At 38.3% G+C, this 121896-nt stretch overlaps 1 protein-coding gene across 3 annotated transcripts; it reads left to right on the top strand.

Moving 5' to 3' along the window:
* Positions 1-2620: 2620 nt before the first annotated feature.
* Positions 2621-108734, top strand: PPP1R16B (protein phosphatase 1 regulatory subunit 16B). Of its 3 annotated transcripts, none has more exons than XM_034413937.2 (12): positions 2621-2852; positions 9915-9983; positions 40252-40648; positions 84156-84226; positions 87969-88114; positions 95747-95850; positions 98030-98154; positions 100552-100677; positions 101681-101756; positions 102944-103073; positions 104914-105082; positions 106121-108734. In XM_034413937.2, the coding sequence occupies exons 3-12, from the start codon at positions 40402-40404 to the stop codon at positions 106640-106642; spliced, it is 1716 nt and encodes a 571-aa protein (XP_034269828.1). In that variant the 5' UTR covers positions 2621-2852; positions 9915-9983; positions 40252-40401; the 3' UTR covers positions 106643-108734. The 3 variants fall into 3 exon arrangements, with proteins under 3 accessions (XP_034269828.1, XP_087745306.1, XP_034269829.1); XM_087889180.1 differs by having other exon boundaries at positions 2628-2852; positions 9921-9983; XM_034413938.2 differs by lacking the exon at positions 9915-9983 and having other exon boundaries at positions 2628-2852.
* The last annotated feature ends 13162 nt before the right edge of the window (positions 108735-121896 follow it).

Here is a 121896-nt window from a genome sequence, read left to right as displayed (position 1 = left end):
CATTTAGTGAAAGTTACCAGTTCTCAAGAGCATTTAGTTTAGCCCTTAAGGTTTTTTTTGAGAATGTTGTTTTTATTACAATTTAGTAGTAATGACTGATTAAAATGTGAACAGTAAGACCCGTAATCTTCTGAAATTTTCACAATTTCATTTCGGCTGATTAAAATAACATTGAATGAGATTCAGAATGATATTACTGTTATGATGTATGTTATTAAAAATCCCACCAGCTTCCCATCTTTCAAACAGAATGAGCAGATTGGATTCAGTCACTTCCAAAATTGTAGGTTTGCAAAATAATGCTAAAAAATAATAGAGATCACTGCAGAAAAAAAAAAACTATTAAAGGGCCCTATATGTTCTCTGATTTGATCCAGTTTACTTTATTAGAATGACTTTGTGTCAGGATGAGTTTCTTTCTCAGTATCCTGATCAAGGCAACAAAGTTCTTTTTCCTTTTTGGAACTCAATTTTTTAATGTAGAAATTATGTTTGCTTGATATATCAGCTACATGTTAAGACAGTCACATTGTCAAGCCTGAATTTGATTGGGGCAATGCCTCGATTTGTGATAGGTGCATTACTTGGAGCCTGACACACATATTAGCCTAGCAGGTAATATACAAACCAGTTTGTAGATATGTATATTTTAGTGTACCATATAAACTCATTAGACTAGAGTTTAGATAACCATGGATACCCAAGTCATGTGAACACTTTCTATGATGCGTATGGAAACTGTGACTTTCTTCAAGAAACTGTTGAAAAAAGGACACAAATGTCTGTAAGGGGCAAACAATATGAATCATGAGGCAATTTATACATTTAACCCAGATGGCATGACACAAGTGCATAATTATGCCATTTGCCTGATCTCTTGAGGCATATGTCATCCCTGTGGTGTACTGCAGATACATACAAAAAAGGTATGGGGGAAGAATACGTGGAGGATGCGCTACTTTTTGAAAGATATATTTATCTCCCTCCTCCCCACTCAATTTCACTTATGCAATTATTTGAGTCAGAAATATAAGGCTGGAGGGTGCAAACTATGACTGAGTTTTTCCATAGAATAGCGTTATCTGTAGCTCAGGGATGAACTGTGGAGTCAGTCCCTGGTGCTGTCTGAGCTTGGTAGTTTTCTTGCAGACATTTTATTATCAAACATCAGTGCCCTGATGATGTTACCTAGTTTGGTAATGAAAAATCTGTAAGAAAATCACCAAGCTATGATTGAGTTTATATATTATCCTAACCATAGAACACCTTGTTTGATTGACAGCTTCTGCATTCTATGAAACCAGCTATTGTGGATTATAAACCATGCTCGATGTTTCACTATGGCTGTTGTAAATCATTCAACAAGCTAAAAGTAAAGGTTCCCCTTGCACATATGTGCTAGTCGTTCCTGACTCTAGGGGGCGGTGCTCATCTCTGTTTCAAAGCCGAAGAGCCAGCGTTGTCCGAAGACATCTCCATGGTCATGTGGCCGGCATGACTAAATGCTAAAGGCGCACGGAACTCTGTTACCCTCCCACCAAAGGTGGTTCCTATTTTTCTACTTGCATTTTTTACGTGCTTTCGAACTGCTAGGTTGGCAGAAGCTGGGACAAGTAATGGGAGCTCACCCCGTGGCACTAGGGATTCGAACCGCTGAACTGCCGACTTTTCGATCGACAAGCTCAGTGTCTTAGCCACTGAACCACCGTGTCCCTCAACAAGCTAAGCAGATCCAAAACTTGGCTGCAGCACTCCCAACGAGATCCAGACTGAGTTCCATCCTTAGCCCTGGAAACCCATTGGGGCACTTCCAGCCATTACTTTTTCTTGGCCCAATAAACTTGAAAGGGTGTCCCAAAGCTGCTTTTTTTCAAGAGGCCAACTGGACTTTCTGGTTTTTCTTTGAAGACGTTTTACTTCTCATCCGAGAAGCTTCTTCAACTCTGACTGGATGCTGGGGAAGAAGCTTCTTGGATGAGAAGCGAAATGTCTTCAAAGAAAAACCAGAAAGTCCTGTTGCCTCTTGGAAAAAAAGCACCTTTGTGACAACCATAACCTGGGATGACTGACAATCTCCATAGACATACTTCGAAGGATGGTTGCTGGGGGGGGGCGGGGGGGGGAGATGGAGTGAATTCCTTAACAAAAGGCAGGATGCAAATTTTCAGAAACAAGACAGATTTAACATGCGTTTGCTTGGGGGAGAGTCGCCATCGGACTGGTTTTTGCCAGAACATCTGTCAACTGCATTTAATTCCTAGGTGGCTCAGTGGCTATGACGCTGAGCTTGTCGATCAGAAAGGTCGGTTGTTCGAATCCCTAGTATAGGTCTCCTGCGTGAGCAGGGGGTTGGACTAGATGACCTCCAAGGTCCCTTCCAACTCTGTTACTGTTACTCTCTCTGTCTCTATCGCAGCCCGAATCTGCCCACATGGGCCCGCGAGGCACTTATCCTCCCACTGCCCTTCTCCGTTTCGAAGCAGCCCCCCCCCCTCCAACCTTTTACCTTTCCTGACCTCGGCGACCCGCTTCCCCATCACAACTCGCAAAGCTCCGCCTCGGAGGAGGAGGTGGGCGTGGCCCAGCTTCCCAGGCTGGCTGGTCCGCGCCGAGAGCTCCTCCCCCTCACTTCATCCGAGCTTCAGCGCCGGGCTTGCCGCTTTCTCGAGGCTGCCCGTGGAAACGGATGGGGTCGGTAGCGCTAGCGGGCTGCTAGCTGCCCGTCGTCGGTCGCCGCTGGTCCCGAGAGCGGGGAATAATAGCCGGTCCCTGACCGCGTTCGCTTCTTGGCTCCGACGCCGGGAGGGTTGCTGAGCTCGCGGGGAGGCTGGTGGTGGTCCTCGGCGATCCCGGTGAGTTGCTTGGGGGGTGAGAGAGGGACCGAGCTCCGCGGTGGGTCCCGGGAGGAGCCGCTGTGGCGCGTGTGCGGGAGTCTCTTCCATCTAAGCCCGCAGGGCGGAAATCTCCAGGGAGCTTGAGGGTGGGTGGACGGGCGGAGGAAGGGAATGAGACAAGTGGGTGGGCTGCCAGACCTTTTTGGGTGGAAGAACTAGAACAAATTCTACCATCGCCTCCCGTATATTTTGCCTCTTGTATATGGAGGTTCTTCGAGGTGTGCTTGTTGCTGTCCCTCCAGAATGAATTTTATTTAAAAAAAAAAAAAAAAAAAACAACCCTTCCAGGCTTTATTCATGAAGTTTAAGCAAAGGCGAACCAAGAAGCATTGGGGCGCGGAGTTTGTTGGGGTTTTTTTTCCCCCCCTCAGTTTAAGTTACCCAGAAAATTTGGGCGTGATTGTGCTAATTTGAGCTCCGTTCAGGTGTTCGTCAAGGAGTGGACGGAGGGAAAGATGTCCGACCGCTCCTTTCACCGACCACTGTCAAGTGAGGAGGAGGAGGAGGAGGAAAGGGAAGGTGCGGGGGGGGGGGACACTGCAATGTACTGGGTTAGAGAGCTCTCTCTGCCTTTTCTTTTTGGCTTCGGACGTTTGGGAGTTAGCTTGTTCAATGGGGCTCGGGTTTAAAGCTGGTTTAAAACGAAGCCCAGCTTTGTAAGTAAGAGGAAGAAGAAGAAGAATGCAAGTTCTGACAGCCGAAGTGCAAAGGAGTCGTTTCACGGTTTCAGAAATGAAAGAGTAACCTATCTCTGAAACTAAGCTTTGCCTTGAACACAGAGGCATATAATCGCTACGAGGATCCCAGGTCTTTTGATGCAAGCCTGCATCAACGCTTTGCTTTTCCATACGTGCGTTTACCTTGGCAGCTTGTGGGAGTCACCATGCAATGGATGGCTTTACCTCTTAAAGGTGTGGGAAAGTAAAGTGTAAATGCACCCGCGCGTGTGTAATTCTGCCGCTATCACAAACATTATTACTCACTTCTGCTTTTCTGCTGCCTCTGGCTGAATATACATCAGTTATTTCCTGATGCTCTTCTGCTATGTGTGGTCCACAAAGCCACTGCCTGTTAACCATGACAGGATGGAAATCAGATAGTGTGGAAGTTTGTTAGGCTGACGGTGTTTTCCTGTCCTTCTGGCCCCTTAGCAAGCAAAAGGGACTAGTATCCATTTGTTTAAAACTGTTTCTCAACCTTATCAACTTTTAAGATATGTGGATTTCAACTCTCAGAATTCCCCATGCTGGACATACATCTTAAAAGTTGCAGAGGTTGAAAAATACTGGTGTAAAGGATAGGCTGGGAAGTAGATGAGGTGGGCTGGAGAAATGGAAAAGGAAGGTAAATTGACATTTGTAATTCCCCTTCCCATTTAATTTTAAATGTACAGAAGATTGTTTCAAATGGTTCTTTCAAAATATAACATTTAAGAATTTGGGGTGACCTGCTGGCTTTATATAGTGCTACTGCCTTTTAAAATAAGATGAAAAGTAAAGTTCTTTTGTGATAACATGTTCAATTTATTTGTAACTGCTGAGAAAAAATTACTTTCTCCACCAAATGTAAAATGATAGTAGGGAGAGCAGGGGTGGGTTCTACTTACCTTTACTACCGGGTCGCAACGGGCCACGCATGTGCATGCGCAGAAGTTTCTGCACATGCGCAGAAGCGTCCTGATGACATCAGGTCAGTGGGTGGAGCCTCCCGCCGGTTTTACTACCGGTTCTATAGAACTGGTCCAAACTGGGGGCAACCCACCACTGAGGGAGAGTAAGGTGTAACATAAGATTGGAAATTGAATGATCGTAGCTGATTATTCAAGTGTTCTGTTTGTATCTAGGCCAATAAAAGTCCTTTTAGAAACAGCATTGTGGTTAGTGTAAATGTGTAATGCAAGCATGGTCAAGATAAATTCTGACTTATAGTAGCTGAACTGTTTTGTGCATAATTATCTACAAGTTAAGTTTATTTTTTTCTGGTTTAACATATGTAAATTTACTCATTATGGATTAACATTATATGTGAACCAAGCAAAAAATTAGAATGATGTGAAATGAACTTAGCAAATGATTGTAGTTGTATGGTTCCAGGTTGTTGTTGCTTATTTAGCAAATCATGTTAAATAAAATCGTAATTTGATGTAATATGTGAACATGTCACTGGCTTAACTGGTGATTGTAAATCCTGGATGCATTCATACAATGCATTAAAGGTAATTACAGATGTATCAGTCTTGGTTATTGATTTACCATGTTGTGTGAACCTAGATCATTTGGTTAATTTTGTTACAGTATTATGATGCAAATCCAAAGAATAAGCTTTTCCATTCACCATGTTAAATATGTTCCTTTATGTAAAAATAATAAAAGTTTGGAAATAATTTCTCTCTTCAATATCTCTGTTACCTTCAGAATTAGACACTTGTGAGTGAAAAATCCAGAAGGTTAAAAACAATTATTGATCAATATGAGAAATTATCAGAGAAGGACAATAATACTTATTGTAAACTGAATTTTATTTATTTATTTATAATTTTTCTATGCAATTAACAGAATAACAGAGTTGGAAAGGACCTTGGAGGTCTTCTAATCCAACTGCCTACTCAGGCAGGAAACCCTCTACCATTTCAGACAAACTCATTTCCAATTGGCTCTTGAGAAGCATAGAACATATGTTGGCTCCTGTTCCCAATTTTATATTGCCATCTATTTTTAAAGGTCAGTACAAAGAGCAAAAGTACTGCCCCTGAGCCTCGTGATAGAATATATTTTTGAATCTCAATCTTCATAATCTGGATTAATCTCATAATGTTCAGCGTAACTTCCACTTTTGAATATGAAATTGATTTAAATTTTTCTCTACACAGCAATAATTCCCTTAATGTCAGTTGCATATTTAGAGCAGGTGAGAGGCATTTAGTGAAACTATCATGTCGTCACTCTAGGTTTGGTCAACCAAAAATACTCCATTCACTTTGTCTGGGTAATGTGCAGAGAATTTGGTAATAACGCAAAGAGTTTTTTTGCAACTGTATCTAGATCAGTTCTTATATATCAAGTAGGTTAAAGCTATATGTTAATTATGTTGCACTAATTTAGTATCTGCGAGCAGTTTCTTTTCTTCATAACTATTTCTGGTATTATATTGCTTTGCATAGTTTCCATTATCAGAAAGTCATAGCAAAAGCTTAGACTTCCTGCTTTGTGCCTTTCAATTTTATTTTGAATTTATTTAGCTCAGGTTCAACTGCAACTAGGCACTATCATTCATGAAACCATTTCCAAAACTAAATATCATTTGAAAGAGCAACGAACAGCCTGCAACTATGACATTTTTTCAAGAACAAACCAATGAAAAATATATTTGCATACTCAGTTGCTTCAGGTGTTTAAGACTTATCTGCATCTGCTCATTGTTGCATACAAAAGTGAAATCATATTAAAAGTGCAGAACTTCAGAGATGTGGGCTGTGTCTTATTTGGAGCAGTACTGCTTGCTTTGTGCAAATTATTCTTTTTTTAAGAAAATCCCAATTGAATTAGTTTAAAGAGCTGAACATTCCACACATGGTGATCTCATATTTTTACATGATGCAGTTCAATATAGGTTTATAGCCATGTTTGCCTCTTCATATTGTTTTGATAAGCACCACTGAATTTATTGGCAATAATAAAATCAATAAAATGTATGTGTGTGTGTTCTTGTTGTTAGAATAGATTTGACTTAAATCACTTTTTCACATCTATATTTACTAGAAATCTATTTCAAATTCAAATTGAGTTCATACACAGGACCGTAATATGATTTTGTAAATTACATAAACCCAGCCACTGATATCTGTCGAGAATGGTTTATGGCTTGGTATGGTGTATGTATCCAGTAATTGTAGCTTATTCAATAAACTCTGATTAATTGAATTTATGGCTTACTATAGCTTTCCCCATTTGGTACTCCCCAGATGTATTGGAATTACAACTCCAAGAATTAAGAGCTGACTTGACACTTTGAGAATTGAAATTCAATGTATCTAGAGCAGTGTTTCTCAAACTTGGCAGCTTTAAGATAAGTTTCTGGCTTGGGAATTCTGGGAGTTGGTCAGAAACACTGATTAAGAGAATAGAAGGCTGAGGAAAAGTAGCTTAACATGATGCATTTACCCAATCTGAAACTACAAATACATTTCCACATTTGCTCTGGAACTGTCCTAACTGAATTTGATGGTGTTGTTTTCAAGGAAATGTTATATGTTTGTAGTATTTTACTTCCAAAGATTATCCTACGTATGTCAATTTATGAATTTAGTTACATTACCCTCTGAAAGTAATGTAACTTCTGGCACATATACATAGGCTTTGGCTACATGTACCATTTTGTGAAAATATATTTTAAGCCTTTTCAGATGTTAGCTGGAACTTAAACACAAAGCTTCATAATCCCCCTATCTGCTTTTTGGTGAAGAATTTAGCTGCTTGGGAAATTGCTGGTTTTATTTTTTTAAAAACAACGATTTCCAACTCTAATGGTTACAAAGATAGGTAGGTACTCGGTGATGTAAAGATAATTGCCTGCTAAAACTTTGGAAGCTAGAAGAGGTTCCACTCCTCTCAAATAACCCATTTACCCACAGATGCAAAATTCATCATCAACCTTTGGTGACCTTTAAATGCAAAAGCAACGGAAAGAAGCTGTTTGGGGAGTCAGATGCTTAGAGAGCAGAATGAGGAAGGCAGCTGCTAATTTTTTGCCTGTATTCCCTCTACTTCTGGAGAAAATCAGATCTATATAATCATTAAGAACTGACATGAACCTGGTGACACTTGAGCAATAACTGGTGCGCTCTCTACAGACACCAAGGCAGCAACCTGCAGTATTCCAAACTTTTACATTTAGAATGCACCATGGGCAAATAATCTGAGAGAAATCTGAACAGAAGAATCAGAGATAAGGAAAGGGTCATTCATTTCTATTTCCCTGCTTCCAGTTCCCTACTGTTGTTTCCTTTTATTAAACAAGAAAGTCAGAAAAAAGAATAACAGTACAGAGACATCTTTGGCACTAACATTTTTGTATTATTCATTAGTGTTGGTGATTCACATGCTTCTTCAAGTAGCAAAACCGGAATAGATTTTACAAAAGCAAGATAAAGGAATGGTCTGAACAAAAAATAATGTGCTTCTTTGATTAATATAATTCATATAGGGTGCTGAATTTTAATGTTAGCAATCGGTGTTGTGGTACCTTGAAGGAACAAGGCACTGAGCTTGTCGATTGAAAGTCGGCAGTTCAGCGGTTCAAATCCCTAGTGCTGCGTAATGGGGTGAGCTCCCGTTACTTGTCCCAGCTTCTGCCAACCTAGCAGTTCGAAAGCACATTAAAAGTGCAAGTAGAAAAATAGGGACTACCTTTGGGGGGAAGGTAACAGAGTTCCATGTGCCTTTGGTGTTGAGTCATGCCGGCCATATGACCACGGAGACATCTTCGGACAGCACTGGCTCTTCAGCTTTGAAACAGAGATGAGCACCACCCCTTAGAGTTGGGAACAACTAGGGGGAATCTTTACCTTTACCTTTTAGTGGTGAAATTCAATTTTTTTTACTACCGGTTCTGTGGGTGTGGCTTGGTGGACGTGGCTTCTGTGGGCATGGCTTGGGCTTGGTGGGCATGGCTTGGTGGGCGTGGCAGGGGAAGGATACTGCAAAATCTCCATTCCCACCCCACTCCAGGGGAAAGATACTGCAAAATCTCCATTCCCACCCCACTCCAAGGGAAGGATACTGCAAAATCCCCATTCCTTCCCCACTCCTGGAGGAAGAATATTCCAAAATCTCAATTCCCACCCCACTATGGGGCCATCCAGAGGTGGTATTTGCCGGTTTTCTGAACTACTCAAAATTTCTGTTACCAGTTCTCCAAACTACTCAAAATCTCCACTACTGGTTCTCCAGAACCTGTCAGAACCTGCTGAATTTCACCCTTGGTTGGCAGCTCACAATACATGTACCCTGTTTTCCCGAAAATAAGACATCCCCTGATAATAAGCCCAATTGGGCTTTTGAGCGCATGCGCTAAAATAAGCCTGCCCCCCAAAATAAGCCCTTCCTGAAAATATTTAAATACAGAGCTAGAAATCAGGTAAGACAGCAAGAGGAGTCCTATCTTGCTTCACATCTTGCTATCTGCCCCAAAATAATAAGACCTGCCTGAAAATAAGGCCAAGCACTTATTTCCGGGTTCAAAAAATATAAGACAGGGTCTAACACGTTAGATTGATTTAGTATCTTCCATAGGGATGGATGGCTCAGCAGTTGAGATGCTGGGCTTGTCAGCTGGAAAGCTGATAGCCCGGGTTTGAGACACGAGTGCTGCACGACAGGGTGCGTTCCTGTTACTTACCGTAATTCCTGCCAACCTAGCAGTCAGAAAGCATGAAAATGCGATTAGATATATAGGTACCACTAAGGCAGGAAAGGTTACTGTATTCTGTTCTTGACAGGATGATGACAGAATGCATCTCTCAGACAACATAGGTTCATTCAGCTGAGAATTGGAGATGAGCACCTTTTCCCCTTGAGTTGGTCATGACTGTACAGGGGAACCTTTAGCCCTTTATAGGGATGTTCATCACGGGGTGGATGTTATGCGCCGGTTTAAAGCAGGATCAAGAAATTTGTGGTTGGCTGAGTATTCCTGATGGTCAGCGCACAGCAGCCTCAACTGTCATGGCTAAAGATGGGCATACAAAAAGTGATGGTCCAATAACATCTGTAGGACCACAACATCCCCATCTCTGATTCATACAGCACCTGAACTCTGCCATGCTCCAACCTTCTTCACAGATTAGCAGAAGGATGAAAGCATGAACGCACATATCCTTCCCAGAGCTCCTTTTCAGCATTTCAGAAATAATGTCTGAGTAGCTTTTTAGTTTAGGGTTTTACTAATCTCTATGCTTTAGCTTGTTAGTGACCTGAACATATAGTAAGAAAAGTTTCTTAACAATTGTTCCTTCTGCCCAAGTTTTAGGTGTGCAGTGCTGGATTTAGAAGCATCTGAATGCTGTGGATATTTCCTAAAAGACCTGAGGTGGTAAGTCCCAGTTATGATTAGGACTTTTATCTTTTGTAACTACTCTATGTCACATGTGCATCCCATATTCTTCTGAAGCCAGGCTCCACATATGAACCATTCGTGGTATTTTTATTTTAATTTGTTTACTATGCTTATGTTACTTTGCTCTGTTTTGAAATTCCCATCACTTTATATAGAAATCCTAGCTGACCTTGAGATTATTTCTTTAATGCAGGAGGTAAGTAATAATCATCAATATTGCTTACAATATTATTGCAAGCATCTGAATTTTGATCACGTGACTATGGGGATGTTGCAAAGGTCGTGTGAAAAATGGTCATAACTCACTTTTTTCAGCACTGTTGTAACTTTGAACGGTCACTAAATGAACGGTTTTAAGTCGAGGATTACCTGTATTGTGAAATAAATGGCAATAACCAATCCATAGACTTGGATTTTTTAAATCTATTCTGAATATCTGGGATAAGTATGAACTTTGCCCTGCACAAACCAAACAAATGGAAGTTAAATCTACCACATAATGTATGTGGAACAGTCCTTGTTTAGATATCCAGAATCTCCATTTCATCCCTGTTACTGGGTTTACATCCTTCAGAAACATGCTCAGCTCTGATGGGTTATTTTTATTCTATCCATGCATGCAGGTTATTTCCCCCCACAGACCTTTTCCCTACAACTCTTCAAACCTTGAGATTCTCCCACACCACCTCTTCCTCAGAGACAGGCAACACCCTTTTGGTTGTGTAAGTGCCAATATTCATAAGTTCATCGGAGTTATACAAACAAAGGAATATCTTCTCGGCCTGATGCTCTGTTTTGTAGCAGCTTGATAAAATATTTAAAACGGTCGTTGAGATGGGTTAATGAGATTCTGCACAAAGACTCTCTTTCAACGTGGGGAAGGATTGAATGATCTTAAGGTCCTTTCCTACCTTGTGACATCTTTTGTGAAAAGTAAATGTTGCATTTGATTAGCATTAGAGAAAGACACTCATGCTGTTGTGAATGAGAGTGTTAAAAAAAAACAGATAATTAACCGTATATAGAGGCTGTTGCTGAAGTCACTCTATACGATGAACAATTTTCCCCTCTTCAACTTCTTAATCCAGCTGGCACATTTTTAACAAGGATTCTTTATTAGAAAACTGATTTTTCTTTAGAGTCTTTGGTACTATGGATTATTTGCCTATGGTACCAGTTATATATATTTCTCTGACCTATTGTCTGCAATATGAATGGTTGTTCCACATATAAAAGAAATAGTCTATTTCTTTATTTAATATTTGCCAACTACATCAAAACTGTTTCATACTCTGCTTTATTGAATCTTAGTGATAAAGGATGTTTATGCTTGTATTTGGCTCTGGTGCTGATCATGTTGCTTCTGTACTTTATATCTGCATCATAATAGTACTGCTATATTGTGATCAGTTTCCCTGGCTGTATTCCAGCAAATAAAAGCATTGCTGAATGATTCTTTGTGCCTTGTCTGAACTGAAACTTAATGTCTGTCTGTAAACTCACTTCGTGCCATCATAACTTGATTGAATCCCATTTTCACTTAGAAGCAATTTTGGGTCTGTTAATGGTTTTTGATGAGTGACCGGATTTTCTTTACTGTTGTCAGTTGACTCTGCTTTATGGAGATAACCACCTATGGAGATGTTATTTTTTCAAAAATACTTTGAATGCTTTTATGGCTCCTTATTTGTACACCCAGATTTACTAGGAAGTTAAAGCTCTCACAAGAAGTTACTTAATATATAAATGTATAGCTGAAAGCATATAAAGTCTAATTTTAATCTAATGGCATGCAATGTCTGAATTCCTTTTCCCCTGAGAAGTCATCTAAGGAACGTATCTTTATGAGAATGATTCAAGATGTGTTGGCTTTGCCCCATTTTGCTTCCTTTAATGTTCCTGGCTTCTCATCAGAGACTTGTCAGAGCAATGTCATCTGTTCAGAGTCTTAGTATCTGATGGTCAAAACAAACGCAGGAACAACTATCCAAGGCTTTGAATTATGAGTTAAGGATGAAGAATTTCTGTCAGATATTGTAGATGCCCAAATGTGTCAGAAAGTAAGTGCCTGGAGACCAGTTTTTTTTTTTAATTCCCTGATAGATCTTTGAACATTCTCAAACAACTTGATATGATCTTTAGACTACATTTGCATTTTTAAGTAGCCCAATAGCTTTGCCCATTTTTAATTTTTTTCACATATAAAAGTGATGTATATTAAGTTTTCAAGTGTGAGCCTCTTTCGATTATAGAAAATGTGAAAATTATATAGAAAAGTTAATTACTTCTTTGTGAAACTCTTTTTAGTGAAGTGTTTTACACTTATCATTACAAGTCACTGTAATATCCTTCATCTCTTTATTTTTATCTTGCAATTTTATCTTCCCTTCTATGTATGTATGTATGTATGTATGTATGTATGCATGTATGTATGTATGCATGCATGAATGCATGCATGCAAAGAGTGGCATAGTGGCCTATAAAATGTCGCCTCCCACTCGGAAGGTTGAGAATTCAACCCAGTTGCAGCAGAGGTTTCTCTCTCCTAGGGCACAAAGAAAAAGTACCTGCTGTGAACTGCACATGGAGTCAGGAAGGGCATCTGGCCAGTAAATGCTAGCTCCATCCATTTGCCCTGACTTTACCCCAAATTAAGGGATTACAGGGTCGTAAAAAGGGAGGGGTTTTTTATGTATGAATGTATGAGAGTTCAGTTTAGTGTAAAAGTTAAGACATCAGGCTAGATGTTGTTGCTAGGCAACACTGTGTCCGTCGTTCTTTCTCTGTCCTACGAAGAAGGAAATGGCAGGCCACTTCTGAAAAACCTTGCCAAGAAAACTGCAAGAACTTGTCCAAAAAAGTCAAAAACTGACTTGAAGGGGGGGGTGCATGCACACGTACACACATGCACACACAAAACAGCCCAACCATGGTAATTGGGGCCAATGAAAATCATCTGGCGAGAACTAGTTGCCTATTCCTAATCTAAATTAAGACAGACAGAAGCCTTTTTTCTAGCATCTCATTTTGCAAAACATGAGGGGTGAATTACTATGAGCTGACTGCTGTGCTTTGGTTCTAACTGCTGATGATTTCTCCATCAGTTTTTACCCCATGCCTTTCAGGCTCACCAGTAATTGCAGGCAAGCTATTAGTAGAAACAATTTAACAAACGATTTTGCACTTTAATAAATACCTTGCAAAGCAAATGCTATGATGATCTGCTATGGCGAGGAAGGATACTGTCTCATGTCACATATAACCTTACTGGATGATGGTAACTTTTCTTTTTCTAAAAGTTGAAATATGTCAGCAAAAGATATTTTGCACTGAAATCTCTGGACCAAACAGTATAAAATAATCGAAATGAATAAATGACTGTGAATATTGGGCAAAACTGTCCATTCTTTATTAATAATAATGAATTAATAATTCATGCTTACTTAGGCATGAATTATTATTTCTTATTTAGGCTATTTAGTCTAAAATATGATTTTTGCCAACAGGAGGTGCTTTCCAAACAAAATAGTCATGAAGCACTTCCTAGTTTGATGGTTTCAGAATTAGGGTTGTTTGAGGTACTAATGAACACAGAAAGAGGGCATCCAAAATATCCTTTGGATTTCCTTTGGAAGTTCTGTATACTTTGTCATTGATGGAATAGACCAGTGATGGCGAACTGTTTAGACACCAAGTGCCCAAATTGCACATACCTGCATGCCCAAAGATGTATGCACGTGTGTGCGAATGCATGCATGCACCGACATGCTCGTGCATGCGCCAACATGAACACGAAGCTGAGCTGACATGCGTGCATGCGTAGCAGAAACCTGAAGATCAGCTGGCTGGCGGGAGGCAGGGCATCCCAACACCCGCAGTGCGGCAAGAGGTAAGATCTTTTTCTTTTGTGAGCTTCTGTTTCGTCGTTTTCAGGGATACAGAAGCTCACGAAAGAAATGCCACAGAGATCTGACCTAGGGGGATGGCACACATGCCAGCAGAGAGGGCTCTGGGTGCCACCTCTGGCACACGTGCCATAGGTTCGCCATCACGGGAATAGACAGTTTTGGATAGGACTTATCCTGTCCTGTAAAATCATTGTAACTCATAAACCATGTTTAGAGTATAATTTAGCACAAATGATAGTAACATTCATGCTTCCAGAAAAATGCAGACCATGAAAGGGAAAGACCATCAACCAAATCTCAACTCTGCTATACAGATTTCGCTTTAAATTAGATTGTCCCAACCCGGTGCTCCAGAAATTGGGGTTACTAGAGGCCAGGCTGGCTAGGAATATAGGAACTTGGCAGTCCTAACATACCCGGAGGGTGTCCTGTTTGTGAAAACCTGTCTTTATGCTTCCAGAATAACAGGAAGAATAATAGAGTGTATCGAAGCTGCCTATACCAGCCTGCCATTTTTCAGATGTATTGGGGTAGAAACTTCCTGAATTTCTATCCAGAAGACTCGGGAGATCCTAAGAACAAAGACTGGCAGAACAGTTTTAAGCACCTGGGATATAAAGAAAGAAAAATCAGGGAATGCAGCTGATTTATTGCTCACAGCTATTTTCTGTCCTTCTTACCTAATGAAATCAAGGATAGACTGTTATACTTAAGGGCTGTGTTATGAAACTAACAAGTTAGGAACATGAGAGGACTATAAACTGAGTAGTGGCAAAGTCTTCACTAGCCCAACCCAACTTTCAAAAATAAAAATGATTGTGAAGCTGGTTTGCAGGTAGGTATTTTTTCTCCACCATTCTTGTTTTCAACGGAGGGACGGGTTAACAGAAGCATTAGCAGAGAGTTAACTATCTGCAAGATGATGGGTGTGGCATTGCATCAAGGTCCTGCCCAAGGCCATAATTGTTATGCTGCATCCACATCAGGTAGATTTTAACACCTTTTCTTGCCCCAATCCCTCAGCAGATATCCCTGGGGAATAATATTGCTCAACCCTAAGTTGTGGTAACACGATTTACTTCAGATTTGGCAGACCAACTTATCTCCTCTTGAAAAATTGAACTACAACTCTTATCTCTCTAGTGCATTTTCTTCCAGTTTTCCTGTCATGAAAAATACCAGAATAACTTGAGTAATAGGCTGCTTGTCTTTTATTTTTATTTTTTTTAAAAAAGCCGTTTAGGCATATGCTGAGGAAAAGTGTTTGCCTAAATGTTTATATTAGTTACTATTTACTATAGGTTCATATATTTAAATAGCTTTAGCTAGGTTTATTTTTTTTTATTTTAAAGGCTTCTCATATGCTTTTATTTATTCACAAAAATGCTGTTGGTTATTCCCTATCTAATGGGGTAATTAATGTTTTTCATTGATTAATAGTATTTCCATTCTACTTCTTTTACTTTACAGTTTCTTTGAGCTATTTTTTGAAAAAGAGTTTTTTCTAGCATTGAAATTACATATTAAAAGAGTGTTATGAGCCAAAAAACTTGGCACCCCTCCTCCCCCAATATTCGATAATGGAAAATTCCCTAATTTTGCCCTTCTCGGTGGCAAAGTGGCTATTGCTGAAAATAAATTCTTGATTTTTTTATTACCTTTCCAAAATTAATTTCTTGAATTGAAGAGTTGGCCTTTAAATGGCATCCAAGAGAATTTCCTACAATGTGTGTTTGGGAGCAAGACAAAAATGAGCAAGCAAAATAATTTTTAAAAAAATAATGTACATTAAATTAAAATGAATTAAACAGGTAATGTTATTTGTTAATTTAAGAAATGTATATGGCTACCCAATCTTAATGTGACTCCGGACAGCATATAATGTTACTCGGTAAAGAGTCAAATGTAATATGATTATTTTTCATGTGCTTAATTTTTTTCCCTTTTATCTCCTTAAAAGTTGAATTGATGAGGACTTTCTGCAGTTGCACTCAAGGGGGGTGCTATCAGCAGTGGGTTGCTACCGGTTTGAGCCGGATCGGGCGAACTGTAGCAGCGGCGGGAGGCTCTGCCCACACACCTGGACATCTCTGCGCATTCGCAGAAGCTTCTGCGCATGCACAGAAGTGTCATGCATGTGCGTGAGCATGCCCGCACCGACTAGCAAACTGGTAGCGACGGGATTTGAATCTCACTACTGGGTGCTATGCAGGCCTAGTGCCTCTGGTTATGCAACTTCGAATTAGAATCATGAAATGTAATAATTGGAAAGAATGTTGGAGATCATCTAGTCTACGCCCATTTCTTAATAATTTGCTAATAATCTTAACACCCAAAGGTGTTTTTGCAAAAGGCAACTGGACTTTGTTTTTTTCTCTTTGATTTCTTTGATTCTGGAAAATTGAAGAAGCTTCTTGGATGAGAAGTGAAACATTTTCAAAGAAAAAAACCCAAGAAAGTCCAGTTGCCTTTTGAAAAAAGCACCTTTGGGCCAACCTTGACCTGGATGATTAAGAATATCCATAGACAAATCTTAGGAGGAAGAAATTCAAGCCCCTTTCTGTGCATGCTTAAAAGCAAATGTGTTCTTTCCACTAGTACAAGGGGTCCCCAAACTCCGGTCATGTTAGGAACCGGCTGGAGTTGAGCAGCAGAAAAGTGAACAAAAGTGAAATCATATCCCCATCCTCCTGATCTGTGGAAAAAATATCTTCCCTGGTACCAAAAAGGTTTGGGGCCACTGCATTAGTAAAATTCCATAGTGTTTATCTTTCCCATCATTATTCATTGCTCTGCCATATTTCACAATTGTTATAACATTTCAGATATGCAAAACATAAACTAAACAACCTCTTCCCCATACTAAACTTTTTGCCAATTTAGCTTTCTAAAAATTCCAGTCTGAATAAATGAAGTCTTATATTTACCATTCAGTCCAATTAACTTGACTGCAACAAAAAGGAAATTGTATTTGCTACCCTTATGCTGAACATATTTATTAAAGAGCTGAGGTGGCACAGTGGTTAGAGTGCAATCCTGCAGGCTACTTCAGCTGACTGCTAGCTTCAGTTCAGCAGTTCAAATCTCACCAGGCTCAAGGTTCACTTAGCCTCCCATCCTTCCAAGGTGGGTAAAATGAGGACCCTGATTGTTGGGGGCAATATGCTGACTCTATAAACCACTTAGAGAGGGCTGTAAAAGCATTATGAAGCGGTATATAAGTCTAAATGTAACCTCAGAATGATGATAAACTATATTTTTGGAAATATAGTTTATTTCCAAAAAGTTTTTTGAAACTCATATTCTGTAATAAATTAATTTCCTTATCCTTACATTCATCTCATATAATCTCCCAAATCTTCTCTTGGATCAAAGTACATGATGTAAGTTTTTGAGGTCAGAGGCTATGCTCTTCTTGTTGAAGCACTATTCACACTATGTATATGAATGTATATTTAGGCATGCAGAGTCTGATTTCCAGATTAATCTGGGATGGTTTAAACCAAGCATTTAATGCTAGTTCATCCCAGAAGAAAAATAAAAGAAAGAACAACTCTGGAATCAGGAAGAACTTGACTTGTCGTATCTAATAACAACAACACAATTCTGCTGAGCTGTACTTTTTATCCTTCATCAATTGTTAGACAAATGTAAAGAGGCTCCTTGCTACCTTAGGTGAAATCTGTCTTCTCCAATTAGGCTGTTTCCCATGCCATCTTCTTTCCATTCTTTTGCTTGTTCATTCATATCTACATTCAAATGTAGATATGTACATTTCTGTAGATTTATGCTACATAAACACAAGATGTACAAGTTTTTTAAAATAGCATTCTAAATTGTGTTCTGTACTTCATCACAAAAAGATGCTCAGCTTTTTTCCTCCTCCCCACAAGAGTCACTAGAAGAAAAAAGCACAGGACCATAGTATACATATATTCACCGTAAAGAAACAAGATAATCTGATTTCATGGTTTATTTCAAAACAAGAACTGTACCTATGTATCTTTGACATAAAAATCCATTCCCAATCTTTTCCTGTGTTTCCTTTAATTCAATGCAACTGTATAATTAGAAAAATAAAATGATTCTGTTACATAGTATTGGGAAACGCCCAGCCAGGCAGGGATGAGGACTCAAGCAGGGAGATTAGCCATGAATCATTGCACAGCTGCAAGAGATCCATCCTTAAGCTCCATGGAACCTTATCTATCTGTTTCCAAGAGAAGGCAAGTAGTCTGAGAAGATACCTGTATTGTAGGCATAATACAATAGAGTAGTTAGCTTGAACTCTACATGTGTGGGTCTGGTTGTTTGTGCCTGACACATAATTAAGAATAAGAAATCCTTGATGGTTCAGTATATATTGTCTAACAACTGGCCATTAAAACTAGTTTTTAACTATTTGTGTTGTGGCCCGCCAGCAGTCAGCGGAGCTAGTGGCAGACTCGGACAATGAGGAGGATCTAGCTTGCGGGGTGCTTAGATCTGGCCCATGGGGTCACCCTGGAAAGACTGAAGGAGTAGCCCATGGTGCCTCTGCCAGTGAAAACGGAGCTCAGGAGGGCCGTACGCAGCCCTCCTGAGCTCCGTTCTTTCTGGCAGAGGGTTGCAGGAGCTGAAAATGGAGCTTGGGAGTCCATTTTCTCTGGCAGAGCGCTCGGCCACCCACAGGCGCCCCTGACATGAGTGATGGTAAACTGGCCATGCCCACCCTGACCACACCCACTCCAGCTCCCTGAGGTCAAACACAACCCTGATGTGGCCCTCAATGAAATCGAGTTTGACACCCCTGCTCTAAAATGAGAACATCTTTTATATGGTGAGAAAATGGTTTTATATGAGTTTAGATCACAAACATATCTCTTTCCATCCGTCCATACACACCCACAGAGCTCCTGTAATCAGAAATACTGTTTTTTCTATTGACTCTTGGAACAATGCAGATGTTAATGGAGATTATGTATCTTCTCTCTACCAAGACAAAGGAATAATTACTCTCCCCTACCCCCATGATTTGTGTCTGGAACAAACACGGTGACTTAGTTTATACATAAGCTATGTCAAGATGTGATTTGTTTGGTTTTATCAACATATGATGTTAACACAGCCAACTATAGTTTATTCATTTAATCATATTAAGCAAACTATGGCTTAGCATGCTATATAAACCCAGCCACTACTTCCTTCTGTTGAATCTCAGAAAGCTTGAAACATTGGCTCATGGTGAGAAGAGAATGTCATGAACTACAGGTGGCTTTTATTGCTAGGTCAGCAATTGGACTGATGATTTCAGTAGCAATGTTTTAGAGGACAACAGGATTTTAGCAAATGGCAAGATGCTTAGACTTTATTTTGTTCTGAGACATTGTAAAAAGTCTTGGATTACATTTCTAACAGGTGTTAAGGAACAGTGATAGTCCTTGACTTACAACCAAAGTTGGGACCAGAATTTCCGTTGCTAAGCAAAGTGCTTGAGTGACTCGCACTCAATGTTATGACCGTTTTTTGACATAGTTGTTAAGCAAATTACTGGAATTGTTAAGTGAATCATGTGGTTGTTAAGCAAATCCAGCTTCCCCCATTGACTTTGCTTGTCAGAAGCTGAGAAGATTGCGAATATTGATCACATGACCACAGAATGCTACAACCATAGAAATACATGCCAGTTGTCAATTGTGATAAGTCTGCTACAATGATCGTAAGTGTGAGGACTGATTATAAGTTGCTTTTTTCAATGCCATTATATCTTAGAGAATATTGTTTCCTTTAATAGCAACATTGTCTTATTTGTGTACTATTTGCTTGGTTGTTTTATTATAAAATCCATCTAATGGTGGTTAAATTTGAATTACCCATGGTGGCAGGGATGGGTTCTACTTACCTTTACTATCGGTTCACAATGGAGCGTGCACACTCTTCTGCGCATGCACAGAAGCATTCTGATGACGTCGGGGTCTGTGGGTGGAGCCTCCTGCTGGTTTTACTACCGGTTCTATAGAACCAGTGCGAATTGGGGGCAACCCACCACTGCATGGTGGTTAGAATTGTTGACCTGATATAGTGATTTAAGTAAGCCATATTTAAATAATTGCTTGGCATCTATAAAGCCAACTTATTTGAAACATGGTAGAGAAAGACAAGGATAGAACAGTTGGTGTCATCCTTTATTAGTTATTCATTGTACATTGCAGCTATTGTTGGACTAGATAACAGATGATATCCAATATCTGAAGATAATGTAAACTTTGTCTAGCTACTTGGCTTAAATTAATGGTAGCCAGGAGTTGCTTGTGCATAGCACTTTTTAAATTCATGAATGAAGGATGTTTCTTAGTATTCAAAACATGAAAAAGCTAACAAAGTTGATCATAGATTGCTGTTTCTAAATAAATAAGTGCTAAAGTAATTGTACAATGGTTATTTAAGCATTATAAAAAAGTACAAGCTTCACTCAAACATACACCAAAAAGTTACCACCTACCCATATATGTATGGCCGTGAAAGTTGGACCATAAGGAAGGCTGAGCACCAAAGAATTGAGGCCTTTGAACTGTGGTGCTGGAGAAGACTCCTGCGAGTCCCTTGGACAGCAAGGCGATCAAACCTGTCAGTCATAGAGAAGATCAACCCTCACTGCTCTTTAGAAGGCCAGATCCTGAAGATGAAACTCAAATACTTTTGCCACCTAATGAGAAGGAAGGTCTCAGTGGAGAAGAGCCTAATGCTGGGAAAGATTGAGGGCAAAAGAAGAAGGGGATGACAGAGATGAGGTGGCTGGATGGAGTCAGTAGGCATGAGTTTAAATGGATTCCAGAGGATGGTAAAGGACAGGAAGGCCTGGAGGAATGTTGTCCCTGGGGTCACGATGGATCAGACACGACTTCGCAACTAACAACAACAAACCCATATATACATGTAATCTATATGTAAAGGTATAGTCTTAAACTTAATTATGATTATATGCTATTAAGTCAATATTGATTTTCTCCAGAAGGAACCCTAACCTGGTTTTTCTGGACTTCCAGTGGTGCATCCATTGCTGCAATACTTGAGTTCATCTACCTTGCTCTTGGTCAGCCTCTTCTTTTTGTTCCTAAGGTGGAGACAAAGTGATTAGCCCAAGGTCACCCAGCTGGTTTAATTCCTAAGGCAGAACTAGAACTCACTGTCTCCTGGTTTCTAGCCTAATTCTTACAGTTGCCCCTGAGAATAGGCAAAATGCTTTTCTGTCGCCATTCACCTTTCAGATTCCCCTGGTACATCAATCTGCTTTCTATTTTGAGATAAGAAACATGCACATACATTTTGATTTTATGGTGCTTTTTCTTTTTTTTTTAATTTTTGCCTATTTATATCTGTCTAGAGAAAATTGGGAGGAGTTGGTATTATAAATTTATAGGCAATGTTTCGGTTTGTAAACTCAACTAAAATAAAGCTCAGTGCTCTATGCCAGGGGTTTCCAACCATGACAACTTTAAGACATGCCAGCAAAGCTGGTTGGGGAATTCTGGGAATTGAAGTCCACAAGTCCGAAAATTGCCAAGGTTGGAGACCCCTGCTCTATGCTCTTCATGCAGGAGTGGAAGTGAGGCGCCAAAGAAAAGCAGGGCCTAGCAACAAGGCTGATTGCCTCCCCTGATGTACTGCATCTGGTGAACATGAACTGCAACAGCTGCTGTAGCTTCAGGATTCCTTTTCCTGGGGCTTAGGTGTCATTTCAGTGCTCAACTCAATTACTCAGGCCTAGGATAAAAACACAGATTATAGAAGCTGCCTTGGCTAGAAAACTTAAAACATAGTTTTTAACACTAGCCTTGTCCACCAATACACTGCTACTTGTATTTATGATACTAATACACTGCTATCACCTATTTTGATTCTTCAATGTAGGTCTTGTTGAAAAATAAAAATAAAAATCAGAGGTTCCCAGATTCTGAACCAGAAAATTTACTTTCTGTTGGACCTTTTAACCCTGGATATTTCTATGGGAGGTTCTGCATATAAGCTGCACTCATATATATATATATATATATTATGAATCTAAAATTTCCAGAAAACTATTCACATTCTGATACCTTTGGTCTAACCATGAACTGGACAGATCCCTTGGCATGCAGGTTTCTTTGGAACAGAATATCTTTAATTGCCAAAGTGCTAGTCGTTACCTTTGGAGCCCTTTTTTGACCTAATAGTGGGATATATTGAACAATGATTGTCAGAAATGAATTTGCCTGCCTTGTTCGGTCATCTGGAAAGTGTCTGCAAGAAATACACCCACAACAGTTTAGGCAGCAGATTTTTTTCAGTCTTAGTCCCCAACACCTTGGAACACACTTCCTCCAGTTGTGGCGCAGCTCTGTTAGACTTCCACAAGCAACTGCTGTAAAAACTGTGTTGTTTTAACATCCCTGTGACTCTAGGTGACTCTGTCTTAGCAGGGATGGCAAACTCGATTTCATTGAGGGCCACATTAGGGTTGTGCTTGACTTCGGGGTGGGGGGATGGAGTAGGTGTGGCCAGCTTGCTGTCACACGTGTCGGGGTGCCTATGGTGGCCCGAGTACTCTGCCAGAGAAAACGAGCTCCTGAGCTCCATTTTCGGCTGTGACGGCCTCCTGCAACCCTCTGCCAGTGAAAACGGAGCTCTGTTTTCACTGGCAGAGGCACCGTGGGCCAGTCCTTCGCTGTTTCCTGGGTGGCCCCGTTGGCCAGATCTAAGCACCCCAGGCCTTGAATTTGTCACCCCTGACCTATAGCAACGATTAACTTGGAAATTTGTATTGTTGTTTTTTTCTAATTTTGCTTTTTATTGCTGGGCATTGTTCTGGATTGTAAAGCCTCTTAATAAAATAAGTGAATAAATACATTTTGGGAAACTGACCCTTGATTATTGGGGATGGTAGAAAATGTTGCATAGCACACTAGAAGGTACTAGATAGGTTAGAAATGTTTTAGTAATCACAATAGACTAATAACTAGAGACACTTTGGCAGAAAATTCTTATGGTTTAGAAAATTATTCCTTGGATAGGTGCCAGTTGTTGACAAGGCAACTTTGGATAGCATTGAAAAATTAATTTACTGCTTTTGGGAATAGGTAATAAAATTACTCTGGCTTGAAAAAGCTGAGGTAAGAAGCAGTTTTTTATTTGAGAAATGTAACACAAAGAAGAATATCTACAACTCTAGCTTTAATATAAACAAAATATAATTAGGTAAATATTGATTTGTTATTTATCAAAACATAGTGTAATATTTCCAAAAAGGCAAGGAAGGTAAATGTGTATTCTGTATCCTAAAGGGCTGCTTTTGAGATTTTCATAGATATATATAAAAAAGATGACTCTGGATTCTGAAGTTATTAAAAAAAACATTGTATATAGAAAGGCAGGTCCATTTTGCAGAGGGCAATGGTGTTTATGTTCAGGTCTTGCATTCTTCATGTTGGTTAGTTTTCAGATTTAGAATTGCATTTTAGGCTAAGCCAGGATAAGATATTCTTTGCAAATTTTTCTGTGACTGCTGCTGCAGGGGGAAAAAAAGCAGCGTACTGCAGTTTTATTAATCTTATTTTACAACAGCTTTGGTGCTAGATTCATTGTTCTTGGAAGCTTTCCCAAAACTCATGTAAATTGTTGAGGAACCTCTATTATGTGGGAATGAGTTTACTGTTGTAAGAAGTCCTGTATAAGTTGTTGCTGGATTCCTGTATTGCTTTAAGCCATACTACAATCAGTTTGCCCACGAAATAACGTTACGTCTGAACCAGGCCATTGTATGGTAGTTTTGAGTAAACTATAGTATAGTGTCCTGGTTCAGACATAATTTTAATTCATTTACAAACCAATGTTTAAAACAAAGAAGAGCTTAATGTGATGTCCGAAGCTTAGCATTCTGTATGACAATCAGGTCACAAGAAACACTTTCCTAAATTGGGTCCATCTAATACTGTGATGGCGAACCTATGGCACGCGTGCCACAGGTGGCACACATGCCTGCCACAGGTGGCACGCATGTGCGCCAGAGCTGAACTCACATGCCCACTAATATGGTTATATTAGTGGGCATGTGAGTTCAGCTCTGGCGCGCATGTGTGCACCGGCCAGCTGATTTTCTACCCTTCTGAACCCACCAGAAGTAGGGAAGCAGGCTGTTTCCTGCCTCCAGAGGGCCTCGGGGTGGTGGTGGGGAAGGCCTGTTTTTTGTTGTCCCCAGGCTCCAGAGTCTTTCTAGGAGTCCGGGGAGGGCAAAAACGGCCTCCCTCCGGAGACTCTCCGGAGGCCAGAAACAGCCCATTTGCCTACTTCTGGAAGACTCTGGAGCCTGGTGTGAGAGAGAAATGGGCCTACTGGGCCATCACATGCCAGGAGCGGGGTGTGTGTGTGTGTCACACACACATGTGCGGGGGCAGGGCGCATAGAATTATGGGTGTGGGCACACACACGTGCAAACCCCTCCCATCCCCGCTCCTGGCATGCGATGGCAAAAAGGTTAGCCAACACTAATCTATCTCAGAGTGCTCAACTATGGGGGCTTTGCACATTGTTTTCCACTAACAGCTGTTGTTCAAAAATAAGTTGCCTTGGGCATTTCTGATTAGATGTTGACAACTGGAGTTATTTTCCCAAAACACTAAATTCCTGATAAGAGAGAAAAACAAACTTCCTTTGCACAACCTTTTATCTCGGGGAAACTAGAACAATGTTTTTCTCCTTGGGTTAAGGGAGTACGCTTGTGAATGCTTGGTTTTCATCTTCTCTTTGTCTCAGGCCACATTTTATAGATCAGTACTTGGCTTTGATCAATTTGCTTGATTCTGCAGTTCTGCAATATGTAGCTTTCTTCTTAATTGTAAATTGCTTATGCCAAAACAGTGTTTAGAAATCTGGAACTGAATGGTATGGAATTTCCTATTGGTAATAGACCTAAAGATTTTGCTTCCAGATAAATGGCTACGCTTCAGTGCCCTCAATCACGGAATAATGCTCATTTCTGAAGCTAAACCTAAAGCGATTTTCTTCAGTGTAGGCACCCACACAAATGTTGAAAGACAACATCAGCTATACTGGCTCAGGCTGATGGAGTTTTACTTCAGCACATCTGTAGTGCCAGATTGAGGAAGATACTCATATGTTTTGGTACAGATTCACAATTCTTCCACAGAAATAATATTCTGATTTCAGTATAAAAGTTGAACTTACATTTGCATACATTTGGTTATTCACCAGCCCTCTACAGAGTTCTAAAGCTCAGGTGATTGAAGAATGTTCCTGCTTATTAATTCCTAGTAGGTGATTAATTTGTGAAAACGAATGGGAATAGCTTCCTATTACATATAAAGTCAAATGGGAAAGAGAATTTTGACAGGAGTTGCACTTTCCACATGGCATGAAATAGAAGGAAGGGTAGATGAATGCTGGATTAATGTCAAACCTTTTGATATAGGGAGCCAGAATATTAGAAGTTTACGCTGTTAATTATTTTGAAGTTCTTTAGAATTTGCACAATATAATTGTTGTGGAAGGGTTAAATTAATTAAATGTACTAATAGTTATTTTTATTTATTTAAATAATTAACAGGAGCACATTTCTTAAGCAATTTATGTTTTATCTATTTTGTTGTAATTAACTTTAAGTTTGTTTTAATTTATGTGGTGGCCAGAAGTAGAAAATGACTTGATGGCACATAATAAGTCAATAAAGCAGTGTCTTAACCAAATTAATGAGCAGCTAACTAAATGCATACATAATTTCAGTATAAAGTTCATAATACCATACATAAAAAAAGCTAAAGTTCTTCACAACTCTATCTGTAGCTAGAACAAAATAATGCATACTGAGTTTCCCCCCCAACATCCTGGCTCCACAACCTAAGGAAAAAGTCAAATCTTCAACGTTGGAAGCAGGGGAGGGGCTACTTACCTTTACTACCAGTTCAGAACGGATTGCTCGTGCACTCAGTTTGCTAACGCGCACATGCGCAGATCACCTATAATGACATCTGGGGTGGTGGGTGGAGCCTCCCGCCAGTTTTACTACTGGTTCTTGTGAACCGGTCTGAACCGGGGGCAATCCACCACTGATTGGAAGATCTGACATGACACTGTTAAGATGTGTACTACAATCTTATTCTTATTCTTCTAGAGGACTTCCCCCTATATTGTGTTGCTGGATCTCCTTGCAATAATGGTAATCTCTTTTGCTTCATGATACTTTTACAAAAAGGAGATGAACTGGAGCCACCAATTTGGCTATAACAAGATGGATTTAAGGAAATGTAAGCTTTCTGTCTCTTGAACAGCAAGCATTCTTCTTTGACAATAAAGTTCAGGTTGACTGATGATAGATTAGCACAGAGACATTTCCAGTTCCAAATTGAACTTGAAGAGGTCTGCTGCACACTGTTCTATACTATCAGTGTTCCCAAGCTATCCAGTTGTTTTTAAAATAATAATTACGATGATTTGTGGATTTGATTTGGCAACCGGCAGCATTTCTGTATACATCTTTTAGAACACTGTAACTTAACTTGATTACATGAGGCATCTTTGGACCAAGCACTCCAAAGGAGTTTATGAAAATGATCTATTTAACTCATATTGTCAATGAAACTGGCTTAAGACATGAACTATAATCTGAGAGCTTCTGCATGCAAACTATATGCTCTATCAGTGACTTACAGCCTTTCCTCTTACTTTGGACATGCTGCCCCATATGTTTAAAGTCCATAAATGGATGTTAGTTTAGAAGTCTTCAGAATTTTTTGCAAAGATATGGCAGAAAGAAGCTGGGTTCACATTTCGTAGAAAAACACTCTTCAAATATTGTTTTATTTAGCATAACATGGTAATTCAGTCAGTTACTTTACTGCAATCTTAGATCAATATAAGAAATGTGCCCAAGAGTGATCTCTAAGCATATATAAATCTGCCTTAAGAAACTGGTAAATACAATTTGAGACAAAATTAAAATAAATGTATAAATTGTGGTTTGCAAACCACAGTGCCTGAATTTGTACAGCATGATTTGTATTTGCAAAATGAGTAAGTTCCAGCCACAATTTTCCTGCTTCTTGCTTTTTTTCCATAGAGTTTCTAATATACACTTTATTTTTACTAGAACAGCACAGTTATTTCCTTGCATTAAAAAATGCTCAGTTGTATAAAATTAAAACTATTCTCTTAAAATATAGGTCAGTGATGGTAAATTATTTTGGACTCGGCATGTCAAAAATTTGGAAAACACCTTACTTGATTTTGCTAGTTTGTCACACACACAAAAGAGAAACAATTTTTTACATATTCATTTTTTTTAAAAAAATTCCAGTCCAATCATGTGTGATCTCCAGGATATGTCGCAATCCACTTACCTTCAGGCGATGTTCCCTTTCTGTTGACAGGCCCCTGTGGCATACCTGAGGCAGGTTTGGGTCACATGAGGCCCTTGTTCTTGAAATAGCTTTGGAGAAGGCTCTTCTACGGCCTCTGCACCCTCTGAGCACTCCTCAATCTTGTGTGACTTTCAGGGATTCTGGAGACTGCTTGAGAGCACAGTCCTTTCATATGACTTTTGAAGGTCCAGGGGTCATGCGAGAACACCCCCCACATTCTCATATGATCTCCACAGCCTTTGCAAATCATGTGAGAATGGGGGGGGGTCTTTTGTGAATAGTAGTTAGGTATTGATTTAAGTGATTAATGACACCCAAAATATTGTGGTGTGTCATCTTTGACACTTGTGTCATAGGTTCACCATCACTGGTGTAGATGGTGAAATTATATTTCATAGAAAGCAATCAAATTAGTGTATTAAACTTACAAGATACAGATTACTATGGGAAGTACACTCTATGATCATACTGTCTTAATGTGATTATTTTACTCACACATTCCTGGGGATGAGATTTAGCCACAGAGAAGAAAGCCATGTCATTCTGGCAATATTTGTTTTTTAGAAATGAAGATCAGAAGCTACTTAGCAACCTGGTTTCTCTTACGAATGTGGAAAATAATGAATCTTCCATTCAGTTTATTTTTGGTTTTCTGCATATGTGGAAAGACTGTTACATAAACCTGTTCCCAAAATGATGATTAGAAGGATCGTCCAAGTTTTATTTAGTTAGTTAGTTGACAGATACAAGGAAACTCAAAACAGGTGTTTCCAGCATTTGGCGATTTGTCCTTTAATATTTGGCATGGACTATTAAGAGCATACCAATTATTAAGGTAAGGGATTATGGTAGGGACTACAGTTTCCATTTCCTAAAGCAGGATAGACTGGTTCCAAAACATCTGCCTTTAGGTATTGCCTTCTACTTTTTTTTAATTTTTTTCAAGATTTTGGCATGGATGAAAAGGTGCTTGTACATTTGTCAACCTTACAACCAGTGCAGCAGTAATCCTGACATAAATTGGCAATACTAAGGGAAGGAATCAGCAAGATGGGCCAAGCCCCAAAACCATCCCAGGATCTAAGTCAGATCTCATCAGATCAGAGCTTGTTCTACTCAGGTCCTTCCACTCAGCTAATTTCACCTATGCTTCTTGATTAATTTCGATATAAGTGTTTTATATCCGTAAAACGAGTCAGTCTTTGATTCCTGATGACTGCTTGGACAAGTCCCTGCAATTTTCTTGGCAAGATTTCAGAGTTGGTTTGCCATTGCCTCATTTCTAGAGCTAAGAGACAGTGACTGGCTCACAATCATCCAGCTGGCTTTGGGCCTAACACAGGACTAGAACTCACATTTTCACTATTTCTAGTCTGGTGCCTTAACTGCTGTAATCAACTGTCTTTCACTGAATGTAATACTATACTGAAATCTATCTTGCAGTTTTTTTAAAAAAATCTTGTTCTTTGGAATTTTATTATATAGTACGTGCAGTGGTAAGGATGTGCAAAATATGATTTATTCTCCTCCTACATGATGTTATCTGGGCACTCTGAGGGTAGTTTTCTGGAAATTGATCCCCTGAACATATTTTGTAAATATGGTGCAGTGGTGATGGGTTTGACAACTAATTAGTTTCAAACTTCTTAGGTGACACAGTGTTCGGCTTCCCATTTCTGTCTATTGCTGTGCAACCTCCTTGCTTTCTCTGTTTCTTGATCTGAAAAAGGTCCATGGGAGGAATTCCCTCAAAATGTTTTCCGTTTCAAAAGAGTTAAAATGTGACAAGCGGAGAGACATTCATGCATGGCCTATGCTGGGCCTTTCCCACCTCATGGCCAAATGCTGACTCTCCACACACTGCTTGAATTTTGGTTCCCATTAATCTTAGCATTGGCTGATAGAGCTACCTGTCGAAGGAATTCAGCAGGAATAGAGCCAAAATCTTTTAACCTTCAGAGATGAGAGTGTCTTCTCAGCAGGAGGCAAAAGCTTGCTACCTTCCCCACTGGCTTCCCCACTGAGTTTCTATGAAAGTCAGTAGAGAATATTGCAAATGGCAACCACATGATCACAAGGCACTTGATAACTGGTTGTAAGTGCAAACAGTTGCCAAGAACCCAGATCGCAATCATGTCACGGGTCACAGCAGGGGTACTGCTGCAAAATTTTGAAATGTCCAGGAGTGCTTTATAAAATAGTGCTTTATAAAATGTCCAGTATTGCTTCATCCTTTCCAGAGTTGTTTTCATTCCAGACTTCCATTAAATAAACAGTTGTAAGTCAAAGGCTCCCTGTATAAGAAATGTTATAGCATCTTGCCAATTTTCACTTTATAGAATTTTTGGGGCAGAGAGAAGGACTCACAATAATTGAAGGTATATTTAATTAAGTTGATCAAATAGTAGTTGCTGCTGCCCTCTCTGATAATAGCTTTTTTCCCAAGCTGACACTAGACCTTTTCTTTCAAAATTATCTTTCTTTCCTCCTTCTTTTTAAAGTCATATCTGGGAGTTCATATTAGGATTTTACCAGGTCAGGCTTGTGGATAGTCAGATAATTACTTAGTGGAATATTAGAAGCATGGAATTCAACTAAGCTATTAAAATCAGAATTGTTTCTTCTGAAAAAGGTGCTTAGTACGGAGGATTGCCCGAAGCAGTCACTGAATCCTTTTGGAAATTAACAGTTTAAAAATGTGATTTTTCTGAACAACAAATTATTCATTAATCAGTGATCATGTGCATTCAAGTGGATATAAATGCCACTTTGTACAGAAACTACAATGTCTGATTAATGATGGTTGCTGAGAAAAATTGTTAAATAAAAAACAAGTTGTCTGCTTTTTATCTGTGCTTGTACTGTCCTTCCGCCAACATTTTTTTATCAAACAGGTTCTTTTTAGTAATGGATAACTAATTGAGGTTCATATATGATCAGAGCCATAATTTGTTAATAGTGATAATTATATAATAAGAAAGGCAGGGAAAAGGAAGTTGAACAGTTGGCCCAAGTGGGTCTATTATAAACATTATTTTACTGGGTTCATGTTACCAGTCATCCCAAGTGTATAATTTACCAGATTAATCTACAATCAATTAGAAATAAATTTTATACATTTCAGTGACAGTAATTGCTGAAGAAATGGACGTAGATTAACAGCATTAAGAGGCAGTATGTAGAAATGTATTCCGTTAAGTACAAAGAGGGATTTACTAGTTACCTCACTTTTCTTTTAAGGATGTTAGATTGACATACAAGACATGTTCAAAATAACAATCCTGTGAGTAGAAATATCCATAAGGGAGTAAAAACAAACCTGTCAGGATGGCTGCCACTATGCAACCAAAACCCTATCCTTTGTTTAAGTGTGCACATAAAAAGGAAGCAATGCATAGTTGGAGTTACAGTCTTGACTTTTTTTACCATGCATTTGCTTGTGAAGTAGGTTAGAGTGAGGGAAAATATTTGATCCAAGTGTTTGCCCCATTAAGTAGATCAGACCAGGAAATCAACTCTACAGAAAGGATAAAACTATTTTGGTTAAGACTGGTTATAATAACAGAATCTTGCAAGGCTGGTTGTCTAGTGCCTGCCACTTCTTTCGCCTTATAATTCAGTGAATTAGGGAAGTATCTGTCAGAACCACTTCCGAATGTTACCAGGACACTCTTGTTGCCTTGGCAGTGGAGTTTGCATAATTCCATTAAGGTCATTTTCCTTACTCTCTACAGCGATGGACCAAAATCAGATCTTTTTGATACTCTGCAAGCAAGTCAGTTCCACCACTAAGTGCAAGACTGATTGTGCTGTACCTTCTCTCTTCCTCTCATAGGCCAGTGAATCAGGGATGTGTCCAACTGAGCTTCTTCAATGTTATCACATGGTTCTGGACTTTTAAAAAAATCCTTTAGCTTCTTTTCCCTTGGCAATATTTCCTGCATATCTCTGTCCTTACTCCCTACACCAAGTCATCAATAAAGTTCACAATCAGGTGGGAGTTAGGTCCTGGGTCTTCCTTGTCTTGGTCTGATGCCTTAATTGCTACACCAGATTGCCTCTCTGGTACAAGAATGAGAGTCAGTGATAGATTGGGGGAAGAGAAAGCAGATGAAATGGAATGTTATTCTTTCTCTTTTGCTCTGAGTCTCCATCCCAATATTGCATCATGCTACATCCCATATCAGCAAGAGCGGTATGTGGTATACATAATTTGCTTCACAGTTTCTAATCTGATTTGTGCACTTCTCTCCCCTTATCCTAGAATGCTTAGAGAGAAAAGTGTCCATTAGATCAAGCAAGTGAAACAGGGTAGAAATTTCAGTATTTGATCAAAGAATATCTAGTTTCAATCTGTTCTACAAAGTGTGTAGTTGTTTGATATAGCAAAATTAGAAAAGAAAGCCCAGAGGAATTATATCAATCAGGAAAGAACAGTGGTTCTCAACCAACGGTCCATGGACCTCTGGGGAGTGGGCACAATGTTGTCACAGAGGGTCTGCAAAAGCTTAAAGAAACATTGCAATTTGAATCTTAAATCTTAGTGGTCCGTGGCCACAAAAGATATTTAAAGGGGATCCATGATGAAGAAAAGGTTGAGAGCCACCACTTAGATTGTGTGAAGAATACTCTGCAAATGAAACTGAGAGGAAAAGCAACAGAAGATGAGAATGACAATAGCAGCAAAATACAGAATAGAATTAATCACAGCTTACGTTATAGCCCAATAAAAAATAAAATTGATGGTAAAGTATAAATAATAACTCTGTAAGAGAGAGATAAATTGCAAAAACAAGTTTTAATTGTACAAATAAACAATACCAAGTATACTTCGATTCTATTAAAATAGACAGTATATTTAACGATGGGGGGAAATAAGTGAAAAGGTAAGTGTACAATTTCAGCATGCAAATCAGTATTGGCGGCATAAGAGGTCTTTCTTTCACATACAGGTTAGCTAGAATTGGTCTGGTTTCCTATTAATTGAAGAAAGCTGGAGAATGCCTGGGCTTTCCATTTTTGCCTTGGGGGGCCCTTTTCAGATTATTGTACTCCTGGGAATTGTGAACTCTGTAGGCTTGTCACAATAGAATGGCCTGATCTTGCCAATTTTCTTCCTCTGTAACTGGTCACCTGGGTAGTTTGTGTTCTCCTTTCTGTGTTTGTAGTAAGTGCTTTGTAGCTTGCAGGATGTTCTCGGCATATCTCAAAAGAGATTGGCTGCTGCTTCATGGAAACAGATCTGGGTGGGTAGAGAAGAGCTGTGGGTGGGTGGGGGGAGAAAGTGCTGATCGATCCATTGGCTTCCGCTGCTTCACAGGTGTGCATACGTTACGGTGCTGCTGTAATTAGGCCTGGCCAGTGTGTACAAAAAGCGAAAATCGTAAATACAATGTCTTTATTCTGCTTCTGTTCTTTTTTTTTTCCCTACTCCAGGAAGGAAACTAGGTCATTTTGAAAAGTGAACAGAGTGGCGATCCACATAGAGTTTCTGAACTGTGCCATGTGCTAATTAATGAATTGTTGCACTGAAGTTGAGGGGGAAAAAAACTGGCCAGTTGCTTTTCCCTCAAGGGTTTAGGTATTTAATGGATCAGCATGTCCGCCTGTTCCCAATTGCTGCTCAAAGCAACTGTTGCATTGATTTCTATGCAGCTATAAGCCTATCTCTGAGCAATGCTGCTGGTGCTTCGTTTTGTGGTTAAACAAAGAGGTGTCTACTTGATGGCAATTGCTGATTTGCTAAAAGTAAAAGCTGCATGTCTTGGTTGAGAAGCCACATCCTTTCTTGCTGATTCCCCCAGTCTAGAAAAAAATACCTTCATAAATAAACACTATGTCCTTCTTTTGTACCAATTGGTGAATCCCACTTAGAAGAGAGTAAAATCTTTTCATCATAGAAATAACAGAATAACCGAGTTAGAAGGGACCTTGGAGGTCTTCTAGTCCAATCCCTGTTCAGGCAGGAAACCCTACCATTTCAGACCAATAGTTGTCCAATCTTTTTAAAAAAACCTCCAGGGTTGGAGCATCCACAACTTCTGAAGGCAAGTGGTTCCAGTGATTAATTGTTCTAACTTTCAGGAAATTTCTTCTTAATTCTAGGTTGCTTGGTTAGTTGTCTCCTTGATTAGTTTCCATCCATTGTTTATTGTCTTGCCTTCTGGTGCTTTCGAGAATAAATTGACCCCCTCTTCTTTGGGGCATCCCCTTAGATATTGGAGCATTATTATTATTATTAAAATATTAACTCAAAGCATCCATAACTTGATAGAATTGAAGTGTCAGACAAAAGAATTGTTGGATTGTGAGCATGATCACGAAGACCTAAAAAATAATAATCCCAAAACAGTTTCTGTCCATGGACACACTTATCTGTTTTTGCCAATCCAAAATGAAAAATGGTTTTAGAGTGTTTGTCTTTTGTATGGGAATCCTCATGCTGTGTTGAGGAGTGAAACTGAAATGAATGCTGTAAATATTCTGGTCATCATCATCATCATTAAAAGATTGTAATAAATACTGTATGAGTGTTGAAAATGAGGAAATAGTTATAAATAAGGCAACTGGATAAATGTTAAAATATAGGTATGGCTTGCTTAATTGATTTAATATATGATTTGTTAACATGTGAGTGAAGCTTTTATCTGTGCCTGAAGATTGGAAGAATGTTATTAATGTTCCTCTACACAAAGATAGCAAGAATGCATACAGAAACTAAAGGGGGATGACTTTGTTAGTTGGGTTTGAGAAACTGGCAAAATTCTGATTGAAAAATTACAAGATGTGAGATTGAGCCAAATTTGGGAAGTGTGGCTTTATTGATTGTAGGGGAAGCATAGATCATGTTTATATTCTTTAGCAGATAACTGAAAAATGTGTTAATGTGAGAAAGCTTATTTCATATTTTTGGTTTTCAGAAAACATATGAAACAAATATCCTTGAATTATGGAATATTTTGCATGTATATGGAGTTGAAATTGCTTATTGAAAATGAAAAAAATGGTATATGATGGAAGTAAAGTGTACTGTGTTATTATAAATGGACTGTTTAGTGGATGTTTCAGCTTTGAGCAAGAAGTAAAGCAAGAATGGGTGATACCTCCTTGGTTGTATTTCTAGATTAATGTGTAAAGAATGGTTGTGGTAACATTAGTTCTGTTTGATCAGGGTCATGAACATATGTTGTACTTTTGTAAGGAGACAATGCCTATGCGGTTGAATAAGGAACCAAATTATGTGCAATAAGAATTGAAGAGGTTAGGTGATGCACCAAGGATGAGCCATGGTGGCGCAGTGGTTAGAGTGCAGTACTGCAAGCTAATTCTGCTGATTGCCAGCAGCCTGCAATTTGGAGGCTCAAGGTTGATTCAGCCTTCCAGCCTTCCAAGGTCTGTCAAATGAGGACCCAAATTGTTGGGGGCAATATGCTGACTCTGTAAATCCCTTAGAGAGGGCTGTAAAGCACTGGAAACAGTGGTGGGTTGCTACTGGTTTGCCCCAGATCAGATGAACTGGTAGCGGTGGTGGTGAGAGCCTCCCACCCACCCGGACGTCTTTGCACATGCCTCCCCCCAGCCTTCCCCCAGCCTTCAATGTCCGGGCTGCACGAACTGGGCTGCAAGAGATAGGGGGGAGGATTCACTCTGCTGTCGGGTTCGGGGCTGAGGGGGGTGGGCAGCGCTTTAAGGCCACTTGTGCAGCTGAATCAAGAAATGCCTCATCCCATGCCCTCCCCTCCTGGTTAAAGAATGAAGTTGGGGCGGGGAGAGAAAAGTGAGGGGGAAAAAATAGTCACCTCCCAAATCTCCAAAGGATGTGGAGTCGAGATCTGGCTAAATGGTCAGCGCGCCATTACCAAATAAAAGTGGATGGGATGATACTCACTCCTGTTGCTTCTCTCCCTGTCTGTATCTCACCTGTCTTCTCCGCCATATCTTACCTGACTTCCAGCTCCTGCCATGCTGGGCAAGAGGAATCCCGTCTCATTTCTCACAGCGTCACCCTCCCCACTTACTACACCCCCTCGCCGGCCAAGATCGGCAAGCCAGATTCGAGAAGGTAAACGCGCTGCCACTGCCCGGGAGGAGAACAACATCAGAAATGGGCTCTCTCGCAGCGCCTCCTCTCTCTCTCCTTCTCCTGAGTGGCAGCGGTGCATCTGGCTCACCACTAAGAGAAGGGGTGCGCGAGCTAGGGTTTGCAGGAGTAGCCTCTGCGAAGCCATTCTGCATGCATGGCAGAGGTGCATGGGGCATGTTCCCCCTCCCTTTCCCCTCCCTCTCCGGCCTTGCATCCTCACGTCGTATTGTTTGCACAGAAGCTGCGCATGCATCTATGGGGGGGGGCTTATTTTAGCGCATGCGTTCAAAAGCCCAATTGGGCTTATTATTGGACATGTCTTAGTTTTGGGGAACCACGGTAGTTTAGTTTATTGTCATTGCACCTCGTACAATGAAATTAAATGCCATCTTCAGTGTACATTATAATTATAAAAAGAAAACACAAACACACATCCTTCACATTCTATACAATTGAATTGAAAACTGATATTGCATTAATATTGGCCTATATAGTAGAATTCAATATAGTTACTGCCCTGGGATAGAAGCTGTTTTTCAGCCTATTTGTCCTTGTTTTTATAATCCTGTTCAAAAAAAGGGTTCCCTAGGATGAGAATGGATCTTTAAGAATATTTTGAACTTTCTTAAGACAGCGGGAGCTATAAAGCTCTTCCAAAGAGGGGAGAGAGCAACCAATGATCCTCAATTTTCCAACTACAGATGCCCCTTGCTCCACAGGGTTCAATCCAATGGTGAGTTGCCCCCGGTTCAGACCGGTTCCAAGAACCGGTAGTAAAACTGTCAGGAGGCTCCGCCAACTGACCTGGATGTCATCATAGGTGATCTGCGCATGTGCAGCTTCTGCACATGTGCAGAAAAGTTGTGGAATGGGAGGGGGGTCAGATACATTTAGGGAAAATAAGACTATCAATAACTACTAGCTGTTATGGGTATATGCTATCCTTTCTGAAACTAGAGGCAATATTGTATTTATAAATTCTAGGGAATATAAATTGTTTATCATCTTCAAGACCTGCTTGCTGGCTTCCTAAACAAATCTGCTTAGCCTCTATGAAAACCAAATACTGAACTGGAGGTCCATAGTCTGCTCTAGTCATCAGGTTTGTGATCTATCGCTCCTCCCCCTCCCTCTCTCCCTCCCCCTCTTTCTAACAGTTTACATGAAAAATGTACTTTACAACTATCAGAAAGAAAGAAAAAACTTCCTGCATGTTTTACATAAATCATCCCGGCAACATAATACTTTGGGGAGAGATACAGTACTTGCATATATGGTTTTAATCAAATGTGGGTTTTCTCCCCCAAGGTTGCTGAGTAGGAGTTGAATTCTTCAGAATCCCATCTCTGCTTTTGCTTCCAGGAGTATCTATCCATCCTAAGGCTTTATTTCAGCTCTGTTTTCCTCCCTGTCTCATTTTACCATGTAAGTCTCTCTGTGGCAGCATTGTGTGGAATCTGACATGCTCTTCTGTTCCAAAATTCTTCCTTTGACGTCTTTTCCAAAGGATGAGGCATTTTGGAAAGAGATGCTGCAGGAATTGAGTTTTTTTCCCCCTCCTGTACCATAGTAGTGTATGCTGACCAGAGTAACAGTGGATTAGTGGTGGGATTCAAAATTTTTTTACTACTGGTTCTGTGGGTGTGGCTTGGGGGTGCGACATGGCTTGGTGAGCGTGGCTTGGTGGGCATGGCAGGGGAAGGATACTGCAAAATCCCCATTTCCACCTGATCAGTTGGGACTCGGGAGGCAGATGGGGGTGGGGCTAGTCAGAGGTGGTATTTACCAGTTCTCCAAACTATTCAAAATTTCCACTACCGGTTCTCCGGAACTGGTCAGAACCTGCTGAAACCCACCTCTGCAGTGGATCCTGGCCAATCCAAGGACCAACCAGGGTGCATTGCAGATCTAGTACTCTACTCCTTGGTTTTATATGAAGAAATGCAGTGACACTTCTTTGTTATTTTGTCAGATGTAGGGAAAGAAGAAGTAATATGCTGAAATTAGTTACGCTGATACAACATTATCAATGTCTGAACTACTTTTGTTGGAAAAGTAAAAACAGCACAAATTGTTTATGCCCAATGTTGGAAACTTGAAAATATACCAGCCAACGAGAGGATTATTCATAAGATATTAGAATGTGCCGAGATGTATAAGCTCACATTAGAAATAAAAGGCAAGGAAGAAACAGAATTTTATGAGGTTTGGGATAAGTGGTATAAGTGGTTAGAACAGAGAAACAAAAATGTATAGAAATAAATGTAGATAACTGTAAGAGACACATGACACAGTACTGTTAAAAAATGCTTATTGTTATGTAAATTGGAAAAATGGAAAATAATTTTTTTTAAAAAAGTAAAAGTAAAAACAGATCTTCATTCACGGTATCAATAGTTCAAATGTGTAGGATTTACTGCTTCTCAAAAAATAATACATAGGAAAATACCTCTTTCAATTCAGTAACCAAGCAGAAAATCTCTCCCTAGTGCACTCCATTAACCTAAATCTTAGTGCACTCCAGTTGTAATAATCTGAAGCTCCTAATATTGCCAATTGATTGTTGAAAAAAACTACTTTATAGCAAAACGGTCAGAAAGGAAAAGTACTATAGCAAGGTCCCTCAGTGTTCCAAACAATGAACAGTAAATGGGTTCATATCTGCTCTAACAACATTCTCTTAAATTGTCTTTCAAAATTCTATAGAACAGAGAGTTCCAATATTTTTACACCTACAGTTTAGGAAGCCCCCAGGTGATTATATTACAGCCAGTTGAAAAGGATAGCATGAAATTAAAAATGCAATAGGAGAAACACAAAAGCATTCCAAAAACTATGGGAGACACAGAATGCCCCCTTATTAGTCAGCAAGGCGGTACAGATAGTCCTCAACTTACAACCGTTTGTCTAGTGACCATTCAAAGTTACAATGGCACTGAAAAAAGGGACTTACGACCGCTTTTCACAGTTGCAACCTTTGCAGCATCCACCATGATCATGTGATCAAAATTCAAATGCTTGGCAATTGGTTCATATTTATGACTGGGATCATGTGATCATCTTTTGCGACTTTCTCACAAAATCAATGGGAAAGCCCAGATTCACTTAACAACCAGGTTACTAACTTATCAGTTACAGTGATTCACTTAACTGTGGCAAGACTGGTTGTGAAATGGGGCAAAATTCACTTAACAACAGAAATTTTGGACTAACCCTAACCCTAACCCTATCTATATCTGTATCTATAGATTCGGACCTCAGTTGCTTTTTCAGGGAAGCTGCCTCTGACTTCAATTAATTTGCATAAGGTCACTCATTCAGACTGGAGAGCTACATCATTGACCAACAGAAATCTTTTCTTTGTCACTTGGACTGCAGATTAGCTATTTATAGTTATTTTTACAATGAAGCCTCCTTAGATCAGGGGTGTCAAACTCGATTTCATTGAATACCGCATCAGGCTTGTACTTGACCTCGGGGGGCTGGAGGTGCATGGCCAGGGTCATCGTGGCCAGCTTGATGTCACTCATCAAGGCTCCATTTTGGGCCGCAATGGCCGCCTGCAGCCCTCTACCAGTGAAAAGGGAGCTCGGGAGGACCGTGTGTGGCCTCCTCAAGTTCCATTTTTGCTGGCAGAGGGTTGCAGGAGGTCGTCATCGCCCAAAATGGAGCCCAGGAGGGTCGCACGCAGCTCTCCCAAGCTCCCTTTTCACTGGCAGAGGCACCGCATGCCGGTCCTTTGCTGTTTCCAGGGTGGGCCCATGGGCCAGATCTAAGCACCCTGCGGGCTGGATTCAGCCCCTAGGCCTTGAGTTTGACACCCTTGCCTTAGATCGTAAAAATAGTTATATCAGAACTTCTATCCACAGGTTAAAACAGCTTAAAGTATTGCAGAAATAAATTATATGCCTAAATATTTTACATTATACATAGTAATAATGAATGTTTATAATCTTATCAATATCCCCATTCAGAACTACTTAATTTTTATATTATCCTGCCTCTTTCAGTCATGTTGATAACCCTATTTGCAGTGATCTCTGATCTAGTTTTTAATGCCTAAAATAATAATCATGGTTTTTATGTTTACGTTCATTATGGACTATGATTTTGGCATGATTAGCCTATGAATATAATAAAGCAAATGTTCAACATTATTTCTGAGATTCTTAGCATAAGGTAACACAGCACATACAAAATCTTTTAAAATTAAGCTTTCCTTAGTTTCCATCTAGCTAGAATTTAAAGACCGACCAGATATCTGCTATTGGACAACCTTTTTGAGAAAAGGCTCTTCTTAATTTTAATTTGTTTCATAAGAATTATAAATTCATTGCTTTCTATAATATGGTAGTACAGGTAGTCCTTGACTTACAACCTAACATTTCTACTGCTAAGCAAGACCGTTGTTAAGTGAGTTTTGCCTCATTTTGCTACCTTTCTTGACACAGTTAAGTGAACCAGTGCAATTGTTAAGCCAACAGTTGTTAAATTAGTAACACAGTTGTTAAGTGAATCTGACTTCCCTGTTGACTTTGTCAGAAGATCACAAAAGGGGATCACATGATCTGGGGACACTGCAACCATCATAAATACATGCCAGTTGCCAAATATCCTAACTTTGATCACATGACCATGGGGATGCTGCCATGGTCATAACTCTGAAAAATGGTCATAACTCACTTTTTTTCAGTGCCATTGTAAAACTTTGAATGGTGACTAAATGAATGGTTGTAAATCAAGGACTACTTGTATGCTGTTTGGCAAAATATTATTTTGAATCTTTTCCCTTGTCCTGTTTGTTTGTTTTTTAAATCTAGGACGCGATATATAGTCACTTTTGGCCCTCTTTATCTTTTTTTCAGGATTCCACCATGTGTTCCTCAAACTCTGAGAAGTACCACTCATGACTCAGAATGTTCTCTTAAGGCCAGATAATTGTCACATAGTCGCCTAGACAGGGCTACAGGTTCAGCAGCTGTGTGGCTGGGCCCATCAACCAATTTGTCGAAGAAATGGACACCCATATGGACTTGCTGACAGAGCTCCATCTTCTGGATAAGGTACCTACCCTAGAGCGACTCCGAACTGCTCAGAAACGCAGGGCTCAGCAGTTGAAGAAATGGGCTCAGTATGAGAAGGAGATGCAGCACAAGAAGCGGAAGCACGAGAAAAAGAGGAACGTTGTCTGCTCCAAGAAGGTGTCTTTTGAGGCCAGTGTTGCATTGCTGGAAGCTTCGTTAAGGAACGATATTGAGGAAGGTAAGAAATCCTAAAAGTGAAAATCACATGAATTTTGTAAATCTTAAGTTTGTCTGAAGACATTTTAAAGCACCAAATAGTGTTCCACCAAATAAGATATTAAATTGTGGTAGTCTACACACAACCCAGGTGAACAGCTGCTTGAGAAGGAATCCTTTGATCGTCTATGTTTAGAAATTGTGTTGCCCACATTTTATCTTTTCCTGATTATTACTTATATACCTGGTCTAGACTGTTTTGTTTTCTAGCCCAGAAATTACTTCCAGTAAGTTTGGAGCAGTTTGTTTCAAGGTTGGCACCATTTGATCTTGAACTGTTTTGTAGACATTTCCCTAAAGACATACTTTAGTTAGGTCGTATTAGATTCGCTAATGAAAGCAGCATATTTTTTTCTGTACAATCTTTACATTGTCCTTCTTCCTGATAGATATATTTTGCATAAGAATTTAATGTGGCTGTGTTCACACAGTGTAGGAGGTCAGTTAGTTAATATCTGAAAACCAGGCCACAATAAATGATATTGTGTGAGCAACGATAGAATTGCTTAATTTGGTCTCCAAAAGTTTTTAGCTGTGATAGATGTTTTTATCTAGCATGCAAAGTAGTTTGATGAAATTATTTTCTTACATTGATTTTTATATTTAGTCCAAATGTAGAACAGAAATTAGTCCTGGGTCCATTAGAAGCATTTTAAAGTGACTTAAAAGAAAATGCCATATACTCGTTTCTGAACTTTATAATAAATTGTCAAGGTGCAGTTAAATTTTAAGATTATTCCAGACACTTCCTATTCCTGCTTCTAACATTAGGCATAAATCATTGAATTAGGATAATGTCAAGGATAATATGAACTCAGATAGTAAAGATTGCTGGTTTGGAAAAATATTTGGTATATGTCAATAATGTCATTGATACAGTGGACATGAGACTGGGAAGACTGGAGGAGAAAAAATGGAGGACAGAGGGACCTGACATATTATGGGGTCGCGAAGAGTCGGACATGACTCAGCAAATGAATAACTACAAAAATGATATATGTTGATATACAGTAGTAAATACAATGATGTAGTAAATATAATAAGGAAATAGAAAATATTATTTGGATAATGTTTGTGAATATTTGGGATTTTATTTTATTCAGAATGATTTGTAAAATATCGCGTAACAAAAAAATTAAGGGGGAAAATATGTGTAGAATACATTTAAGAATGCTAAGATATATTTGAAGGATTTGAAAGAGATTAATTTATACCATTACATTATGAAATTATTGATGTTATCTGCTATAGTTTCAGAACTTGATATATAGGGTGCAGTGTAAAAACGGTTGCCTCAAGGCATAACTTGACATTCCTTTGATGATTGGTTTTTCAGCTGTGTATCTTGCCTTGCTCTTCTTTAAAGCAAGGCTGGTGACATTTTTATTGCAATGCAGTGCATACAAAGAAGCTGTTTATCTCTTCTCTACCTAGCATGATCCCATCCTTGCTCAGCTAGATTTCATTGACGTGATGATATGTAAAGTAGATGAGAATTTGGCTCCTACTGCCACTTCTCTTCCAAGACAGTTGCTTCCCCTTGGGTTCTAGTAGGGCTGACCTTGAATGTATATTCTTCAGTATACGCACTTCCATAAAAATGTGATATACACAAGTCCTATTGCTATCTATTCAATTTTAATTCTTCTAGTTTTCTATAATTCTCCAGTATGTATCCAGAAAAGGCCCAACTGAAACTAGTTCCTCTCATTTAAGTGTGCATAGATAGGGCTTACAATAAGGGTTTAATTAGTGAAGAAACTATTTCCCCCCAAAATGGAATTCTTAAATCAAAATCAAAGAAACCACATTTTGGCTTCTTGTTGTGGATCTTGTTATAGGCTAGGTAGTGAGGGGGCAAGAGAAGCTAAGAGGTAGTTTTCCCCAATGTGTTGACTTCCAGATATGTTTTACTACAGTTACAGTTACAGTTTACTAGAGTTCTTAGACAGGATGCTAGTTGGGAATTATGGGATTTGGAATTCCCAGAATATATCTTGGTGGCCATGTTGGTGCAATCGAACTTCTGCCTGTGATGCAGATAAAAAAGGCAGAGACGTCTTAATTTTTTTTTCTCCATGCTGTCTGGACATCCCTGGGGAAAAATGGTTTTGTAAACTGCATCTAAAACTGCATGAATATGTAAGAATATTAACTTTGAAGTGTTTCATACCATTTTTTTTTCTCAAGGCAAAGGAGAAAAGATGTGTGATATTTGCTATTTATCCTCTCGCTTAGATTTAACAAAGAAAGCAAGGGGAAAAGAAAACCTACCAGAGTCTTAACATACCTTGCTTCAAGTGTTGCTGCTTGTTTGTCTCATATCAGCCATAGGGTTAGCTCTCACATACTAGGCTCTGGAGGGAAAACAGAACAAAAAATAATTCCTACTTTAAAATCTGTCAGTCTATACTAGGATTGATAGGTAGGCATGAGGAAAGGAAGCAAAATCCAGAGAATAATAAAGAATTTGAATGATCTTGTCAGGCAGTATATATCCACAGTGTAATTATTTTCACAGAGGTAACTCTGGAGATCTGCCCCAAAAGCTTTATATTTATAAATAACAATACAACTTGAGTGAAGTTGCAAGTAAAATCTGATTACTTTTGTCTTGCTTAGAGATATAAGTCTCAGCGTGACTAACTAGATGGAAGCAAAAAAATTCTACAGTCCATTTGTACTTAATATGAAGGCAGAACTATAAGCACCACGTAGTGTAAATACTCTAAATAAATAATAGGAGTGCCACAGGGAGTTGTCCAAAAAATCAAGATGGTACCATAGCAGAATAACCAAGACTTGTCTGGAATGTTATTTGCTTTTTGATATATAGGTAATGTAGATTCTTGTTATTAAGTTCAGTTCTCTGTCCTTTTTTCTCCTTCCTGTTCATCCCTCTCCTTCCATGCTTTTTGCGTAGCCAGTACTGCCTATCTTGTATTTGCGCATCTTTTTCCTAAGTGCAGATTTTTGCAACATTTTGTTGGATAGGGCTGAATGTTCAAGGTTATTAAGGTCCTTGTCAATATTTAACAACGTGTTAGGATGTGAATCCTTCTGGAGAAGTAGATCACTGAGCTACGGTTTACACCAAACTAGGAGGTTGGCTTCTACACTAATGAACAAAAGTCACAATTCTAAATTAGTTTGAAAGGCTTGAACATTAGACCAAACATAGTGGTATTCACCTATGAGAAGTGCATAGAAAAATCCAATTCACAAATGTCAATTTGTGTAGATCTGGTTTGGCAGAGTACATGTGGAAAGAGCTAGGACTACAAATGGAGCACCGGAAGAATATTAGCAAGTGATGAGATAAGAAGCTAAAAGAGTCAATGCAGTCTTGGGCTACAATGATAATAACAATTAATAAAGGAGAGAATATTTGTAGCTCAGGGTTGAAATGTGGAGTCCTTGGTGCTCTCTGAACTTGGTTGTTTTTTTGCAGACTTTTCATTACCAGACTAGGTAACAACTTTAAATAATAAATGTGTCCAAATTGCATCAGGGCAGTGGTGGGTTTCAAAATTTTTACTACCGGTTCTATGGGTGTGGCTTGGTGGGCGTGGCATGGCTTGGTGGGCATGGCAGGGGAAGGATACTGTAAAATCTCAATTCCCTTCCCAATCCAGGGAAAGGTTATTGCAAAATCCCCATTTCCTCCCAATCAGCTGGGACTTGGGAGGCAGAGAATAGATGGGGGCGGGGCCAGTAAGAATTTTTACTACTGGTTCTCTGAACTACTGAAAATTTCTGCTACCGATTCTCTAGAACTGGTCAGAACCTGCTGAAACCCACCTCTGATCAGGGGATAATATTCCACTGTATCCTGTGCTTCTTTTAGAGTATGTAGTTCTAAAATTTTAATTTAAAAGAAATATGGAATATTTTATGGGGATTTATAGGAGAATTACTAGGATCATATGAGGTCTGCAAATCAAGCTCTGTGTAGAAGCTCGACAGGTTTAAACTGACAAAGGCAAAACTAACAGGCGATGTGGTGGGGGTCTACAAATATTTGCGTATAAGCTCTCATGTGCAAGAGGGGACAAGACTGCTCTCCACTGATATCAAGAGCAGAACAAATATGAATAAGTTGAAATGAAAGAATATTCTGGCTGAATATTCGGGATAATTTCTTGATAGTGGAACAGACTACCTAGAACAGTGATGGATTCCTCCTCAATGAAAATCTTCAAATGGAGGAGCGTAGGTGGTACATGCTATCAGTCAGAGAGGGTTTAGTGGATTCTTCCTCAGAGTAGAAGATTAAACTAGATATTGTATGAAGTCTCTTCCTTGCTATGATTTCATGGAACCCAAATCCAAACCCTCGCAGAAATGGAATGCCATATTAAGATTTCTAATATTTACATGAAACTTTGATGTGGAAGTCTTCACCAGACTATCCCTGATTCTGCCACATATGTTGGACTTTAAATCACAACATTCCTAGCCAATATAAAAAAGAACAGGATTCAAAATCCCTCATATCAGGACACAGTTTGGGAAGATTTGTTTACATCAGCCGATCAAAATACTACAGACAAATTTGGATGGTTAAGGACTAAGTGGACAGCACGGTGAGGAGTTTATAGGAACAGAAGTATGTCACACACTAAGGAAAGTTTTTTTCTTCCCTTCCTGGTACCCATTTTTTTGTGGGTGGAATATTTATTTTTGTTTTATCTTGTTTCTTTACGTGTGTTAATGGAACATGTACTGCCACTTTCTGCTGGCTAACAATCTCATTGAAAATTAGCTGCATTATCAAATTGCATTATCAAATGTCAGTTATATAATTTGAAGGGACAAAGGATCCTGCAAACACAATAACAAAAAAAGATTTTAGGACTGCATTTAGCTTTACAGTTTGTCTTTCTATACTGTAAGACTAATATTTATTTACTTTATTTATGCAGTGTCATAGTCCACAAGGATGGGAGTACACCAATGATACATTAAAATAAAAAAAAAGATATTACAATAAATCACTATAATAATTCACAGCTCAACAATACATAAATGCATAAATACATACAGTGGCATAAATGTGCAGCAGGGGTGAAATCCAGCAGGTTCTAACAGGTTCTGGAGAACTGATAGTGGAAATTTTGAGTAGTTTGGAGAACCAGCAAATACCACCTCTGGCTGGTGGGGAGGGAATGGGGATTTTGCAGTATCCTTCCCCTGCCATGCCCACCAAGCCACGCCCACAGAACCGGTAGGGAAAATTTTTGAATTTCACCCCTTGGTGCACAGATATCAAATTCCAACCAACAACCTTGCAACATCACGTTTTTTATTAATTAATAAAAAACTTTTTAAAAATAAAAAAACCAACAATCTTGCAACATCACTAAGGTCACAGGTCGTCTAGCTCTGAGTTAAAGGCAGCAAATATTTGTTGCAGCACTTGTATTAACCAGTTTATCTGAATGAAGTGCATTGGACTGCCTTTACAAGCTGGCAGGTTGTTTTAAAGTAGCCATCTGTTTTGCAAACTCTGTGTTGCCAGATCTCAACAGGGAAATCTGAGGACACATTATTCTGTCATTGATTTTGGCAGCTGAAAGCAGATGGTGAGAATTGTGAACTGGCTAAATAATATTTAATCAATCTTCTGATCATTTTAACTGATTGTACGGGCCACTTCAGGGAAGGCATATTTTCTTAAGTGTAGGGTGACTTGCAGCCTATTAAGCAATAGCTGCATGGCATTCATAGGATTTTCAATATTGTACTGACAGAGTAAATCAGGTGGGAAATTGGAATGCAGGATATTTGTTGCTATATTCGAGCCAAAGTAGTTTTTAGAAATGATTGAATCTGAATTTGATTGGGATCATGGCAATTCCATATTAAAAGTATATAAAACATGTATTGAGATTGTTTTCAAGTGCCAATGATGACAGTAGATATTTTAAGTATACTTTAACCTGAAATGCAAAACTTTGACTAGTTTTAAAAGTCAAAGGGGGAAAAGCCACCTAGTTATTTTTTCAGTAGTTTGGTAGGTGAGGAGTTGTTATTACATGAGGAGAGCTATACACCTTTCAAACTCATCTTAACAAATTTCATTAACTTTTCAACCTGTAATTCAAAGTCTAGTTTACTGATTGATTAAAGGCTTATAGAATTGCAAGGTTATATACTTAATAACACTGTGATACAAAGTTAGTACAGAATAACAGAATTGGAAGGGGCCTTGGAGGTCTTCTAGTCCAACCCCATGCTCAAGCACGAAACCCTATATACTATTTCAGACAAATGGTTATCCAATATCTTCTTAAAACCTTCCAGTGTTGGAGCATCCAGAACTTCAGGAGGCAAGTTGTTCCACTGATTAACTGTTCTAACTGTCAAGAAATTCCTCCTTAGTTCTAAGTTGCTTCTCTCCTTGATTAGTTTCCATCCATTGCTTCTTGTCCTGCCTTCAGGTGCTTTTTAGAATAGGTTGACTCTTTCTTCTTTTGACAATGCTTAGATATTGGAACACTGCTATCATGTCAGTGTCATGCACAGTAGAGGTTTTATCTGAAACTTAAGTAAGAAATCAAACTTTTTTAACCTAAAGAAAGAGTGTTTCAAAAAACCAGATGTGATGATGCAAAAATCCAGAAGATCACAAGATGGCAGCAAAAATTCTAATTCTTCACTGCTATCTAATGTTCACCAAGAGTAGTAGTAGTACCCCAGCTACTATGGCAGACATTTTATAAATAGAAAAACCATCACTACAGCACTTTCTGAAAACATCCACAAATAGTTTTTAACTTTACACTTGTCCCTAAAGATTTGCCTATTCATATTTTTAATGAAGAAAATGCTAAAATGCAATATAACTACCATGTCAAAATGCATTTCTGGCTAGATAACATCAATGATGCTGAACAAAACACTGCAGTAATTTTATTGCCATCACAGTGAAAAAGTTTTAATTGTATATAATAACTTTGGCTTTTAAATAAATGTAAGTGCAAATTAGAAAATAAAGACATTGGGGTGATAATTGTTTTTTTCTGTTTCCTTCCCTTCCAGGATCACCAAACAGTTTCAGTCTGTCTGCTCTTTCTCTTGTATAATTGAAGATCCCTCGCATCTGTGTGTATATAGATAAAATATATTATTTATTGCCCACACAGACAATGCTTCATCATTATGGCACCACAGTGATTTAGCCAATATTACTTATGGCTTCTCAAACGCCAATGTTCTAAGTTTATTAAAATACAGATCATCTTTCCCCAACCAGTCTCATATCTATTGGTACTGCACTAGAAATCAGGGAGTGTTAGATATGGGAAAGTTGATAAAGATTTCAGCTTCCCTTCAGAATAAGTTTATTTACAGAAAATGAAATTATCAGACCTTTTATCATTTTTTTCTGGTTTTTTATGACAGGCTTTTGTTAATATATGTGTGGTCTGATTTCAAATATCCCTGTAATCTAAAGAATGATAGTGCCCCCCCAAAAAACACAATCCAGGAGGAATAGCCTCTGATAGCTAAAAATTACTTATATTTTGACTTAGTATGGAAAATTTCATGTCTTCAGAGGGATTCTGTGTTTGGTTGTTCTCCCTGACATTGGGCCTGGTCTCTAAAAAGAAGCTTTGTGACTAAATTCTCCTGCTGTCAGATGCAAATCAAATCTAAAAATGGTCAGTAGCGTTAGAGCAGGATAGTAATTTTCATACATTCTATTTTGCATTCTTAGAACTGTCATTCTTATGTAAAATGTTAGTTTTATTATCAAACTTGTGCACAATCCTAGTTTCCCAACCACCTGCATGTTAACTACACCATCGCTATTTAAGATTTTCAACTATTCTGAGCAATTTCTGTACCTTTCAAAAGTGGATCTGGAACTCTCTTTTCTCTGCAGCCTTATACAATTGTTTGAGCTCAAATATTGCATATTCGTATGTGATTCACTGAATAAGCTTAAATCTGGATTTAGCCATGATGAGGCCCTCATGCATGGGGAAGTTGTAGGGCTGTTTGTCGGGTGCTAAAAGAATAAGGCTATCCTTATTGCTAGATGTGTCATGTAAACCAAGCCATAAAATATTTTTTGAGATTTGCAGTACATTTAAGAGTGTAATTATTGGTGCATATGTTAATATGCATATTTACAGTAGACTGCAACTTGTCAGTTATGTTCTATAGGTTTAATGGGTCTAGGTTAAGTATGGTTGTCTTTGTATTTGGTTCAGGATTATATGCTAATGTGACTGCGTGAAGTACTTTTCTATGCTTGTATTTTTTGTCATGGAGAAAGATGTGATCCATGGAAAGAATTTTCCACCCAAAATGGATAATTGCAATGCAGTTCCAGGCAAATCACTGCATAGTGCAGGTGAACCTTTTTAAATGATCCCTTGGTAGCTGCCCCAGAACACATAAATGATGTCACTGTACATCTGTTCAGCTTATACCATTGAAATTCAACAAATTCTTCAAGATTTCAGGCAATAAACAGTCTGCTTTCAAAACAAATGCTTTGTGCGATGAAGGAGATGTAGAGGCTATTTGCAAGAGCAAAGATTCTAGATACAAACATCAGCAATCATTCTGCACTAATGACCTGCCTAATAAAGCAAACCAATGGTTTGTGACTCCTTCCAGAAATGAGGTACATATCCTTTTGCTATTCTTTAGAAGATTAGTGAAGACATGGTTATTTAAGCAGGCACTGAGGGACTGATATGGAGAATATTCTTACACAAAAGCAATCAATACCTGAAACAACAGTGAGGCTTGTTCTTCAGTTAGTTTGTTATAGAGCTTTACACTTATTCGGGCTGAGAGAGAGTGGAACAGAGGCTACTCTGCTGGCTTCTGTAGCTAAGGGAAGACTAGATCCTGGGTCTACCCACTGCTATTTTAGTGCAATAACCACTATGCTATGCTGGCTCTCAATTGCATAGGTAATCCTCATTTACCAAGCAAGTCACTTGTTCAGTGACTAGTCTGGGGGAAAGCAACAATTAATTAAATAACTGAAACATCTCATAGGGGTCTATTATTCATTCTAATTCATGGATAGAACTTGCTTAAACAGAGAGGTCCTATGGAGGACAGATGCTATGGCAGAGGTCTACTTCTGGATCCCACCAGATCACAATGCTTACATCCCACTTGATCAGTGGGAGCCAGAGCACACCATCTGGGTCAGATCATAGGAGATGGGCACAAAACACACAAGATAGGCAATACCCCAAATATCCAAGCCCTATGATATAAGGTAATGCAAATCAGGACCATAGATTGCATCTGGAAGCTTATAGCAACTAGGGCCATATGTGAACAATTTTGAATTCCTGCCCATTTCACATAGCCACGGATGAACATCTTTATGCAAAATACATCTTCGTCCAAGAAGAGGCAGTTTTTGATGTTTCCTTATCTAAGGCATTGAGGTTTTCTTGGTTAAAGAACCAAGAAACCACCAGAACATTGGATTGGACATGGAAAAATTGGTAGTAGCTTCATAACCAATCGGATGCATTTAATATGTGCTAGCAAGAATGATAACTTCCATTTCATAGGTATGAATTAAAATGTGGCACTCTCAAGTATTTAGAAGTTAGAACATATTTTTATATGTATGTTTGCAACATAATTGTCTCTAAGCAGTGTACAATATGTAGTTGAACTTGGCTGATTCAAAACAGTTAACTAAGGTTGTTATTTTTTTTGGAAATAATCAGGTAATCTCAGATTTATTGGCTAGATTGGAAAATAGGAAAAAAAATACAGAAGCAGGCAGAGATAACCAATTCCTTGCAGTTGTCAAAAATATTTAATGGATGTGCCCATGTAGTGACAACGTCACTACAGAATTCTCCATTGGAAATATGAAATAGTAGTTCAGTTCATCCTGTCTTCTATTAAGGACAGCAGAACAAAAGTAAATTGCATCCTACTTTCTGAAGCAGCACTTCAATAATTATGAATTGGATTAGCAGATTCATCCTCATCATTGTCATCGTTCTCGTTATCATTGTGTTGTTGTCATTGAATTCAGCAGCAAAACTACTTGATTTGGCTGTGATCCAGTAGTTGAATTTGAAAAGTTTTTCCACTTGGCAGCAATTACCCAGTTTAGGAATGTAATGACTAGTACACACCCTTTCCTCTCTCCTGTTTCACAGGAAGTGCCTCTGTGCTTTCCACTCATGGCACAGGAAGAGGTAGGTGATGTTTTCCATAACATACATGGCTGCTCTTTCATTGTGACACCTTTTTCAGTGATTGCAAAGTAGATTTGCTTCTCACATTAAAACAGAAGACTTTTTTGCTGCTTATATGTTGCTATTATATAAAAAAAAGAACAGCAAAACAGGGAAGCAACTAGACATATGTAGTGGGATATGAAGTCTTGTTACCCTGCATTTGCTAAATCACACTTTACAAAGATTCTTATTGCAATGCTTTTTCACACACACCTACAACTTTTTCATATAATTATTCTTGGCTACTGTCAATCCTATCCAGCGTTGCCGACACTAACGTCAAATATATCCCCTTTGACCTAGTTTTCTCAAATGATTAATATTGATGGCTTTCAACCAAATGACTGAGAATGTCCTGTTTGGAAGGCTTTACAGATATGGATATGAATTTCAATTTGAGATCTTACACTGTGATTTAAGTTGATGAGATGAGGCGAATGTTCCCTAGTTTTAAAAGCCTTGCACCATTTTGTATGCTATAGCTTTGAGGAATGTTACTCTGCATATCTTTAGACTACTGTTCTTAGATAACTTATTGTTTCTTGAATGAAAGGCAAGCATAAATATCTGCCATTGAAGATCTGTATATGTGTTGTGATTTTCAGTTCCTTCCAGTAGAAATAGGTGCAACTGATGCTGACACTTAATGGAATATTTTTAGAACATAAAAACATTCTTCCCTTCCCAGAATGTCTGCATGTATACACACACACACACATACTCACACACACACACACACACACGGGATGCTTTGTTCAAATGCTTCTGTTTGGTTTAGCTGTTCTATTGTAAGAATTTTTCCCTTGTTTATATTGAGGCTACAAATTTGTTTCTATCCAGATTTATATTTGTCAGAAACATTTTTTAAAAAAAATAATTTATTGTGCTGGCTTTTTGCATTGTATACAATTTTTGAAGTTCCTTAGCTTAAATATTTATATAAAATAGTTAAATAAATATTATAAGCTGCCAATCTAGTCTGAGCATTAGAGGAAGCAATATAAATGAATAAGAACTTGCTCTGCAACTTTGCATTGATGTTATATTGGGTTATCTAGCTTTAGCTTAATTGATACTAAATCAACTTGATTGTTACTAAATTGGCAATAACAGAATGAAACACTCTGTGACTCCACTGCCTTTGAGTTCCACCCTACTTCAGCCCACACTTTCCTTTCCATTGATAAAATCACAATATAACCAAATGTTACTGCAAATGAATATACTTCTTTAAGAGCAGACAGATAAGGGCATCAATCCAACCTGAAAGACAGATGTGTCCTAAAATTGTCATATGATTAGTTCAGAACATGATGTTTCTAGTAAAAGGCATTTATGGATTTCTTCAGAGGGAACATATTTTTTTTTACTGTTTATCAAAGGGAATGTCCATGCTGTTACGTATTTTTATATTAAATCTGGACGGGGTGGGCTTCAAAAATTTTAGCAAGGGTTCTCTGTCCAGTTGCTGGGTGGGTGTGGCCTAGTCGGCCTCCTGCACCACAATGGGGGGGGATGTTTTTGCCCTCACCGGACTCTGGAGGCTTTCCTCAAGTCTCCGGGAGGATGAAAACGGCCTCCCCAGGCTCTGGAGGCCTTCTGGAGGCCAGAAACAGGCCCGTTTCCAGTCTTTCCAAACTTCCGGTAGGCCCATTTTTTGCCCTCCCCGAGCTTCCGTGCATGCCCTGCACTTACTTGCATCCAAAACGGGCTGCATGGGGACTCTTGGGAGGGGCGGGGCAGGGTGGGCAGGGCCAATCAGGAGTGAGATTTGGGGATTCTCCGAACTGCACAGAATTTTAGCTACAAGTTCTCCCAAACCCCTACGAACCCCCAGCAGCCCACCCCTGAATCTGGATTTCCCTGACATTTCTTTGCTTATGGGTAGAGCACATGATAGGTAGAACACATATGCACAACATCCCAAATCCTAGTATCTTCACCTAGGATTTCAGGAAATGGAGAGATCCCTATCTGAGAGGGGGAAGTTGCTTCCAGGCAGAGTGTAAAGACATATGGATAGTAGTTTTTATCCAAATAAAGTAGATGCATGTAGTCAAAGGAGAGTGACACTGATGATAAGTGCTGTCACATGTCAAATTGACATCCATGTTCTTTCTTGACCTCAGTAAACTTCATTTTGCAGACAGACAGAGCATTTAGTTATTGCCAACAGATTGTACTTACTGACTTAGGACAATTGGCTAGATGTTTATTATTTAGACTAAAGAAAGAAAGAAAAAAATAGTAACAAAATGGATTTCAAATGAAAGCAGTTAATTAGTGGTTGCTGTGTACAATATGTTAAGAGGTGTCATTTCTCAGAAGAGTGGGAAACTGTGTGGGATGCACTTTGTTTTCTCTCGCATCTTTTCTGCACCTTCAAAATAGGCATTGTTGAAGTTGCTGGAAAACATTCCAAGTGGGTCACTTTCTATTTTGTAACAAAACAGGGTTTAGAAAAAATACATTAATAGTAAAAGATTAATATCAAGAAGCATGCCTCTGTCTCACCTGTGTATATGCATATTCAATTGTATCCTTCCCATCTGACTCGGTCATTTCTTACAGAAAAAGCAGAACCAGTATTCTAGTTGTTAATATCAGAACAGACGATAGTGTCACAGGTGTTACTGAGAATAATTGATATTTTAATATGTAATATTGAGTGATTATTATTTGACATATATCTGGCTTTGAAGATCTTGAACCGAGGGGATGTTTTAGACCTGCCTAAAAAGATTAGGGTAGTCCTTATTTAAGGGGAAAGAAGATGCAAAGCCAAATAAGTTTTGACTATTGGGGGCGAGTCATTGGCCCCCACAGAGAGGGCTCGCAATCTGGGAGTCCTCCTGGATATGCAGCTGTCCTTGGAGGAACATCTGACGGCTGTAACCAGGGGGACCTTTTATCAGGTTCGCCTGATTCGCCAGTTGCGGCCCTTTCTTGATCGGGATTCCCTGTGCACAGTCACTCACGCCCTCGTCACCTCTCGCCTTGACTATTGCAACGCTCTCTACATGGGGCTCCCCTTGAAGAGCACCCGGAGGCTCCAGCTGGTCCAGAACGCAGCAGCGCGGGTAGTGACGGGAGCAGCATGGCGCTCCCATGTAACACCGCTCCTGCGCGAGCTGCACTGGCTCCCAGTTGTCTTCCGGGTGCGCTTCAAGGTGTTGGTTATCACCTTTAAAGCGCTCCATGGCAAAGGGCCTAGCTATCTTCGAGACCGCCTGCTGCTACCAACGACCTCCCATCGACCCGTGCGCTCCCACAGAGAGGGCCTCCTCGGGGTGCCATCAGCCAGACAATGTAGGCTGGTGACCCCCAGAGGGAGAGCCTTCTCTGTGGGGGCTCCCACCCTCTGGAATCAGCTCCCCCCAGAGATAAGGAGAATCCAAGACCTCAGTGCCTTCCGTCGCGCCCTTAAAACCCATTTATTTAAACAAGCCGGGCTGGCTTAAGATGAAATTTTTAACTGTTTTTAAATGTTTTAAACGTTTTTAATTGGTAAATGAGTTTTAATTGGGCCAAATTTATATATCTTTTAATTGTTTTTAATATTTGTTCTGCATGTTTTTTAATCTGGCTGTACACCGCCCTGAGTCCTCAGGGAGAAGGGCGGTATAGAAATCCAATATAAAATAAAAAAAAATAAAATAAAGTTAGGCACCGGATAATCATGGTGGCACAGGGGTTAGAATCAGGGATGGGTTCTACTTACCTTTATTACTGGTTTGCAATGGGAGCGTGCATGCGTGCACAGCTTCTGGACATGCGCAGATCACCCATGATGACATGGCAGGTGGGTGGGGCCTCCCGCCGGTTTTACTATCGGTTCTATAAAACAGGACAGAACCGGGAGCAACCCACCACTGATTAGAATGCAGTATTGCAGACTAATTCTACCGATTGCCAGGAGTTCGATCCTGACCAGCTCAAGGTTGACTTAGCCTTCCATCCTTCAAGGTTGGTAAAACGAGGACCTAGATTGTTGGGGGCAATATGATGACTCTGTGAACGGCGAAGAAAGGGCTGAAAAGCACTATGGAGCACTATATAAGTCTAAGTGCTATTGCTATTTCTTTATTATCAGTTAAGAAAAAAAAAATAAATGCAATTATAATAGTGAAATGTGAGTGTGAGTGTGAGTGTGAGTATAAATAGAACAGAACAGAAAGAACAGACAGAACAGAAGAGAACAGAATTCTTTATTGGCCAAGTGTGATTAGACACAAAGGAATTTGTTTCGGTGCATGCGCTCTCAGTGTACATAAAAGAAAAGATACATTCGTGAAGAATCATAAGGTACAACACTTAATGATAGTCATAGGGAACAAATAAGCAATCAAATCATATTAGGAAACAGTCAATATAAATCATAAGGATACCAGTGACAAGGTTACAGTCATATGCCTCTATCTTACTAAGCAGACACGTATTCACTAAAAAGGTTCTCTGTGAACTTCTCTTGCATTGGAATATCTGCTCTTGGGTTAGGTGTTTCAGCAGCCCATTTGAAAATAATATTGATGTGACTTTTGGCATAGGGTAAAATGATGTAATACTTGAAAAAGTATTTTTATGAAATAAATCCATTTATTTGAATAATAAAATAAATGCTCATTTCATTTGCTAGTGGCCAAGCTGGCTAAGATGTTGGGGATCTGTGGTCAGACTTCTCATTGCTATTAAGATATTTCAACACCATTTATGAAGAAGAGATGCATAGGGGCCATTGTAATGAGAGTACCATTCTTTTCTCTTGCAGATGCTTTTAACTTAAAAAAAGAGATCTTGTTAAATCAACAAGAAAGAAGAAAACTCACACAATAAATAAGGCTTAAAAATATATGGCTAACACACGTAAAATGATACTGTACTCTTTTGCTAATTACTAGCTTAGATTTTGCTCTGTAATTGGAATTCAGCATAGCAGACAACTTCTAAAAATATTGCATCTGTCTTCCTCTGAGTGGCACATATTCATATGTTTGTTTTGTATGGGATGTCACCCACTCAAATGGTGATTACTATTACTATTTCACTTTATGTGGCACTTCATTTGTCAAACAGTACTATTATAAATTATTAAGTAGGGTTGCCAATGTACAAATACACCACAACTTCAGTTGAGAAGTGACCTTTCAGTCTTGAAATATTTCAATTTTTTTGTTCCTGTTATCCATCTTGTTAACAGTTTTCATCACAAGTACGGTGTTGGATCTGGTGTATCCAATATGTCACTTTATTACATTGGATTTACTTTAAGTGTGTTGGCCATGCAGCTATAAACACTGAAAGAAACAATATTTGCAACCGTATGTCATATCTGCATAGATTTTATTAAATGGAGTGGTTGCTCTGGGTAGCAATGATTTAATTCAGTGCTTCCCAATATTTTCTTCATTACCCAAAATCATTTACAGGGTTCAGCAAACAGTTTTGTTTGTGTTCATTGTGGCAAAAGTGAAAAATCCTACTTCACACATGTAGGTGCTTGGAAATGACAACAATTTCATTATGGCCTTCTCACAGGATATTTGTCATGAAGTGTTAACCACAAAGACTCCAAATGATCATTTTGTTCTTCAGATAATATTTTGCACTGACTTCTTTGTCTAAGTTTAATCATTTGCTTTTTTCTTTGTTATCCAAAGAAAAATCAGTTTTACCCAATTTTGAGTAACTTATCAAGGTTTGGGAAGCACTGACAATCTCAGAAAAGATTTCTTAAGGCTTAATTTGGATGTTAATAGACATGTTTTCAAACTGTTTATCGCCCTCACAGAGGATTCCAGATGGAAGAAAGTTACATATTCCTTCATGACAAGAGTAGTTCTCCAGAAGACACTGTACTACAATTTTCAGGTGTCCAACCCAACCTAGCCAGTGGTAAAAATGCTGGTAGTTAGGTCACTACTTGACCATAGTTCTCTACTTCTGTTTCAGAAGACAATTTGTCTGAAATGTTATAGCGTTTCCTGCTTGAGCAAGTGGGTAGGATTAGAAAGACCTCCAAGGTCCCTTCCATCTCTGTTATTATGCTATTCTTGCACCTTCCTTCTCTTCCTTCTAAATCTATGGGATTAAAGCAATCTAGGTGGGTTTAATTAAGAGAGTTTCAGTTCAGGGCTGGCAGCTAAATGACAAGAAATCTTATCTGGCCTTTAAAGAAATTCCTTCTGGTTCCTTGATTCCAAGGAAAGTACATGCTATTCTACAATTTAGAACTGTAATTTCCACCGGAAATACAATTATTCTGCTTGTCTAATGGCAGTAAAGAAGTTCCGATGACTACAAAGCTATCTAAATAATAGGACCAAACTGGAAAAAAATAAAAAAAAGGAGCTGAGAAAGACTCAACATTTGACTTAGTCAACTTTAAGAGGTTTTGATGATGATGATGATTCCAAGAACTGACAGCATCGAGTAATCATAAAAATATTGGCAATAAAATCTGGAGACTATATGAGTTTGCATTCCAGGTATGGAATTATTTTTGAAATAGTAACTTCTAATATATATATTTTTAAAGATCTTTCACTTGCCTCAAGATCGCGATTAATTTCTTCTAATGCTTTTTCAAAAAATCTTGGAAGCATACCAATATGTGGCTTCCTGTAGACTTTTTATCTTTTCCTCTGAGAGGCAAAATGCAGCTTGGGATTTAGGATTTGTAGGGAAGGGTTTGGAATGAAAAATATTGATGCTGAAAAGCCCCACCACATTTGCTACTGCTACCCTTAAATGTATAGCTTCCCAAGGATGTTTTGCTTCCATGTAGCCCAACTGTTGCTGGTTTTCATCCAAAGTAACCATTGGAAAGTGTGACATTAAGGAGAGGAATGGTATGTGTGCATGGTGGTGGCAGGATGGGGCCAGATCTGAGGGGGGGGGCAGAAATAAAAAAAATGCCACTCAAATTTAGCTCCTCAGAAGTAGGCAAGGAAAAAGGAGTGATTTAACAATTTAAATAAATAACACCATCCCTCATTTGTGTTCTGAGTAATTGGTGATCATACTTAGTATAAATTAGTTACTGCTTATTTCTGCCAACTTTGAACAGTCTCACATCCTTCTAGAGTAGCCAATAAAGTTTCAAGGTGATATAAACAGCGAGCGAGTGACAGATGCACATAATTAATTACAATGATTTGATGGCCTATGTATGGGGATTGGCTTGGGAAAAATCTCAAAAGGTTAATTGTTCTGTTCTTTATGTATGTTCTGACCTAGGCTTCCAGAGTCATTAAAACACACGAGTAGTCCCAAAAACCTCTTTTATTGCAACAGCTGTGAATTCTATTCATTCACAGATGAGTCACAATTAGTTATAAAAAGTCCTTCAGGAGAAGTCCTTTGGGATAATCACCCACCTTTAACTCCCTTGACACGCTGCCAAAGACCTAATTGGCAAAGTCCAGGATCAAACAGAGCTTCAGGCTTTAAGCTGAACCAAATGAACAAACGTTGCTTCCTGCAAAGCCCCACGTGCCTTTGCTCCTCTTTTAAGTCTTATGGGAGGGGTCAATCATCTCCCAGCCCTACTCCCGAGTCATCCCTTTTGTTTTAGCTGTTCTTGCCTTCTGGCAGCTCTGTGCATGTGCGCACTGGGAACAGCCTCCCTCTGTTCCTCTACCTCGCTGAGGTCCAACTCTGGAGGCTCCAGAGGCAGCACGTACCTCCCAGATGGCCCTTTCTCTGCCTCCGATGCAGAGCCCTCGTCCAAGCCTTCCCCAGACTCCAGGACTGGCCCTAGGTCCTCCCCAGCCTCCTTACTGTCCGTCTCTGCTGCCAGCTCTGCAGCCTCCTAAACTGTCTGACTCTGCTGCCAGCTCTGCAGGCTGCTGGCGGACCACAACAATATATTTGTCTCATCATTAATCAAAGGCATGGTTAATTTTCCTTATCCTACCAGTATACTATTTGATGGGACATTCATGAGCCCTTCTAGCCCCAAGATCTGTGGGGCATCTTTCATTGTCCAGACACATTTGCACTGGATAAAGATAGTCTTCACTTGATTTCAACTTCTTGGATGGGTCCCTGCATATTACCTTCCTTTGTGATTATTTTTTTAACTTCCCAAATCAAGCACACCATACTAGGACTTCTTGTAGCCATCTATCCATGTAATAAGCAGGGCAAATCTTTATTAGGCTTTGAGATCAAGGTTGATGCAGAAATAGCTCTTACTAGGAGCTATACAGGTGGAAAATAAAACTTTATTGGACATCCATTTGCTCAATCAGTCTGGAAATAATAGTTTGGATTTACTTTTCAAATTAAATCATAGTGTTTTCTGGTGTGAGTTTAGCATATTATGTGAAGTGCAGACATTTTGTAAACTGTAGCTTAAAAGGAAATGGATGTTGTATGTACCTGTTGCTCCAAAGTGTGCCAGCTTTTCAGAGAGAAGGGTGAAAAACTTCTCTCTGGAGTGGAGGACATTACAATTTCTAGAGGGGGGTACACTGTTTCAGTAAAAAAAAAATACAGTGCATAGTCTTGGGGGGGAAATTGAATAAATGCATTCTAATTGTTTTGGAGTTCTAGAAGCATGGGTTTAGTTTGTTGATTTCTCTGCAAAACAAAGCTCTTAATGGAACTTTAATTTTGTTAATTGCACACAGTCACTTGTTGAGATGGGAGGCCATACAAATTGAATAAATAAACAAACTGGAAACTCCTGCTTGTTTTAAACATGATATATTTGAACACAATCTTGTGCAGAAAAATTTCGAGCATGATTATAAATATTAGCAATTTATCTATTTTCGCTAGAGATTATCACACAAAAACTGCTTTTTCAACTTTAGTGACTTTCTTGTAACAATGTCAGAGTTCAAAGTCCAGTGCATTTTTATGCCAAGAAGCTAACAGAATTCCCATTGTACATCAGCTCATAATTAAGCTGATGATATGATAATTAAGGCATAATATCTTGTTCACATAATTTAGCACAATATATTGTTGAGCTTCAGTTATAGATTCTAAAGAGTTTGCAGGAGCGTAAAATGTTATGTAAGCACAGTGCAACCCTCAGCAAACATGACCGGACAGCGAAATAAATCACATTAGGGTTCAGCATGACACCTTCGTTTTCATACTCTGCCTTTCTGGACGGGAAAACAGTGCAAGACTTGGAATATACCTTGTCTCAGTGTATAGGAAAAAGGACCGAAGAGTTCTCCTGTAAAGTTAGGTGAGAAGTAGTCCGTTTCTGATTGCAAATTTCAGTACATTCATTTTTCTCTTTCAATGATGAAACAAAATTCTAGTTCAGCAAGTTCCATTGGATCCATTTTTTCCCTGTGAAAGGCAAGTGTCATCTGTGAAATTAGGTAAATTATACTGAAGAAGAAATTACAATAAATCTCATCCTGATCTTGTTTAACACGACAGGTCTATGTCATTCTCTTGGCAAAGCCCAACACTTAATCTCCTGGTGTTTCTTTTCTTTTCTTTTCAGGACTACCCTAGCAGCACAGTCTTAGATGTAGCAATTAGATTTACTCAACGTGGAACCAAAATGTAAAAGTGATCTGAAAGCACTTTCATTTAAGAAGAATAATCCTAAGAAATCTTGCATTGCCCCTAGTTTAAGATATGGCTGTGTTGGAAATTGGCAGAGCATTCAAGAGAAATAGCTGTGAAGTCTCTTTGATCACTATATTCATTGCCTTTGATCACCATATTCATTGCCTGAAGTGATATATTTATTTACTTATTACTGATATTTTTTTTTATTGTCCAGCTCCAACTGACTGGAAGGAGCCATTTAGGTCAATAAATTCAACCCTTTTACTGCATATACTGCATATTGAGTGCAGTAAAAGATATAAGATTCTACTACATTTCTGGATAATTTGTTTCACTGTCAAATTACTCTTATGTGACATTCAAACAAATTTTCCTTCCTGTAATTTAAATCTGTTTATTTCATAAGATTGGATTGAGAGAACAGTTCCTGATCTTTGATTTGGCATTCCTTCAAGTAGTATTGGAAGAGTACAATTATATCTCACTTTAGTCATCTTTTATCCAAGGTAAACCTATCCCGTTTATTTAACTGGTCTTCATAGGTCTTAGCTTCTAGTCCCCTGATCATCTTCATTGTCTTTCTCTCACCTTGTTCCAGTTTCTCTGAATTATTCTTAAACTCTGCTACTCTGAAGTGATCATAGTACTTGAGTCTGGAGTAGAACATGGAGAAATAACAGAATAGCAGACTTGGAAGGGATCTTGGAGGTCTTCTAGTCCAACCTCCTGTTCAAGCAGGAGACCCTATACTATTTCAGACAAATGGCTGTCCAGTCTCCTCTTAACAGCCACTTCTGAAGGCAAGCCGTTCCATTCCAAATTGTTCTCAGTTAAACTTTATTTCATTTCCTTCATTTCATTTGAATATTATAATTCTGCTGATTGCCATCTAAAATGCATTTATTTTTTAGCATCCATTCCATGCTCCTGGCTCATATTCAATTTTTACTCAAAATATTATTCTAATGTTTTTTTACAAATGCTATTAACTAGCCAGATCACTCCCATTCTCCATCTGTGCTTTTGATTTTTGTTTTCTAAGATAAGGATTTTTCACTTTTCACAGTGAAATGTCATTGTGTTACTTTCAGGTTTTTTATCATTCATTTTGAATGTTATTTTTGTCTTGTGGGAAAATACTTATTCCACCCAATTTTGTATTATCTGCAAAGCTGATAAGCATCCACTCTTTATCTCTTCCTCTAAATAATTTATAAAAAACATTAAAGAGTAGAAGATCCATGACAGATGCTTGTGGCTCCCACTTGTTCCTTCTCTTCAGTTTGATGAAAAACTATTGATGAGTACTCTTTGAATATATTTTCGAGCTACCTGTATATCCATTTAATTGTTCATTCATCCAACCCATACTTAATCTACTGGTAAATCAGCATATCATGGATACTTTGTCAGATGATCTTTTATAGAGCTTTTTCTGCAACAGAGGCTTGCATGAAGTTACTCTGAGGGCCATATGGCTCTGTCTAGTACATGGATCACACTCTTACTTTGGTGTGGAAGCAAACATGGAGGTGGTACTAGGCATAGTAAAAGTGCCGGTTGGAGAATAACCAGGCTGCATATTCTTGTAGATCTCAATTTACCCAAGACACGTTGTGTCAGAGCTTTACCTGGAGCCCAGCAATCACTGCCTGTAGCCTGTACTCAGGAGCTAGTAGTAGGACTATACTTGGATAGATGAGTTACTTTTATTCCTCATACAAGATGGCCAAGTAATGAAGGAAGTCAGCCACTACAGAATATAGTAATTCATCCCACTATGTAGGTCTATGATTTAAATTGTATTTGCTTTCTCCTGCTGTATAGAGTAAATGTTGCTCATTTCTTGGCCTTGGGCGTATAGGGCATCTGAATAATGTTTTAATAACTATTTTCTCTGGTTGCAAATCTCTTTACGTCCATCCTTGGTAGTTTCAGCCCTCAGGGAATGGCTACTGAGTCTTTGGGCATGGTTTTATCAGTCTGTAGAACCCGCTAGTTGTTCCCCCCTCACCCAATCCCAGAATTCTTGATCAAGAGGTAAAGTTCTAGTGGTAGAAAACTGAGTATGTTTGAGGGAACTCCCCCCTCCCCAGTTTCTCATGCAACCCAATCAAGGTTTGGTGGAACCCAAATGTTCCATACAACCCAGTTGCCCCCCAGGAGGAGGCAGCTTGAAAATATTCTATGAGTAGGATTATCCCAACTCTCTTGGTCAAATTGGCCCTTCTTATAGTGATAAACTATTTCTCATGGTTCTTATGTTGTCTCATATTCAAGGCAAAGACACTCCATGTGGGCTTGTAATACAGGTCTTGCTATATTGGTTTGCTGTTGGTCATGTTGTTTGCAGATGATGGTTATTGAAGCTCAAAGCACTCAAAAGACATTACCCTATCAACAATTAATATTTTTCTATGGCATTGTGAATTCTTTAAACTTCCTTTGTTTGCTTTAAAACTTAAATGGAGATGGGAACAGAAGCAGCAGTAATGCAAATAACTCCAGGACTAGCAGAGATCATCAAATGCAACTAACCATGAACTATCATCCCACAGCATGTTACCAAAGAGCCCTTCCAATATGAAAGACTTGCTGAGATAGAGATAGTTGGTCCTTCTTTAGGAAGGCATTATGCTGTGACTAATCTGACTCTTTGCCAACTCTGCCTTCAGTGAAGGGAGAAGGATATTTGGATTTCGATTTAACATGTTCAAACATCAATGGGCATACAGATTATTCAGCCCCAGTTATTTTGGATAGAATTCCCCAATTAAGAAAGGCTAATTACATGGAAGGTCAACACAATCATGGAATTGCATCTCCTAGCTTGTACCAGACATATTGAGACAAAGGAAATCAACTGTGATAAGAGTATTTTAAAACTTTACCCTATCTTCCTCCACATGATTTTAAGAATCTTTTTTTCCACTGTGTTAATTAAAAATGGGTCAGTTAGCATTAATATTATATTATATTTCTGAGGGACTGCATCATCCCAATTACGTCTGCCTGTCCCATTAGACATGGCAAACAGGGCATGCTTTAATTTCTATCTACTAGAGAGTTACACTTAGTGGGTCCAAGGAGGTGAACCTTCTCCATCATGGTACCCACATTATGGGTCATTCTTCCTCCTCTCTGAAGTGAGGGTGGCCCCATCCCTGCTAAAATTTCATACGTGTCTCAAGACTTGACTTTGTCACAGGACCAGGGATATTCTTAGGTGGCTTTTCCAGTAATTTACTCTCTCTTGTATATGACAGTTTGTACTTTCAAGAATGACAGTATTATATTTTTTAAAAACAAATGATTGTTGTTATACATGTATTGTTTGATTTTACTGGTGTAAACTGCTCAGAGTCATTGTGTGAGATGGTTGGCTAGTGTGTAAACTTGTACAATAAAGGAGGGATATATTTTCTTTTGCTGAATCCACAAGCAACCAATGAGAGTCCTTTCTTAGAATTAAAAATAAATACTCAGTTGATCTATTGGTTATTACAGTGTAGAAAAATTGAGATTCCAAAGACTTCAAAACTGGAAATGTTGGCACTTTCTGAACTGTAATGATTAAAAAAAAAAACCTTGTCCTCACAACTTTACCACATAAAGCCAAGCTCTTGCTCCTAATTAGAAGTGACTCATTGCTTCCCTGGAACATTACTATGATCTATGTCCGTAGTATGCAATTATCTCTCTTTTCTCTCGTGCAGCATAGGCAGCCCCTTCAGCATTAATTACTTTAATGAATTTACTGAGATCACCTTTGGCTTCTAAAACAGTTTATTTGATGCTATAAATTGTGAAGACAAAACAGTGTGCTGGGAGACTAAGTATTACTCTAAAAGCGGCTGCTGTACCCTTGTTCGTTTTTTTTTTTTTGCAGTAACTTTCCAAAGTTAGTTTCTTCTTTTCCATAGTGAGCACTGACTTATTAGCAAGCACAAAATACATGGTTTAAATCTTCTTCTCTGTGTTATTAATCTTGACAACCTAATTGGAGGTTAATGAATACACAGTAGTGCAGTTGCTAAATCTGATGCAGTGACTCCTATGCTTTCTAATAATGGCATCTGCAGCAAAACAAACTAGTTGAATAATACAAATGTATCCAGATTGTAGGGTTTTGTCATGGTTTGACTTACTTCTGAATGAATAAGCAAACACAACTGGTTGTCTACCATGTCACAAATCACAGTAAAAATGAACATTGGTTTAAGTTTCAGATGAGAAATTGCAGTTGATAGAAATCTTGACTTTCTATCAAGGAAGATCAAGGTTGTGTTTGCATTATATGTTAAATGATAAAATATGATTAACAATCCACCTATAGTAGTTGTGATAAATAAATCATGTTGTGGTAAACCCTAGTGTCCTGGTTCACAGAAAATGGGGAAACATGGGTTTGTGTTTACTCAAGAACTTTTACAGGTCAAAGGGGCTTTATTTGCTTAATATGCTAAATTTGGATGGTCTAAATTTTGATTACGCTTCTGGTGGCTTGGCATGCTGTGCAAAATCCAGCATGCTTGGTTACATTTGTCATTAAATGTATTGGGTAAATCTAAAATATGATTAATTCAGTAACCAGATCAAGTGTGTTTGGAAAATACACTAATGATTTTTGACTTGGCTTAGCCCTAATAGTTTTTAATGTTGTGGCTTGTAGCTTAACCAAATCACATGAACCCATCTCAAGTCAGTGAGAATGAGTCACACAACCTGATTAGTTGTAATCAGTCTAACCCTCTCCCCCTCCCCTGTTTTCTACAAATTTTTAAAAATCTGTGGTTGTATAAGAAATGAAAGCTTGGTTCCTTAAAATCCTAGTTATGATTTGAATGTATGCAAGAGATATTTTAAATATTCTTTTTAACACATTCTGTGCAGTTGATTTACGCTTCAATACTTTCAGTGAAATGTACACTTGGGTTTTGTTTTATTTATATTTTCTGCCTTTCATTAACAATACTCACAGATTCAGGATGCTTTTTTTGTAAGACATGAGAACATTTCCAGATTTTGACAAGCCTCCAAGGGGAAATCAGAACTTGGTGTTGTCAGCATCCTGATGTCGGTATTTAATCATGATTATAATACTTGGCATTTGGGAGAGCTCAAAGTCTTTTGATTGTCATTGTTCCAATAATAATTATGCTTGGAATTAGATGGTAAAACGGGGTTTTCTACTGCTACCTATTGAATCCATGGCTGAAGCGATATTTGAATCAGATTGGTATTCTATATATATAGGTAGTTCTTGACTTGTGACTACAATTGAGCCCAAAATTTCTGTTGGCAAGCAAGCTGGTTCCTAAGTGAATTTTGCTCCATTTTACCAACTTTCTTGCAGCATTGGTTAAGTGAGTCACTAAGCTTGTTAAGTTAGTAATATGGTTATGATGTAAATCTGGCTTCCCCACTGACTTTTATTTGTCAGAAGGTCGCAAAAGGTGATCACATGACATCTGGACACCACAACTATCATACATATGAGTCAATTGCCAAGAGTCTGAATTTTGATCCTGTGACCATGAGGATACGGCAACGGTCATAAATGTGAAAAACAATCACAAGTCAGTTTCTTCAGCGCGATTGTAACTTCAAATGGCCACTAAATAAACTGTTGTAAATTGAGGATGACTTGTACTCATATGCTGATGTAAAGGAAATCTGCACATATATTATAAACTTTGATATTAGCATGCTACGCAACTGCAGTGTTAAACTAAAGCTAATTATTGATTTTGTAGAAACTAGCTAACTGTGACTTATTCAATAAAATTTGGTTAAACAAACAATGGCTTCCTTTAATGCACACCTTCCTACCTGTAGAGGGTATTTGCCCCATGCCCTGGCTTTGAACATCCAGCTGCATGTTCAAAGATTTCTTATCTTGTAAGGTATATTATGCTGATGTTGCAGATACGTTTCATATAATTATTGGAAAAAGGAATCGAGTGGCTGCCTGTTCACCTGTAGCATAGGCAGCCCTGCCATCTCAGCTCCACTGACTGATACTTGCTTTTAAGAATATTCAGAGTTCTGCATTTCCTTTTTTACCACATGTAGATCAGCTATCATGTATAGTACTAGATTCTACTTGAAATTTTTTTTAAAAAAAAACCCTTCTTAATCCCTTTTTTATGTAAAATGCAGTTCTCCTTTCAATATACTGAATCTGAAAATCATTTTGTGGGTTGACTATACCCTTAAGGTAAATATCGTACAAGGTTCTTTTCAAAAAGTTACTTTATATTATTGAATTAGAAGCAATGGGCTGATTCTTTGCTGTTGATTTCAGAAGGCTGCTCATTCCTGTAGCTTGGCAGCAACAGCTGTTGTAAGGATAGATGAACTGTTGACATAGTATCAAGCTGCATGGGTGATCATGTTGCAGACAATGAGATGGGAATTCATTGGTTGCTTTGCCAATTACGATCTCTTCTGTCTTTCTTGACCTCCAGACCAAAGAAAACACTTATTACAGGTGGCCTTGAATGAAGAGAAGACATTAAGAGATTTTAGTTTTAAAGGTTTCCTGAAACCATGTACGAAAAGGGAATCTTGTGGTACTGCTTTCGATAGTCTGATGCTGTCAAAGAGAGAATCGTGAATTTTTGAACTGTTTTTATGCTATTTGATATTGAACAGATAGATACTTCTGGTTGTAAGAAGACATTATATGCCAGTGCATATAGCAACCCCCTCTCCCCTAGCTTCTAGGAGGATCAATGGAACTAACCAGTGGTGAAATCCAAATCTTTTTACTACCGATTCTGTGGGCATGGCTTGGTGGGCATGGTGTGACTTGGAGGGCATGGCAGGGGAAGGATACTGCAAAATGGCTTAGGCCCGGGATATTTGGCAGACCATCTGCAGCTAGCAACAGCTTCCCATCGCCCGGTGCGCTCTCACAGGGAGGGTCTACTCAGGATGCCGTCGGCCAGACAATGTCGGCTGCCGACCCCAGGGAGAGAGCTTTCTCTGTAGGTGCACCCACCCTTTGGAATCAACTCCCTCTGGACTCCGGGTGGCCCCCGACTTTCTCTCCTTCCGCCGTGGGCTGAAAACGTGGCTATTTCATCTAGCCGCCCTAGACTGATGGGGTTTTTAATAGAACTTAATGGGGTTTTATTGAATTTTTTGTCAATTTTATCAGTTTTTAACAGTCTGTTTGTTTTGTTTATTGTTGTGAGCCGCCCTGAGTCCTGCGGAGATAGGGCGGCATATAAATCCAAATAATTAATAAATAAATAAATAAATAAATAAATAAATAAATAAATAAATAAATAAATAAATAAAATCTCCATTCCCACCCTACTCCAGGGGAAGGTTACTGCAAAATCCCCATTCCCTCCCCACTCCTGGGGCCAGCAAGAGGTAGTATTTGCCGTATCTCCGAACTACTCAAAATTTCCGCTACCAGTTCTCCAGAACGTGTCACAAACTGCTGGATTTCACCCCTGGAATTAACCTTTTCTCACTAGCTGCTGCTGCTTCTCCCTCTTGTAATTTCACAAGTTAAATGATTTATGCAAATGGATCAGAATCTCTTCTTTTAAGAGTGAGCTTGAACATTGATCACTTCTACAATGAGATCATTCAAAAATAATGCACTAATTTGTGATTTCATTCTCCTTGATTTAACATCAAAATGAGTAGAGATGGAGCAAAAGAATTTGCCTTCCTAAAGCAGTATTTCCCTAATACGTTTGTCATCTTCTGATTTTGATAGAACCTGTTAATAGAGTTTTCATTTTAATTTTTGTCTATGTAACAAATGAAGCCCAATGCCTTCTTTAGAACGTGATAATTTTCCTCACCTCCCCACAACTCTAGAAAACCTATCAGACTTAGAAGAATCAGACTTTACAGAAGGTACCCAGGAAGCAGGAGGCTTCACTCTTCCAGTAAGAGAAATTTTCCATATGCTGTCTACTTAGAACTAGTGTCTGCTCCCACATGAGTTCCTATTTCTCTTCAGTATTATATGTCTCACATATTGACTGAAGCATCCATATCAGATTCCCCTTCTCACCACTATCATGACCACCAAACATTAGAACCAGTGGTGAAATCCAAATGTTTTTACTACTGGTTCTGGGGGCTTGGCTTGGTGGGCATGGTGTGGCTTGGTGGGCGTGGCTTGGTGGGCTTGGCTGGGGAAGGATACTGCAAAATCTCCATTCCCACCCAACTCCAGGGGAAGGACACTGCAAAATCCCCATTCCCTCCCCACTTCTGGGGGAAGAATACTGCAAAATCTCCATTCCCACTGGTTCTCCGAACTACTCAAAATTTCCGCTACTGGTTCTCCAGAACCTGTCAGAACCTGCTGGATTTCACTCCTGCATAGAACCATAGTGGGATTTTATGTGAAGCATTTATACTGTTGGAAATTTGATTCAACTGTGAATCAAATGGATGCTGAATCAAAGCCTTTACTTAACTGATGTCAAAATTGTATCCCTTCACCTTAGGAAAGAACTTTGTTAATAAATTGAGAATTACTCTTTGAAACTGGTACATGCAAAATATTCTTATAGGAAATTAAATCCATGCCGAAAGCATCATCCTAAAACTTGTGAATATATAATAACATGTTTGCAGAGAGATGTAATTCTAGATTTTTTTATTGACATTTTTTTCCAGGGTGTGTCATTTTGAGATGCAATAAATCATGTGATTCATAAATCACAGGCTTTGTATATTGGAAGTTTAGATATAAAATTTTGGAAGAATTAAAGTACTTTATTAATTTAGAGCAGCTATTTCTTATGCATGGATTTCACCTCCTATAGTTGGAATTGTGTCTGTCAGCATGTTGGTCAACATACCTGCACATTTATGTTAACTTGTCTGTACATCCCACCAAGATCTCTGGGAATAGTCTCTGAGGCATAATGAAATGCACTTTTTCCTGTCATTCAACTATTTTTAGGGGTTTGTAGCAATGATAGCAGATATTCTCCTAGCTTCTATGATCCTAGGGTTGCTAGACTCTAAGGTCTAGCAGATTTTGTTTTTCTTATTCTAATAATTAAGATGACACTGTAACATACTTGATGAGGAATGTGCTACAGAGGACTTGTGTGTACCCAGATTATAATAGTTCCTTTCTATTTATTTATAAATGTAGGACGTGTTATTTGCTTCATCTATGAACAAGATTTTGTGAGCCAATACCTGAAGTCATGTTCATGAGTTACAAATCTTTGGAAAAAATGGAATATGCAGTTCCCCTACCTTTGTGCCATTTTTGTTTTAAGGGGGTTCTGTTCATGCAAAGGCTACACACACACACACACACACACACATACACACACGATGTATTCAGTGACTATGGAAAACTTAAACAACATTCAATGTGGTATTGCTGTTTGAACAGTGGTACAGTCTTCTCAAGGAAGATATAACATCAGTGATTCATTATAGTAATGCATATATTTAAGATTTTGGCGAAAGCAAAAGTTTGTTGTTTTACCTCAATTAATTATAATGTTTTATAGCCAATTTTCATTTATTAGATTTTTTTAGAATCCCACTTTTATTACTTTATAAGTAACTTAAGATGGCAAACATTCATAATACTCCTTTCTCCTCCTATTTTCCCTACAATAACAATTTTGGCTAATTATAAAAATACAAAATAATGTCAACTTGATTAATATTCTGATGAATTTCTACTAGTAAAAATTTTCTGTTTGGTCTGTTTTGTAATTTCTTTCTTGAGTTTTCCAGTTTTGGTAACTTCAATTTTTCATATATTTGCCTGATTATTCACAGCGCCTTTGTAGCTTGGAGTTTATTTAAATGTCTTTATTCTGTTTCCAGATAGGTTTTAGGTCCAAAGTTAGAAGATGTTTTGAAAGAGCTTTTGTTTATATGGATTTGACTGTACTGCTGAGATAAACAGCTTTTGGGGCTCATCAGAATATATGGTTTCATAAGTCAGCCTCCAGGTAAAGGAACTGCTTGGGATAGTCTTGGAAATAATTATATTGCAATTCCATTGTATACAGATTACTATGCTTTCAAAGGGAAGTGGCCTTTGGGCAGAGATAAAATGTTGGATTTAGAGCAAGAACAAGAGCAGGATTAAGTCTTTTTTTTAAAAAAAAATATGAAACCCTTATAAAACACATTTGAATGAAAATCGATTGAAGTAATCCATTAAAACATCAGCTTTCTTTTAACATATGAAAACACAAAATAAGGTTCTTTTTGTAGGAAATCTGAGACAGACCTCTTACATCAGAATATATGCTTAATATGAAGGCACTTCTAGGTTCTTGATATATCGTCACCGCTACCGGCTTGGCCAAACCGGGCCAAACTGGGAGGAACCTGCCACTGGTCTATATGTCAAGGATAAACAACCAGACCCACATGTGTAGAGTCCAATCTGTTTACTTTATTGTTCTATGCAAATTCCACAGGAATCTCCCCAGACAGGCAGCTTTTGCCTGGGGAAGACTAGATAAGGCTTAAAGGTATTTGGAGGTGTGTGTGTGTGTGATGGACGTTGCCCTCTTGTGTTTACGTAACAATTCCAAACTAAGTCCCCGCTTGAGCCCTCCTCCCAAGTGGGATGGTTGCTTTCCAGCAATGGAGAGTGGGAAATGCAGGCCCTTCCTAGTATTACCTATAGAAGAGAATATTTGTAGCTCAGAGTTGAGCTATGGAGTCCTTGGTTGTTTTCCTGCAGACATTTCATTACCCAACTAGCAACATCATCAGTGCTAACTGGGTAAGGGATCACCTGCAAGAAAACAACCAAGCTCAGAAAGCACCAACCACCCCACTTTCTTGAGTCCTACCTACATTTCATCTCTTTCCTCCCTCCTGATGCAAACAATAGATGCTCAGAAGGGACAGATTTAGAAAATTGTAGGAAAGGTTAAATAAACAAGATCCATGCCAGTTCTTCAATAAATTATGTAGCCCTTGAAAGTTGTCATGAAATATTATCCAGTGTAAGTTGTAGTTTGATTCTAAAAAGTGAATTGAAAGGGTTATATCAGGGCTGAAAGGGAGAGAAATTCACTTTTGAGGAGGTGGTCCCAGCCTTAGCAGAAGCAAGAAACAGACTCCTTGTCACGAAAATCCCTCTTTATTTACTTCTTGTGAATTTATTGCTTTCACCCACCGAAAAGTCCAGGCAATAGTCCTTTGAGGAGTTAACTGCAGTACAGACCTTATCAGTTCCTTGCAATAATCCGTGAGCTTCCAGCCAAAAGGCTGCAAATTAAGTTCTGGCAACAGTCATTGTGGCACGAAACACCATGAGCAAAATTTTCAGAAATACGAACTGTTGTCTCCTACGACAACCACTCCCCTTTCCTTCTATTTATTTCCCAGCCAGGGAGGGGCCATTCAGTGTCCACATGTGCTTTGCTTCCCAAGTCGACTCCTTGTCCTCCGTTGCTCACCTCTTCTAACTGCTCTGTGCATACGTTCATCTAGAACAGGCCCCAGCTGTTCTTCCTCCTCACTCATATCAGCCTCCAAAGGCAGCTGCCTCTCCGGTGGCTGGGAAATGTCGGACAGCCCTGGCTCTATCTCTGCATCTGACACAGAGCATCCATCAGAACCTTCCTCAGACACCAGCACTGGCCCACGTTCCTCCCCAACCTCCTCATCGTCTGAGTCTGCTGCCAGCTCTGCTGGCAACTGGCAGGCTACAACAATCAGGTGCTTTTCTAAGTGGGGAAAGGAGTATGCCATTTATTTTATGGGTGGGGGTTTGTTTTGTTTTGGTTCCTATTGAGTTAGTGCTGATCCCTACTAGCTGCCTAGACAGGTCCTTGAACTTAGCAAGAAGTTGGATGTGTTTTGTTATTACCTCCTTCCTAGGAGAGTGAGTGACTAGTCCAAGGTCATCCAACTGCCTTTGTGACTAAGGTGGGGCTAGAACATATGCCTTAAACATTAGACCAAACTGCCTCTTGATGTATGCATGCAGACTATAATTATGTGCTTTTCCCTCCAAGTCTTAAATCTATGTAGATTGCATTATAGTTCTTTTCTATTTCATACCACAAAATAGTGGGAATCCATAATATGGAAGTGCATTTATAGGAGTTCTGGAATCCAGGAGCTTGGAGGCATCAGTTGGGGCCCAGGTTAAATGAAATATTATCTTGCACACATTAGGTTTTTCATTTTCTAACAAATTCTAATATGCAGCAAGGCATTTGGACATTTATGGAATATGAAAACAACTATATATTCAATGCCATAATACTCAAGGATATGTACAATATATACATAGGAAGGAATTGTGTTTACTGTTGTGCTGATTTTTTTTTAATCTGCATTTAGTCCTGGAAGGGTTTTTGAAGAGTGGGATGGGTGGGCTTGATTTAATTAATTAATTATATTTATAACCTGCCTTTCCTCAAGAAGCTCCGGGCTAGTTTTCAATAAGTGTGTAGGCACCGCTGTTATCATTCACATGAACATGACCGAGCAGAATGAGTCTCGAATTATAAGCAAAAGTGTCTTGCTTATATTCACAAAGGAATTGATGCCATGCAGGGCAGAATGTAAAGAGGTCCGTCACTTGTTTCTTTTGTAGATGCAATATTTTTTTTTTCTGTAATCAGCCTCATTGTTCTTCCTGCGCTGAACCAGTGAGTCAGTTTCCGTTGTTTGTGTGATTTGTTTTTTTGTTCGGTTATAAAAGACCTTTTTAACAGACGGAAAACTGCAAACAGAAAAAGCCTAATGCAGGAGGTGTGGGCATATATTTTACTTAATAACAGTGGAGCAGATTGCAGTTTGTCACTGCGTGACTTTAAGGTTGGGGGGAACAGTCTAGAAAATAGTTTCTTGTGTGTGTAGGCAGCCTTAACAACAGGGTGATAAAAGAACATTCAAAAGAGGCTGAAAATTTTTTAAAAAGTGCTGTAAGGAGAAGGCGTTGATAAGGTTAAAGAGGGTTAAATTCATTGTTGGCGCCCAAAATTTTAGATTATAATCAGCACTACTGATGCACTGAAGAACAATTTGTGACTGTTTCTAACTCCTTCAAAAGTTACATAATCCATGGCAATTATAAAATAATTGGAATTGCTAGTCCAATAAAGGAATCTAGCTGTTTAATAATACACATCTCAATCTTTTTCATTGGAGTAAGACTAGACAAACAAACAAAAAACAATCCAAGGAAAAAACATTGTAACTTGGTCTTCAAACATCTGCCATTCTCTGGGCCGCATCTTGGCATTTACAGGTAGACCTGAAGGACTTCTTTCTGAAAAATCCTAGAGATTTATTACTGGTCAAGGAGGTAATTCAGGCCACATTCCGTTCTAATCCAGGGGTTGTTCTAATCCAGGGGTGAGGAACCATGGCCCTGTTATGGCTTGTGACATCAACTGGCTCAATAATTCTGGAAATCCACAAGTCATAAAAGGGCCATGGTTCCCCACCTCTGTTCTAAGCCATAATATAGTTTATTTTTATTTGAATGAGCATATTCTGTGAACTTATGTTTTAGCATAATCAGTTTTTTTTCAATAAACCATATATTTAACAATATGTGATTCAACAAAATAGTCTAAGATCAGGGGTGAAATGCTACTGGTTCATACCGGTAGTAATAAAAGCTACTGGTTTGGTGAACCAGTGGTAAAAAAAAGCTACCGGTTCGGGCGAACCAGTAGTTTAAAAAAGCTACTGATTCATCCAAACCGGTATGTCCAACAATCAGCTGTGCCATGTGATTTCTATTCGCTAGAAGGCAGGAAATCCTGCTTTCTAGCAAATCTAAATCACGCGGCACAGCTGTTTTCCCCCCCTCGCTGTTCTACTTATCTTCTTAAGCCTCCTTTTTCCACATGCAGCGTGCGTTGGCGTGCACTGCGCATGCAGCATTTGGTGCACAGCACGCATGCAGTGTGCAATTGGCGCACACCACACATACGCAGGCAGAGAACCGGTGGGAGGATTTCACCACTGTCTAAGATATGTGAGAGTTCAATGAGTTACATCAGAACGAGCTCTCAGCCTAATTTAATATGTACTTATATCTAATTTCAAAAAATCTAACAAGTTCAACTTTCTGATAAGACTTCCATGGCCCTCATGTGGCAGTTGAAAAGAGAAAGTATAGAGTAGAAAAGAAGAGGCATACATTTTCAGTTTGGCTATGCTTGGAGTTGGTATGTAACATCTAATAAATTGCCCTCATGTAGTTACCCTTTATTGTCTTCCAATAAATTACCCTCAATGACAGCCATTAAGGCCCTGGGCTAAAAAGCAAAAGACATTGAGCTCTGACCCACCTTTGGCAGGAAGACAGCTGGGTGAAGTCAGCCCTGGAAAGCAAACCCCTTCTGAAATCTCACCAAGAAAACTGCAGCAACTAGTCCAGGCAGTTACCAGGAGTCAATGCTGACTCAAAAGCAGGCACATACACACAGTAAAAATAGTTCCCCATGTGTGGCTCAGATGAGTCAGTACTGGCAAATTCTTTGATTTGAAATAGTCGGTGTATTTTGCAACTGGGGTAGAGATTAATGCTCCTTAAAAATCATCATTTCTTTTCTCACTCAGAAAGGTGGGCATTGGAATCTCATATTAAGGGCAACCATGGCTTTTTAACATTTTGGTTGTTGAGTAAGTCACACTGGCTGTGTTCACACCCAACTTTAATCAATCCACAATGGTTGGGTTCATGTATCATATTAATCCAAAAGCAAGCATTCAGTTTGATACGTGAACCTTGCCATTCTTTCATGGCTTAGGGCCCAGGTATTTACGAGACCGCCTTCTGCCGCCAGTAGCCTCCCACTGACCAGTATGCTCCCACAGAGAGGGGTTCTTCAGGGTTCCGTCGGCCAAACAATGTCGGCTGGCGGCCCCCAGGGGGAGAGCCTTCTCTGTAGGGGCACTGATCCTCTGGAACGAGTTGCCCCCGGAGATACGGCGGATCCCGGATCTGCGCACTTTCCGCCATGCCTTAAAGACGTTTTTGTTTCATCAAGCTGGGCTGACCTGACCATATTTTTTAAATTGTTTTAATTTTAAATTGCTAAATTATGGGTTTTTTAATATGGGGGTGTTTTAACTGTGGGCCAAATTAATTTAATTGGTTTTTAATATTGTTTTAATTTTTGTATTTTCTGTATTTTATCTGCTGGCTGTTCACCGCCCCGAGTCTTTCAGGAGAAGGGGGTATACAAAATAAATTATAATAATAATAATTATAATAATGGCTCACCTATATTATATATATATTAAAAATTGCAATCCTTATTATATTACACTCTAATTTTTGATGATTTTAAAAAATCACCAATGATTGTCTATATTTTAAATATTGATTTTATGTTGTTTTTTATCTGATTGTTGTACACCATCCAGAATCACTTGGTGAGATGGCTGTCTACATAAATCTGATAAATATCTGAAATTGAAACTTTGCATTTAGAGGAGGAAACACATAGCTTCTTTTGTCCATGTGCTTTCCTCCTTGTCACTTTTATTTCCCCTTTCATCTGTTGTGTTGACTGTTTTCTCTACATTTTTTAAAAGCAAAACAAATACCATAATAAAAAAGAATAAGAACATATGAGTGTTGTTCAACTTTGCTTGGCTTGCTTCCAGATCAGGATCAAGTAATTGACCACCAATTGAAGATCAGTGAAGTGTAGCCTCCAGCGATACCATGAACTTAAGACTGTCATGTTTATGGAACACCTTGAGAAACAACGTTTCTAGGAGATGATAAGTTGCTATACTGAATGGTTTCCTGCTGACTGCCTCTCTGTTGTTTGTTGAATAATAATAACCTTTTGCAAAATTTGCAAGCTGAAGCCTGAACACACATGAAGTCCTGTAATGTCAGTGAAAGGTCAAGTCACCATATTCTAGGAACCGCTCTCAGGATAAAGAAGTAATTGAGAAGTAGAGACATTCATGAATTTGAAAGCCGGGGGAGAGAGGGCTGTGAAATGAAGCAACTGTCTAGCAGTTTATCTTAACTGTGTCAAATTACTTCTCGTACATGTTCTTGGCAACTAACAGAGTCTGCCCTGGGGCTCAAATCCTTATACAGCTGTCCAATGTTGTGATAGTAGGCATTTTAGAGACAAGCAGTGTAAGGTAGGCAGGAAGTAGTCCAGAGACTTAAGGGCATTGAGAACTGTTCAGTAATGTCTTGATTCCTAGTTTAACGGGTAAGACTGATCATGTGTCTTGCAATTCTGATAAACAAGCTTTGTCCAAGGGTAACCATTTATAGTATGAAGGTATTGTCTTCACCTTTATTGATGCACTGCTCTTGAAACAATTTAATATGCAAAACTAGGCCACTGAATTTAAAAGTAGAATCTTTTAGTGAAACAAAAACCTTTGCAACCCCTGAGGTTGCTTACTCTCTCATTCTGTCTTTTGAAGAATTTAAAGCAGGAATGGGTAATTCTCAGAACCCTGACTGACTACTGACATTGAAAATCAGTACAGTTTTCCCCTTTCCCTCATTTTTTTTTAAAAAAACCCAAAAATGTGTAGCATAAGTTTTAAAATAGTTCAGACCTGGTTTCTAGAGCAAAGAATCCCGCTGGATTTTCTCCAAATCCCAGAAAAAAACCCTATCCACAATCTGTGTGTGTTGGCCTGCTAACTATTTCCACAGAAACATCTGTGGAAACATTTTATTATTTACTTGCCATTGAGTCAGTGTAAGGATGGCCTTAGGTGCTCTGCTTTCACCTCCCAACGTGGTACGTAGACAGTGTTAATCATATTGATACACAATGTGGTCAACTTGGAATGATGTGTTCTTTATAAACCTGTGGTTCCGATTACATCTGCTTGGTTTCCAAATGCTAGTTTCTTTTGTGTGGCGCAACCTTCATTCAGCTTCTAACCTTTTCTCACACCCCTCAGTTTTCTTGAGGGAAACTTGCTTCAGCAGCCACTATTTCCCTCTTTTTAAAATGGGTTGGTCTACCTATAAAAGAGGAAACCTGAAATGGACTAGTTTTTAGGTATCTTGCATAGTCACTTTCCTTAAGTTAGCATTGTTGGCGTAGTTAGTCCTCACACTAGGAATCTATTTCGATTTTGATTTGGTGTCTTGCCAAAGCCAAGAAATTGTAAATCCATTTTTTAAAAAAAATATGCAACTAAAGTTCCCAGGATTTTCTTACATCTGGCATTGAATTTGTCTTTCTTTACACACTTGAAGTCCCTTTTGCTGTACTGTTGTCACCTTGTTGCAAAATTGTAATTCCATTTCAAAAACATCTTATGCAACTAAGGTTCCCAGGATTTCTTTGGGAATGAGAAGAACAAGTAGCCAAATAATGTCCATTTGGCATTGTCTTTATTTACACACTTGAAGTCCCTTTTGCTATACTGCTGTCACTTTGTGGCAAAATCTTGACAAATGTTCTTGAAATGCAGCAGGAAAGCAAAGCAATATCATAGCCAAGCCAGCAAGAATGCAAACCTATTTACACCTACCTGCACAGTTATCTTCTCCATCTACTGGAAACGATGCTAAATTGGCTCTGAAAAGTGCAGGGCTTTCTGTGCCTTCATGTGTTTTGTAAGACTGCATTAAAATAAATTATAAATGGAGTTCAATGAATCAACAACTTCGTCATGATTAGCAACTTATATTTCAGAAAAGCTTCTCAGCCTTTTTGGCCAAGATCAAGTGTGAAAATGTTTTTAAACAGTTTTTAAGGGCTACTGCTATTTTCTGGTGACTTGTTCAGATATTCCATTCTCTACCATTGCCCAGAGCCATATTTACTCCTATAACATTCCCAATATATGTACGTAGACTTCAAACAGTGCACTGAATCAAAATGTGCTTTGTTTGGTTTTGGCATGAAATATTGTATGAACTCGGCCACTGTTTACTGAGGAAATCATAGCTCAGTATGAAAACACAACTTTGTTTTTTCTTCCTAAGTAATTGTCTAAAACAGGTAGCCCTCAACTTGTGATCGGTTGCTTAGTGACAATTCAAAGTTATTTGACCATATTTGAGCACTCAGTAACCAGTCCATATTTATGGCTGTTTGGAAGGAATTCTGATCATTTGACTGTGATTTATGACATTTTTTCTGGAAACCGATGTTTACTTCAGGTTTACTCCAAAAATCACCCCATAGTCAGCAATGGGTTCGCTGAACAACCGCAGTGTTTGCTTCACAACTGTTGCATTCGTTTTATGACCATCCCATTCACTTAGCAAAAATTGGGTCCAATCATCAGGTGACCCACTTTATAATTATCATAATTTAAGATCGTAATTGCAGGGATCGATTATGGTTGTAACCAGTGGTGGGATTCAGCCAGTTCGCACCACTTCGGGAGAACCAGTTGTTAACTTTCTGAGCAGTTTGGTGAACTGGTTGTTGGAAGAAATCCATTAAGGTAGAGAACCGGTTGTTAAATTATTTGAATCCCACCACTGGTCGTAACTGAAGGACTACCTGTATATACTGGGAAAGAAGACATATAGTAACAGAATAGCAGAATAACAGAGTTGGAACTTGGAAGGGACATTGGAGGTCCAGCCCCCTGCTCAAGCAGGAAACCCAATACCATTTCAGACCAATGGTTATCCAATTTCTTCTTAAAATCCTCCAGTGTTGGAGCACCCACAACGTTTGGAGGCAAGTTGTTCCACTGATTGATTGTTCTGTCAGGAAAATTCTCCTCAGTTCAAGCTTGGTTCTGTTCTTGATTAGTTTCCATCCATAGCTTCTTGTGCTTCCTTCAGATGCTTTGGAAAATAAATTGACCCCTCTTTTTTTGGCAACCTCTTGTAGCACAATAGTACCCTGTTTTCCCCAAAATAAGACATCCCCTGATAATAAGCCCAATTGGGCTTTTGAGTGCATGGCAATAAGGCCAAGCGCTTATTTCAGGGTTCAAAAAATTATAAGACAGGGTCTTATTTTCGGGGAAACACGGTAGCACAAAGATTTTCGGGAAGAACAGTAGAGGGATTTTATGTAATAAGCTGCCACATCTAATCTTTGCTGCACCAATTTCCATTTTTTGTAGTGCAGACAAAGGAAGTTGTATGGTCATCAGCAGCAGCTACATTGTAATAAATGAACTATTTGTATGAAGAAGAAAAAAGGGGTGTGAATAGGTCGAGTTTTCCTCCTAATAGCTTCTATGCATCTTAACCAACACAATACCATCCAGTGGTTGGTTTCAAAAAATTTTTACTACCAGTTCTGTGGGTGTGACTTAGTGGGCGTGGCAGGGGAAGGATACTGTAAAATCTCCATTCCCACCCCACTCCAGGAGAAGGATACTGTAAAATCTCCATTTCCTCCCAATCAGCTGGGACTCGGAAGGCAGAGAATAGATGGGGTGGGGCCAGTCAGAGGTGGTATTTACCGGTTCTCTGAACTACTCAAAATTTCCGCTATCGGTTCTCCAGAACTGATTAGAATCTGCTGAAACCCACTTCTTATACCATCCAATATAATTAATTAGTAATTATATAAAACAAAAAAAGTATCCTTTCATAAATATGCAGTCAATGCCAAATTCACTTCCAGAATATGTGGGAATGATCACTATCATATATGGCTATTTGATTGGATTAGGCACATTAATAGATGAAAAAGCCACTAAATTGCTCTAATAAATGTCTCAGACACCTCAATCAGGAACAAAATACAAATAGTAGGAAAAAGAAACCAAAATCTTTGCCTCTATCCATGTGTTTTCTTCTGGATAAAACCAGTTTGCATTGTGGCCTGCTCAGCAAATTAGGTATAACATTACTTAAAATTTGTGGAGGCAAGTGTATACCCAAAGGCTAAAGAATATGAGATAGAGGAAAAAACAGAACAGGCAAGTTTATTTTTTATTTTCTGAAATATATTGTAAAATAGAAGGGAAGCAAAAAGAACTGATAAAATTTAATTTTCATGTAGCAACATGGCTATATCACTGGAAGCAGACCCAATGTGATTACAGATACTCATGTCATTAGTCCACAATGGCTTTTAAATGAGCCAGATTGAATTAAGAATCCTAATGGAAGTTGTATTCAGAGTAAATCAGAAAAGCCAGAGTCACTGGTGGATGACACATTTATTACTCAGTTCCTTCAAAAAGGGTCAGGAGAAACACATATACTTTCTGGGTCGCACAAACTACTTCTTTAGACGAGTTGAAAAATACACAAAATGAATTGTTCAGATGAGAAAGGAAAGGAGGGGGGGAAATGATAAGGAAAAGGGAAAGTGTATTGTAGTATTTATTTGCAAATGCTATTGGTTATTTAGGGAAGATTTGAAGTTTTTCCTAAAAAGAATTTACAAAAGTACTTCCCAAATCTTAGTTCTTTCCTCTGTTTCCCTCTCTCTCTCTCTTATGATGGTGTTTTAAATAGAATTAACAAAAGCTGACCATTTTTCATGCACACTCAAGAAAGAAGAATGCCTGACCCAGATTTCTTCTGTCTAGCACCTTTCAGATGTGCAGATGATGAACTGCTGCTTTTTTCATCCCCAGTTAGATGGTCATGTTGTCAGATATAGACCAACGCATGTGGAAGGCAACAAAATAGGAAAGATTAATCTAAGCAAATCATAATATATATAGATAGATACAGATAGAGACTATGTATTGGGGTCTGTGTGATAGGCACATAGGCTGTGCAGATGGTAAATCTGAGATGCTGTAATTTTTCATGACACATTAAAATACACAAGGATATTGTGCGTTTGCCTTTTGCAACATCTCTTGCTGGCTTTCCCATTGACTTTTCCTGTAGGAAGCAAGCAAAGAAAATCACAAATGGCACGGTGCCAGATGTGACCATGGGATGCTGTATACAACATAAATACGAAGGCTGATCATAACCGCTTGTTCAGTATTGTTCGAACAGTTGCTGAATGAGAAGTCATTAAGCGAGGACCACCTCTACATGTACAAAAATAATGATACATGGCAATCATGCTACTTACTTTTGGAATAAACAATATGTAGCAATGTGAAGTAGCGGACAGAGAAATAGCACTATATCGTGCTACCTTCCTGTTATTGTAAACCATCCCTGGCTCCACCATTTCCATATGCTTACGCATACATTGCTTTTCGTTTTTTATATTTTTAATATTTCTTCCTCTTCCTCTCTCTCAGGACCGCTATAATCACTTAACCATCATACCACACTGCTGTGTGTATATTTATGATAGTGGTTAGTGATGCTGGACTAGGAGTGGGGATATCCAGTTGCTAATCCTGTGAAAGCTAGCTGGGTCATTTTGGGTCAGTGACTCTGTCTTAGTCTTAGACTGGAAAACTGACAAGTATCTATCTACACCACATTGGAATAACAGAGTCAATTAAAGTCCATAACCTTCAGTGGCTTTCATCCTATAGGGAACTGATTTTAATTAATTGTCATTATAAAACAGCCCATATTTCATTCATATTGGTCACTAATAATGTATATGGTCCACATTCATTCATCACACATTCATTCTTGCTTTGTCATGCATTCTTTCTAAGAGCCCCAATTTCTACCACCTACAGTTTATGTTTTATATTTTTATGAGATACCTAACCATCAGTTCCATATGACAAAGTGGGCAGAAGTATTCCCTTGCACAAAGATATTTTCATTTGTCTTGACAAGCATTATCTTTTGCAACCAACCACATATTATCCACTATCTTTCTATGACATCTTAAAATTTCTTTTTAAGAAATATAAGATGCACATCTTAAAATTTATCCACCCATTTTTATCTCTTTAATAAATATTCTACCAAAGTACATAAATTCATCCTCTTGTTTGTTTTCTACCATTTATATGTACAATAGCTTCCCATTGTCCATTGCATTTTCCCTGTTAAAATACAACTGTTTCATTATACTGCTTCTAGTTTCTTTGAATCGCTTGAACCCGATGTCTGATGGTGAAGAATCAGTGCTTTGCAACTTTACACTGGCTTCCTGATGTACAGTAGATGAGCAATTAAGATGTTCGCTTCTAAAATTCTCATTTTTCTATGGATTTCTAACTAACTAATTCAGGATCCATCTTTAGGGATTAAGAGACATATTTGAGGTCCTCTTTAAAAAAAATATACTGTTCTGACCTAGGCTTCCTTACAGGGGTGAAATCTAAAATTTGTTACTACCGGTTCTGTGGGCGTGGCTTGGGGGGGGTAATGTGACTGGGTGGGCGTAGCCATTTTTTTTTTTTTAACTTTTAAAACCATTTTTTCTACAACCTCTCCGGCGAAGAGGTTGTAAAAAAATGCTTTCAAAAGGCTCTGACGATCCCAGCTTAGTTGCCTGATCAGTAGAGACTTTTTTTCTTTTAAATGCCTCTGACGATCAGGCAACTCAGCTTGGATCGTCAGAGGCATTTAAAAGAAAAAAAGGGTTTTTTTCTTTTAAAAGCCTTTGATGATCCCAGCTGAGCTGCGCGATCATCAGAGGCTTTTTTTTTTTTACTTTTAAAAGCATTTTTTCGGCCGAAGAGGTTGTAGAAAAAATGCTTTTAAAAGTAAAAAAAAAAAACCTCTGATGATTGTGCAGCTCAGCTGGGCATGGGGGGGGGCACAGATTTTTGCTACCAGTTCTCCGAACCACCCGCCTCCATCGCTATCAGATCAGGCGATCCAGTCCGAACCGGGAGCATTTAACCCCTGCTTCCTTAGAAAGTATAAAGCACAATCTTAGTCCCGGTAAAACCGCTTTTATTTACACAACTGTGAATTATTGTCATTCACAGTCCACAAGGCTTCACAAACAGTCTATCAGGGGAATGTTTATAAATACCCACCTTATCTCCCTTGGAATGCTGCCAGAGAACTAATTGCCAAACGCAGGGCAAGGCCAAACTTGGCAAAAGCTCACATCCTGTTTGCTCCTCTTTTATGTCTTATGGGAAGGGCCAATCATCTCCAAGCCTTACTCCCAAGTCGACCCTGTTTTCTTAATTGCTCTTGCCTTCTGACAGCTCTGCCCATGCGCATACTGGGAACAGGTTCCCGCTGTTCTGCCTCGCTGATGTCAGACTCCTGAGGCTCCGGAAGTTCCGGAGGCAGCACATAACTATCAGACGGCCTTGGCCCCCTCTCTGCCTCCGATGCAGAGCCCTCATCTGAACTTTCCCCAGCCCCCAGAACTGGCCCAAGTTCCTTCCCAACCTCCTCACTGTCTGACTCTGCTGCCAGCTCCACTGGTCACTGGCAGGCCACAACATATACTTGGGCAATCTTTCAAATATTGTCGAAGTGGAAGTCTGCATCACATTGACCATACTGGTTTAAACTCACCATAACTGAAGTTCAGTAACTTTGAAAGATGTCACATTACTAGTTCTTAATTTGAAGCAATGAAAATCTGATAATTGTGACTGCTGAACAGGATTCATTTCTCAAATGTTCTGATGTTAATTAAGTGCTAGAGCAATAGCATGCTATAACAATACCTCTGGGGATGTCTGAATAGTACATAGATTTTAAAACAATTGTTGAGTGAAAGTTTTGGATTTAAAATGGTGCTTGTTCTATTGTATTCAATAATATAAAGCACATTCAGCTTATTTCATTGTGCATTTTAGACATAGTGGTTCCCTTTGGGGCCAATTGTTTGTTCCATCTAAGTATAAAGTGTAATAAACCTTCCTGAGGATAAATCTTTGCCTTGTCTCTTTCAGTCTGTTATTTATTGAACAACGACTTCAATCCCGATCTGTGCAATGAAGATGGATTAACTGCACTGCATCAAGTAAGCATTTTGTAAAGCAGAAATGTGACATCATTCAGGGAGAAAGGAAGAAAAATAGTTCTATATCAGGACTTCTGTGTTGCTAGTGTAGAGGTCTAGGGACAGTAAGAAATAGTCAACTGCAATACATGTAAGTAGTTACTATCTTAAAGAAATCAAATCATATTTTTCCTGCTACTCTTTGGGAAAGCTGGTATGTAGTATGTAGCTGGTATGTAGTATGTAAGAAAACAGTAGTATGTAACTACTGTTTTCTGTTATGAAAAACCTGTCTGGAACAGAAGTTGCATTTTTACTTCCAATTCTGTTAATTGATTTTGACGCCTGATTAAAGTTAAGAAAGTGACATGGGTGGTGTTGGTGGTAGGAATTAATTATCCTCCTTCAATTCTAAATCCCTGCATCCACCATACTTGCATTTATTCAGAAAAAAACTTTTGGCTGCAACAGCTCTTCTAGTCTAGTCACTCTAGACAGTATTGCATTTTCTTCTTTAATTTAAATGGAAGAAGTTCCCATCAGCAGATAAAATTGCAAATGAGTTAAAAGATAAGCAGCAAGAGATCCCTGGAAGTCAGCCTGCATGTTAGGGATCTTGCAAAGTAAGAAGTAAACATAATAGATTGATTGTAGTAATTATAGTACAAGTTATAATTTACTGATTTTTCCTATTTATCAAGGTCTCTATTTTGCTTAAGGATAAAAATGGGTGAGAATAAGTCTTGGATTTTATATTTTTAAAAACAAGAGCTCTGCCATTGTTTTCATATCCTCATAATACGAAATGAAGTCTTGAATACAAGCCAAAATTATCAGTACACCAGTCCCCAGTCTCCTTCCGTGTTCCATCATGATTTTATGAGTTCAGTATTAAGTCATCTCCTTATTTTTCCTTTCTCCAGTCCCCAGGCTTTTGTTTTAATGTTTTACTTACCAAAAATTAAGAGAGCTCCAAAATTTGCACATTGGTCTAATAAAGATATTGCTTAACAGATCTTTCAGAATGTAGTTGTATTGGCAACATAGCCTATTCAACTATTTGCTTTTTGATTCTTTTTCCTGTTGCTACATTTTCTTTCTTGCTTTAATTAGCATATCATCCAGAGCAGAGGATGATTTTGAAATATAGTAATTAAATAAAATAACAAACGTAATCATATAAAATATTGCACATTAGAAGGCAGGTTGTTTAGACAGGTTGAATTCTGTCTCTTTTTCCATCCCCCCCGCCCCCCGTCCTGAAATCAGTGGGCTAGTGGACTTTTGGAGTGGGAGGCATCATTTTGAGATTTCTCTTTAAGCTTTAAGTTCTTTGGAATGCCTTGACATTCATACAACCTGAATTCATTCATAGATTTTTAATGATAAATGTAAGTGTTGCTGAATAATGTTAATCTGAGATGTTGCTTTATACTAGGGGTTTCAAATTTTTTCAATTTTTTAAAAAAATCATTGAAAACAAAATCCTAGAACTTCTGATCAAGAGGCAGACCTCTAGTGATAGAAAAGCAGCTGTTTTTGAATGAGCTTTGTTCTCTTTTGCTCTTAGTTTCTCATGGAGCTTCCATCAAGTTGTCACATTTGTCTAGATTCCACAGAACACAGTTTGAAAAACTCTGCTTCAGGGTAGATTTGATTGAAATCAAGTCAATTTAAATCACAATTTACATCATGATTTAAATCATTAGTAAAAAAGCTTGATTTAAATCAACGTGATTTAAATTATAATTTTTAAAGAGCAACTGTCATCTCTGTCCCGCAGCGGTTTCTCCTCTGACCCATTGTTGACCCACTGACAGTCCCATTCACTTTAATGGGATGGCTGGTGATGCGGCAGTGACACAAGGTGAGGGACATGTGTGAGTGGATGCCCATTAACAGGCTGCCATGATGGATCTGAAATGACGGGTGCTCTTTAAATGTAAGGACTCATTCTTGCTGCTAGTTAGAATCTTTAATATTATTATTTGCAAACAAAATGAAAGTTTCCTATTTAGAGTGCATATTATCTCAGCTTGCAGAGCTTGGGTTCATTGAATGAGTTTACCAAAAATGTAAATATTGCAGAATATACAGCCTCATGTTACATAACTAAGCTCCATTTTATACTGAAATTATTAATGTATCCTAAATAGAAAACTATCTTTAAATAGATTTTTACTCCAAAAACATGTTATTAAAATAAATACAATAAAAATAAAAAAAAATCAATTTAAATTAAAAAGAAATCCAATTTAAATTTTTAAAAAATCCATTTTTTAAAAAATCAATTTTTATCCACCCTGCTCTTCTTTATCTCATCTATAAAAATGGAAGAAGAGTATTGGATTTTAAAAGATCATATTTGGCTTCTTTTTGCTCCCAACATTTGACATTAAATTTACCAAAGGTGTTATAAATTAATTGTATGTTTAAATGAAAATTTCCCAGGAATTCCTAAGAGAAGTGCTGAGTATCAGTTGCTGTGTGTTGTATTAGGAAGTCCAAAGAATCTAAACCAGGGTGTCAAACTCAAGGCCCAGCCCACGTGGTGCTTAGATCTGGCCCGCGGAGCCATCCTGGAAACAGCAAAAGACCGGCCCGTGGTGCCTCTGCCAGTGAAAACAGAGCTCAGGAGGCTCATGGGTGGCCCTCACGAATTCTATTTTTGCTGGCAGAGGGTTGCAGGAAGCTGTCGCAGCTGAAAACAGAGCTTGGAAGCCCGTTTTCACTGGCCGAGCGCTTGGGCCACCACAGGCGCCCCTGACACAAGTGATGTCGAGCTGGTCATGCCCCCTGGCCATGCCCCCCCAACCCCCGAGGTCAAACACAACCCTGATGCGGCCCTCAGTGAAATTGAGTTTGACACCCCTGATCTAAACGAATGACATATTCATTCATGGGTACAACTTGAAAGCTTGTTATGAAAATAAATAAAAAGAGGGCTCCATCTTTACCACTCAGAAGATGCTCCTGATGTGTACAATAAAATCTCAGTGCTATGGACTTCTTTAACAGCTCATTGAATTTTCATTTAAATTGTTAGCTAATACATTTCACATCCCTGTGAGCCAAAATCTTAAGTGAGATGGTTCCAGAGATTGCACTATTATCTATATAAAGAAGACCATTGATACTTGAAGTTCTTATAAATTAAAACTTTTTTGTAGTGTTGGAGAGAGTATTGCAGAATATCATTGTCTGAGGTGCACACTTCCATTTTTATGTGTCAGATTGATTTTTCTGCTTTTGATTTCACACTTTCTTATGAATGCTGGATTATAAAAAGATAACGTCTGTATTAGTGAAATGAAAAATTATTTTTTGACGGATCTGTTGGCAGGTGGCCATTGGATATTGCCTATGAGAAATAATACATACTTTTCACTGACACCAAATTCTGAACCTGTGCTTGGAACTTTTTTATGAAGTATGTTTCAGTATCTACATCTATAAGGCAAAGAAAGGGACTTAGCCAAAAGCTGTTGGTAATCTTTCTATTTAGGTTTGCATCATGGAATGGAAGAATAAATGCAATTACAAGATTAGGTGATTACATCTCATATTGCAACATGAATCTCCTCATTGTGAACACAAAGCTTGTCTTCATCACCTTGACATATCACTTTCAATCATTTGAATGTTATCAAGGCATCAATACTCTGTCAGGTGGCAGTAAAGTAAAAGTCACTCCATTGCTTCAGGGGGCAGAAATCATCTGTACAAATTAAAGCTTAACATTACTGGTTTGATTTCTTAACAGTGCTGCATAGACAACTATGAAGAAATAGTTACACTCCTTCTGAGCCATGGGGCCAATGCCAATGCAAAGGACAATGAACTGTGGACTCCTCTGCATGCAGCAGCAACATGTGGACACATCAATCTAGTGAAGATCCTGATTCAGCAGTAGGTGACCTGTGATACTTGACATTTTTGTTGACCCAATTTTGTGCTAAACCAATTCTACACAGAACCCCCCCCCACCTTAAAACATATGTGAAGACAAATTGGGTAAAGCGTGGAGCTGTATGTACTGTCCTCACCAGCGTCCCTATATTTATGCACCTACTATTGCAGATCTCCATGCAGTCAGCTGGAAGATCTAAATAGGAGCTATATTCACATTTGATTAATGAGATTTTCCTATGATCCTGGCTTCCGATTTATGCAGAAAGCTATACTCCCATTCAAATAACAGAGTGCAATTAGACATTTTTGCTTAATGTGAATAGATTAGGGAAAGCATGAGTGTGGTCAGTGTCAGGGTTGGGTTCTACTTTCCTTTACTACTGGTTCGCAATTGGAGCATGCATGCACGCTCACTTCGCTCGCTTGTGCGCTTCTGTGCAGATCGTCCATTATGATGTCCGGGTGGGTGGGTGGGCGGAGCCTCCCACTGCTTTTACTACCGGTTCGCAAGAACGGGACAGAACCGGGAGCAACCCACCACTGGTCAGTGTACATTGTCTCATCATCTGTCTATTCCGAATCCTTACAGGTTCAGGCAAATGCTTGAATAGAGTGTCTTCCATCTTTTGGGTGCAGACATTTTAGAAAACTGCAACAGAAAGATATCTTGTCTCTGATTTCAAAATATAAGCCCTTGAACAGCTAAAGTGTTCTCTTGAGGAGCAGATTATAGTGGAAGTACTGTATACTAGCATTTTTAAGAGGAAATTCTCATTAAAAGGGGTTTCTCAATAAAGAAATGTCTCCCTCAGCTTCCAGATATGTTATAAATCTATTTTCTTTGGGTAGATTGTAATTGCACCATATATCTTCATCCTATCAGAGCAATGGTGAAGCAGAAATTTTAGTGGAAAGGTAGGATAAAAAATGAAATACAGTATAGTGATGAGATCAAGACAACATAGTAATGAGATAGACACAAGATGAATAGCTTCAGTATCCAGTGACATAATGGTCTGGTAGGGTTTTTCCATTTGGGGCATATGTGCTGATTTGGGATCAACACCATACCGTTGCTATTGGTAGACTTTTCTACAAATATTGGCTGCAGTTTAATTCCAGCACTAAAGCAGTAAAGACACTTGTTCAGCAGAAATGCTAGAGCTGTCCTGGTGGACAGTTTTCAATTGGTGAGAATCACCTCATCCTGTTTCCCAGCTGCTCAGCTTTTTCTCAGTTCCTGTTGAAGTCAAATGTGTTGCTACCACTTCACAAGGTGTCATTTAAGGAGCTGAAGTGAGGTGGCTTTTTACCAAAATGGCAACAATAAATCTTGTAAGATACTTCTGAGCGTTTGAAGGATGGAGATGATGGTTGTGTAGAATGGATAGGCATGCTTCTTCAAACCCTCACAAGACTGTTTCACATGACTGTTAAGGTCACATGACTGTTAAGGTAAGAGTCCGTAACATTTTTCATCTACATCTAATTTATTTTGGGAAGAGTAAATTTTTGTAATTATGCTCTATTTTTTTTTTCATCTTCCTGCTTGAGGTTATCTATGGTCTAAATTTAGTGGGGTTGTGCATGAAAATAATACAGTGCTTTGGGCTTTACAGTGATGTGATGTGTTGCACAGCTTTATTTTTTAGTACATAAGCAAAAGTAAGTTCTTTGGTAAATTTGTGTATTTGTGTGCATGTGTGTCCATGTATATATATGTGTGTATATATGTGTATATATGTATAGATCTCTCATTATAATTTCTTAGTCATAGGGAATATACTTTTTATACCCTTTCTAGATCGGGACTCCTTACGCACGGTCACTCAAGCAGTCGTCACTTCTCGTCTAGACTATTGTAACGCTCTCTACATGGGGCTCCCCTTGGGGTGCACCTGGAGGCTCCAACTGGTGCAAAATGCGGTCGCGCGGAGGATTATGGGAGTGATGGGACGCTCCCACGTGATACCTCTCCTGCGCGAGCTGCATTGGCTTCCGGTGGACTTCTGGGTGCGCTTCAAGGTGTTGGTGACCACCTTTAAAGCGCTCCATGGCTTAGGGCTGGGGTACTTACGGGACCGCCTTCTGCCACCAATTGCCTCCCACTGGCCAGTTCGCTCCCACAGAGAGGGCCTCCTCAGGGTGCCGTCAGCCAGACAATGTCGGCTGGTGACCCCCAGGGGGAGAGCCTTCTCTGTGGTGGCACCTACCCTCTGGAACGATCTACCCCCAGAGATACGAGTGATCCCAGACCTCCGGACTTTTCATCGGGCCCTTAAAACTTACTTTTTTCAGTTAGCCGGGCTGGCCTGATTCTATGTTGGTTTTAAAGTTTGATACTGATTTTTAATTGAAATGTTTTAAATTATGGGCCAAATTTCATTTAATTATTTTTAAAATTATTTTAACTTTTGTGTACAAATGTTTTTATTTTGGCTGTTCACCGCCTTGAGTCCAAAAGGAGAAGGGCTGTATATAAATCTAATAAAAGATAAAGATAAAGATACGTAAGGTTCCAAGATGAATCCTTGCATCTCTAATTAAAAAGCAAAGATAGCTTGACTTGATCAGAATAGATAATAGCAGACTAGATGAACTAATACTGTAGCCTCACCTGGGATAAAGCAGTTTTTATATCCGTCTTTGAAATTGGCTGAAAACAATAAAAGCATCTCAGCAGTTAAAATAAAACAGTCAGATCTCCTCACTGAAACACACAAAAGGCACACCTTAATTAAACAGCTTGGCATTCTGCCAAAAGGAACCTATTATGGCACTAATCCAAATCTTTGGGAGCAAATATAAAGGTTGTGAAGCAAATAATTAAAGTGATGATTCTGCAGATGTCTTGCTTTCAAACTGGCCAAAGTTTAAAATGAAAAACTGGCAGTATGAATTGGGTCTAAAAAGAAATTGTGGCATTTGTTAATGGAACATGAAGATTCTAATTCAGAGATGAAGAAAGGGACTGGGCCATTCTGAGGAAAGATAGTTTCAGTGTTTAGAGCCAATACTGACTTTTCACCCCCTGCATTTTGCTCTAACGGTGGTCATCAGAATCTCAGTGACCCTGTTTTCTGGCTGCTCAATCCATGGTTGGTGTTATTCATGATTTAATGTATAAGAGGACCAATTTTGAATGCATTACAACCCTATTGTGCATGGAAAGGGGAGATGTTCTCAGAAATGTGGCTATCTGTGTGTGGCATCAGGTGTGGCAGTGAACTGGCAATTGTCATCTGAGAGATTCTGGTGGGTTTTAGGGGCACTACTCCAAAGATAACCAGATATGAGACACTGTTCATAATGTCAGACTGTAGGGATTAAATGGAACTCTTGCTAGTGAATCATCCTCCTGCTACACGGCAGCTTCCTTATGTGAACTGTTCAGTACTGGTTTGGCAGTTGTCAGGTTTGATGTGGACCAGGTCAGACACCACAACTTTTCCAGGAATGTTATTGTAGGGTATAGTAACAGATTCTTGTCAGAGTCTGTCAGAATTTTTCTCTGCCCCATTTTATGCTAAACAGAATCAAGGTGGTGTTATTTTGAGTTTCTTTCTCACACTTTCCATTTTCCCAGAAATTAGTTATAATTTTTCCTCTTTTAATGTTCATCCTTTCTTTTACCAAGGTCACCTCTATTTTCCTTTGCTGCAGCCGAGTTTCCCAAATGTATGATAATGGGAAGTGGGGGGGGGTGTAGACCCTTCATCTTGACATATCTAGTCAATTAGATTGAAACAGCTTTGGAGTTCAAGGCCACCATGGCAACTATAGACATCACCTGATCCAGATTTTTGAGGGTCACATGTTAGATCTGTTGTCTCACAGTGATGGTGGGATATTAATATGTCTGTTTTTATGATCTGAAAACTCCCAATTACCTTTGCCATTCTCTCAGTTGTACTTTGCTACAGAGAAGGAGGACCTACAGTATTCATTTGGTCCACTCTAGATACTTAATGGACCCCATTAAGATTCAAAGGAAGTTGGGATTGTTCCTGTTGAGTTTCAAAGGAAATTGGAATATCCATTCAGGGATATCGCAAGGCTCTTTTCCCCCCTACTCCTTTTCAACACTGATATGAGGTGCCAGATGAGATGATTTGGTGAAATATTATCAGTGTGCTGATAGTACTTGTAAATCTTTGCCCTATGAACTTGCCAAAGCTCTTTGCCAATGTCTGATGGCTGGGAGGAATGGGAAACAACTGGCTGTAGGTCAGTTCTAGCAAGATAAAGTATCTGTGTGTCCCTGCCCCCAACACATGATACATGGAGATTTATATAAATAACCTGACATAGAGCCAGGTTATTTCAGTATCAGCTGTCTCCAATTGTTTCTGCTTATTCAGACAGGTTGGACATACCCCAGATTGCATCTTTGAAGCAGTGTCACGTAGTGAGACCATGGAGATATATTTTTTCTGTCTCAATGTTTCCCTGTAGAATATCATTCTACCATGAGATTCAGATGGCCCAGTTCCATGTTCTGAAAAGCTCTAAAAAGGCGTCTATTTCCTCAGCAGTGGACCAGGATGTTAGATAAATCCAGCTGTATGGTTGTAGGTTGTAAGGGTCTTGAAAGCATTATATTAACATTATTGTTGTGGTTATTTTTATTTGAATTTTCGGATTTGATTGTTACGGTTTAACTGATTAACTATTCATGGTCTTGGAAGAAATATAGACCACCATAAAATATTTGAATGAATGAATGAATGAATGAATGAGTCAGCCATCATATATTTACTCACTGTAGCCTATTTCTGAGTTGATCACAAAAGATTGCTACAGAAAAAAAAATACAGTGGGGAAAACTTTACATGTGCTTCCTTGAACTTGGAAGAGAAGGATATGCTTTGGCTATAGCATTCAGTAATAAGAATATAATACTTGTTTCATTGCAGCAGTTGAGCTTTTGGTATCAAAAGAGGCAATGGGTGGATTCACTTTTATTTGTTTATTTGCAGAACACAAAGCAGCATATGTTTGTTCTAATCAAAGCAGGATTCTGTCAGAAGTCTTTTGGATCAAAGAGCTTATTTAAGCACAAAATCAAAAGGCTTCAGTGTCAGAGCATGGAAGCCAGAGAGTAACAGCACACAAAGGAAGTCTGATCCTATGCTTTGTTTGCTGATATAGACAGAGAAACAGCTTGCAGGTGCATTTTACATTTTAATTTCCTCTGTTCTCATGGGGTAGAAAAATGAGCATAAATACCCATAAAAGTGGTTGGTTGGTCCTCTTCAAAGGCTTTCAGTATCAAGGTGGGTCAAGCTTAATCTGCACTGAACATTTTCATCTTGAAGTTCAACTAATTCAGAATACTTGGTACCCTTTGGGCAGTTTATCCGGGGATAGGTATCACCTATTGCAGCAGAATGGTGGGTTTCTCAATTTACAGTAGATATCTTCACAAAGTAGCTGGTAAAATAGAATGGAAGGATATTTTAGGGAAATGTGTGTATGGGACTATTGCTGTGTATCTTCCTTAATATCGAATCACAATAGAAAACCTGAACTAAAAGGAAAAATATTTTAATTCAGATAGGTGCTTGATTTTGAGCTATTTGCTCAGGTATATTTTGTTGTAAATAGTTGTTTTGAACTTTCCATCATATTTGTGGGCAGAGAAGTTTGGTGGTCATTCCTCCAATTTTCTCCAGGAAATTGGAAATTCTCTATCAGTTTCTCAAGGATGGGACCCTTCTCTGGCAGGAATAGTTCATTCCTACTGAAAAAGTCAGGGGATGAGTTTGTTGGATTTGTCAGATATGCAAAAAGATGTTCAAATGATTGTGTAGTGAAAGGTGTCTAATTTATGATTAACTTAAATGCAAGAGTTCCATAATCTATATGTGAGAATTTCCCCAGAATTCTCCTTTCCTTTGAAAAATTCTCCTATGCCATTCTCCTGTTATATTAAATTGAGTGAAAACTATAGAAAATAGTAACATAATGTTTTTGTTCAACACTTTGATTAGTCTCATTATTATGTTTTAAGATGAATTGCTTTTATGTGATTAATATTCTTAAATGCTATTAGCAGTGAAATGGCAGTAATTCTGTCAAACATCAAAATCCAGAGAAGGCCACTGGTGGTTTATTCTGTTTCTACATAAAGATTCATGAGGACAAAGAATGTGCTAGAAGGACATACTGAAGCAGAAAGGAAAAAGTAGAAGAATTTATAAGGTTATTTGATGAGATTAACTGCTCAGACAAAATAAATAACTTAGGTTTCCCGTATTTGTAATATGTAGCATGTTCATATCTTGCACTAAGATGGTTTGTTCAACAAGTATAATACATTAAGCCTAAACCATAATTTGTAAAATACAGTAATTAGATTTGTACAGTAATAAACCAGAAACAACAAACTACATTCTGGCTTAGTGTGATATGCTATCCCAATTGTTGTTGTCAAGCATTATATTAGAGCCTATTGCAGTCTTTCCCACCCTATGTACTACTCTAATATGTGGCTTTTAATTCCCAGATTTCCCCAGCTTAATATAACCATTGCTGAGAATTATGAAAGGTCTGTGTATTGAACAAGTGGGAGAGACTTGATCTGTTTGATAAAATCTGCCATGTTTGCTTGGTAGGCCAAAAATGTGGCTAACATAGGAAATTATAAAAACAAATCATAAAGGATTGGCTGCTAGTTTAGGGCACACATACCTCTCAGCACCGTCTACCTTAATAAATAAATAAATGTTCTCTGAGAATGTAAACATTTACAATACTCAGTACTGATTACTTATTTTTTCAAAATGCTCATTCATCTTAGAATTTAGTGAGACTCTTGGGAAGTATGTTCGCTTTGTTAGCTTAGTGGCAACTTCTTTAGTAATCAGTAAAAAAAAGCCATGGGGTTGCAGATTGATACGGCATTGATAATGTTTTGTTTTTTAAATCTGTTTAATCTCATGAGAAACTATGAGACAAATGAGACCAGCACTGCAAAGCATGCAGGAGAAACATAAATTCCCATAAATTATCCATTTGCCCATGAAATGCATTTCCTATGAAACTCACCTTATTTATTTATTTGTTTGTAGCTTGTCAAAATCAAAAGACCAAGACGGTGCTTACAACACATTGGAATTATAAAGAACTGCAACAATAATAAATTAGCACTCCCCCGCAATAGCATAAGTAACACTTAGCTAGGTTGAGAGCTCAGTAAAATAAAAGTGACCTCAATGACCAGTCATCTTCTAAATACCACTCAATATGTAAATTCCTTTAATATATAATTAGAAAATTAAAAATGTGACCTTGCTGCATGCTATGTTAAAACTAGAAATCATCTGGTTTTCAATGGTTATTTTACTAGAATGTCAAGAACTACATTTCAAAAATGTGTCCCAAAATGGTAGAAAGTTTCCATAGGTGAAATGACAGCTGTAAACTTACCCAGGGGACAAAAAATGGGATCATCTTTTTTGCTCCACCTACTCTGTGGGGCTCTGGGAATGGTGAGGATGCTGGCAGGCTGTACCTGGCCTGTATGCTGCATTTTTTGCCCCTTAGTATACATCCTTCACAGTGCCTGAGGATTTTCTGTCCAACTGTGCAGATATCTCTCATGTCTTGCTTTTTTTTTTCTTGTAGTGGGGCAGACCTACTGGCAGTCAATGCAGATGGCAACATGCCATATGATCTCTGTGAAGATGAACCAACTCTGGATGTTATTGAGACCTGCATGGCATACCAAGGTAAGCAGGATATGGGAACCTGGAACATCAGATGAGATTCTGTCAAATTTTTGCCCCACGGTATAATTTTTTTGTTTGGAGACTAAGGCAGTTTGTACCAATCTCTTCCCTTTCAGATGCATTGGTGTGAAATGCTCATTTATTCTTGCTGTTGATCACAGCTAGAATTCTGGGAGTTATAGATAAACATAGGTGCAGCACCAACAGATTGGAAAACACTGTTCTGCCATGTAAGCACTTATTTGGGACTAGATTGGGACTGATTTACAACAGTTCATTTAGTGACTGTTCAAAGTTACAACGGCATGTGACATATGTCTGTTGCAGCATCCCCATGACCATGTGATCAAAATCCAGATGCTTGGCAACTGGTTCATATTTACGACCTTTGCTGTGTCCCAGGATCATGTGATCACCTTTTACAGCCTTCTGACAAGCAAAGTCAATGGGAAAGCCAGATTCACATAACAACCAGGTTACTAATTTATCAACTGCAGTGATTCACTTAACAACTGTGGCAAGAAAAGTCGTAAAATGGGGGAAAACTCACTTAACAAATGTCTCACTTAACATAAGAAATGTTGGGCTCAATTGTGGTTGTAAGTTGAGGACTACCTGTACTGGAAATGCAGAAGCAGCATTTCCATTCATTTGTTCATTTTATCAACTGTGAGTTATATTTTCTGCTTGGTGTCATGGATGCATAATATGTGCAATTGTTATGCATAAACATTTTGTTTATTATTATTAAATTTGGAAAAGATCAATTTAGAATGAAAAAGTAACATTCATAAGAATCCTGATTTTTTAAAATGCCTTTTAATGGTTTTTCTTACTGAAAAGATAGCAGGGTTGTTCAGATATTACGTGTGAATATAATGGTATAAAAAGTAACCAAAATATAAAAAGCAAATAGTAGGTGCATTATCAATATATTTCTTTTACAATTTTTCCCATAAGAAAATGTAAAAAAAAACACCTTGATTTTTTAATATTTCTTTTTAAAATGAAGTATTAATAATTAAGAAAAGTGTTCATATATTGCAATGCAATGTTTACTCTCCCACATGATTTCTAAAACTTATATAACAGGAAGACTATTTAGAGTATCAAATCATTACAGTTCATTTATACAAAGGACATATTATACAATATAGCTCTGAAGTCAAGGTCAAGAATGCAACTCTTCCTCCAGTTGGTACTGAGATATTTCATAAGGAAAAGAAGGACTTGGTACATTTTTTAAAACTCATGAGTCTATTTCCTCTTTCTAACTTTAGATAGAGAGTTCAGTAGAATTTTTCTGATCTCCAATATGCCTTAAAGCACTGAGACTAGGATAGACACATTGTATTATGTTATATCTGTAATTTTATTGCCATTTAAAAAAAAACAAATACAGAGAAAACAATATGGAAAAATAATTTAAAAGATAGCAATATGCACATGTCCAGCAAATTAATTAAATATTGAGTTACAATAGCAAGGCAAAGAAAAGAAATTAAACAAGGGGAACAAACAAAAATAACCCTAAAAATTAACTTATTAAATTAATTTAAAAATAATAAAAACTTAGCTGAGGTTAAAAAAAAAATACAGAATAAAAATTCTCACAGAAGCATGTCTTTTTTTAAAAAAAAATTTGATTTATATGCCGCCCTTCTCTGGAGACTCAGGGCGGCTTACAATGCGTTAAGCAATAAGTCTTTTAGGCCTTGCACAAGGCTGAGAGGGTCAGGACAAATCTGCTTTCTGGGGGAAAGAAGTTCCAGAGAGTGGGTTCCAGGACAAAAAAAGGCTATGTTCCTGGGCCTGAATAAAAATGGTTTAGTCTTGTAAAATAAGATAAAATCTAGGCCAAAGAGATACTTAATTGCATCACTGTTTCTGAAGAGTCAAAAAATACCTTTTCAATTTTCTTTTCAATCTTTGATATCTGGGGTAATAGCACTTTTCATGGAATTTTATCATTTTTTGGTAATATGGGTTAGATGTTGGGAATAGAGAAGAGAATTATACTGAGGCCCTGGGATTGGAATGGGAAATTGGTAGCAGCATTTTTGCATTTAAATAAATAAATGGGAAAGGCACTTTTAAAAATTATTATTTTTTCCCATTCATTTGCTTTAATGTTTCCAGGAATTGTTACAGTGCAAATTTCCTCTTCTATTCATTGTAGGAATCACACAAGAGAAAATCAATGAGATGCGAGCTGCTCCTGAACAGGGAATGGTTGATGATATTTCAGAGATGATTGCAAGAGGAGAGGATCTGAACATAATAGATGCTCAAGGTGCTTCACTGGTGAGCCGTAGCCATATTGCTTTTACAGCTGGCATGCAGACTGGCCATCTTTGAATATAGTTGGACCTATACACCTTCAAGATACCCTGTAGGGTTTTCATATATATATTATGCCAAGGCTTAACTGCTGCTTCTCCTGTATTACATCTGGAAAAGCATAGCTGCTTTTAACTTGGAAGTAGACATATGGAGACTTGTTAGATTCATGATTGGGGCTGGGGATATGAGTTGGGTGTGTTGCCTATTACATTTGCTTGTTTCCTGCAACAGAATGACTGGAATTGAAATTTGAGGTTGCAAATGAATGCAAAAAATAAATAAATCTCCAGCCCAGTGTTCAAGTTGCCACATGCAAACTCTAGTACATGTACACTAAAGACAGAGTTAAATACAATATTTCTATACAGTTGACATTTACATAGAAATTAATGTTTCTATACAGTTGACAACTACATAGAAAGTAGTTGGCAGAAAGTATGGAACTGGCCAAAGATTCATTTTGTAATCCTATGTCTGTTCAATAACAGAAACAGTAATAGAAATCTCTTAACATACTATACTGATCTCATGGAATAATCATTAATTTAGGCTAAATTTGGGACTGGAGATTCGAATAAACTAATCTTATAGTTTTATCTGTCTATTTATCAGATTTGCATTCAACAGTAGAGATTATCATGGAACTGCCTTTCTGGATGAGGTTAGACTCAATGATGGCTAAATTAGGTGCTTCACCCTGTAAAAGCTTCTGCTATGTTATTCTACTGTGTAGTACTGTATATGTCAGAGATTGAACTTGGATTGCAAAGTCAATATAATAACAGAGCAAGGGAAATAAATAATCATATTCTTCTTATATTTTCATTAACTTGTTAATGGTGAATTCTGCGTTAACTGGTCTAAAAAATACATTCAAATAATGTGAAATGTAATGCATAAAACAGAAACAATGAAATGATTTTATAAGAATGGTCCCATGTATTCATAAGTGCTGATACTGACTTTGACAATGCATATTTTTTTAATAACATGACTGCAGTTCTAATGAAATACACATTGTACAATATTACTAGGGTCTTAGTAATACATAATAGGCATTACCCCATGCTATGGAAAAAAGGATTTTCCCCATATTATCCATTGAATCTAAATAAGGGGTAGGATTCTAGACCAGGGGTGTCAAACTTGCGGCCTGTGGGCCAGATGCGTCACACGCTGGCCACGCCCCGTTTAGCAAAGGGGGGAAAAGTTGGGATGACGCCATGACGATGCAAGTTTGACATCCCTGTTCTAGACCAATAAAAGATCTTGTTTCATCCATAAACTATAGAATTCCCTACTAATAGTGGATAGTGCCCACCATTCTAGGCAGCTTCAAAGAGAAATTCCTAGAGATTAGACTGGCTTGACAACTGTAGATTATCTCCAGAATCAAAGGTGGCATCTTTAAATAAATACTGCGCTGAAATATTATGGAACACAGCTATTGCCTTTAACTTCTGTTTGCTTTTTGAATGGCTGCTATACATCAAGAATGTTGAACTAGAGAGAAGTTTTTTTGCATATTTCTCCAGGGGTTTTATGGTCATACTTTTTGCTCCGCTGAAATCATGGTACAGTTGTGTAATTAGGAGTGAGGCCATCTCACTAGGGATTTGGGGAGGAAAAATTAGTCCAGTCTTATCCTTCAGAGCCAGTTAACACACTTAAATTGCTTTTCTCTTCTCCAAAATTGTTATTACCTGTGACATGATGTGGTGGGAGGAAAGAGCTAGAATGGCATTCATTTTGAATCTTCTCATAACATCAGCTTCAGGGGAACCTTTTAGGTGAAAGAAGAAGCAAAGTTAACAGGCTTTTTCCACTGTACAAATAGAAGCAAAAACCCCATAAAAATGTCCACTTTTAGTTGAATCTTAAGACATTTTATTTTACTTATTTATTTAAAAGATTTATAAGGCTCCCTATCAGAATGGCTCACAATAGCAAGACATGGTGCTTGATGCTAGAATCCAACTTTGGGCTGCCAGCGCAGATTTTTAATGCAGGTATTACCTGTTTCCATTTGCTCAAGAAACCTTACCATTGATTAGTTAATACTCAATTATTATATATTTAATAATGCATATTTATTTGGTTTGGTCAATGTAAGAATAGAACCCACATTATACACTAGCTTCCCCTAGTCTGAAATGAGGCTGACTACTATAGGAAGCCATTGATAATTAAGTTACATAGAATGAACACCAGGTTAGCTGTAAACCAAATCAAAACAAGACAAAAATCAGTATTAAAAAGAATATGCAAAGAAAAAAAAATAAGGGTATACAGATACTTGTGCATATATTACAGAAAATTGCAGACATTTAAAACATTCTTATTTCTTCCTGGCTATAGTTACATATATCTGCCGCCAATGGTTATCTACATGCAGCAGAACTGCTTCTAGACCAGGGAACCAGACTGGACCTCAAGGACTGTGATGGCTGGGAACCCCTCCATGCTGCTGCTTTCTGGGGACATGTATGTGTTTCATTAACGGACCAGTTCAAATAGGACTAGAGCAATCAAGAAAAACTGAGTTATCAAGAGATATTTACTATATAGCTATATGGAATCTGTCCAGAACTGTGTGTCGCTGAACGTCAGCTTGGGGCTGTTCTTGTGAGAAGAGGCAAGCAGAGAGTAGGATAGTAATTTACTGCACTACCTAGTTGTGAATCATCCTTAAAACATCAGTATAACTTCCTGGTTTAGCTCAATCTTGCCCAGCCTAGTATATTTCAGAAGTATTAGATTATGACTTCTAGAAGTCACCCATTCTCCAGGCTGAGTAGAGCTTATGAAAATTTAAATCCCAGTATTTCTGAAAGGCACAACTTGGGGAAAATTGAAGTGAAATATTTATTAGATTTGATTTATTAGTATGTAACCTGTTGCCATTGAGGGCCTCATTGCTGTCTCCTGATTTACTGCATGTTAGATGATGCACATGTGCAGAATTAGTAGTATATTAGATATGTTCAAAAGTTTCACACACTCTCTCATACTTCATTTTAATTTTAAGGTAGTTATTGAAAACGTATCTCGCCTTAGAGGGTCTACCTTCATACAGGTATCCTAGCCTCAGAGGTGGGTTCCAGCAGGTTCTGACTAGTTCTGGAGAACCGGTAGCAGAAATTTTGAGTAGTTCGGAGAACCGGTAGTAAAAATTCTGACTGGCCCCGCCTCCATCTATTCTCTGCCTCCCGAATCCCAGCTGATCGGGAGGAAGTGGGGATTTTGCAGTAACCTTCCCCTGGATTGGAGTGGGAATGGAGATTTTACAGTATCCTTCCCCTGCCACGCCCACCAAGCCACGCCCACCAAGCCATGCCATGCCCACCAAGCCACACCCACAGAACTGGTAGTAAAAAATTTTGAAACCCACCACTGCCTAGCTTATATTGTGAGTGCTAGATTTAACTAAAACTTGGGTGATGTTGTGGGAAGGTATTACATTTTAACATCATTTTCTTTATTCCAGATGCAAATGGCGGAGCTATTAGTGTCCCATGGGGCAAACTTGAGTGCCCGAACAGCTATGGATGAGATGCCAATAGGTGAATTCCTGCCATTTCTATTCTTAGCCAAAGTTTTGACAGCATGACTCTTTTAGGAATTGCTCTCTTAGCTTGTCCAGCCCTTGTATCCTTAAATTAGTCAAAGTTTCTACAAGAAATTTGGAAAATACACACACACACACACACACACAAAATTTTCTTACTTCTTCGTAGGATTTATGTGTGTTTTTCCTCTAGCCAGGTTTTTCCTACGTAACCAAGGTTTTTCTGCAGCCCTAGCTCAGTGGAATCACATCCACTCGATTCTGGGCTTTTTTTCTTTCTGGCAGCCAGCAAGCTTTTGCTGCCAGGTGAAAATCTGTGTCTTGTATCAAGGATGTAGAAAGAAAAACTGAGTCTGAATTATGTCTTCATATCACTTTAGAATAAAACCATTGCATTCACTTTTAAGTATTTCTTCAGTAATCCTGAAATTGTCAGATGGTCCTAAAAGCTATTTATGTGTTTAATATTTCTTAAATTGAAAGCAGAGCCCAGACATTCTCATAGATTATTCTCATAGATTATTAGATTATAGATTATAGCTCATAGATTAACTATGGATGCTTAAGGAATAGTTTCAGATGCACTTCTTGGGCAAATATATCCTTCAGAATATAGATGTCCCCTGCATTGCCCACTTCTCTAAATCTACAAATCCTGATATTAGTAATTAAAATGCAATCTGTATAGTATACTAATATCCCATATGTACTGTACATACATATATATATTTAAATTGGATTTTTAAATAGAAAATAAAGACAATCAGAAAGACATTTTCCCTTCCTTAGAGTCAGAAGAAGGCATGTCAGAAGTGACTGGATATTTACTGCATCTGCAATAAGTAAACAAAGTTGTTTTACAGGACTGCAAATATCTGGGTGACCATTAGATGGAAGCAAAGAGGTACAGAACCTTTTGGGTGCAATTTAACTTTTGGGTGCAATTATCCAGATTTATGTAGCTCTGATATGGTAGCCTTAATCCACAGTGATCTTCAAATAACAGTAGGCAAATCTGCAATCAACTCTATGGTTCTTAAAGATATGCAAGACTCCTATTTTTCCTTATCCTGACCCATGTACTACCATGTAGAATGTCTACTGGATGCAATAGTTCATGCTTATGTTTGTTTTATCATCACTGAACAATTCAGTTAAAGGAATTTATCTGTGTTCCTTTAGACCTGTGTGAAGAAGAGGAGTTTAAGGTTCTACTCTTAGAGCTGAAGCATAAACATGATGTCATCATGAAATCTCAGATGAGACATAAGTCCTCCTTGAACAGGAGAACATCAAGCACTGGGAGCAGAGGGTGAGTGAATAAGGGGGGAAAATCTGTTCTCAGTCAGTCTTAAGTTTTTTCTAAACTACAAGATTGAACTTCTTGAAGTTGATTTTCACCATGACCATCTAATTTTGAGGTGCAAGAAATGCTAACCAAAATATTTGTACTAAGATACACTGTCCCCCAAAACCACTACTATTTTTCTACAGGTTTTATCTGAAGCAAATAGGGTCCATATTTCAGATAGATTTTAAAATTAGTATTTCACTCTATTGATAAATCTTTTCTCTATTAATCGGTGGCCTGACCTCACATTAGAAAATTGTGCACTCATTTGGTAGAGTTGAATAAAAGAAACTATCCAGCAGTTCAACATGTGCTGTCATCTATTATGGCATTCAAAATATGGTTTAACAAATAATATTGACAAAAGATTGCCAAGTTTAAATAGGTTATTATATTTGGCTTGTTCATAAGGCAGGGATCAACAAATCTTTCAAATGGTGGATACATTTGGAAATATGCTATAGATACCTCATTAGCCATTATCATTGACATAGCCAATTATACTGTTTTCAAGAGAAATCCATATTATGCCCTCTAGTTCTGCATCACTGTACTTTACTATTGTCGTTTGCGGGGGGGCGGGGGCAGATAGACAAACTTAAAAACAAAATACTGGCCTGAATCTAGGCACCATTTTTAGTCTAATAAAACAAAAACTCTTGACTTCTGTTCTTTTGGTTAGCTATAAGATCTATGTTACGTATCCTTGATTTAAACCAATTGCTTTATACTTTGAGTAATCTGGAAATAGAGTTTCATGCAATGTAAAATGGATAGCAATAGGGTACTTTTTTTTCTATTAGCTAGAGGAACATGCAATGATATTTTAAGCTATGAGTACTGCTCAATGGGCAACAGAAAGGGATACTGCAAGTTGCAACTACATCTGGAGTATCATTTATGGCTTCATGGGAAGTCATAAAAAGAATAGTTCATTAAATGAAACACCAAGAGATTTCCCCATCATAATTAGGATATAGATATGAACTTACTCTAATTAATAAATATCCTGGTGTATGATACTGTATGTAAGAGTGCCAGTTTAGTGTAGTGGTTAAGGCATCAGGCTATGAACCCTGAGTTCTAGGCTCAGAACTCACATTAGAAAATTGATACTTAGATACAAAGCCAGGTGGGTGACTTTGGGCCAGTCATTCTCTCTCAGCCCTGAGAAACAGGCAATGGCAAATGACTGCCATTGAAAAAACTGCCATGAAAACACAGGGATTTGTCTCTAGGCAGTCACCAGGAATCAAGATTGACTTGAAGGCACCAAAAAGTAGCTTTGTATTTATGAATTTAAATGTGCAATATTTAAATGCTCAAGAAATGTTATTCCATACAAATTGTGATGAAAATTAATTTAGAATCCAAAACTTTCTTAGTGTTTGAATATGTATGTCATGTACTTATTTGTCCAACAACTTGTGATAAAAGCAGCAGTAAGATTTATAATTAATAGAGGAACAATTTGCAGGTTGACATATTTACATGATTAAATAGCTGTCTGAAAAATTCTAAACCATGAACGTGTAACAGAAATGAATTTAATTTAAAGTGAGGGAGTGATTCAGTATGTGATATGGATGGATGAGGATTCATCCATGAATTTCAATTTTGCGATGGTTGACAATCTACTTTTGAATAAATAAAAAGAATGACTCATGAGTACCACCTGATGTTAGAAAACTGGTCCATTTCTGCTCAGGTAGACGTCTTTCTTTCTTCAGAAAAGTGCAGCTATATTCATTTCTGCAAATCACCATTTTAGTAAATCTCTTCTCTTCACATATTGTCCTAGAAAAGTGGTGCGGAGGGCAAGCCTTTCAGATCGAACAAACCTTTATAGAAAGGAATATGAGAAGGAGGCTATCATCTGGCAACAGATAGAATCTTCTGAGGAGCAAAGAACTTCTGATTACAATATTGACATTCGGGAGGCTTCCTCTAACCAAGAGAACACAGATCCAGTAAGGAAAATCTAATAATTAATATATTTTCTTGTTCCTATTAAAGCATTTCCAATCAAGAAACCATGTGAATCTTAATGGAGCAACTAAAACTCATGATAACCAAAGCGTATATGCCTATTATGCAATCTTTTTTATTTCCCTTTCCATCTTACGTTGATATCATTGCTGACCTCTCACATTTTTTAAAGGAAAAAAATATTCTTTACAAATTCCTTTTAGTGAAGAAAAAGCCACGTACTGGTTTAACATTCAGTACAGCAAGACTGCACATTTTCTTCTTAATCATACTTAGCCTCAGAGTTGTGTGTTGGGGGCATAATAGATGGGACAAGGAAAAAGAAAACTATCATTGACTTAACCTGATTACCATCTAGATCAGGAGTCTGCAACCTGCGGCTCTGAAGCCGCATGTGGCTCTTTCATCCCTCTGTTGTGGCTCCGTCACTCAAAACATGCGTCACAACTGCCAATGTGCGACAGCCGCCAGCACATGATTTATTGAGCTTTTTGACTCATTTTTTTTTCAGAGTTCAAAATGTTTTTGTTGCATGCAGAAACAAAAAAATTGTTTTCTCTGTAGCAGTTCACTGATTACATAAATGCAACACAGTATAGTTTTTTTATACATAGCATAAAGGTAAAAAATGATATATGCAGTGTTATCTTCATTTTAGATGTCAAAAGGTTTTTGTGGCTCCCGGTGTTTTCTTTTCTGTGGGAAACGGGTCCAAATGGCTCTTTGAGTGTTTAAGGTTGCCGACCCCTGATCTAGATCCTTGGTCAAATAATGTATTATTTTTCCTCTCTTTAAGAAATTCAATTTGGTAAGAACTTTGGGGAAGGGATTCTCTGGCAGCCACACCAAAGATTTTGGGATATCTCATGTGGTCCTGAGCCTTTGGTTGGATAGCTATGTAGTAGAGCACAAGGGCTTGATTTTATAATGCAAGAAAATCAGTAAACATGGACAAATTATCGGGTTTTTTGATAGATGCAACAGCAAAGTTACCCCTCATATTTATTTTTGTGTTTCAGAATTTGACCGCTGATACAGCTATAATCCTTCCAGAGCTGGTAACAAAAGGAACACAATGTGATTCAGAAAATTTGCTTCAGAATGGACTCAGTCTACCCTCCATTCCTTACCAATATTCTATTCCAAATGGAGATATTTGGTTAATGCATTCAGTCCTGGACAATGATGGAAGCCAAGCATTGCCCTACAATACCCCTGGGATTTCTGACTCTCATCACATCTGGGAGGAGTACAAAGAAAGAAGCCACCAAACCCTTTCTGAACTGAAACGGCAGCGAGCAGCAGCCAAACTTCTCAATCACCCCTTTATCAGTACACACTTTGCAAGCGGTATAGGAGACTCAGTGGAAAATGGGGGAGAAGCTAAAGAACATTTGATTAATTCCAGGACACCTTCTTATACATCCAATGGAACTTCAGTTTATTACACCATATCAAGTGGTGACCCACCTCTCTTAAAATTCAAGGCTCCCATGGAAGAAATGGAGGAGAAGGTGCATGGCTGCTGTAGGATTTCCTGATCTCAGTTTATTCCTACCAAGTTGGTAGGCATGTTGCATCTACTACTGAATCTTCATTTTTACTTTTGCAGGATCACAGAATCTGGTTCAATCATCTGGGACTATACCTAATTCCATATTTTGTTTTTACAGTTTCATTAAAAATTGAGCATGTGTAGGTGGAAAGAGAAGTGAAACTCTACACATAACTTTTGTCTACTAGATGAGAGAATGCTCATTTGATTGCAACTCTAATCTGATTTGAAATATCTATTCATGGGTTTCTGGGACCATAATCGGCACATCAGAAATAAATTCTGTTGACATTGGTACAGCATTACTGACAAATACTCTTTTACAAGCAGACTAGGTAAACAAGAGAGGACCCAGTTTCTCTGTGTAAGGTTTTGCACATGAAGATATATGCACTTTATGATAGCAACCAACCCAAAAACATAGCCTCTAATGTGACTGCACTGTTGGAATGTTAACTATCTTGCTGCCAATTTTGTTTTGCCATCATTTATTAGCGTTCATTTTTTAAAATCATGATGTAGGTTTTCAACTGTTTTAAGGAAGAGGTTATTTTCAGCTCCTCAGAGGAGCAGTACAGTTAAAAAGATTCATGCTTCTATCTATCCTTCTCCACTGAGAGTCCTTTTTAGTTTGCACTTGAAAATATTTTGCTATGCATTGCAGTAGTGTAGCAAATTTTACTTCATCATGTTCCGTCAGAGAACTTCCATTTTTGATTTTATCTCCAACTTCTATTTTGAAGATTTTGTGAGAAGTTTTCTTTCTTCCCAGTATTATGCCTTGCAACTTGTACTATTATTTGATTAGCTTGTTCTGCTGTACATTAAAAAAAACCCTTGAAGTGGCTTTTAAACATTAAATCTATACTAGGATTTGAGGATGAGGTTGGGCATCATTTTGTTTCACTGCAAATTTCAGCTAAATCTTTGTACTTACCACTTTCTGCATTTTGTTTGGCCAAGAAACTGGTGGCCAGAATTTATCTGCTAGAATTTAGTTGTATTCATAGGAGATCTACATTCCTGAGTCAGGTTCTCCTCATCATTACACATTTATCTACCCTTCTTTTCTCTGATGCTATCTAATTGTGTTAGGAATATAATATTCAGAATTCACTGCCTGCACTTGGAGGGTAAAGCTGCAAATTTCCCATGTTAACATTGTAAGAGTGTTGTGCATTGCTCCACTCCACAGAAGCACATGAGGAGGTTTTCACATTGAATAAAAGCCACTTAGCAATATCTAGCAAAAATATTTGAATTTGCAGATGACCAGCACATAGTCATGTGGTGGAAGCCTGATTGCCAATTAGAGATAAATACGTATTCTTATTACCCATAAGACACTTAACTGCACATTTCATTTTAGTTTGCTGAAAGGTGTACTGGTCACTGTTGGTCTTGTTTTTTAACCCAACCCTTTCTTGACTCATACCTGATTTATGAAATAGTAATGATTTAATCTTAATTCTCTATAAAGTTTTTTTATTAGAGTGAAAGGAAAGTGTAACTTCTGAAACTCTTCATACTACATCTGATGTACTCTTCCATCAATTGAAGATTAGATTTGGAATTCTCTTGCTAAAACCCAAAGTCTCTATTCCTTTGGCAACCATTTTACAAGCAAGAAAGCAAACTAACTTTTCCTTAACAGGGAAAACAGTGTACAACACATAGCAAACTAGCTATCTAAAAGGCAAACTAGGCAACTTAGTCTTTCCTACTATATATCCAAGGGTATAATTTTTAGAATAATTACAGGGCTTTTAAAATTACATATATATATTGCACATGATGCACATGATGAAGGGGAATGTTTCATCTGAAGAAGTGTCTGCAGTTTTATGAAAAGCATTCTAGAAATCTGAACTTGTATTTAACACACAATAATGAGAAATAGTCTTCAATGCAAGATAGCAAATTAAGAGCAGCTGTGCGTTGGCAAATTATATGTGATTAAAATGACTGTTTCAGCAATGAAAATCTCACATCTTATTTAATTCATGATGTTGGAAAAGTATCTCTTAAGTATCGTGCTAGAGCTGATAAATAATAAAGTAGCTGAAAATTTCACCTATTATTCAATATTTAGTCAATTTTGTACTTGCAAATATAACTGCAAAACAATTGTCTTTGTTTATTTTTACTTATTTTTTATTCAGTTTTTCAAAAGATCCTTTAAATTGGAGAAAGAGGATAATCCTGAAACAGATTTTGTTTAGACTTTTTCTCTTTTAACTAAATTGTTAGGTGCATGCTCTCTCTGAAGCTTTCTACTTACAGAGCTGTATATCTGAGCAGGTAATCGTGGTTCTGTGTTTTCAATAATGTCAAAATTGTAAAGTGTTGTTGAATATAATATGCAGTAGGAATTAAGGATAGTTCCGTACAATCTTCCTTCTTGTCCAATAGTCGAAAGAATTGTTCTGTAGTTAGTAGCAAGGAGACAGGTGTTTAACAAAATTTCTCAGCATTTATATCAAGTTATGATTTATAGGAGCCATGACAGTAAATTTATGTAGTGATCAATAATTGTATGTCGAAGAAAAAGCAGTGTTAATGTAAGTGCTTTGGGTCCTGATCTAGTTTCTTTCTGCTTGTAACTTTCTTGAGTTTTATCACTTCTATATTTTTTTCTCCAAAACTCTGTTAAAGAGGAAAAAAATAGCATCTCACCTTTAGCTATTTTTGTGCATTGTATCTGGGAGTACCCATAGATTCTTCTGATACTTCAAGTAATGCTATAATAAAAAGACATGCAATCCCCCTTAAACTGGGCTGCAGACAAATTCAATTACCCCAACATATGATTACATGAAGACAAGAGAATCTGGATGTACAATCCCTGGTTTCTATCCATATATCCCTATATCAGAAGAGCATGTTCTGAGTAATATTCCGAAGAAGATTTAACCTAAATATTAAAGACTAATATTAAAATATTAAAGAGTTTTGAGCAGGCATCTAGAGCAGGGGTGTCAAACTCACGTCGTCACGACAGCGTAACATGATATATTGGGATTCCCCCTCCTCTCTGCTAAACTGAGCATAGGTGTGGCCAGTGCATGAGGCATCCGGCCCATGGCCTGGGAGTTTGACAGCCCTGATCTAGAGTAATTTTCATAAAAAAATTTGGACATGACAGAAAATTCAGGCCTTTCAGTAACAGGCCATAGGTCTGCAAATTCCTCAATGCATTATTCACTAATGTGTGAATTGGAGGAGTGCAATCTCAGTTAATTATAAGCACTTAATTATTGTTACTTTGAATTGATTACTTATGTGTATGTTTTAAATCAGTTTTAACCTATTGATTACAATGTCAAGGTGTTCACTCTGCACTAACAGGCTATAGCCTATTATAAAAACAATTGTGAAGAGGAAGCTGTGGACTCGGCTGAAGGTTTTGGGGTGAGTGACAAGTATAACTGCCTGGGGAATTTCTATTTTACTTAGATCAGGGCTGTCAAACTTGCGTTGTCATGGCGTCATGTGACGTATTGGGACTTTTCTCCCTTTGTTAAACCGGGTGGGTGCGGGGCCAGCATGTGACACATCTAGTCTGTGGCCCCTGACTTAGAGGCTGACAATAGTAAAGCGTGGTAATTTTCAAGGGTCTGGATGGTAGAAGAGAGATTATACAGTATTTAATCTGCTTTCTAATACAGTCCTTTCCAATGCATGCAGTGCCTGATTTTTTTTAAAAAAAAAATCAGCTTTGTTGTAAATCTATATATGCAGAATTGTAAGATATTTATTATACTACCACCAATTGGGAAAGCAACAATAGAAAATATATCGATGTAGTTTTTTTAAATGCTATTTCTTTATTAACTTCTTGAATTTATACCAGCTCTTTAACATTCAGTGTATTCTGAATACAAGTCTGTCATGCCCCCAGCTGGAGAGTAAAAGTATTACACAATATATATTTTTCAGATGTCTGATGCAGTACTCAAGTTACCACAATGCAGGAATTTAAGAAGCCATAATCTAGTGGTGGTCCTCCAACTATTGTTGAATTTCAACTCCTGTAGCCCCCAGATTTTATAACTAACAAAGATCCCATGGGACTTGTGGAAACATGTTCCTCACAGTTGGTATAGACTTTAGAGAATCGTTTTATAGCATGACTGGCTCAGATTTGTTTTTCTCATTCCTACCGATCTGAAAAATGTCTTTTTACTTGCTTAATCTGTAAATTCAATTAAAATAACACTCATACCATACTCCATCTGGTATATATTAAGTCCCAAGTGCAGTTTGTATTTTTTTTTCTGTGTGAGGCATTGAATAAAACAGCCCTAAGACACTTGGGGAAAACAAGCTATAAATCCCAAGTTATCATTTCAAAACCAGACTTGCCATGCATTGTGGCAACTTTATTCTCGTGACTACTCTGAGAAATTTTTATGGAATCAAAATATTTTTAGACAAACTCTAATGTTTATTTTATATATGGGTGGGTTGAAATAGCATCTATTTCCAGAATATCTATTTTGCTAATAATTGCAAGCTGTAGGGTTTTTCGATCTTCCTCAACTTGGTGAAGTTTCATGGAACTGAATGAATATTTTAACTAGAGCCTTGGTAGTACAGTGGTTTAATGCACCCTGTAATTAACACAGCTGCCTGCAATTTCTGCAGGTTCGAATCTTACCAGGCTCAAGGTTGACTCAGCCTTCCATCCTTTCTAAGGTAGGACCCAGTTTGTGGGGGCAATAAGCTGACTTTGTATAAATATACAAAAGTATGAAGGCTATTGCTTAACGCATTGTAAGCCGCCCTGAGTCTCCGGAGAAGGGCGGCATATAAATCAAATTAAAAATAAAAATAAAATAAAATAAAATATTTTGTGAAATATTCATGGAGCTGAAAATAACAACGGGAGGTCTCAAGAAATTGTAGAAATGTGGTCTGTATCTTTATGCAGAAAGACGTGTACATTTTATTGTATGAAGCAAACAAAAATGCTTGTAAACAAAAAGAGTCCCTTCCAGACAGATATCTGTTGCTTTTGGGGGAATGCAATGGCATGGCCAAATGAGTTTTTCAAAGAATGTAGTCATGTACATTTTGCGACTTTTGAAATTAATGCCTATTAAAATATAATCCAGCCATTCCTCTGAGTTCTATTAGCAATGGAAAACATCCACAATCTACTTGAAATTTTCTTTTGCACACTTTTCTTTTGTAATTTAAATAGCTCTCCCTATATCTATATTTTTGGAAATAATTCTATTATCTATAGCTCCAACTGTTTTGTAATTTTGAAACAATAAACAAAACAAAAATCCCTATGAGCTGTTTTTGTAGCATAGAATCTGGCCATCTGTATTCCTCTCTAAATTCTGTCAGTTCTGAATTTCAAATTTTTAGTAGAATCCTAATCTTTACTGTAAAAAGAAAGAAATGTCTAGTAATATCATTGGAAAACTACTGCTTTTTAATTAAGGGGCGTGTTGAAAATGGGCTATCTTTTTAAGACAGATTGTTGTAATTATTATTCTGGCATGAGGTAAATGTTACACGATAATTTAGCAGCAACATTTTTCAACATTGTCTGGAAAGAAACTGGACAGTAAGACCAATAAACAGTGACAATAAAGCTACATTCACACCATGTCAGCAGTTTGGTTAGCCTTTGCAATGATGACTCTAAGGATTTCATTGAAATATTTATACAAAAAGGGAATGGAGTAAAGAACTCACACCTGTACATATTAGCAACACAATATATATACCGTTTCCCCCAAAATAAGACATCCCCTGATAATAAGCCCAATCGTGCTTTTGAGCACATAGCAATGAGGCCAAGCACTTATTTCAGGGTTCAAAAAAATATAAGACAGGGTCTTATTTTCGGGAAAGCACAGTATACATTTGGGCTCATAAAATCTAATGTATTAAAAGTTTTTTTTAAAAGGATTATTTTCTATTTTTATGAAAATCTTAATATTATGATGTATGAAAAGATGGTTGTTCCATAACTAGTTGAAACAATATATGAAGTCTTAAACTGCTTCAGATATCTGATGGCATGGGATATATCGGTATTAGTTTCTGCCTTTGATTAAGTGAATACTTTTTAACTAACTATTAAATTTCCTTTATTAACAGGAAAGGAGATGAATGTTGATTCTTTGTGCCTATTCATAAGTAGGAAAAAAGGACCATGCTTGCAGAACTTTGATATCTCTTTGTCCTATGTATAAGCAGTGGTTTTTTTTTAAAGCAATAATCTATTTTGTTGCCTTGCAATAGGACCTAATGTAGAAGGAACCAATCTGTATCACTCCAGGTGTTGCTAAACTGTAACTCCAGCTTTTTCTGGGAATCTGGCCAATAATACAGGTGAAACTCGAAAAATTAGAATATCGTGCAAAAGTTCATTTATTTCAGTAATGCAACTTAAAAGGTGAAACTAATATATGAGATAGACTCATTACATGCAAAGCAAGATAGTTCAAGCCTTGATTTGTCATACTTTTGATGATTATGGCTTACAACTCATGAAAACCCCAAATTCACAATCTCAGAAAATTAGAATATTGTGAAAAGATTCAATATTCTAGGCTCAAGTGTCCCACTCTAATCAGCTAATTAAGCCATAACACCTGCAAAGGGTTCCTGAGCCTTTAAATGGTCTCTCAGTCTGGTTCAGTAGGAATCACAATCATGGGAAAGACTGCTGACCTGACAGTTGTTCAGAAAACCATCATTGACACCTTCCATAAGGAGGGAAAGCGTCAAAAGGTAATTGCAAAAGAAGTTGTATGTTCCCAAAGTGCTGTATCAAAGCACATTAATAGAAAGTTACGTGGAAGGGAAAAGTGTGGAAGAAAAAGGTGCACAAGCAGCAGAGATGACCGCAGCCTGGAGAGGATTGTTACGAAAAGGCCATTCAAAAGTGTTGGGGACTTTCACAAGGAGTGGACTGAGGCTGGAGTCAGTGCATCAAGAGCCACCACACACAGACGGATCCTGGACATGGGCTTCAAATGTTCTATTCCTCTTGTCAAGCCACTCCTGAACAACAAACACCATTAGAAGCGTCTTACCTGGGCTAAAGAAAAAAAGAACTGGTCTGTTGCTCAGTGGTCCAAAGTCCTCTTTTCTGATGAGAGCAACTTTTGCATCTCATTTGGAAACCAAGGACCCAGAGTCTAGAGGAACAATGGAGAGGCACACACTGCAAGATGCTTGAAGTCCAGTGTGAAGTTTCCATAGACTGTGTTGATTTGGGGAGCCATGTCATCTACTGATGTTGGTCCACTGTGCTTCATTAAGTCTAGGGTCAACGCAGTCATCTACCAGGAGATTTTGGAGCACTTCATGCTTCCTTCCGCAGACGAGCTTTATGGGGATGCTGACTTCATTTCCAGCAGGACTTGGCACCTGCCCACACTGTCAAAAGTACCAAAATCTGGTTCAATGACCATGGGATTACTGTGCTTGATTGGCCAGCAAACTCACCTAACCTGAACCCCATGGAGAATCTATGGGGCATTGCCAAGAGAAAGATGAGAGACATGAGACCGAACAATGCAGAAGAGCTGAAGACCGCCATTGAAGCATCCTGGTCTTCCATAACACCTCAGCAGTGCCACAGGCTGATAGCATCCATGCCACGCCGCATTGAGGCAGTAATTGATGCAAAAAGGTCCCAAACCAAGAACTGAGTACATATGCACGCTTATACTTTTCAGAGGTCCGATATTGTTCTATGTACAATCCTTGTTTTATTGATTTCATGTAATATTCTAATTTTCTGAGATTGTGAATTTTCATGAGCTGTAAGCCATAATCATCAAAATTATGACAAATCAAGGCTTGAACTATCTTGCTTTGCATGTAATGAGTCTATCTCATATATTAGTTTCACCTTTTAAATTGCATTACTGAAATAAATGAACTTTTGCATGATATTCTAATTTTTCGAGTTTCACCTGTATATTTAAAAGTTCCTGATCTATCAGCTTTGCTAAAGCTGACCAAATGTAGGCTCAAGTTAGTACTAAGTGAGAAACCAATGTAATCTATTGTAAATTCCATGGGGGGAAAATGAGATATAACTAAATTTAAAAATTATAGTCAGAATTCAGGAAATAATTGAGGCTTTGCTCATAGACTATGGATTTTTTGTGGCATTCCTGATTACATTGAAACATAGAGATTGGGAATAAAAGAATATTTAGTCAATATGCACCTACAGTCTTCACTGAAACACCTATTTTCTCTTTGTTCTATAGAATTTATAGCCTGGAATTCACACAATCATGTTAAGTGACTCTCTGGATTTGTCTACAAACACAAAAGCTTTATTGAACCAGTTTTACCTTACCTAGCAGTCTGTGGCCAGACAAATCTATCTGCCTATCTCATAAGGAAGATCTTTCCTTCTGCTTGTTTATTAATGTTGATAGTGTAAGCATTTGTTTTTCTTTCAAGCACGTAAGCATTTATTTTTCTTTCAAGAGGCAGCTGGATCCATCTGTAGGCCTATTCATGTATAGAGAGACGCATGAAATCATGCCCGTGAGACTAATTCCCATATAGAAAAAACCCCCACATTTTAGATTATTGTAGTCTAAGGTTCTTTAGATTATTGTACAATAATTGTAATTATTGTATTTGGAGGGGATAAATACATAAACTCTTGGATTGGGTGGGAAAAAGCAAAGGAACATAAATTCTTCTTATGCAATGGTAGATCCCAGGGTAACCTACTAGATTACATGGGAGATGCATCTGTTTAACCACCGTGAGACATAAAAGGCTGGACAAGGTTTAGATTTAGGAAACATCTTAAATTCTTACACTATTCATATGGAGTCAATTCCTAGGGCCAGATTGACACACCTTGTGAAAAAATGTTGGAAGCACTAATTGCCAGATAATGTCAGCTACTACAGTATAGTCAGTAGACCAACTTTCCCGTCTGAATCACAACATTTTTACTGCACTATTTTCTGGTGCAGAAAATTTAATTGAATATGTCTATCTACATTACATGTTATGAAGGTACTCTGTCAGATTTTCTTAGATGGTCCATTACAGGTGGGAAAATATGTGAACAGTAACAAGCATCATATGAATATCTATAGCTCAGTGAGAAGCCACCTATGAAAACTGCACAGCAAATGTGATTCTGCTTTTTCTGTCAGATGTTGCTGTATCCGTGAGGTCTTGTCTCATCAACAACTTCTAGCAGACTTTATAATTTCTGAAGGAAGAATATGTTGAAGCTAGGTCAATTCCCTCCACTGACAACCAGATCTGTGTAGTTATTTTTGAGGAAGGCATACTTCTAGTAACAATCAGCCGCATAATATCTACAGGGTGATACAATTTTTAATAATTCTATGGAATCCTTGGGGCTCTCTGAGCTGGATTGTTTGCTTGCAGATGTTTCATTACTAGACTAAGCAACATCTTCAGTGATAGAAGTGGGGTTTGCTCTATTTATATACAATACAGTAGCTTGTCCTGTCAGAATGTTTTCATGGAAGTGTTTTCTCCTTGGTAGTTCCTTGATCAGGCTACTATTTGCTGGTTGTTGGCTAGTTTATTAGCCTATTGTTTACTGCTTGATTGTTTGTCTGGTGTTGATCCTGATTTTAATTCCTGTATATCTGGATGTCGATTGCTAATCAAAGTAGTATTCTGGTCTGTTTCCTTTTCAGTTTTTTTTATTGTCTCTCTCCTCTGAATGGTGTGTAAATGTTGTTTCTCTGTGCATCTCTAGTTGATGACTGATTTGTCTGAGTGCCAAGCATCCAGGAAATCTGACCATTTTTGGATTTAACTTGGTCTAGGACGCTCAGTTTCTCAGTAGAAACTATCCATGTTGCAAATTTTCATCATTTCTTTTGACTGCTAGTTGGTGTTTATGGATGTATTCAGCTAGTCTTTTGCCTGTCTGTCCTACATAATGGCTGTTACAATCCTTACACAGTATGGTACAGATGACTTTTCCCCACTGGACTATTGGATCTTTTGGTTTACTTAAGATGTTTTGGAGGGCTTTGGCTGGTTTGTATACTATGGTGATGTCGTGTGATTGAAATAGTTTGTTGGTTGTTTCTGAGGTGATTTTGATGCATGGCAGTGGTATTCTTTGGATGCTTGTATTTGTTGTACTATTGTGGGTTGAGTGGTCAGGTACTTTTTGATAACGTTGCATAAGTACCAATTTTGTTGGCAGATGCTGCATAGGCACTGTTTTCTTTTTTGGTGTTGGGTTGCTGCAGTTGTTTATGTTTGTCTGAATAATGTTCTTAAAAGAGCTCCTCTTGTGGGAAGTTGGGTTGTTATTTTGGTATTGGATAATTTTTTTAAAAAAAAATTTGATTTATATGCCGCCCTTCTCCGGAGACTCAGGGCGGCTTACAATGCGTTAAGCAATAGCCTTCATTCTTTTGTATATTTTATACAAAGTCAGCTTATTGCCCCCACAAACTGGGTCCTCATTTCACCTACCTTAGAAAGGATGGAAGGCTGAGTCAACCTTGAGCCTTGGAGAGATTCGAACCAGCAGAAATTGCAGGCAGCTGTGTTAATAACAGGGTGCACTAAACCACTGTACTATCAAGGCTCATTTGCTTTCTAAGAGTTGTTTTTCAATAGTCTTGTGTTTTTAATTTGCCATCATTTCTTCTGTTGATAGGGGTATGTAGAGAGGGCAGTGTGTTGTTCTTTTTTTCCTTCAAGAATTTCATTCATTTGAAAATTTCATGTCATGTGTTTTCTCTGGTGGTCTCATTTATGTATTAAATTTACATGCTGCCCATCTCATAGTTCAAAGGTGGATAATTATGACAAAGGTGTCATCTGCATAATGGTCTATACTTTTGGTTGTATATGTGGAATTCTATAGTTTCTAGATACTGTATTATAATCTTTGCTGTGAGCCTGAAACTGATGATCCCATGAATGTTCCTCTGATCTGTTGTTATGTTTGTCCATCAAACTAAAAGTAGGTTGTGAGGCAAAATTTGATGAGTATTTCATTCCATAATAATTCCATTATTCTGGGTATTTCAATCTTAGTGTATTTGGTTAAGCCAAGTGTGTTGTGTAGTATTGCTGCTATGGATTCTTTCACTAGTTCTGCTGCTGAAAATAAGGTTCATTTCCATAAATTGTATGGATAAAAGATAAATCCCAAATCCATATGGATATTTAATATGGAGTGTCACATCCTAAAAGCAAAACCTAAGGAAGGTTTTGAACTTATAACTGAGTTCATACATGCTAACCTAGAGTATATCCGTAATTGGATAAACTATAATAGATTGGGCTTACATTTACTCATAAACCATAGTTTACAAACCACAATAGTTCATTCTATACAGTAAATCAAAATCATGCATATTTGGTTTATTTAACTAATGGAAAGAAAAGATACACTATCTGTTAACTAAAAGCAGTTGGTCAAAATACAAGTGTAAGTTTTGTTGTGCTTCCCTTTCTAGGTTACATATATTACTGAAAATGATGTGGAATCATAGCCAACAGTTCTATAAATCAGTCTGCCTTTTCTTTTTTTGCTTAGCTTTGCTATGGATCACATCCAACCTATTTTTGGAAGCACCATTCTGGTATGCATACAACATTCAGATGCATAATTTTGCTTCTTTACATATGATTTTTTTTAATGAACCTGATCATAGAAGAAATACTTCTACAGTGATATAATGCACTCTTTTAAGGACAGTGATTGGGCTGAGATTCAATCTAGGTGAGCTTAACTCTAGGTGAACTTAACCGAGGTGGCGCAGTGTTTAGAGTGCAGTACTGCAGGCTACTTCAGCTGACTGCTAGCTGCAGTTCGGCAGTTCAAATCTCACCGGTTCAAGGTTGACTCAGCCTTCCATCCTTCCAAGGTGGGTAAAATGAGGACCCAGATTGTTGGGGGCAATATGCTGACTCTGTAAACCACTTAGGGCTGTAAAAGCACTATGAAGCGGTATATAAGTCTAAGTGCTATTGCTATTGCTATTAACAGCTGCTTCAATGATTCCAAAAGTAAGATTAAAGGTGTGTATGTCTGTGTAAATAAAAATTCCCTTTACATCCCATGGATGGTATGTGTCTTCCTCACTCAATATCAGGTAACCTCTACCGGAGGCATGAGGGTTTGGTGGTTCTGCACAATATCTTGCCTTCACTCTTCTGTAGGGAGTTCCTATATTGTTCCTGGGATCCCTCAAGTTAACAGCCATAGCCTCAAGTGTCCCAACCACCATTGGGTACACTTTGCCTTAACTTTTCACATCATCTCTAGTTTCTCCTTCCGACCCTGGTACTTCTTCAGGTTCCCATATACCTGATGTTGTTATGTTGGTATAGCTATATCACTAGCAGTCTTTTGATCCTTGTCTACTATCATAATGTCTGATTGGTTGGCTATCTGGTATAGCTAGATCTGGAAGCCACATAGAATTGTAACCGTTCTTCACAACTGTAGAATCTCCCATCTAGACTTGGGAGGGTGTGGCATCTACACTGTGCAGATATTCCTGTGCAAAATGCCAGCTACCTGGCTGTTCTGTTCAGGATATGCTGTTTCTCCCTGCATCTTATGCCCTGTCACTATGATTTGGACTGTCTTTCAGGCCTCTCTAAAGACTCTGCATCTTGGATCCTGTCTGTCTGTCTGTCTGTCTACCTATCATCTATCCATAGATACAATTCTTTGCATGCTTCTTCATGGGAGATGTTAGATAAATCACTTTTGAAATTACATTGGAGAAAGAAGCCAGGAAGACTATTGAGACAGATTAAAGCAAGCCAGAGAAAGTGTACACAGCATGGCATCTGGAATTCTTTCCAATATTCTTAATATTTTTAGATTTTCTAAAAAAAAATGCCTTTATTACGTCAGAAATAACTCAAGGTGGCAAAATGTACTCCCTCATCATCCTACTTTACCCATAATAATAATCCGGTGAGGTGAGCACACACACAGAGAGAGTGAGAATGATGTCCCAATGTCACCCAGCTAGCTTTTATGCCTAAGGCAGGACTAAAACTCAGAATTTCTTGGTTCTAAATCAGCACTGCAATTACTACAGTGTCTCTCAGTTTAATGCTTAATTCTTATTCTGCTCTGACTGAAATACTAAGAAGGAAGAGGAAGGAAGATCTCAGAAAGGAGGAGTCACAACTTTCTGAGTGGCTGCCTAACTGCCTCTTCCATAGGAATGAATGAGGAAAGTTTTTTATGGAATGTTTTCCACCACAATCCCCAGCCTGATCTGGCCAATTTTTAACCATAATCTTTCTTTTGCCTTTTTTTTTTTTTTTTACAAAATATCCTTGCATTAGTCCACTGGGTTGTGAAATCTTTCATAAGAAAAATTCTTTTGTCTTTATTTGAAAATAAATGAATGAATGGAAAGCCAGGGAGGCTGTAAGGTAAGAAAAGATGATTATAGAATGAAAGGCATTCTATATAGATTATAGAATGAAAGGCAATTATGAGATCTCATACATACATCTCATAATTAGTACATGTACATATAATCTCTCTGACTCATAAGGATTTTAAAAAATTCTCCATCAAATAGAGACATTGTAGAAAAACATGTAATTTTTTTTTCTTTATATCACTAACTCGGATTAATGTGGAAAAAAATGCAGAGGTCCTGCTCAAACAGATGTGCCTATGCAGATGTAAACAAGTATGCATAGGTAAATTAGATACACACCCAAATGCATGTGGTATGAAGATAAAATCTGTGGCCTCCTAGCATATTTAATTATGCAGTACATCTGTTTATACAATTGTGCCCATTCATCCAAAAAGAGATAGTGAAAAATAATCTGGCATATTTAGATTTGCTGCTGTAAGTAGGTGTCTACCTTGAGCTACCGTGTTTCCCTGAAAATATGACCTACTCAGAAAGTAAGTCCTAGCTTAATTTTTACATGTGCGCCCAATATATGCCCTTCCCGCAAAATAAGCCCTAATTTAAGACCCCACCCACTCCAGGGTGCACGGGTAAAAATTAAGCTTGGGTGGGGATGGGGATGGTGAACCTGCCCTACTACTTACCTTTGGAGCCAGGCCTTAACACACCTCGGCCCATTTCTTCTGCAACTGGCAAGGCTTTCCTGAAGGCCTCTGTAGCCGATAACAGAGTTCCGGATCGATCAGGAAAGCCTTGCTGGCCTTGCCGGACAAAGAAGTTCCTGAAGGCCTCTGATAGCGAAAAAGAGGCCAGGGCAACATGCACAAGTGAGGTGAGTCAGTGGATGACATCCCCCCCTGAAAAGAAGACCTGGTGCCTTTTTTGGTGGCAAAAAAAATAAGACAGGATCTTATTTTTGGGGAAACATGGTATATGTAGAGAACTAAATACACCTAACAGCTGGCTAAATTATAAAAAGGCAGATTAAAGTTGACTGAGCTGTGTCCTTTGGCACTGTGGTTCAATTTAAAGAATAGAAAATACCTTTGTAATAACTAAGCTCAAGATGATTTCTTGAGGGGAATTATTTTTCTTATGACATTTCCTACTTTAAACATATTTCACTTTAAGTTTTATTGGGAAGCAAAATACAAAAGTTTTTCATCACTCAATAAAATAAAATATGTATGTGAGAGAGGAGGGTTGTACACAGCTTCAGACTCTAAGGCAAAATAGTGCTTTAGTGTGCCTCATGTTGCATCTCCTGGCAATCCCATACAGGAACTTTATCTTTCCCAGGATCACACAGCTGTCTTGTACAGCTGCAGAGGAACATGGGAGCTGTTCACTTTGAGAATTGCAGATGGTATTTGCCTGTTGTTCTTATACCTGGAAGCATGTTTTGCCTTCAAATCCAAGGTGCTATGGAGTCCCACAATAGATCATTTCCCCTGCCACAGCAACAGGAAATAGCAATATATATGAAGAACAACAGCCACTTTTGATAATACTTAGATCTATTCCTACTTCGTTTTATAGTGAAATACCTAGAATGCAAGAGTGCTCTTGGGCTTTTCCATAATCTGGACCATTAGCTCTTTACTTCTTACATGAATGTTTCAGAGAAAAGATACATCATACCATCTCGGATCATTTCTACAGCTTTACATTACTTTTTACATTATTTTTTATTAAATTTATTTGCCCTCCCCCATCTTGTGATTCAAGGTGATTCTGAGCCATACTTTCTAAGGATTTGGGGTGGGGGTAGACAGGAACAATTCCAAGATCTGCATTTCTTGACTAGACTTTGCTTTCAGGC

The sequence above is a fragment of the Pantherophis guttatus genome, chromosome 3 (genome assembly GCF_059756535.1).
Source record: "Pantherophis guttatus breed Tessera chromosome 3, ASM5975653v1, whole genome shotgun sequence".
Taxonomy (NCBI): Eukaryota; Metazoa; Chordata; class Lepidosauria; order Squamata; family Colubridae; genus Pantherophis; species Pantherophis guttatus.
Note: the sequence above shows the minus strand (reverse complement) of the source record. Positions and strands in the feature narration are given on the sequence as shown.

Coding starts and splice junctions, on each gene's coding strand:
- PPP1R16B (XM_034413937.2), top strand. CDS start 40,402: ATGGACACCCATATGGACTTGCTGACAGAGCTCCATCTTCTGGATAAG. Junction 40,649..84,155: donor AAGGAACGATATTGAGGAAG/GTAAGAAATCCT, acceptor TGTCTCTTTCAG/TCTGTTATTTATTGAACAAC. Junction 103,074..104,913: donor TCAAGCACTGGGAGCAGAGG/GTGAGTGAATAA, acceptor ATATTGTCCTAG/AAAAGTGGTGCGGAGGGCAA.